Below are 144,179 nucleotides of genomic sequence, written 5' to 3'. Positions count from 1 at the left end.
CATACCCTTTCCTCTTTTGCACAAGGAATCCCAAATGCCTTGCTGCACTGCTGCACAGCCTCAGAAAAAAGGGAAACCATCTTTCTCAAAATGTCAGTCTGTAGGTGCTTTCCCTGTGCTCTGGCTATGGCTTTAGAAGGAATTTGTTCTTGGAACTCACAACAACAGTTGAGGAAGTGATGCAAACAGCACACTCTGTATGACAAATGAGCATTATCTTCTTAACTGGTGAATGTGTTTTATGCACAATTGCTCACTGTGTTGCATGAGCTACCGATATGTAGACTGTTTTAAATACCACACTGAGACATCAGACTTTCCCCCATACAGACTACAGGAAGCCTTCACATTCCCAAAAGACTTCTGTGCCTGGGACACAAAACCCGAATGTTAGATACTATACAAGCCCTTTTCTGGATCCGGTGCCATAAACTTTTTTAAGGCATTACATCTCATTACATAGGCTCAAAATAAGGCCTAGTAAGGTTCACTTAACTTTTCCATCTGGCTATCAGAGTAGATTCTGTGCCCATGGCACAGGGCAGATGTTTTAGGATACGCTCTTAACAACTCATGAGTCCGAACAGAGAAATGTTTAAATCAGCAAACAGAAACACTGCCTAGAGGCACCTGAGAGGCCAACTTTCTTTAGCCAACTTATGTTGCAGGGAGGTTCTTCCATCCACTCATTCGCAGCCCTGTAGATCCTTGTAAAACTAAAGTTTGATTTGCCTCATATTCTACTATGCTTCATCCTTTAAAACAGAAAACGAGTATGCATTCTACCATGAAGAGGCTGATACAGTCAATCCAAGTGAAGAAAATGCCAAGTTAATTCTCCATTTCAGACCAAAGTCGGTCTTTCCCTTTTCTTAGTTTTGCTTTTAATTCCTTTCAGGTGTGTGGTTTAATGCAAGAGCTATCAGCCATTCGATCTCTCTTGCTGACGGTGTCCTGCTTTGCTGAAAAGGATCCAAGATTAATTAGGGGAAATAAAGGATGCAAAATGCAGTGAACATGACAGGATTATGGAACTCCTAATATCTGCTCCCAGAGTTGTTTCATCAATGAGTTTTTCAAATAAAAATGCTTATTAATTACTTTGAGGAGAAACTGGAGCATAGGTTTCCCCTGCTCAAGAAATTGTCTAGTTACTAGGCTTGACTCCTGTGGCTAGAGAGACATATCACAGCTCTTTAATACTTTTTAGTACAGTAAAACAGCTTCAAGGGGGTGAGTACCAAGCTTTTAGCTTGAAGGTGGGAAATGAGAGATGAAGGCTTGAACCCTTGGAGGCAGAAGGGGGAACACTGGCTTAATGCAAAAGTAAGTGAAATTCCATGTTATATGGAATGTCAGATTAGAGATCAATGGCTCCATGGCTTAAAAGAAAATGAACATAATTAAAGGGCTTGATCATATATTATGTGTTAAGTTCAAACTCCTACGAAATCAAGGTGATTAAACACTAAAGAATTAATCAGAATCAAAGTCTGTCAAATAGTGTTTTCCCTCTTAACACCTTGGTATTCCTTTAAAGTACAAAAATAAAAAGAATATTAAACCCATTTAAACCCCACTTTTATTCCATTTCTTTATATTCACAGGAAAATAATTTCACAGAACTAGGCCTAATTATATTTCAGGGTCACTCAGTAGGATTCCTAATGTTTACTGCTCACTAAAAATTATGCTGCAATCACCATTTTAATTCCTTCATTATGCAGATCTAGACACAGTAGCCCTAGAAACTTTCTTATTAAAACTGCAGGAATCAAGATAGCTGTCCCTAAAGTCAGTTCAGAGCTGACTAAATATTTCCATGATTTTGTTCTACAAAACATTATTACAATGGAAAAAATTGATTCTTGAAGAGGAAAAAAAAAAAAAAAAAAAAAAAAAAAAAATGTGATTTTAAACTGTGTGTAAACAATTTAGATATAGAAATTTAGTCAGCAGTAATGGAAATGTGCATTTTTAAGTGCTTTTAAATAACCAGCCTGCAAACACAGCATCTATTTCTCTGCAGATAACAAAAATCTGCTACCAAACAGTTTCTTATATCAGGTGTCCCCTAAAATAGCATTTCCAACTTTTTTCTCCTACCCTGCCTAATCATCATGATACCTTTAAGGCTCATCAAGTCCAATCTCCCTGCAGGAACATCTCTGACTAGATTAGGTTGCTCAGAGCCATGTCCAAACTGCTCTTAAATGTTTCCAGGAATGGGGCATCTTGCATATTTTGCAATAATCCTTTTCTTTGTATCTACTCTAAGTCTACCTCCTCTTAGTTTAAAACTTGCCATATTGCAACAGGCCTTGCTAAAATGTTTCTCCCCAGATTCACCAGTTTTATGCTTTAAGTACTGGAAGGCTGCTAGAAAGTTCCCATTTAGTTTTTCCTTATCCAAACTGAATCCCAGCTCTCTCAGCCTGTCTCCACAGAAGAGGTGTTACAGCCCTCTGAGCATCTTCATGGCCTCCCCTGGACCTGCTCCAACAGGTGTCTTTCCTGTGCTGAAGTGTGGAGAGCTGGGCACTCTGTTCCAGGTTTCACCTTTTCTCAGAACATAACCAGAGAGATCTTCATTTACAGGGATATTTAAGGCCAAGGTGATCCCTGCAGATGCATCAGGAGCAAACCCCTGGTGCACAGGGCCAGTAGCTGCCAGTACAGCTCTCAGGATCCATCAGAATCCACCTCCCACACACAGGCAAGAGCAGGAGCACATCTCTGTGTGCCTTTAAGGACACTGTCACCATACACAAACCTCCCGAGGCAATTAGGAGAGCAGTCAAGCTGATATCACAAACTCCTCTCATGCCAAGTGTTTCTGGCTGCCCTGCATACACTAGATGCTAAAAATTATTCCCAGCTGTAACTGGAGCGGCTTTCCCAGTCTCTGCTATTTCCATTCTCAAATCAGCCAGTAAAACTCTATACATACCAGAGCTGGGGTTTTTGGGGAATTTCTGTTCCTCAGAAATACTCAGGAGGGATCAAAAGACAACTCCTTGGCTTTCTGAGGAAGGAGCCCTTTCTGCCCTATTGTACCTCCATGTAGCATATACACTCTGCAATGTCTACACAAGAGTTGTCTGTTAGTGAGAGACAGAGACAACGCAATCTGCCAAGGAAGAAGTACCTTGATCCCTTTTGAGTAGTCAAAGCAAGGTTTTGGATGCTCCTAAGGTACGAAGAGTAGCTGAAGCAGTAAGAAGGAAATTCAAGTGAAGAGGTACCTCTAGAGTTCCCTTAGTTAATCTCCTGCTCTGAACTGAGTCAGCTATGTGGTCAGACCAGGTTTCTCAAAACTTTATCCAGCTGGGTGATGGTAAGTACCAAGGATGGAGATGGCTCTCTCTCTCTCTGGGCAACCCTCTGCAACACTTGACTGCACTCATTCTAAAAAGACTATGCTTTCCAGCCTAAACCTTTCATTTTAATTTATGGCCATTTGTTCCTGTTACATTTCATTGTGTTTCTACTGATCCATTTCTCCAGCCTCTCCCTCTGGATTGTTGCCTGTGGCTCTTAAGGCGCTCTTACAACTTGGTATAACATGCAAACTTCATGGGCAAATACTCCCTTGCTTCCTTATCACAGATAGAGTGATGCACTTGTAAGAAAGAAGCAAAATGTTTACTGAAAAAAAATTTGATAATTTAAGAGTGGTTTAACGAAATCTGATGGCAAGATACACTTGATCATTTACTGCATAGAGGTCAGGGTCAGACAAAACTGACAGGGACACCCTCCTGTTGAGTCATGAGCCTCAGAAAAGACCCCCCTTGCCTTCCAAATCCCTCTCTGAAGAGAGTTTAGCTGTAGGTGGATCCAGCCTTAATCCCAGCCTTGGTCAATGGTTGTGTGTGCACAATCAACCCTTTGTATCACATAGCTAAGATTCCAAAGTTTAACAAGCTATTATTCACTTACCAAGAATCTGCTGTAGGAAGCAATCTCTCAGCCTCCAGGAGTAACCATGAGAGGTATCCCTACTCAAAAGGAGATCCTGGCACACAGCCTCAACAGGCCCTGGGCTTTCCACTCCTTATGGAGTGAGATAATTGACTCATAGTTGTATCTGCATAGCAATAACAGCAGTCAGTTTTTTCCAGTCCTGGTTTGAGTCCAGCCTTGACTGGCACTATGGCTCAGATTAGCCCTTGGCTATTGTGTGGTCTGTGGACCCTGAGTCTAATGATTCAGATGCAGCCATCATGACCAGACACATCTATTACATTTGGGATGGGCTGTTTATTTGGGAGGAGTGTGGGGAAAGATAAGGCACAGGGATAGCAAAGAAGGGCAGAAGCGCAGTTGTCTGTGAAGAGTGAAACTTGCCCCCAGCCCTCAGTCTGCAGCTAACACAACACCCTCAAGCACGCACATGAAGTCCTCTGCAGTCTGGTAACTAATGGGTAACTAAACGCACTGTCAAAGGCTCTTTTCAGTCCTTTAATGTGCCTTTATGAAACATTATAATCTGTTAGTTTCTAGGAGCTCTTCTTTAAACGCTATGTTCCCACTTAATTTCCTAACTTTTTACTGAAAACTAATCTTAACACACTAGTTTAGCACTGAAGCCTCAACTTCTGAAAGCTTACACTTCTATGCTGCCTGACCCATAAAAATACTCAATAACTAGTCAGCCCTTTCAAAGCACCTGAACCACCTGTCTCCTACTCCCAGTGAAGCCATTTCCTTCTTTGCCTCTCTACCTACATGAATCCTCACTGATCCTGTCTCCAACTCTCAGGCCCACAATTTCTGGTGGTTCAAGTCTGACCACATTTCCTCTGGAGGTAGTGCAAAGTTACTCCTAAATCAGCCAAAAATCTTCAGCAAAATCGGCAAGAGGTACTTCCTCTCTGAAGTTCCACACAACGTATACTGATGCAGCTTCACATATTTTCCAATGCATTCATCAACAGCAAAGGTAACAAAACTTTGGAATGTCTAAGGCAGGGCCAGTTACACAGAGGAGGTAAGCATTTTATTTATTATTTTTTAGTATTAATTATATTTTATTCATGACAAAAAGGCAGTATACACATGAACGTTTTGAATTCCAAACAAATGAAACTGGTTCTCTATCACTTTTGTGGATTAAAAATAATCACAGTCATCAATGATACAGTATAAATAAATACAAAAATACAAAAAATATAAATATTACTTTCAAATTAAATTTTAGAAAAAAATTATTACTACACAAAGTACTGAATTTATTCAGCATTATGCTCACTCTAAAACAAATAGGAAACACACCTGAAGTTCTACATCCTAAATAACTGACAACTTTTTCCAACTAGGTTCTGAGTACAGACCCTCCTTCTTACAAGAAAAATGTTGTAACAGCAGAGGTACACACCAGAGAAAGAAGACTGGGCATAAAATATATAGCCAGACCTCCCAGCAACTTAATCTAATGATCATAATACATCCTTGTAATGCACTTCTGAGAATCTGCATCAACCGTGGCAACAAGACATTCTTTATATTTACAGATGCAGTATAAACCTGAAATACTTTAAATTATTGGATTTTTACTTGAAGCATTTTGAGTATCAGACCTTCAGTAAAGGAATTATTATCATGAGCTAGTCTTATTACAAGTTGAAAACAAAACACATGTTCTTGCAAATAAAACTAACATTTGCAATTCGCGAAACATAAAAATAGTACACACAGCTGTTTATTTTTTTCTTATTCATACATCATTTCTGGGCTCCATTTTGTAACATTAGAGAAGCAATATTCTACAACCACATACAAGTTAAAGCACAATGTACATTAAAAAAAAAAAATCTAACTTAAAACATACAAACTGTGTATTACTGTATATATCATGTCTGCATTTAGGGTATCTAAGTGATTTTTAAAAGGACAAGATGCCCAAGATCCTACTTTTCCAACTGAAAGACAGCCAGGAGTTAGAATTAGTGCTAATTAACATGGAAGTGTCAGTGCTTCTATGTGCCCCTGAAATGAACTAGCACAGCAAGTGTAAAAGTCATACCAACAGCCAGCAGTATGTCTAACTATTGACAAAGAATGTGCCAGGTAAGTTTACAATTTTAAGCAGGAAAAACTTGAAATTCTGAAATATAAAGAAACCGAGCAATAAAAAGAAAACAATCACAAATGGTTACAAACCCCACCGCATTTTTCTAATCACTATAATTACATAACACTACCGATATTTTAAATAGTATTTACTTGAGAAATTTCATCTTACATATCTTCTGATTTGTAGGTGGGCATTTTTCACTTGTACAATGAAAATATTATAAGCTTCAAGAATAATTCACCAGCAGAGTGAGCCTTATAAAGATCAGCTGACATTGTCTCCCCTCTTATTTATTTGACTTTCCCAGACATGTGTCTCTTTCTGAAAAAAGATATAAAAAATCTGTTTTCCAGATAAAGCTTTCAGATTTTCACATGAATTAAATATATCATGATGTCGAGGGGAGGGCTGGGAGGGGGCAGGGGGACAAAGGGGATATATGTTGTTAAATCTCGTTTACTTCTAGAGATGCATTAGATATGTTGTCTAACATTAGGATGGTATTCATCTTATCAATGAAATTCAAACAATCACAGATCAAACAAAGAAAACCCCTCATTGCTTCAGGACTCTTCATACGTTATCTTTGTCCAAAAAACTGAGGAAGGAGGTGAGGGCAAAAAATTAAATTAATTAATTAATCAGAAAAACAGCTGACAAATTCTTACAGTTTCAGACTAGACACTGAAAATAAACACCTTTCTGAGATACACAGTATTACCATCACTTTTCACTTCTGAAATTTCCTCCTTCCACTAAGGAGACAAGGTTCTGAATGTTTCCCTTTAAGATACAAACAATATTTTGACTTTACAGTGTATTGACTAAGCACCTGGAGAAAACTCCCTCTCTTCATTCTGGCAGATGGAGAGGAAGATGAAGGAGAGATATCAGTGGAACACACGTACTCGGTAAAGCTAAAAATCCCAAAAAGATGCAGCCCAGATACCAAGAGAACCTTCAGAAGGGGCAATGGCATCAGTACATCAAGAGCAAACTGAAAACAACTTAATGTATGTCTCTCCCATAAATGGGGATCCAGATCCAGTAAACGCTAAAACTTTTCCCACATGGAAACTCCAGAATCAGAAACTAAGAAAAGAGTATATCTGGCATCTTTGTTTTCTGAACATCCAAAGCATGGAGACATCACCACTGTAAACCAGATGTTACTGCAAATAAAGATACTGCATATATATATGTATGTATTTATGATACATATACATACAAAAACTTTAAGAGCATTCCAACAAAAAGGTTGTTTGGTTTATTTTGCTTTGAAGTAGTCCTTTTCTAACTGCAGCCTACTGATTATTCAACTTATTCTTTGACAGTAGCTTCACACACTGTCTTTCTAGACTGTAGAACATCAGAACCACAGGTTTCAGCTAGCAGTTCTGGCAGCAGATTTACTCTGCATTATGACTACTTTACTGTTCTTGTCATCATAATGTTGCAAAAATCCCAATGTCCTCACAGTACTGTCCATCTTCTGTAGGTTTTCTTTCCTTTCAGTGTTGTAAACTCAGATCCTTTGTTAATGGCATTCCAGCAGCCACTTTACCACACTCCCTTCTTTGAAACTTTTTTATAGCTAATGCTGCGCTTCAAAAAGCTTTTTTGTTTCTCTTCTTTGCCCAACTTCTGTCAGCAAAATCTGAATTTTCATCATAATTATATTCTGGTTCACAAAGGGAAGCATAGTAACTAGGATCTGGCCACTTCACTTGCAATTCTCTTTTCCGACTAGAGTCTGTCAACTAGGATGGGACAGCACCTACCGTGAGAGCAGACTGCGTGGCCTGCAGCAATTAGAGCATCAGACAGATTGCTATCCTCACAAAAAACATCCACTTCTAACTTCATTTCAGAGCCATAGTGGATAAAATGAAATATCAGACCTGGTTTAAGAAGAAGCTTCTGAAACAAAACTATAGCTTCCTCACTCCAGTGTTCCCCCTTGCCAGGAACTGTATCATGCAAAGAGCAAGAGTGTGCTAAGCGTGGCAAGTATAACAGACTTTCTGGAACAAGTTTAAGTTTATGGATATCAGAATAAGGGATGGTCCTCAGAAAGCCATAATCAATAAAAGTAAGAACAATAGACTGACTTGTTACTTCACTAATTTCTGCCCTGTACCACTCTGCTTCCTGCCCAAACTCGATCAAGCAGCTAGCACCAGGCGTCACACGTTCTTCTGGCAGAGCTGGCAGGTTGTCAGGAAGGTCAGAGAGCAGCAAGGTCAAGTTTCGCATGCAATCGAAGAAGATTTCAAACTGGATGCTGAAGTTTGAAGGATCAGTAACTGCAGTTGCACACCCCTGATATGTTCTGCCACCACGCAGCAGCATCCACATGACTGGATTTATACTGAATGACGTATCAAACTCCTTACAGTTTGTGTTACTACATTTTTCTGGTCCAACAATTGCCCAACAATGACCTAAGAGCTGGTTCAAATACTCCTGAAGTGTAACTTCTCGTATTAAAACATCTACCTCCCAGATATCAGATGATTTCAAGTATCTCAAAAACAAGATCCTTACTTCACAATCCAGGAGTGTATTTACTACATGGCCTAAGTGAATTTTCTTCAGGTTTTTAAAACAATTCCACCTACAAAAAACAGCTTGTTTAGGAATATTTTTAATTTCATCGCTGAGCATCTTTACATTATTTAAGGACACCATCTCACACGTGCCATAATCCATGAAAAAAACTAACATTAACTTTTCCCTGACAAATTTCTTTATCACTTTTGATCGATACCATTTTAAGTTTTTTTCAGACTGTGTAATGCATTCCAGTCCCTGTTCAATGTCATCCACTCTAACCAAACCACTTCTCTGTGCTTCTTTGTCAAGCTTTACATTTAACTCATGTAGTACTTGCAAATTTTTAAGCAACTGTACATAAAATTCCCCACTCTTTGAAATATTAACTACTTCTGCTGCTTCTACTTGTCCAGAATTTAAAACCTGATGAAGGAGACTTAAGCATCTTACAGAAATATTTTTCATCCCAGCAGTCTTGGTTTTATTTTGGCCACCTAATCTATTCTTAGACTTTCGAGAATTACCATTTTGTTTAGGCTTATTTTCCAAAGCAAATACCTGTGTGCTTTTCCACATTACGTTGTCTATTTTACACAAAAGGCTGTTAGACAAAGATTCTCCATCACAAATTACATCTACTTCCCATTTTTCTCCATGTTGCTGTAAGAACTTGAAAGCTACTGGCTTGTCACTTACTGCTCTTGCAAAATAAGCATCACCTTCTTTAGTCCAGCTTTCAGGAAAACTTTTTGCACTGCTAAGGAAACAATGAACACTAAACCTTGGCAGAGTTAAGAACTTTTCTGGAATCCTGCAGATTTTTGATAAACTTACAACTGCAGCATTACCATAGTCAATAAATTCTACCTCATAGGAGCTTCCTGATTTCAGAGTTTTAATAACTGCTCTATAGTAATAACAATCAGCATCGTGCTCTGCAACAATGAGATCCCCTACCATGAGGTCATTTAAGCAATTTTCCCAACCTCTATTCTCCAAGTTTTCATTTAAATCATCTGCTAGTTTTATTATTAAGTTTTCATCCTCTGCAAAGTGAACATAGAAACTTGATGGACTATTTATATGAGAAATATAACCTGCTACTCCAGTATTCACTTGGATATCACGTTGTGGAAGACTGATTAACGTAGGTATATTTTTATTACTCCTTTCTTGTTGACCTGTACAATTTGGTTTTTCATTCTGAGATTCAGACAGAGCATTTACAGTTATTTCCTTTGAATATAAAGCAGAATAAGAGAGTGAGTGAGAAGCAGGTTGTCCAATCCAACGCTCCTCTCCCTTCGCCGGAAAAGCACTGAAAGTATTTCTAAAATCAGGCTCTTTGCTGTCCTGCAAAGTTTGCTGTTTTGAGAATCCACTGCACAACTTTGGTGTGCTACATGCAGTTTGCTCTTCATCTCCAAAATTCTCACCAGCATCTGCCTGGCAATACTCACCATAGACTTGGCATTTCACTTCAGTTTTCAATTTAAGTATTTCAGAATCTTTAACACTTACTTTACCAATTTCTTTGTCAACTTTCATGTGACATATCCCTCCTTCAGTCCTTCTAAATTGTTCTGTACGGCTTTCCTGTGCCAACTCTAATACCTTTTCCTTAATTTTCTGACTTACTTTGAGTTGTCCATCATACAGCTCCACAACAATCTTTCCATCTGATTCTCTAGATAAAATTACAGCCCTCAGCAGTTTACCAAGGAATGTTTTTACAAACCATGTAGTAATTCTTGCTGGAAATTCTGCCCCTCTAAGATCTGACAGATAGAATTTAATAGCTTGCATGGGTGTCAGTAGTAGGTCAGTAGCAGAATCTGGAATAGGCATCAACTGGTCTCGCTCTACCATACCCTTATTTCCAAAATCCACATAGTCAACCCACAGAAAGGATGTTGATTCCACAGGAAATGCCAAAGCTCTGTAAAAGAGACCATCTTCCACATACCTGGCTATACATAGTCGTGTATTGCTATGATAATATGCATTACTTGACATTTTACTTATGTCATTAACCTTCTTCATCAATGCCTCAAGAGTTTCAGTGTTTCGATTAAGCTGACAATAGAATTTTGAAGGACTATTTATGTGAGTTATATAAACGTCCTCCTCACTTCCAATTTTTATATTAAAAGAAGAATAGCAAAAACTGTACAGAGAACCTAAAGATGAAAGGTTTATCCGCCCAACACATTCAGACTGGGTGAGACCACGTTCTCTGAGGAATTCCTCTACACTAGTAAGTGGGGTCTGTAAGTCAACTACATTGCATAAACAGTTGGGGCTCACAAGAACAAGAGCATAAATGGTGCAAGTCAGTGGTCCTCCAGAAGAAGAAATGAAGTCTTCAAATTGTCTATGCACTTCTTCAGACCAATTAAGTGAGTCAGTCTGCAAGACGACATTTTTAAGTCCACATTGAAATGCTTGACTCTCTAGAGTAAGGAAATCTGGAATAACACCCTGAACATCTTTAAGTGAAACTCTTTCCCGATAACCATAGTCTACAAAAACCACATCAACTTCATCCGTGGACACCTGCTGCACAACAGTTGCTCTGTACCACTTCCCATCTTTGGGACGCTTAACAACACAGGCAACCTGTCCAGTTTTGTAGGGACTGGTATGATCCTTATAGTAAGTCTGAATTTGTCCCATTAAGTTATGTAGCTCTGGCAATTTGCTCTGAAGCTGACACGAAAAATCTGCTGGGGAAAAAATACAAGAACACGCCACTTCATAAACAGCTCCTGGTTTAAACACAAGCCCTTTATAAACTAATTTTTCTTCACATACTGATTTATGCATTTTAGAGACAGCACCTTCTCCTAAACAGGATGGAACAAAAGATTCTCTAGGTACTGGGGGCACATTTAATGATCTTTCCTTCTGAGGTATGTCTCCATTTCCAGATACCTTATTTTTACAAATAGTACTGGTGTTCTTTGCATTGACTTTTTCTTTTTTACATTTGAGGTGATTCCCCTTGTTATGCGTTTTTGCTGCCCTTACAACAGAATCTGGTGGCTTTAGCCGATATTCAGCATAACCAGCTTGAACCATACACGCGGCAACATTTCCTTGCAGGAAACCAGTATAACACTGCACATTAACAATGTACTTGTTGTTTTGCTTTCCAATGACATGAAGCAGCAGTGGTTTGTTCAACACCACGCTTTTAAAGAAATCAGTTTCTTTTTTAACCCACACACCATCAACAGGAAACGTGCAAGCAAGGGAACAACACATAGCTAAAGCTGGTAAATCAGAAAACTGGGGAAGCAATGTTTTCACATAGTGATAAGGTATTGTATCTGTATTTCCAAAATCCAAAAAGTAAACCATAATGCTAACACGAAACACTTTTGTGACAACGCCCCGGTAATAACACCCATCCCTGCTATACCGGGCACAGCATAGCAACCCAGGTTCTGGCTTTTTAAGGACCATGTCATCATCTCTACACTGACTGTATGTGCCGGCAATGTTTTTCATCAGCGCCTGAAACTCATTCTGGTATCTACACGTTTGAATCCAAAAGTCAGATGGATTTACGACATATACTACAAAGGCTCCATAAAAAGAGTTCATTTGCAACTCTTCTCTCTTGCAGTGGCTGGAGAAAGAAATGTCCCATTCAGGTAGGCAGGTTTTTGTATCTTTGTTTCCAGAGTAATTCTTAGGTGAATTGTTTCTTTCAGGACTTAGTTTGTGGTTTAGTGCAGTACTTTTGGGTTTTGTTTCTGAAAGCGAGACACAGGATGCAGCTGTCTCATTCTGGTTTTCTGGATGCTCAGCATTAATTCCAAGATTTTGTTTCTGCAGTATATTTATATAATACAAGCGTTCAGTGTTATTATATAAATCAACATGGACACACACAGAGGTTTGTCCTATTAAGGCTTGTCTAAGTTCCTTGAGCTGAAATTTTATTACCGTTTCATCCTGACTACCAAAACAAGACAGCGTACATGGAAACGAAATCATTGGTAATGTCATGAACTCAGCTTTCAGTTTCTGAATACAACTAGGTGACACAGCTTCAATAATGCCAAAATCCATAAACCAGACCTCCACAAGGTCAGAAAGAAGTTGTTTTATCACTCCTCTATACCACTGTCCATTTTGCCTCTTGGCAGCACAGAGCAGCCCTAAACTATCACAAGATGTGGTATTTTCTCCAACAAGCGCTTCATAGTACAAATGCATAGCTCCTGTCAAACATTCCAGCTCTTTCTGCCATTTCTGTATCTGACAATAAAATTTATTTGGGCTTATTGCACCAGTTATTTTTACATTTTCTTTACTGCCAACAGGTAGACATGGAAAGAGTTGATCTGGAACATGCCAAAAATCTGTTGGTTTCTCAGAATTATTTAAGATAAGTAACTCTCTGAAGGGATATTTCTGGTTCAACAGTTGTGGCATTTTCTTACAAAGCATTCCTTGGGGCAATGCTCTTAAAGTTCCTACAACAAGACAAAATGAATCTGCATCAATAAATTTACCCAGCTGTAGTTCAAGAACATCGGTAATAATCTTAGGCACTTCTAGAATAAACAGCTGATATGGTGTAACAGCCTTCACATGACCTGTGATCTGTAATCCGACCAGAGATGAAAAATAGTTAACGGCTTTTGGATCCCATCTTTCTCCAAGAGGAAGTATGCTTGCAAAAAAACCCAAAATCACCTTTGGAGGCAGCTGAAACAATTCATCACAAGCAGTAGCAAGATGTGTCTCCTCAACAGTCAACACATGTCCAGTGTCTATAAGAAAAGCCTCATAGATATTCCCTTTCTTTTTCAGAACTCTTCCTCTATGCCATTCTCCTTCTGTGTCTTCCACCAAGCAAGATCCACCAACACAGACATCACCTTTTACTTTGAGCACACGCTGTATTTCATTTTGTAGTATGTAATAGTCAACCTCACATCCTGAGTTGTATTGAGCCTGGAACACTATAACCAAGCACTCAGGATGACATTCTACAAGGGTTATCTTCAATTTCTTATCTACTGAGTCTGGCGAAGGAGTCAGAGATTCCATCCTGTCTGCAAAGAAAACAAGTATGATCATCTTGGTCATTTTCTGCCTTTTTTTTTTTTTTTGCAACTAATTCCTTATATGATACATGACATTTGTTTTCAAAATAGTTTAATAGCTTATTATGAAAATTCTGGCTAAAACATATACTAAACATTTAAGCATGTCATGTTTTAGGCAACCGAGATACACTCCACACAATTCTCTTAGTAAAGACATGCTCAGATAACATGAAAAGAAGACTCCAGATTCACTCACGTGGCTAAAGACTGGTTTTATCACTAGAGATTAATTTTAACCAAAATGTTGCTTCCACAATAACATCAAGGGTATTCCAGTCTGTTTCTCTTTCCTTTTAATATGTAAAAGACCAAAGACTCATTCCCTACTCACCCTGCTTTTTCTGTCTAAATCACTTCTTCAAATCACCAACAAGTTATAGCTCCACACTCTACTGTTTACTCTGGCTGTCTGTACCAACAGCATATTTAAGGTTCTCATAATTGCAAGGACATCCTGAAATTAACATCTATGTGCAACATTTCTGCACTGCTCATCAAGTAACACCATGCGTTCTGTACGGTCTCGACACTCCAATTCTGACAGTTTAAATATCTTCAAAACATTCAGGTACTTTTCTGATCTATAATCCAGTCTGGAAGCTCAACTTCCAGTTCAATTCATATGTCAATTCATATGTGAATCTGTGACTTCACATTGTTTAAAAAAGGCTGTGTATGACCACAATTTAATCAAGCAATTCCATTAAAGGAACTGCTGTTCTTAAAAAGTTATTTGAGGTAGACAACATCAAATGCAAAGACAGTGGATAACTACTCAAGGACTGTCTGGACAAAGATAACCTTGATTTATGAATTTTTATGTAAAGCTGGAACGTAAACTTCCAGTTTCAACTACAAGATTTTGGGGCAAAATCCCCCTTGGCCTGCAAAAATCTTCAGTGAAACTGTCATGATAGTTTTCATCACAAGCATACATGAAGTAGCTACTGAATACACAACCTGTCTTTAAAAAATATTCTAACATTCTAGTTCACAAAAAAAATAAATTTAAAAAAAATTTTAAACCCCCCCCCCCCAAAAAAAAAAAAAAAAAAAAAACCCAAAAAATTAAAAAAAAATCCGAACCACACTCTAATATTAATGAGCACCTCTACTGTAAAGCAGTAGGGCAGAAGGATGCCTAACTTCTAAAACCAATAAAAAAACCCAAAAAACCAAAACTACGGAACACCAAAAAAATCCCCTCCCAGTAAAAGAAGTATCAAACCCAGATCTGACAAATTTCTGCTTCAACAAGGCCCCTTTTTTCCACCTTCCCTGTAACAGAAAGTGAAAATCTGGGTGCTTTTAATGAAAGAAAACAGCCTTAAGGAATTGGTTCTGTATGTCTAGAAGAAATATTTGACCACTACAAAGACGTAAACTTTTGAAGGGAGATGACTGAAACTCTGCTCCCTTTTTTTCCCCCTTCACTGAAACTATGCCCTATTTGCACTAACACGCAATCAAATAAAATAGTTTGTGTATTAACACTTGTCTGTTACCACAGCCTGAGTAACAGCATCACACTGACACAGCCACATTTCTGCAGTTTACAAAATGGCCTTTTGCTGTTTACTCACCTTTCCCCCTCGTAAGACTTACTCATTCGTAACACCTCTTCTAAAGGAAACACGGCCCAGTAATTAACAACTCTGTATCTCTCTATGAGGAAAGACAGTAAAAAAAAAAAAACAAAAACCATTAGAAATATCCGTAAACTAAATTCTTGTACCACTTCTCTTACTGACAGCAGCCCTGAGGATAAAGTGCACACTCAGTCCAGAAAGCCAAAGGCAACCTGGGCTGCATCCAAAGCAGCATGGGCAGCAGGTCCAGGGAGGACATTCTGCCCCTCTGCCCTGCCCGACTGAGAGCCCACCTGCAGCACTGCATCCAGCTCTGGGGCACCCAGTACAGGATCAACATGGACATGTTGGAGCAAGTTCAGAAGAGGCCAAAAATGATGAGGCCTAGAGCACCTCTCCTAGGGAGACAGGTTCAGACCTAATAGCACCTTACAATACCTAAAAGGGCTAGAAAGGGACCTTCTACAAGGGCTTGGAGCAATAGTAACAAGGGGAATGTCTTTCAACTGAAAGGGAGTAGGTTTAGATTAGATATTACAAAGAAGTATTTTATCGCAAAAGTGGTGAAGCACCAGAACAGGCTGTGCAGAGAAGCTGTGGACACCACATCCCTGGGAAGTGTCCAAGGCCAGGACGGATGACTCTGACCAACCTGGTCCACGTAGAAGGTGTCCCTCTCCATGGCAGGGGATTAAAACTGGACGAACTTTAAAATTCCTCCCAACACAAACCATCCTGTGATTATCTAAATCCTCCTCCTGCCTGATAAACACATCCTTGAAAAGTTCCTCATACTTAGCTAAAACACAGTCTTAAGATTACAAAAAAATGAAACTACAAAACTGAATCTACCTTCCTGAAAACACGGTGTGGCTATTCTTTCTTCACTGAAGCTCAAAAACCAAACCAGTCAGAGGAACACCACAAAAGCACCTACCACCTACTTTCTAAGCAGGAGTGGTCACACATTTGTATTCGAGCTTGCAACTCTTCAGCCATCAAAATGCATATACCTATCAATCACCACTAACTTAGAGATATCTCATGCCATAAGAAAAGGACTTTTAAAAGCAACCAAATGCAGGACACAAGATACAACAGGCTGAGCTGCCTGTGCGCCAAAACAAGCAGCCGACTGGAGCTGTCCGGCACCACACTCACCTGAGAGGAGGCGAGCACGGGCAGAGGCTGCGGCCACCAAGGGGGATCGGGGAGCGGAGCCCGGAGCCTTTCAGCAGCCACCGCCCCACCGCCCGTACCGAGGGCGACCCGGCGGCGCCGCACGCCCGAAATGGCGGCGCGAAGCGCGGCCGGAACGTGCTGCTCGGGACCGCGCGTGCGCAGCGGCACCGCCCGGGACTTTCGCGCCTCTGGCGTGGGGCTTAGGAGAGCCCGGGCGGAGTCCCGGCCCCCGCGGGTTCGAGTCCCGGCCCCCGCGGGTTCGAGTCCCGGCCCCCGCGGGTTCGAGTCCCGGCCCCCGCGGGTTCGAGTCCCGGCCCCCGCGGGTTCGAGTCCCGGCCCCCGCGGGTTCGAGTCCCGGCCCCCGCGGGTTCGAGTCCCGGCCCCGCCTTCCTGCGGGGCGCTGCGGAGTGGTTGTCCTTCTTGCAGGAGTTGTGCTTTATTTGTTCGCGTGCTTGCTTGTTGTTGTTTTTCCTTGGCGTTTGCACTTTGTAGGTGTCGAATATTTAAGATGTCACGTGAGCTTTGAGAAAAGTGCCCGTGGGTCATAGAAGTTCCTGGAGCTGCCTGAAGAGTGTTCGAAAGCTCTTATTCTTTCCTGTTAGCAAAAAGAAATTCTCTAGGATGCGAAAAGTACATCTTAACAGAGTGCAAAATGCTGGCCCACTTGTTTTTTGCACGTACGTCAGACTGTATTTTTTCCTAGAGGCTTATAGCAGTGTTGGGTTTTTTTATCTTATTTGGGGTTTTTTTACAAAGACTCTAAGCTGACGTGGTCGCAAGAAGAAAACTTCATGTGAAGTACATTCCTAAAAATATCAGTGTGATGGTATGTCTGTAACTGATTGCACTCTAGAAAGAGTTCAGCTGTATAAATTAATTTCTTTAATTAATTAATTAATTTTATAAATTTATTTCTTTAATTTTTGCCCTTTGTTTTCCCAAAATGTTAGGATTACTGGACCATAGTTAAACTTTGTAAAGTTGAGAGAGAGAAAAGCTGGGTTTGCAATACTTGGAGATGCAGTAATCGCCAAAGACAGCTGTTGTTTTGAGGTCTGTATAATACGTGTTTAAATTGGTATTGTAGGTACTTGGACTAACCCTGAAATTTACAGGACCTCTTAATTTGATTTTGCAGGTAAACCATCACGTTTTTCAGGGCCAAGTGTTTGTAAGAGCTACTCAGAACAAAGGTAATACAGGTCTGTCATTGATACAACTTCAATTTCATGTTTCTGGATAAAATGTCTGGTTTAACTATATTACTTTTGCTTGGTGTCAGATGATCAGATTTTACATCCATAGTCTAATTAGGCAGATTTGTGTAAGAATGGGCTTCATTAGCGTATTTAGAGAGGGAAGATAAAACCAAATCTTTTAAAGAAGTAACATTCATGCAAGATTGGAACCTGAGCCTGAAATCTAGACCTCAAGGTTCTGTACTGTCTTAGCATTCTCTGTATTGTGAAGAGAAAATATTGTCTAGGACTCAGTTACTAGAGAAGATGAGATAGAACCGTCTAGAACTTCCGAATACAAAATACTCCAACAGACTGTGGGGTATGGTTATGTTTTTCCTGGTAATTGAGGCTGAAGTCAGTCTTAAAAGGCAGAGTGCTGCCACTGTTTTTTTTTAAGGCAGAGACACCTACTTTATCTTCCTACTTAAATTACAGTGGGGATGGCAAGCTGTAATACAATGACCTTCTAGTTGGAACACTCAGAAATGTATTTTTGCAGCTTGAGCTAGTTTTAAAAATGTGTACCATTTCCCTGCAGAGTGCCTTAACCAGGGACAGTTACTCATGGTGGAACACAGTGTGTCCTGCTTGCCTGAGGTTGTGCTGGGATGTAGGATGGGGATGTTGGGGGGGAAGGCAAAACAGAAGTTATAACCAGACAATCTGTCAGGGATGATGGGATGCTGGAGCTTTCTTGCATGTTTTCTGAAAGGAAAGAATAACTTTTTTTGCTGCTTATGAGTTTGCTCCAAAATTTATTTGAAATTTACATAATTAGAGCCAGTGAAGGAATATGTCTTTTCTGATAAAGGAGTGGGGGTAGGGGTAGTGTTCGATACATTTTGCTCAGGAGTTGTATGTTTGTTTTTTGTTTTGTTCGTTTGTTTTTCCCAGGCTTGATATCCACGCTTGAAAGTGTCAAGTGTGCATAAAGCACTGGGAGATTTCAGAAATGAAGTTCTTCAATAACATTTGAGCCATGAAGAGTCACTATAGGTCATTGGAAGCAATCAGGAAGCATGTAATAGCCTAAAGCAGAAATCAGTGTTGCAATATCCCAGAACATCCTTATCAAATACTTCAGCAAACTTGCAAAACCTACTCAGTGTTTACATGTGAATTGCAGATGTTTTAAAATGCTGCTGAAACTACACAATCCACACTCTTTAGTACTAGATTTTGGGGGGTTTTCCCAGCCTGGTGTACTATGAAAGTAATACAACTAACTCTGAGTTTTTCATCTTTTTCACTCTCTTGAACTTTTAAAAAATTGTGTTGTTGTTATTCCCAATGTTTTCCTTCCTTGTCATTATTGTGAGGAACTCACTAAATATTTTTGCTGTTTTATCCGGTATGGAAGGTTAACAAACTCTGGAAGGTCATTTTTGTATTTCACTAACAAAACTAAAGTGCAATTGAAAAATAATTTTGGCGTGTGAGGCTTTACTCTCTTAACAAATCTTGGCTAAGACAAAACCCCAAAAGTGAACCTCAGGTTGTTCATTGTCTATATCAGACTACTGAACAAGATGTGTTCCAAAGTGTGTCTACTCAGGAATGTTTTCTTATCGTGAAAATTCTGCTGTGACTCTGTATTTGCTTTAAAATAGCTAATGAAAACCTAAAATTAAAAAAGTCTTCTGTGCTCACAGATGGATGAAGTATAGCACAAAGGAAATAAAAGTTTTCTTCAGCATATCATAAATGAATCTCTGCTGCCAGCTGCCTGCCAGGACATAGAACATAGTGCTGTGTGAGTGAGCACCTTGTTGAACTCACATAATATCTGATCACCATTCTAGCTAACTTCCAACATCTAGGAAATCTGGTTTTGAGGTTGAGGGGCATAAAGCAAAGTTATAATTTGTTGTAAAAACTGGGGGACATACTGAAAAATAGTACCCAAAGGATAGGTTTTGGATAATGTGGACATTCATCCCCCAGTCTAAACGGCAAAAGTAGTCTGCAGACTTCTTAAATAGTTCTTTGTAGGTGGTAAATATGTTTGCTTTGATTTGAGCAGTAGAAAAATGGTAGATAAAGGTCGCAATCTGTAGGATACCATATAAAAGAAGGAGAGGAATTATCAGCATCTTCTCTTCTGTTAGAGTTTTGTTTTAAAAGTGAGTCTTACTGAATTCCATGTGGGAAAAAAAAAAACAAGATCAGATAACCACCTGTGTTCAAAAGAAGGCAGGAGGCACAAGCTACAAGAGGATGAGGGTATCTCCCCAGTGTAGAAATAGAAAAGGGTTTAGGTCTTAATCTTCTTAGTGATTCCTTCTGGAGTGACTAAATTGCTGAACATTCACGGAGCTGGTTCTGTGTGCTGACTGGAATGAATCCCATTTGTAGCACCTGACCTTCACAAGGAATTACATAATGATCATAACTGCTTTCATTCCATGTGGGGAGAGAAGAATTAAGCAACACCAATAACCTACCTTTAAATCCCAAGAGCTGTTCTGGGATCTGTCCTTAGTTTTCCTAAGGTTGTTTCTGAATATTAATATCAATTTCTTTTCTAAAATAAATAATTTACACTTCCTCATTTTTAGGAAGGGCAATCTGTCATAACAAAGTACTTTGCAGCTGTCTCCTGTGGGACTGGGTTAATTCATGACATCCTAAAGTATATGAAAAGAGGAAACACCCCATGCCTCAGTTCTATCCCTCTCAGTTTGATTCTTTGTAAACCTACAAATTCATCAGTGATTCCTGATTGCCAGAAACATTTTTATTGTATATAATAATTTGCTTTTCTAAAAGGCACTGCAGCATTCCTTGTCATAGCATTTATGTTTGTCTTTTAAATAAATAGCTTTGAAAGGGAAGATGTAGGTAACACAGAGTTCTGAGTGAGTGACGACAGCAGAAATTAATGACATTTCAGTGTTCCGAAAATGAAGAGTGAAGGCACCCCTGCCTAAGATAAATCTCACAATAAATGGGTCGTTTTAACCAGATCACCCCAAGTTAATTGTTTAAACAATGTCATTCATAGTTAGAAATTAGGGATATAAAAATAATCATGTTGTTCTATTATGTTTTCCTGGGAAAATCAGTGTCTTCTGAAACATTCATATAACAAGATCTGTATAACACTTTATTTTTTTCCTGAAGACAGTCTGAAAGTTTTGCTGTTTCTTTGTAGCAGTCAACAAACTTGAAAAAACAAGGGGATTCAAAACAATCATCTCAAAACAAAAACTTGTGCTTGTTTTCCTACTTTGTCTTTGAAAGTGTGTCCTTGATGTGTTCTTAGTTTGTGTTTCTGTTAAGCTGAGCAATTGCCACGAGGTGGCAGGAACAGCCACAAGTTCAGCGGGATGCTTGGAAATACACTTGTGTTCCTTCAGTAGAAGGAAGGAGCCCATGAATGATCAATTCAGGGTGACCCACAATGAAATATGAGGGTGCATGTGCTGGAGAGTTTCACCAGAAGAGTCATCACATTTATCACACAGTCTGAAGACACTTTAAGTGTTTTCAGATAACTTAAAGTAGCTCTTGAAATATTCTCAATCTATTTACAGCACCCATTTACTCAATACACAGTTAAAATTTCATTTCAGCTAGTTTACTAAATCACCTATGACCTAAATCATTAGGTCAATTTTACCAACTCCACATCTTTTAAACTATGTTAATATCATCACCAGTATGAAATTGTTCAGTAATTCAGCAGCTTACGTATCAAAGTAGAGGGTAGAATCAACTTTTATAAAATACTTTCAGTAGCAGATGATTGAATCATAGAATGGTTTGGGTTGTAAGGGTACTTAGAGACGATCAAGTTTCACTCTCCTGTCATGCGCAGGGACACCTTCGAGTACTTATTGTTGCTTCTTAAAATAGACATTGCACATTTCAGTGACAATAAGTGTCAGCGCAGAGTGCATTTTACATCAGGAGATGCGTCTGTTTTGCAGATGAAAGAACAAAGTGAGAGTTGTTAAATAGTGGGACAAATTAAAAGGTAGAATTTCTGTTAGTAGGGGCCTTCCAAAACAGATGAGTTTTGCCATACATATTATACCACACTGGTACTGCTGTGCAGATACAGGCCCATTTTAGTGGTGAGATTGAGTTTCTCTGCTGTGCAGTTTGCATGGATGCAGCTGTGGGGTAAGTTCACATCACTTTGTGATCTAAAACATCATTTAGGTCCATAGTGCAAGATAATGCAAGGTTTTAAGAAAAGCCTGCACCACAGTTTTACCCTGGTATCTGTGTCTGCTGTGCAGGACAAGAGACTCCTCTACATGAACAGTTCCTGTGGCACAATCAGAGCACACCTGCAAAGTTAAGTGAGTGATGCTGGTGACCCAATATCCAAGTCAACAGGTTTGAAGGGAGAGAGGACTAGCTCTAGTGTAGTCACGTGCCTGGATGTCTGCTAGCATTTGTGTGCTGCAGAGTGGCAGTGCTGGCCAAAGCAGGATAAATGGGAATGGGAAGGAGATTCACCTTCTGTTCTAAAGTAAAACTAATGTAAAAGCACCTCAGAGGGAAACTTAAACTTAGCTTTTTACTCCATGGGTAAATTCCCATTTCTTCAGCATGGCCAAGAAGGAGTCAGGCTAATAGAGCTATAGAATGATCTATAGGAAAGGTAGTAACCATCTTCAGATTAATAACTATAGTAATTTCAAATTTTTAAGTCCATTTTGTATAGCAAATACTATATTTGTAGATCTATAGATCAAAAAGCTTGGTTGTTTAGTAGGAGCCGAGAGATAGAAACTAAACCTGCTAAATCATCTAATTGTCTCCAAAGAGACAAACTGAACAATCTTGCAGGTTTTTGACTTTGTTCCTTTCTGTGGTTCATATCAGTTAATTAACTTCTGGCCCCAAACCTATAACGTATATGTGAAGAGAAAGCCACAGCCTCTTGCAAAATTTATTGAACACTCTGGGTATTTATACATGTACACAATTTTGGATCTGCAGATCTGACAACACATGGGTAGTCTTAATTCATACTCACTTAAAATCTTATTAAATCTATTTATGAATTTTAGACATCCAAGTAAAAATCAAACATATCACCCTCTCAAGAAAAGAATCATTTTTGCTCAGGACTCTGTGCACTGGACACATAATGTTTAAGGAATGTAGTCTTACCTGGAATTTCTATGCACAGTTTTCATTTAAATGTAAAAGCGTAAGTCAGAAAAGAAAAAGGCTCTGGTATCTTAGGTTTTTCCATCTCACAGTGCAGGTCTATAATCTGTAAAAGGCCTTTCTGTTTAGGAACATTGAACATCTCCATTTTCTACTGTAGCAAGGGTCAGAATCTTTTAGATTTAGAACCATAGTGCAAGCTAGTCCAGTATTAGCTTTTTCTCAAAAGCCTTACAATGTTAGACTGCAATGTTAATCATTATATCCAGCTTGTTAAATATTTTACATCTTGTCTCTGTTTACAAACCAATGAGTTCTCTAAAACTCTTTTCTGATATTTATCATTGGGTATTTGTATGAAATCTGAAATCATAGTGCAAACAATAAGATCATGGAATGATTTGTGTTGGAAGGGACCTTAAAGATCACAGAATCATAGGATAGGTTGGGTTGCAAGGGACCTTTAGAAGTCAACTAGTCCAACCCCCCTGCAATGAACAAGGACATCTTCAGCTAGATCAGGTTGCTCAGAGCCCTGTCCATTATGACCTTGATTGTTTACAGGGGTAGGGCATCCACAGCTTATCTGGGCAACCTAGTCCAGTGCCTCGCCATCTTCGCAGTAATGAGTTTCTTCCTTATATCTAATCTAAACCTTCTGTCTTTCAGTTCAAAGCTGTTAACCCTTGTTCTGTCACAACAAGCCCTGCTGAAAAGTTTGTCCTCCTCATTCTCATAGGCCCTGTTCAGGTATACAGTAAGGAAGGCCATGATAAGGTTTCCCCAATACTTTCTCTTCTCCAAACTGAATAACCTCAACTCTCCCAGCCTGTTCCCATAGCAGAAGTGATCCACCCCTGTGATCATCTTTGTGGCTTCCTCTGTACTCACTCCAACAGTTCCACATCTTTATTATGTTGAGGGCCTCCAAACTGAATGCAGGACTCCAGGTGGAATCTCATGAGAGTGAATTGTTTCCCTGAAGGGGCCAAAGTCTGCTCTCCTGAAACCCAGGGTATGAGTTTGCTGAGCACCCGCTGCACTGCCATGAGAGACTCAAACTCCACCATTTCATGGTCACTGCAGCCCAGCTGCCCTTGAGCTTCACATTCCTCACAGCCCCTCCTCATTGTCGAGAACGAGGTCCAGCACAGCATCTCTCCCTGTTGGCTCCTTTATTACTTGGAGAAGTAAATTGGCCTCAATGCATTTGAGGGACCCCCCTGGATTGCTTATGCCCCACTGGCTGTCACTCCAACAGATATTGGGGTGGTCAAAGTCCTCCATGAGGAGCAAGATTTGTGAATGTGAAGTTGCTCCTGTCTGTGGAGTATCTTATCCACTCACTCTTCCTGGTCAGGTGACCTGTAGCAGACCCCCACTGTAATGTCACCTGTCCCTGCCTTCCCTTTAATCCTGACCCCTGAGTCCTTGGATGGCTCCTCATCTGAGGCTCATGGCTGAGCTCTGTGCACTTCAGCTGGTCATTGGCATAGGGAGTGACAGTCCCTCCTCACATCCCCTGCCTGTCTCCTTCCTGAAGAGCCTGTATCCTTCCATTCCAACACTCCAGTCCCAGGACCCATCCCACTGTGTCTCCATGATGCCAGTGAGGTCATGTAGTTGTATGTACCTCTCTAACTCCTCCTGTTATTTATTCCTCCAATCCTATGTGCATTTTCTTAGAGGCCTTTAAAATGAGACCCTGGAGAAGCAGATTTACTGGTTGGAGTGGCAGGAATTCCTTTGTGATGCTCTTCAGCTGCTCTTCTGCTGACCTGTGATCCCTCTCCAGCCTCTTGGCATCTCTTGTTGGTACTGACATTAACTAATAGGAGTGAAATGGATTGTGGTTCCCCTTTCCCAACAAATCTCAGCAATGTTCATGACAACATACACTTGCTTTTCATGTTTCCAGCACAACCTGTTCTTTCATATTAGCATGTGAGATGTTCATATGTGTGTGTGTGTGGACTTTAGCACTAATTATCTTTTTAATGATCAAATGCAACCTTCAGATAGGCAGAGGAAGTGTGATGTGTATTGAGATACCTGCATATATATTTTCATCCATTTAGAGATTCGTTTAGAAGTAGATTTTAAGTTAAAATATCTTAAAACTGGGGTTTTTTTCTGGTAAATTTTAGTTATTTATAGCTCACAGAGTAAAAAATGTTTCTCCGCTACAGTCTTTCAGACAATATACTGGATAAGTATGATATACTACAGCAGTTTTAATTACTGCAGGGTGCTGATCCATCCTTGGAATGGAAGTACAGGATTTTGTCATCACATGTATTAAAGGGAAAAAGACTGGCTGAAAACCACACTAGCCCTGGGAGAAAATTTTGTCCTTGTTGAAGTCCATGGCAAAACTCCCACTGAATTCACTGCGGCAAGGATTTCACTCCATATATTTAAACAACAAGAAAAGTATTACATGTGTTACTAATACTTCATGCATAGTAAAAAGCAGACAGATTTTCAGTGTCTGTCTGTCACTTCATTGTTTGTGCTGCAGATTTATTTTGATTCTCAAGTCCCCAGGGCAAAAATGTTTTCAGTTTGGGTGTCTGCTTGTACAGGCAGACTTACACAAGGGCATCCATGTGCCTGTCAGCATTTCATTGAAATTTTCAGCTGTGAATTTGTTTGTAGGATCAACACTCCAAAGATGATAGTGCCAGAGTTGAAATACAGAATGTATTCAGTAGCGTGATTTTTCTTTGGAAATTCTCTCCCGCTTGACCCAGGCCTTGGCCACATCCAGAAGATTATGTAAGTTGCACCTTGCGATCCAGATTTTGTGCTAAGCTCTTTTCCCAGCATTCAGTCTACTCTTAAGTTTTCTCTTCTCTGTCATGTAAAGTGGTATTTCTGGGCAGGTGGAGATTTCTGCTTCAAATACTTTACTTTTCCTTGCAGTCTAAGCCATGTAAAACACATTCAGTCCTTGTACACAGTAAGTTTCTGGTACTAGCTCAACTGCCTGAGTGCAAAACCAACTCCCCTTATACTCTACATAGATGTGGTGTGAGGGTTTCCTTAAAAAAGGCTGAACAAACGTGCTTCCAAATATTACCCCATGGATTTCCATATTAATTCTTATAACAATAGGTTTTTTCTGTATAGATTTCTTTATACAGTAACTGGGAATGTTCTAAACTAAGAAGTCATAAGGAATTCTGGGTGTTGTTAACAAAGTGTTTCACTTCTAGGTTAAGAACAGATTCCGAGTACTGAGGCAGCCACTCATCTTCAAAATGAGAGCAATTCCAAGGTGCAATTATGCACAGCTCATGTACAACCCCTATGTGCACAAAATTAAAATACTCTCTAATTCCCTCATGCTGCTGAACATATCAGTTTGAAATCCTTCATGTGCTGAGACCGGCATTTAAGATGGCCAGTATGGTCTTAAGCGGTAAATGATGGTGATCTGCTAAGATTGCTACTTCTCTATCCGTGGTATATGGAAGTAAATATGAGCTCAATAAAAGACACCTCATCTACAAACTACATTTATACTCTGTTGACGTTTTTTCAGTCTTCCTTTATGAAGAAAATGCAGTACCTATAATGAATGCTTCTGAAAATAAGGGGATAGCATGGAAAGGAACCTCCTGATCTATCAAATCTAGTCTGTTGCTTTCACCAGCTGTCTTACACATGACTCAGTTCTTACTTGACAGGCTTCATATGAAATTTATTTGGTTTGAAGTGGTTTTTTTTTCTTCTGCTGTTTTCCTTGAAATGCAAATGGGGTTTTTTTTGTGTGAAATAAAATATCTTTACCCAATTGATATTTGCAAGTGTGGGACAATGAAATTCAATTTTGTTTAAAACAGAAAATAAAGTCAAATTAATTTCAATTTCTTATCAATTAAAGGAGATTCACACTTTTATAGCATTTTTATAAAACCTACCTCCATCAGAGAGAAAATATAATAATGTTTTTAATTTTAGTATACCTTTTCTGTCTGGATTTTAAGTGAGATTTGTAAGAAGTTGTCCTTTCCTATGTTTGATTGCAATATATTTTCAGCTTTATTAAGAATTTCCAGTTAATATCAGCTACATTATATTGTTTTCTTAGTCAATGCCTTAGTAAATTAGCAACAAAGTCATGATACTTAATCTGTGTAGGAAAAGCAAGTCTGTGTTTATTACAAGTGGAGGTTTCCAGGTCTCACTACATCAAATTATTGTTGATGCCTGCTGTGTCACTTTCTGGTTTTGAGAATTAATGGAGTACTGCAATGCTGTTATGAATGCTTTAAGACCACAGATTACAAATATTTATATTTAACAAGAATCTTCTTCATATGTATATCTTAATCAGTACAATAATCCTGAATGTCTTATTTCTCAAATACTGCTATTGTGAAACTCTAAGAATCTGCTTTCATTTCATCTGGAAATGGCACAGAGTGGTTTTTCTAGATATTTCATTGGACAAACTACATTGTCACTTCTCTAATGTAAAAGGAGGGTTATTGAAAATGGAAATTACTCATTCTCCTTGCAATTTTTTTTTGTTTTTTTGTTTCATTGGATAATGGAAGTGGAAAAGGTAGAAGGAGCTTGAGGGTCGCATTCATTCAAGTGGTCATAGCAGTTCATAGAAGTGAATAGTTTCTTTTGTGTGCTCTGTGTCAGGGTGATCTTTCAGCTGAACAGGTCAGTGTGGTCTGAAATTGAGCATTATCTGTTGATCTGAGCCCTGAAGAGTTTGCTTTGCCTAATTCTTATCATTCTCCATGTCTGTCCATCTCTACCCTCCTCCACTTCAAGAATTGCACAATGTGCAATACCTACAAAAGGTCTTATCAGAAATCTTTTGTAGCAGGAATAGTCAATCCTAAAAGACAGAAAAATAATTGACAAAATATAGTATTATCAAATAACTATATGCCTCTGGGAGCACATCCAGCAAAATAGAAATCAGAATATAAATATGTATTGAATATAAGCAAGTTTATGAGCACAGTAGCTTTGAACTGGCTACCATGGGTAAACAGGAAAGAGGTGATTGCACAGACTTCACTAGGGATTGTGCAAATGCGTGGGGGACCTGAGGCACATGCTTTAGTTCCTCTCCTAGTCTGACATCATCTTCAAATAGTGTATTTCATGCTTCCTTTGACCATTCTCCCTTGCAGTCACACATTCAGTTGCAGTGTCAACAGACACAGAGAAAAGCTGCTGTGAATTCTCAAAAATAGCAAGACTAAAAGTCAAGCTATGAACCAGGTTCTTTTAGTATTCAAAAAACGTGTGAATCATAAAAAAAGGAAGAAAAAAGTTGGAAGCAGATTGTTTCACTGAGAAATATTGTTTTGAACATTTATGTTTTTCTTAACAGTCTTGGCATTTTGGGGACTTCCCCAACCTCCCACCCCCAAAAAAACAAAACAAAACAAACCATAAATTGGAGCAATTTGTGAGCAGTTAAATTATTGATTTAATTAATTTCTTAAAGGTGAAAATCAAATACAAGTATAAACATATTTTTTCTTTAAAATCTACAGCTTTCTAGGAACTTCAACAGACTGGGGATATTTTCTGAAAAATAAATTAAAATATCATTATTAAGATTTTTTTCCAGCTTTAAATTTTCAATGAATAGTAATTAATAGCTCTGAACTTCTGACACTCTATCAGAACTCTGTCCTGATCTGCCTTTCTCCTTGGCTTTGATGCTTACAGTGAGACACAGAAATTTTGGTCCAAAATTACCATAATGTACGTAATACACTGACACAGGTTTTGAAGTTGGATAAAACTTTGCTACTCAAAACTTTGTGTTTTGAGGTTGCACAGACTTTCCATATTTCTCCCTTAAGCAAATAAATCCTGTCTATTTTGCACCTTAAATGCCCACTTGTCTTTATGATATCTTTTTTATTTACTTTATAAAATTAATAAAAATATTTTAACTATTTTATTTATTATATTTAATATACAGACTAATGTTTAGTCTTTTTAACAATGCCACATTAAACCTACCATTTATTCATCACATTATTTGCCTTAAAATAAGAACATTCACATAATTGCCATTGAAATCACAGAGCTGGAGACAACCTAGTTCTGATAAATTTATTGTCATTTACAATTCTAGCACATAGCCAAGAACTCAAATTGTACTAGATATGAATTGGAAATCTGACTTGCTAAGTAAGGGGTAAGGCAGCACTGTGATACCAATGGTTAAGAGAAGTTCATCTCACAAGGCTTCCGCCTTCATGAACTGAGTTGAAATTTGTCTCAAAACCTTTATTTCACCTAAATAGAAAAAAATCCTATATAACTAAAAGCAAGTGATACTTAGCACCATGTAAACCTGCACCTGTCATTTTCTATCAGGCTAAAAGCAATTTTGGGGCAGGCAGGTTCAATTTCTATGCCTTTGTTTCCAGCTACTTCAGAACTGAGGAAGACTTGATAATGGGCATATCTTAAGTGTGCCTGATCTAGGAAAGTCATACTGTATAAGAAATTCCTAGCTGCTTGTGAAGTACATATTTTTTATGATTGTTTTTTTCTTCCCTCATAGGAGATGGTGCTGATGTATGCTAATTAGTCTGTTTGCCCAGATTGACTGAGGCCTCATTTCGAGAGTATTCTAAAAATTGATAAAACAGTGGCTTGAGAAAAGGGTCCTTGCAAACAAAAGAATGGTAAAGATGTATTGGTAATTTTCAAGGGGAAAAAAGCCCAAACTTTTGCAGACAAATTTCACCAACAGGACTATAGAAAATAGGCTAAAGAGAAATGATGCTAATACATGTGACTTCTCACATAACCTTTCCTTGAAATCAATAAAATAAGTCACAGTCATGGTAATTTCAGGAAGTAAATCACCGAAGATAAGCAGTATAACTGATCCAGTGATAAAGCAGAACAAATGATGATAGCTCAGTCTGCACAACAGCACCTTAAAACTTGGGAGACTGTCCCTTGAGTGTGGTAAATGCTGTAACTGTTTGCTAACTCACACTAGAAACTGTGCATATCTAGGAGTTTAAAATCCTGACTTTGTCTTGAAGATTGCTGTATTGGTAATGATTGTACATTATCACCACGCAATGCTGTTAATTGCATTCTTTACCTTCCTGGGCCTTTTTAACCAGTAACTTACATTTTTCTTTATTTCTGAGTCAGACATATAGGTATCATCTTTTATCTTTCTTTAATTTGATGGTATTTTTTCTCTTTGCTTATAGAGCACTGGTCCGTATCTGCTAAAGAATTTCTATTAATTGCAATGAAATACTTCTGGTTTGTCACAGCTGGGTATTGTGGAGCTAAAAAATTTGCACATTGATATCATGACCCTGACTTTACATATGTGGGCACTCTTTGTTCATGCAATTTATTCAACAAATACTAGGTTTCTTGGCCTATTCCAGGAGTCAGACTAATGAAAAGAACTGAGTTTAATCATAACATCAGGTCTAGAGAAGTTCTTAAAGCTACATCTGAGATACAGTGTCCTGAGGCTCTGAAGTAGAAGAGAGGAGGTGACAAACTGAAGAGAGGCTGGAGGAAAGCTGGTAACTGGGCTGGGACTGTGGAGCATGTGATGTGTGATGTGGGACAGCTGGTTTTGTCCAGCCTTAGGAAAAGAGAACTACATGGTTGTATTGTTGCTGCCTCTGATTACCTTATGGATACATCTTTGAGAAAGTGAAGCTGCGCACTTCCCAGGGGTGAACAGTGAAAGACTGAGAGAGATAAACTACAACAAGGGAAATTCCAGGTATACGCAGAAAAGAAAGTTCAGCATGATCAAATAGTAGCCCAGGTTTCCCAGAGAGATTGTGAAATCTCCAGCCTTAGAGATTATTCAAAATTCATCTGAATGTGGCCCTAAAGAACCTGCTCTTACTTTGAATTCAGCTGTGTTTTGAGAAATCGTTGGACCAGATAGCAACCTGATGTCTCTGCCAGCCTAATTTTCTGTGCAATTCTATGATCAAGCCAGTAAAGGGATCAATCTTTCAATGCTTATTCTTCATAATTTCTGAACTTTCCTGTACAAAGTTTGGATTATAGGATTGTTACTACCACAAATCAAGAAAAAAAGATACATAATATATCCATAATTGTTAAACTAATTTACTTTCTGTGTAAGAAAACAGGAAAACTAAAATTCAACTAAAAAAATAGCACAGAATCCCTCAAAAATATAAAGGAAAAGCAAAGTTTATGTCACAAATTTACATAGCATTTCAGCTAAATTGATATCAAATATAAGAAAGAAATATACTTTGGATGGTACAGATTGAAAAGATGCAGCTTTTGAAAACATTCTTTGGCTGTCTCAATTGGATGATTTTCAATCCCTTTAATGTCACAAAAATAGATAATTTTTAAAACATTTCAGAACACAGGGGTATGACTTGGAAATACCTTCTAACCTTAAATAGTAGTAACTACAATATTACTAACAGCATTATCATTCATGTCAGTGCTTTTTAACCAAAATATCCAGTGTGGTGTATTTATAGTGTACCTATTAAAATCCTAAATCCTTCAGGAATTAACTGTTCTTAACTTCCAGTTCCATGTAGTCATGATAAATAACTTCCTGCCTTAGGAATGGATTCTGGAAGAGGAGATAATCTGCTTTTTACCCTTTCCAGTTTCCTGTCCTTTTGGAAGGGTGGAGCCAAGGTGTTGTTACTCTTTTTTCTGTTTATTTCCTTCCTACCTGAGACGAAAGGAATGAACATGCACTGAACCTGCCCATGTGTAATGCTAGGAAACTGGCACTGGGAAAAAAACAAAACTAAAATCCAGTTAGGTCTGTCATGGTCTTATAGATCAGTGCATATCTGAGCCATGAAACAGTATGGGCAGAGCCACCACTGTGTCACCAGCTGTCACAAGAAATTAAAAAGAACCTATTCTTTGGAAGTAGAAAGATTTCAGTACCAGTTATTTATAGAGGATTATGGTCTTGCTGTTAATTAGCAACCGTCACAGTAGCAGCTCTGACAACTGAAAAATGGGCATGATAATAATGAGATTTTGATAAATTTGTACTCTTTCCTGGTAACGCTGAGACCATTATCTGGGAGTAGAACGTGATCTCTTTTTTATGCTTAGTCAAGAGTGCATTTAAGCACCTGTTGATGAGTGTACACTGGCTCACTTGTTTATCTCACTTTTCTGGCTAGAGTTCATAATTCCCTCTGTGAGTATTTTTCCCTCTTCTTAGTTTTATCATCCGGTGGAGAATGAGGTGAGATGAGTACTTGTGATGTCTAGTTCATGGCAGACAATGGAAATGCCCTAGATATAGTGGTTCAGATTCAGTTTTATTGAAAACCTTGCCAGCACTATCTCCTGGTACTTCGTCCCCGTTGCATGGGATGTGGAGATGCCCAGGCAGAGTAGACACTGTAGATGTAAGTGTAGGTTTTTAACTGAAAATAACTTTGTCAAATAGCCTAGTGGTTTTTCTCAACTGCAAGGCCTGTGAAGTATTTGTACAGGGAGCAGGAGCCTTATCAGCAGTGCTGACTCCAGTGCCGTTTATCAGTATTGCGCATGTAGGTTAAAGCTGGTGTCCGTGAGTGAACGAACTCGAGCCTGAAACCAGCGACTGCCTGTACCTCCTGTTTACCCCAGCCCTTATCTCAGGAGTTATAAAGGAGCTGTTCTACCTGAACTCATTCAGATTATGAAGAGGCAGCAAGAAATACCACTTAGCTCTAATTGCTAAGATGCCAGATACCTGAACTTTGCGCATAACAAATCTCTGTTGGCTGCAACCTTTGCACGGCTCAATAAATATGTCTGCTGCGTGGCACTGAGCTCATGGAGTTAGTAACAGAAAAACAAAGAAATTACTTGAAGTTAGTCATGTAAAATTACACTTAAATGCAGAAGGAAATACTGCTCAACAGAAAATGTATGGTCTAATTTTTTGAATAAAGAAATTAATACAGGAAAAAAAGGATTTGTCTTTCAGTACTGTTAGTTAATAGCAGCTTTATAGCAATGTTTGAATTTTACTCAGACTCGAAAGTCAGATGTAAATAAACAAAAAAAAAGAAGTACCTTTTGCCTAGAAAAAACACTTAATGTGTGCCAGTTGTAATGTTGGACTGATACACTTTTTGAAAAACTAAAACCAGATAAGTAATTCAAATTGCACTGTATTTGTTTTCACCTGAACTTTTTAATGTTTTATTTCTGGGAAGAGCAAAGAAAATTCATGTGATTTTTCAATAAATGTTCCCTTTGCACTTTTTAGTCAAGTAAACAGACCTAATTTTATAGTTTTAAGAGCTGGAATTTTAAAGAGAATGGCTCTGGGAAGAGAATTCATTAAGGCATCCAGGCAGCATAGTATAAGTGACTAAGTGGGATTGCTTGTAGTAGTGGCAGAAGTGGAAAACATAAACTGGTGTTTCCATTAGGTGCCTTTATGTATCACGAGATTCTTGAATGCTTTTGTACAGTGGCTTTAGTCATCATTCTCTTTTTTTAGGATTCATTGTTTCAGATTAGAAAAACAGTGCAAGCTATTAGCAAATCACTCTTCTTAAAAAAAAAAACAACAAATCCAGGCATAAATTTCAGAAATACTCACATTGTTCACATTCCCCGTGTTCAGTCTTATCTGGTTATTTTTAACATTCATGTTTTACAAAGAGATCATGTAGAATACTGTTCATGGAAGTGCATTAGACTAGTTCAAAGCCTGAATTTCATCCATTTGCTTTCAAAGGGCAAGGAAAAAAAAAAAAAACAAACCACATTTGGGTACATAATATTGAATGCAGTAAGGATTTTAAGCAACTGATCTCATTAGAGTTGTTTATATAAATCTTATCCAGGCACCTACTGTTTTGTGGGTGCTTATACTTTTAGTGAAAACTTAATTTGTGCCAAAATGCTTTATTTTCCCTGAAGCATAACTGTCCTGGCTTCTCCCTTCAGGCTGTTTATGATTTACAAACAAGGCATTTCAACCTCAGCTTCTTTGGGAGGTCAGTTCAACCAGTGGTCTCCCAGCACCTCTAACACACATAGACAGAATTTATTTTGACACAAAGTACAGCAGTCACAGACAGTTTCATCCAAGAGTGCAGCTGGAGGAAGCATCAGACTTGTGTATAACAGTTTAGAGAGTTAAACCAACTGTCCAGGAAATGAAAGTTAGCATTTCCAGACTCTCTTCAGTCCATACATGTTCTATCTGACTTTTCTCAGCTTCCAGGTGACTGCTCAGCCCCTTAGGTGATAGGCAGAAACATAATGCAAACCAGTCACCACTCTTCTTACTCAATAATTTAGAAAATGATTCTGAAGAAAATTTTATTTTTAATTTTTATTCAGATATTTGGTCTGTGTAGCATAGCCCAGCATTGCATGCTGTATCAAAATTCTTACCTAGATAAGCAGTTGGGCAAGCAAAGAATACCAGGCTAAGCTTTGTTTCTTACGAAGGTAACATTGAAAAAGGCCAACAGCATCTTTCAGTTTCTAAGGAGGTGGTAATAATAGTGATGTCATACTGACTCTTTGAATTAACCTTAACTTAAAATTCCTGAGAAGTAATACTTAATCTTACTTGTTCTTTAGTGGAAAAGACACTGTAGCCCTTTTACTTTCCAAAGTTCACAAAATAAAAGCAAATGAATTTAAATAAAGCAACAACAACAACAACAACACAAAACAAATAAAACAAAACCAAAAACAAAACAAAAACAAAAACAAAAACAAAAACAAAAAAAAAAGGAGGAAACAAAGTAGCCGAACCATGAATACATGAATATCTGAACTTCCCCAATGACATCTGGCAGTGTTTCAGGGGTAAAAGGACAAGACACTTTTTTTGGCTATTATTCTGGCTATCTCTATTATGAGGAAGAGACGGGAAAATAAAAAGTGGGTTGTGATGGAGGTAGGTACTCTAAAAAGGAATAAATCACTTCACATTATCTGAAGATGCAACTACATTCATGTCTTAATCTGGAGCAGCTCGTGGTCCTAAAGAAAACCTCCCCCTTATTCTACTTTGAATCACATCAGAGCTGTCTTTGATTGCGCAAACTGGATTCCTTTGAAATGAGATTAAGGCAGGAGTGCGCCTTAAAATCTCCAGTCCTTGCATTGTCTGTGGGATCAAATCAAAACTGGACTGAAGTCTGAAAAACATGCCTGCTATGGCTGCTGAGTCCTCAGCATGGGCAGTTTGGTCCTCGTGGTCACTCCTTCGGATATACAGCCCTTGCAGGTGAAGGAGTAGAGTGATAAATGCCTAGGAAGAAGGTACATCTTTCTAATGTCTATAATTGAATCTGAAAAGATTTGCCAGAACACTGTCCAAGAACTGGATGTTGAATGGGATCAGTTAATCCCACAGGGGTTTTTTCTGCTTATGTGTTGAGCACCACATAAGCCTGCTCCACCTTATTGTCCGTGTGTGGCAAAGCCAAGGTTGAGCTCCAAAAGAGTACCATTTAGCAAGATTAATATGAAATTCTTTGTTTCCTTTTTTGTGCTCTCACGTACTTTCCTTTTTTGTGCTCTTTTCCTGGTAGGAATGTGTTAACCATTTTTTTCCACTTGTGCAGCGTTTAGAATTAGTAGATGTAAACTGCAGTTAGAGCATAAGGATTGTAATCAAATTGTGGTCCACTTAAGAAATCCCTCACCAAAATACTGTATTTATTAAAATAAAAATACTAAATATTAGTGTTCAGCTTTTAGCTCAGATAAAGACTTAATATATTCTGGCTTCAGAAGTTATTTTGTGTCAGCTAAGCTGATCTTGCTGTTGACATACATATGCTTAACCCTATGGAGATGTGAACTCAAACTGACACTGAGATGCATTTGCTGCAAGCTGGGAGTGAGCACATGGAGAATTACTCTGGTAACTTGGCTTTTCAACTAAACCTTCATTCTATTCCTAGTGGATAAGCATTCAGACAAATGAAAAAACCCTACAGCCATGTACCTTGCATATTATTTCTTTTCTTGAAGGTAATAGGGATTTATATGCTTTATGATTCACTATAGAGCAGTGGGAATGGTTCATGACCTAAACAATATTAAGCTGCAAACCCTAAGATTTTGAACCATGAAAACTATTTCTGCAATTTATGTTTAACAGACAATACTTCCTTTATACCTCTTTATAGATCGAATAGTGTAGTACTCACTGGTACTCATAGAAACAAATGGTTAATGGTGAGGATGGCAAAATAAGCTTTGTAGAAACAGTGGTCACCAAATAAATGTTTAACTAAAACAAATTTGCCCTAGATTTCTTTGGCAAAATAACCGGGACACTGAAAAACACAAGTTTCCCCAGCACTTTTCATTCCCTTTTCATGGAAAACAATAGTTTAAAATTCAAGAAAAGCTCCAGTTTCAAAACACTTTGCTTTCTATTAGTATGCTTTCATGAGAAATTCTTCTTAAATCTGTAGAGGGTATTCTAGGAAAAGTTTTCTGTCTTTAGAAAGTATTTAAAAACTCATAAAAAACATGGTGAATCTCAGTTTGAAAGATGAGTTCAGTGTTTTGCTTTGTGTTTTGGGGTGGGGTTTTTTGTTTATTTGTTTGTTTTGGGGTGGTTTTTTTTTGGTTTTTCCTTTTTTGTGTTTTTTTTTTTTTTTTTTTTTTTTTTTTTTTTTGCTTTTATGTTTTTTGTGTGTGTATGATGTATCTTTAAATATTCCTGGCTTCTGTGTAGTGTTGTAAGGGAGCAGAAATGCAAACCCACCACTGGGAGGGCCCATGGCAACATGGCCCATAACTGCTTTTAGCCAGAGGATTCCAGGAGAGTTGTAATCCCAATAGACCCTGACTGTAACTTCAGGCCAAAACCTGTATTTCAGTAGCCTTTACCTGCTGTCACCTATTCAGTTTGAGAGTCTCAATCTGAGCGTATTCTGTGCCAACCCTTGTCCAAGTTAGAGATCTATGAGTGTGCTGATAATACAAAGACAGAGGAACTGGGATTTCTTGGCTTAATCTCTTCCCTTGGCAGATTTTTTTAATGGGTAAGTAATGAAATGTTACAGGCCTGAAGGTTCTTGAGGGCCCTTCCTAAGGAGAATTCTACTGCTCTCTGTGAACAAAAGCTCAAAGGATGAAATCCTGGCTGTCTTGTAGCTGATGGCAAAACTCCCATTGACTTCAATGGGGATAGGATTTCTTCCAAAGTGCACAGAGTATCCCCAAGTCAAAATGTAAGCACACCGGCTTATTAATAAGTGCACAATAACACAGCAAGCCAAAGGCAGTATAAATACTTACACGGAGTGTGATTCAGTTTAAATGCCAGTAACAGACTTACTTTTGGAATCTATAAAGGTTCCAGATGCCACAGCTAAGATCTCTCACATTCAAACATCTGGATTCACTGATTGCTATTCAAAAGGAAATAATTAATAAAGAAAAAGTGGCAGTGTGGTGCTATATATCTAATGGCACAGGACTTTATAGTGATTATGAGCTATTTTCTAAAGTTTAAGTGAGAACTGGATTCCTTTTCTGCAGTCCTTACTCTACCTTTTTCCAAGAGAAAGTGAAAAATAACAACTGGAGTTTACAGAGTGCTTAGGAAAATGTCAGAAAGTTTTAAATCTGCAGTCTAAAAATATGAGAGAATTAATTAATATGTTTTCCATTGTATAGATGTCTCTACAAATTAGCTGGCATTTATGTGTATGTTTAAGTTAGAGACGAGTATCCCACTATTAGCTGCTTTATTAAAAAAAAAAAAAAAAACACCAAAAAAAAACCCAAAAAAACCCACACAAAAAACCAAATCATATGTGGTCTAGGGACATCTTTCCTGTATGGAGTTAAGTGAGGCTGAGGGCAGTGGCCTGTTCGTTTTCTCTCTGCTTTAAAGGAGCGCATCTGTTAATTAACTTGATGCAAATGAGAAAATTACCTTTTACAATAGTTGAATTTGCATATTAATTTTCAATGTTTCTTATCAAAGAAGAGTCTTGAAATCATTCTTCCTGCCTGTAAGGGCCACAAAAAAAAAGATATTTCATGCCTTGGAGAAAGAGGGAGAGGGAAAGAGAGAAGCCTTTTACATAAGCTGTTTTTTCTGGTTTTTTCAATCCTATCTTTGGAGGACTGGTGACCCTAACCAGGGGCTGCAGCAACAACCTTTAACAGTGGTCTGATAAGCCTGTGAAGTAATCACCTTTTGTCTAATCATTTCCACTGCCATCCTATAATGAAAGCATTTGCAATGCAGGCAGCTACTCAGTAAAAAAAAAAATTCTTTCTACTCATTGTCACATGATTTTTAGTTTAGAAAAACTATTTTTACCAGCTTGTATAATTGTATGAAATGTATCCTACTAAAACTGCACTTGAAATTCTTACATATTCTTGTGACACAGACCTTCAAGCGGTGCTCATTTTTATGCTGCAGATATCAAATGCTGACTCCTCTCAGTTGTAATTTTTGTTGAGCATCACACATGAGCTCTGTATTTTCTTACGGTGAATTTTATATTTAGTTTCTTCTTTTTTACTGCCTTTGTTACCTGTTATGTTAACAAGTTTATGCTGCCTTTTCTTTGATCTTTCTTCATTTTATCCCATGTACATTACTCCTTGAGCCTTTCCTGAGACTGAGCTCATATGTTAGGTTAACAAGTTTATGCTGCCTTTTCTTTGATCTTTCTTCATTTTATCCCATGTACATTGCTCCTTGAGCCCTTCCTCAGACTGAGCTCATCTTGGCATGCATCCATGTATAGCAAGGGCTGCAGAGCATGGAGGTGATCTTGAACTCAGTAATCATGGTTCTGTTCTCAAGCAGAGCCAGCACAGGGCAGAGTTCGGAGCACCTTTGCTGCCAGTCAATCACCCAGCTTCTAAGGTGGGCTCTGCTGCTTTGTTGTCATGATGGATAACCAGCTAAGACTGCCCCTTCCTCTATTTTACTGTTAAAATAGATTTGATAATTGGATGGTAGCAAGACACTAGGAAATTAAAATCTTAGCAGATTTACTGATGCTGCAATAATTGATGTTGTGTATTTCTTTAATGTCTGTAATTACAGAAATACATTGAGCTAAATTGAATGCAGATTCAAAGACAAAGAGGTTTTGATGGCACTGCTTGCTTTCTGAGATATTCCATGGAAGCAACTGCTGCTCTGGCCAAGAAGCAATTCTAAGAATGTTCCTCTCTCCAGGGTTTCACGTGAATTCCCGGTCAACACACGGTACACATTTTGCATGCAATGAAATGGTTTGTCAGGAGTTATTAACTTTAAGCAATTTTCATATACTTGAGGAAATTCCACCATTGTGGCTGAGAACTCTTCAAATTAATTTATTCCACAGTTTTTCAAATACATCAGTGAACAAAAATCATCTCACTAGAGCCTTTTAAAATGCACCCTCCCCCCAGAAAAAGTAATGTATCCCCAAACATCAGTAAGTTATTAAACTTCTGGCCAAAGAAGGCCCAAAATTTTAAAAGGTGAATTTTTTAAAGGAAATTAATTATTTTTTAAAAATTTAAGGTCCCAAGTCTGTATTAAGTATTAGAAATTGATTTTCATTCAATCACCTTTTAATCAACTTCTTAAAATTTAATGGAGGCTCCTTGATTCTGAAAAAATTCCCTGTGGTGCTTATTTTAATTGGTTAACTATGCACTCATATTTTGTGCAGTCAGCAGCCTTGTTTTAATTATTATATTTTTTTCAAAATCCCTTCCAAACCTTTTATGAGTTTGTCTATATCTGTATCAGATATATAACTTAAGAATATATGTCTTTTAACTGTGTTCATGAGATAATGAGTTTTTCACAGTTGAATTTATGCCTGTGCTAATGAACCACAAGGTAAATGTTTTCCCCCTACATCACCTGAATATCATTTCTTCATTGATATAAGTAGACAGCTATATGCCAAGGAAAATAAATTTTTACAATATTAATAGGCATTATCATGAATAATGAGAGCATAATAGAGTACTACATGCACATCCTGCAAATGTGAGAATAGTCACTATTTTCTACCAGTAAAGTGTCAACATTCATTTACATCATTTAGTACTTTATTAAGCTCTTTGCATTGCCATCAAATTATAACCAGAAAGATAAATTAAAGTTCACAGTGAGTTTTGTGGATTCCGCTGTCTTCATTGAAATGCCTTCTATTCCTTTTTTTTTTTTTTTTTTGCCATGAAATGTTACGGATTGTCAAGTATATTCTAATAAGCAGTGCTCTATAAAGTTGGGGGTTTTTAAATGAAATTTCTTAATAAAAGTCGCCACTGAAGGGAAGAAAAAAAGTTATGAGCATTTCGGAAGAAAATATGTCAAAGGGTAAAATGGGACCTGGCAAGGTGTGACCGTCAGTAGAGGTGACTAAGCCTTCTTGCTGAAAGGAGCTGGGATAATCCATGAGAATGAATCTATTTAAATCCTGTCCACCACTTGCTTCAGACCTTATTAAATAGTTCAGAGGAAATGATTTTAAACATTATTCCTCTACATTAATTTATAATATTAAATGTTTAATAAACACAGTATTTCAAGCAGGCAGAGTTTTGGGGGGCAGGCTGACTGACTTGGATTATCAGATAGTTTAGAGGAATAACACTGTCACATTAAATTAGATATCTTATTGAAAACTGCTGTATTCTACCAGACTCAGTCATTGTAGGAGAACAGGTCTGTTTTGATACTGTTTTGCATTATAAAAGCATTTCTTTAGTCAAGGCAAAATTTGACTAAAGATTTTAAAGGGAAGGGAAAAACTTACCAATTGTACAACAGTTGGTCCAACACAAGTCCTAGATTTAGTGCTGTGATTGTGTGCATTTTTTGTATATAACTTGTAGCTCTATGTGCATCACTAAATGCAGAAAATGTGGAATCTGTATGTAAAGATGTAATAACCCTTAGGTGCCTGATTTCCATTGGTAAACCATTCTTGGTACCTTTGAAAATATTTCTCTTTGTCTTACTCTGTGGTTGTGCATTCCCCAATATAATGCACCCAATAATGAAACATAAAAATACAATACTGGGCCTGAGTATTTCAATGTCCTAAGATTTTAGTAATGTGTGTTTTTCTGCATACCTGTCAGCCATAGACATAAAGAGTTTTCATTTAAGAAGCATTCCTGAAATCTTTGGTGTAGGTTGTTAGTGGTTTTTTGGGGGGTTTTTTTGGTGGTGTGTTTTTTTGGGTTTTTTTTTTTTTGTCTTTTTGTTTTTCTAAAAACCCATTAGTGTTTGAGGAAAAATACCATCTGATGTTGCAATTGAGTGGCTTCACCTTTCAGGGTAATGTTTAACTGTAGGTGTAAATGTACGTAAACAGAAAAGTTTTTCTGTAGGAACTCTGTAGTTTTAGGCTAAGAAGCAGAGAATGTGTATTTTCATCAGTCTCTTAATTATTTCTGCTAAGCTAAGTTCTACAGCATTTCTGAAGCCAAAAAAATTGGAAAGAACTATCAAAATCCTTAGGATCATAGTACTACTTCCCATCACAAGCAACTGTGTTTTCTTATGCTGGTCATAAATGTATTAAACTAGGCTCTAAAAATGTTTAGGTTTGATTCCTTAAATGCCACTGTTTATCTGCAAAGGATCATAGACTAATACACAATTTCCAGTCTTCAGCCTTGATGTACCATTATCTGTTTTATTTTGTGCCTGTAACAACACCATCCTTAAGCTTATATGGCTCTTCTCTCTTTCTGTGGATTTGCAGGGATCATTAATCGCCCTCTTAGACTTTTCCAGGGTAGAAGGGTCAGGCTGCTTTCTCTCTCCTTGAAAAAAGACTTTGCTTCCATATTGATTTGCATGGTCCTTCCATTCCCATCTAGCTTGAATTCATGTTTGCTGATGATAAAGAACAAGAACTGCTTAGAGTATTCTACATGAAATCCCAGCAGTACCAGGGAAAATAAACAGTAATTATGTTTATTCTAGTGCATAATCATACCACCAGCACAATACTTTCCGTTCCTCCTATCTGTTCCTAAGTTAATGACCTTTCCCTTTGCACTACAAAAACTGATGCTATTCCTAATATTCGAATTCTTAAGTAATTTTAGTTCCTTCCTGGGCCACTTTCTGATCTCTTCCACATTGACTATAGCCTAGATCAACCGAGATGTGATAGGATTCAGTCTCAGTTTTAGGTTTGCTGTTTGTGCTGGGTTGCTTCCCATCTCTGATGGCTGTGTCACTGTATCTCTCTTTATCACTAGAAAGCGTCACAGCAGTTCTGCTACTGTGTGTGCCCAAGCTTTGATAGAGAACTGCATCTGATGACAGTTTGATTTTCAGACTAAGCTTGACAGTAACTTTCTGTCAACGGCTTTCTTCCTCTCCTTCCTTTGCTTTCTGTTTGTTTTGGGTTTTGTTTTTTTTTTTTCTTGCAGCATTCATGCATTCCCACTAGGATTTTGACACAACTCCCTCAGCCTTCCAAGGTAGAAATTTTTGCTGCTTCTTTTCTTAGTTACTGTTAATATTCTGTTTATTATTATAGTATTTTCTGACATTTCTGACATGATTTATTCAGCTAGGCTGGGAGTTCCTAATTTCAAGTTTTGTCCTCTTTTTTAATATGGAAATTCTGGAATAGTATTGCTCTAGAGAGTTCTACATTCTACTTCCATGTGTTGCAGATCAGTCTCTTAATCTGATGATTTTTTTTTTTTCCCTTGCATTCATTTTTCATAAATGCTTACATTGGCTGAACATTTCTGTAATTCCTAGGAATTAATAATCAATAATCTACCTATTTTCCTTTCCTTTTCAAGTCTTTATTCTCCTGCTTTGAAATTAAAAGTCTCTGAAATTGCACTAGCAGAATCACTGGAAATAACACTTTATTGACTGTTTTTCCTAAACTAAACTTTAGTATGAAATCAGCAGAATCATTGCTTTCCACTTCCTTACCTAAAAATTAGTCAAGTTTTCCAAGTTTCCTCAGATTTGTACCTCGTATCCTTACTTTTGTCTAGCATTGCATACTTTTGTTCACTGCCTACACTTTGTTACAAACGATGATGATTTGATGGCTTATGGACTAATTATAGGTAAGGTGCTTCTCAGGTGTTTAGATCTGACCTCCTGGATTTGAGAGGAATTCCAGTATTTCTTCTCCCTGATTTTGTTTGGTCCTTGGGTCATGGTATTCCATTGCAATTCTCAGTATATTCATAGCAGTTCAAAGTATATTCTCTTCATGTCTCCTTGGACTCTACTCTCCCAGGCTACACCTATGCCAGGAAACTAAACAAAACAATGGCAGTTGAACCTTACTTTTTCTCACAGCTAAATAGCAGGGTCAATAGCAGGGTTTAGTGCCCAGGCACTATTTCAGACTTCTCACCTGTCACGAATAATTCCTACTACACATTTTGCATGTGAGCACCTCATGTCAATGAGAGGATTTAACTTCATGGACATGGACTGTTCTATGACCCTTCGACTCTGACCCAGAAAATTATCCTTGGCCCATTTTATGTGTGAGCTCATTTTTTAAGTACAAACAAACCCAACTGTCCTCATCATCCTTTTCTGCTGTAACTAGTTTGATTTCTGGCTTTTGCCAGGCACTTTCTGTTTGTATTTTTCATTCTCCACTACAGCAAATCTGTTTGTCAAAGCAGTCTTTCTGTAGCAGGGAGTGTCTGAATTTCCCTTCATGCAAGTTACTATCTGCATGTCTGGGCATCTTTAGGTGAATATTTGTTCTGTCCCTACTGAAACACCATCTTTCCACTCCTCAGACATTTTTCCTCTTATATTCTACTTTTTGAAATATGTAGCTTCATCCAGGTAGTCGTCCAAAGATAATACACATTCTAGCTTTCTGGACCTACTCTGTCCTAACCATTATCACCTCCTCTCTATGGACCCTAACTTTAAAGAAATAGGGGGGAAATCCCATCCTGTTTGTAAACTATTTGACTGCTGACCGTTTGGTTTTTCAATCTAATCCTACTTCTCTGCTTTGGCTGAGTTGGATGTCCATCAGCAGTGATTAAAATCTGAAAATTTCCAGCACCAGTTGAGCTAAGAGCTGGTAAGCCCATGTGTAACTTCACTTCAGAGTAATTTTTACCAAAGTGTAAAGTCCTGGGAAAATTTCAAGCACTTTTCCAACATAAATCTCAGGTAACTGAAATTCAACATTAGGCTTGATATTAATCCCATGAAACTGAATAATAAAAATGCTAACTTGAAATTTTAAGCACAACTTCCATTTCAAAGAATTGGAGAAGTTTTACATTCTCATATTTACCTCCTTTAAACTCTACCATCCATCAACAAATAACTTCATTCTACTGTCCACGTTCTCTCTCAATCTACATTCTACACTTTTGGGTGCATCAGGAATTATTCCACTTAGGGTACAGAAAAACAAATGTCTATCTATGTAAGCCTATTAAGACAAAATTCTGTGTGAGGACATAGTTGAATCTTTTACATTTATTTCCCACTAGAAACAGGCTTTATGAATTAGTATTTAGACTGAAACATGGATTAGAATAGAATAGAATATAAAGTAGACTTACAGAAACAGCTACGCTCTTTCCCCAGCAATGTAAGGTGATTCAGAGATATATGCTGGAAACTATCAGAAGGATCTGTAGAATTATCTTGCTCTGAAGGGAAATTCTTAGTTCATATGCTTAAGTGTGACAATTTGGACATTTCAAAACTGTCATCTATGATGTCTGCAGGTAATCTAATTGTTTACATTTGCATTGTTCTCTGCAGAGATCTAAATATTTAATCAGATGAGTTCCTAATGCTATCTGAGCTTCCTTGTGTTCCTCAATAAAAGCAGCTATTTTATCAACAAGTGGTTCTTAAACTTTTGATGTGGTAGCTGGAAACCAGACAAGATCCTCTAGGGTATGAAATTACTTAAGGTGTTCAAGTTTGCAAATACATTAATTACATCCTTCCTGTATTCTTGTATTGCTGTATCTGCCTGCTTCAGTATCTTTAGGTTGTATTCAGACCACCAGCTCAGTCAAGGAAAGAAGTCTTCTTTTATGTCTTTGTAAAACACTATCTCACAGTCCAACCAGAGCAGGACTTCCATGAGGTAAGCAAAACCAGGAGGTACATTAATAAATATATTTACACCAGAGATCTCAAAACCTACTTATGGGTCATTTATTATTTGGTTTTATTTAGTTGGATTAGGTTTTACATTCAGATATATTGCCAACTTTCAAGTTCATGGATTTCAAGATTAAATAGGCCTGTGCATCTAGTATACTTTCATCCGTGGTCTGTGGTGGATTGTCTTGTTTGAGCTTCAATTGCTGGCTGAGATGGCTGCAAATCTGTAAAATCCATATTATTTCCAGCCACCATACAAGTGTCCTTGATAGCCAAGGAGCGAAAGATACATTTGGCTGGCACTGTGTGAGGAATGGATTTCACACACAGGCAACCCTCCAAAGTCTCCTAGTACTGCAAGAAGAGTAGACCCTAGTGCTTTTTATCTTTCTTTGTGTTTCTAATTGGTTTGCCTCCCTTTATCTTAGTTCTTCTCTCCTCTTGAAGGCACACAATTAGAGCTTCTTCAGTCTCCCTCAGATAAGAGATGGTGTGGCTCTGACCTGTGTATCTCTAATCCTTCTTACATGTTCTTTGCACTGGAACCACTGGAACTGAATATTAGCTCTGTTTGCTTTCTATTATTTTTATTGTTGCTGTTGAGAACATATCACTGCTTGCATTGCTACAGTACTGATATAATATTTTAACACTGTTCTCCATTCTCTTCCCTCATTATGTTACTTCTTTTTGCACACCTCTACACATTGGCCACAATCCTGAATTGCTCACAACTATATGCAGGTTCTCTGCCCACCTAATCCTTACTGTTACCATGAAATTCATCTTACCTGAATTTAACATCTGAAAATTGTAGACTGGAAGTATACACTAGGAAACAAGGCCCAAATGTTGCATCATGAGCTTAGAAAATGAGCAGAGGGATATTTCAGGAAGCCCCACAGTTAAGAACTCTGAGGTTATGCATGGTTTAATGCCACAAAAGTGGGTATTTTAAGGAGCTGAAGTGGTGCATGATAAGAATCTGCTAGGTTGTTCTAGCAGAGGAATTCTGGAGATGATAATGGATTACAAGGGCTTAGTGAACAGGGAAATGAGGAGATTTCAGCAGTATAGCACTAAAGCAAGACTTAGCAAAATGCTAGCTATGAGGAGGAAGTAAAGATAACAATTAGATAGTGTGTGGAATGGGTAATGTGCTGAAACAGAAAATAGGAAGAAGAAATGAAAGGGCAGCATTAGAAAATAAAATTTCTTAGGTGCAATTGTGGCAAATAAAAATTAAACAGAGATACTGGATACAAGGGGAAAGATAGTCAAAGGTCAAGGGATAGAAGGCAAAATATGGAGTCAACAGAGAAACAGCTGCTGGGAACATCAGATGACAACAAAGAGGCAGCTTCAGAATAGAGCCCAGTCCACATATCAGATAGATTAACATAACTCCATCATGGTCAACCAATTCATTCTTGATGGTAAAATGACTCTTAGTGTTACATGTCTCTAAGAAACCCTTCCTTTTTCATTAAAATATGCCATAGTTGGCATGCTTATTGAAAGTGGATGCCAAAAAGTTTAACTCCGAAATCTTTACTCACTCTTGTCAACTAAATAAATAGTTAGATGGTTTATTTACCTTGACTAAGTATGTTTGCAAAGAACTTAAAAAAAATTAACTTCTGAAAGTTTTCTTTCTGTTACTAAATAACATCTGAACTAAACACTATTTGAGCAGCAGAATTTTCCCTTTTTTTTTTCTTTTCTGAGCTCCAGCTGCTATTGAAAGATAAACCTTAACTCATCTTCGCAATTATACCTTATCTTAATGTTAAATGACGTTTGGTTTCGTTTGAGTGATCAGCATAATGAGTCACTACATTGTTGATAATAGAGACAATTGGACAGTCATGCACAAACATAACACAAAATACTCCACTGAAATCTTTGAATAAAAGTGTTTTTGCTCAAGTGGCAACAGTCTGCAACTCATTATCATCCTGAGAGGCATGTTTTCCACAGATTGCATGGACAGATTTTCAAACCCTCAGACCCCTAAACAGAAGCTCTATACAGAAGGAATTCTGTGCCCAATGTGAGGCTATAACCACATAATTTGATATTTAAAATTGGAATCCTGTTATGATGTCAGTCTAGCCCCTGGGATATCATCAAGGCAGGGCCAGCAAAGGGTAGCACGCTTATTTCCAGAACCATTCCTTCTGACTGTGTAGTGGAGTTAAAAAACTAAAAAATTTTACTGAGAAAAATGTAGTAATATTGGAAATAAATTTTAATCAAATCTTCAGATTTGGACCCCCCTTGATTTTATCAGAAGTCTGTCTTAATCAATGTATGGAAATTTGTATCTGTAGACAAATGAAGAAATAACCATTCCGTATGTAAGATGTTTACTGTAGAACTTCCATTTGCTGTGTGAAATAATAGAGACAAGTTAGTATTCTGAATATATACACCTCTCTCATGCTGATTTATATTCCATCAAGATTATAATTTATCAAAACTGAACTTCATTTGCAAACGTATAACTCTTACTAATATGGTTTTTAGGAGACACATTTTCTTCTACGGCAACACAATAACTACAAAAAAGGTTCATCCTAGATAGAAGACTGATTTTTTTTTTTTTTTTAAATCCCAACTGATCACATCAGAATCCTAGAAACACAGAATCAAAGAAGAAAAATAAATAAAATAAAATAAAATAAAATAAAATAAAATAAAATAAAATAAAATAAAATAAAATAAATCATGGAATACAGCAAAAAAAAATATCATGGCATACAAGTACAGTTTTGCTTTACTTACAAAAATACATTAAAATACAGTGCAAAAGTTTTAGATTTGACAGCATATTTTACATGAGTTGTTCTTGTGATAGGGAAGTATGTTGTATTTTTATGCACCACAATATTGTCCCATATACTGTCCCAGACAAGTAAGGATACTATTATTTCATGCAATATTTATATTACCTTAGAATTAAAATATATTCAAAGATATTTAAAATGTTGTTTTCATTCCTGTTAGTTGTATATTAATCTAGATTGTTATATTGAGTTTGGAAAGGAAATCAGACAGAAGGTAAAAAGTTCTTTCTTCTCAGATGCCTTCTAAAAATGAATAATTTTGGGTATCATCAGTAGATTTGTGCTATTTAATCAGCAAAATACTCAGCTGTATGGGTACGTTGAAGATATTTCAATGATACAATCTATGTTCAGAGATAAAAGGCAGGGCTTTTTCTCAAATCTCTGTGACTCTTGGCCTGTCCTAGAATTTAAAATCACAACCACTACAATAACGTTTCTAATTTTGAAAATATTTTTACCCAGGGAAGGGAACCCACTGTATATTAAGGTTACATTTTCAAAGGTGACTAGAAAGTGAAAAACCTTTGATGTCAGTACCAATAAGATGCAGAACATGTCCCCCTTCTTCCTAAATTTTCGAAGACTCAAGCCCAACAGGTGCAGTTCATCATCCAGGAATGAGAATTATAACCTGGTCAATATAGAGATTAAAGTTCAGTCTCCACCTGACAGCCATATCTACTGTCGTCACTCTTGTGGCTTCATGTGTTTCGTTTTCATCTCTGGTAACATAATGCAAAAGAAATTACCCTTTTTTTTTTTTTTTTTTTTTCTTTTTTTTTTTCCTTCTTCTTTTTTTTTTTTTTCTTCCTTGTATAGCATCTGCACCTTAGTGAAGGGCAAAAGTTATGTATAGATACCTCTTTCTCCTCCTCATATGACACACTGGGTAAACCTGTTTCCTTAGCTGTCATGTCTGAGTTCAGTCCACAGTTACTTCCTTGTAACCTTCAAGCACCTGGTGTGTCACAGGGGGCATCTTCTGCAGTATTAATTATCTAACATTAGGAGAAAGCTGATAGTGAGGGTTTCCTATGCTCTGTAAGCAAGATAGTCTGTTTGTAGTTTTATTCCCTGTTACTAATATGAAGATGGATTTTTTTCCCCTCTCCAAGGAAAGCAGTGCCCTAAAAAGACTCAGGAGTGATCTAGTAAAATTTCATATAATATTCTGTAGAAACCAGTCTTGCACAACATCAGTCAGTTGAAACTGATGGATCAAATTGATGGATCTGCTCAGAGAGAATGAAAGCAACCTGTCAGACTCTTTGACTTTGAATGACTATTGGATGGCTCTCAAAAGCAGAAAGAAAAATGAACTGCTCAGAGTGATGGAAAAAATTAGCTCCCAAAACAACTGGAAAATATTTAAACATTACTCCTCAGTGTATTTGTGAGCAGAAGAAGCCAGCAAAAAGAAAAACGGCGAGGCACTATTACCATGAATGATAATTCTTACATTCAAAGCTTCCATTTAATTGAAGTGCAGAAGGCTCAGTATTTTATTATATAGTATGATTCTTTGAGGAATACAGTATTCTGTAAAAAATTGACATGTGGCAGATAAATATTTGAAAAGAAATAACAATTTTAAAAAAAAGTTTCTGTTTTGATTAATTCAACTTGTAAGTCTGGAAAAAAATTTAGGCTCTGAGAAGTGGCCAGATGCAAAGACGAGGAAAAACATCATAGAAAGCACAGTGGTGGGGTGAATTAATTTTGGGAAAGCAGTTGGAATTTTTCAGATGGGGATAGCATCTTTTGTACATGAAAGCCTGTGGAGACAGCATGAGCTCCAGCAGTATGAAGGTGATGGAGAGTTGAAACTATGGGAGAGATGAAGCAAAAAGGTACACAGAGTTTCAGGTTGGAGTTCTCAAAAACCTTGGCTCACTGAACCATTTATGTCATGAATACAATATTTTAGCAGGGCCAGCAATACTGAAACATTACAGCCTGGACAGAAAGGATGACAAAATGACACTGGTTCAATGGAATTTACTAGAACAGCAGCATGTAATTTTACTACAGGAAATCCCCAGGTTATCATTCTGAGTGTAAATGGGTTATTTCTTAGTCTTACCTTTTTTGCAGATGCACTGAACTTCTGTACTGGAAGGAGTATTATTAATACTAAAAGAGACAATACATAATCAGTCTTCCAGTGGTGAGCTAAAAAGCAAGCATTTGAATGGAAATATGGACAAATAAGAAAGAAATGGGGGAAAAAATACTGGTTTAGAAATACATCAAGCACTTCATGATGTCACCTTGTTGATGAGAGAGAATAAATCAGAGGTTTGCAACATCTTTGTGGGAACAACTTGGCAAAATGCAAAACTGAATTTAGAGATCCATCTTACCACAATTTTGAAAAGCAAATATCTTTGCCTAATGACAGAACAAAATGAAGGAACTGAGGAGGTTTAATACTTTGAAAGGAGAGTATGAATAAAAGGTTCAAAGGATTCAGTAGATTTTCTTCGTAGCGCTAAAAGAATATACTCAATATACCTTTGCCCAAGAATATACTCAAAAGAACTAAATAAATATGTAAAAAGGAAACATTTTCCACTACCTACAAGGAGAGAAAATCTGGAGGAGATGGCTTATGCCAAATATTTTTCTACTCTTGATGCCTCAGCAGGCTTCTGGCAGCATTTCTTAGACAAACAGAGGGTATGTTTATGCACCTCCAACACCTCCTTTGGGAGACACAGTTTCCCCCAATTGCCACTGGGTTATAGTTAGCACCATAGGTGTTACACCAGAAAATACAACCATTTTTCTCTCATGAGGGACATGCTAAGACCTAAACAGATGACACTGTGAACTGGGAAACTCAGTAGAAGGCTAAGACCAATGTTTCCCAAATAACAGAAGTGATGTACCTTGACCTGAATGAGATAAAAATAAATGTGAATGCCACACAGTGGGTATATTTCTTAGAAAAGAAAGGAAGAAGGAAGGAAGAAAATGGACAGAAAAGAAGGAAGGAGAAAAAAAAGAAGAGAAAGGCACAGAAGGAAAGACAAAATGATTCTTTGGAATATAAGTAGGAAGGAAGATAAGGAATATAAGGAATATAAGTAAGAGTTCTAACCCTAGCTGCTTCTATAAACTGTCTGTTTTGTTGTCTTGCAAAAGTAATTGAATGAAAATGAGATGCAAAACTTAATAAAATGTTTCAATGAGGTAATTAAATAAGTCTTATCCTAAGACTGTGCGAAAACCTCTCCTAAAAGTACTGTCAAAATATCTGACCAGTCTCCAGAGAGACAATGAAACTCTCAGTATCGCCAAGTAGGTGAAAAGTCTGCACTTTATGATATATTATGTCATATATATATGTGCATACATATTGTATACAAAATATTTTTTACATATACAGTATAGAATACATAATGAAAGGTAATGGGATTTCTCTAATTATATCATTATTAAGAAAACTATTGTTGCCATTGCCAAGACAGGCACGACAAAAGTAGCTCCTCTCTAGAAGACACAAGTGTAGGAAGGAGTGAATTCAGATGAGTGATTTGATGCAGATTTCTCTGTGCAGTTGCAGAAAAAGGTGAAGTCTTAAGACAGAGTTTTATAAAATAAATTGTTCTTTTAAGAAAAAAATCTAGATTCTGAATGTCAGGAGAACTACAACTATGAGTTTTTAAAAAATAAAGGGTAAATGCACAATGTGGTTTAGAAACAAAATTTAAACCCAAATCAGCTTAATAAGCTCAGTTAAAGTTTGAGTGTTAAATTTTTTTTATGTTCAATTCTATACATTTAACAATTCCACCATTGCTAAGGCTTCCACAGCATGTCAGAGATTTTGCGCATCCAAAATATACACGCACAAATTATCTCTCTGTATAAAATTAATTCAGCATATCAGAAGTATTGTCCGACTTCCTACATTTCCTAAGACCGTTGATCCAGTCCATACGCAGTATGTCTGATGAATGCACAAAGCAATGGGCTTTGTGACCCAGAAGAATTGTAATGAATGGGAGAGAGATAAAACCCAAGGGAAACAAGTGATACCCAGTTCAATTTCTCCCCACACACTGACCAATGCCCAGCCCATCCCTGAGTAGTGATTGGCAGTTCCCAGCCAACTCCCCCCAGTTTATGCACCAGGCATGACTTTCCTTGGTATGGAATATCCCTTTGGCCAGTTTGGGACAGCTGTACTGGCCATGCTCCCTCACAGGTTCTTGTACAGCTTCTCACTGGCAGAGCATGGGAAACTGAAAAGATCTTGACTTTGGGTAAAGACTACTTAGCAACAGGCAAAACTTCGGTGAGTTGTTGACATTATTCTCATGCTAAATCCAAACCATGGCACTGCACCAGCTACTAAAGAAGAAAATTAACCCTATCCCAGCCAAAACCAGGACACTAGGTAATACAGCAGTATAAAACTGTCACAGCAGATTGGTGCACTCATTACCTGCATGCTTATGGGCTGAGTCATAACTTTAGTAACCATTTTATAGCCATGCAACGTGATATTAATACAGTCAGGTTCGACTTCAGTCCAAATAATCATGCAAAGGCAGTGAGGAGACAGGCATAATAGGGAAATAACTACCTGAATTCTGGGCACTCCAGAGCTCCATTTATCTGCAGTGCTACAGTGAACAAGTAAATAGACTTTAGGAAAGAGTCAAAGCCTTTATGTTTGCATGCAGAAATGAATCAAATGCTATGAGCAAAATTCTATCTTTGTGCAGTCTCTTTGGTACAAACATACTACATGAAAAAGTCATTTTTTACATATTACAGCACATATTGGGGCAGCTGTGAACACAAAGTTAAATTTTAAAATCTTGCTTTTTGGAAGTAAAAATAAAAATCTGTTATTGATTTATTGTATCTGTGATTGGTAGAAGCCAAGGTCAGAAACCAGAATGGTAAAATCAAAGAAGCTATTTCTTTCTGGTGTCTCCAACACCAGTGAATCCATAAAAGGAATTTTTTCTAGCAATGTCTATGAAATGGCACACTTTTCTTAATGTCATCAGACAAAATCCTGATTACAATAAAGATGCCTCCCTTATTGGGAAATACAGGCCATCATACATCAATGGTTACCATTTGGCTGAGCTGATATTAGGAGTTGCATGATCTCAGTGCACCCTGGGAAATGTAATCCAGCTATTAAGTCCACAAGAGAAAGGGTATGAAGAAATATGAGACTTTAAAGATAACTACCATGATGTATGGTAAAATAGTAACATTGCAGGGTTATAGAAATTACTGCTTAGCTAAGCCAAAATTTGATTTTTGATTCAACAAGCTAAGGAAAAATATTTAAATATGTGAAATGTCAAAACATTTCCATTTGATCAGATATATGAAAATTAAATTTACTGAACAAAATGTTCCTAAATATTTCCATAGTCTTTTTTTTTTTTTTTTTTACTGCAGTTAGCTTTGATAAATATGAATAGAGAAAGTATTCGAACTACTAGAATTTCTCATTGCATAAACTGTCTTTCTTTTGCCAATAGGCAAAACATAACCCTAAAAAGGGGGGATTTGTTTGCATTTAATCAAGTTTATCTTCTTCATATGTTGATTTTCTGCATTCAGATAAAAATTATCATCTTCTTTTCATATTTTTGCTGTTATTAACAAGCAAAAATTGAACCTAAAAATAAGGAAACAAAAGAATTATACAGAGCTTACTTTCAACATAGGCATAGCCTGTTTTACCTGAATACTGTGAGTCAAAGTAAAATATTTTTTAAAAGGCATATGACATATTTTGTTCCAAAGAAAAAAAAACATTCAATCTCCTGCCAGTAGTTGCACAATATTCTCATTTTCCCAAGTACTTGTATTCTTGAGCCTTTCAACATCTACACCTAAGCTTGACGCAGAGATAATTTCTTCCATCTCTAATTTATGCTCTGTAATGATTCTTATGTAGATGTGGTACATTTATTTGAACACATCATTAAAGTTTCTAGCTGGGGGATTCTGCTTAAAACTCTGCTTAAGGAAAAGACCAGTGAACTGGACTAGTGACTTATCTCCATAGCTCAGTCTTCTGCCTTCAGATAAGCCTGGGGGCAGCATGCCAGTGTTTGAGGAACCGTGTCCTACCACAGTCCTTTGGTCTGCTGTCTCAGCAGAGGTAGGCCATGGGGACCCGCTTTTGTGGCAGCAAAGACGCAAGAGTTGTTGATGTGTGACAAACAGTAGATGCACCTGAGAATAATCACATAGGAATTAGAGCTTCTCCCCTCAAAATGTGCCAGAAGCCAACTCAAGTGTGTCTACACCAGTGCACACAGCAGGAGGAACTGGAAGCCACCATGCAGCAGGGATTCTGTGATATAGTGGCCATCATGGGAACATGGTGGGATGACTTGATTTACTGTGCCACCATAGTGGAGGGCTCTAAACTCTTCAGAAGGGGCAGGCAAGGAAGAAGAGGCACTTGGATAGCCCTGTATTTTTGGAGTGTTTGGATTCACCATGGAATCATAGAGTTCACAAAAGGATAGTTTTCGATTCTCAGGGGAGGAAGGATGGGGAGCTAGCAGGAGTACTCACTGAGCCATTGTCAATCATTTATGAACAGTTCTGACGAACTGGAGCATCCCCAGTTTACTGGAGGTTAGCTCAATGATCTTAGAGGTTTTTTCCAGCCTAAATGTTTCTGTGACTATCAGTAACCAAAGCAGGGCATGGTGTGGAGCACAGTGAGGATCTGGGACTCTCACCTTTGGACTTTTGGCAATTTGCTCTGAGATTTCTAAACTATTTGACTCAGCTGCTTGCTGCAGACTATATAAATGGAGGTCCAAGTCAGAAGGCTCACTCTCCCTCTGAGGCAGCAAGGAAAACTTGAAGAGGGAACAAAAGAGAGGAAAAGAGCGAGCAGCAAGAGGGACCAGGGCTCACCATGGGCCCAGTGCAGCTCTTGCTGCTCTCCCTGCTGCTCAGCAGTGGTGTACTCACACGTAAGTAATCTCTCTTATGTCAATGCTCTTTGCTTTATTTATGAGCCCATTAAAACAACAATATTGCAAAAAAAATCAAAAGGATCATGGCTTAGAGAATTAGAAAGGTTCAGTGTGGCAAAGATATAATTTCTTCCTTTCGTAGGAATGGGCAGTCATAGGAGGGTCCCAATGTAGAAAAGTCATGAATGTTACCTGATGGCTTTTGAACAGATTTAATGTATTTTGCAACTTGTAAGTCATTCACTGTTTTTCTGTACCACTGACTTTTTAAACCCTCATGGAGCTACTGTAGCTTGGAGATACCATGCAGATTTGGCCCAGCTGTTGCTACCCTATTTTGCAGCACATGTGAACAGAGAGAGCAGTAAAGCAAATTTTATTGTACCAAAAGTACTTGGCAGGCAATTTAAATGCAATTTTGTGTTGAAGGGACACAGTCAGCAGTAAAAGAAGCAGGCCAGTAGAGGAGTTTTTTCCTAAGATCAGAAAAGACGACTGAGATCAATATGATGCTGTGGATTGTGAGCTTTCCTTGCTTCCCAAGAAGTGGCTTTTTAGAATACAGCTCTGTAGTGTTACCTAAGGCTTTAGGGATCTTAAGGAGAAAAGTGAGTCTAGAGATAATTATGCAGGTCTGGTTTTATATGAAGATCTAATTCATCATATATACATCTTTGTTGAACTAATATTGTGTTCCTGACTGACATTATGCAAATGTATTCCTATACAAGAAATCTTGTTCCTAATTATTATTAATAATAATATTAATTTTATTTTAATAGCAATGGTAGTATTTCTGATGCTATTGTTTTTACTGTGACTAATGTTACAGTCTGTTTCTATAGAGTGGTCTAGTTAGAATTTCCAGAATGAAAACTTGGAAAGTTTTGAAAAGTTGTGAAAAATGCTGGCCTTCATGTGTGATATCCCAAAGAATGTCACAGCATCCAATAAATGCAAAAAATTTAGTAGATTATGTTTAATTTAATTTTATTTCATTTTATTTCATTTTATTTAAATAGAGTCATATGGAACATGTCTAAGACTGATTGGAGCAAATGATTCTTCTTAACTTGAATAGGCTTCCAACCAGTGTTCTTTTCTTCCAAGAAATGAACTCTCAATATTCAGAAAAGATTTATTGGCCGAGAATTTTAGTATTAACCTTGAAAGTTGTCCTTTTTCAAATATACAGAAAACAGAGTATAGCCATTCATCCATTTTGCAGTATTTCTGTGTGGTCAAATAGACTAAAAATTTAAAAGTAAAATGTGTCATACGATACATTTAATCTCTCTTGCTTTACACACTTTTTTGTAAACTGCTTTTCCAACTTTAAATGTTGTTTTTTTGGGTTTTTTTACAGAAGAAGAATTACCTGAGAGTGGAAATCCAGGATGTTCAAGTAAGTGGTTTCTTGCATTTCCTTTTGTTATCTTATGTCATTATTTTAACTGACTACATCTTTCAAGGCCTGAATTTTCCTTATGTTTTCTTCTGAAATAACTTAAATGAAAGTGTTGGTGATATTCTTTAGTCTTTCTTGCCATTTAATTTAAGTATTCAATTATCCGTTAGGCTTTGTTCAAATGATTTTAAAAGTTTCCTAAGACTGGACAAGCTGAGGTTAAGTTTCTGAACTTTCTTAAAGTTCCCATTAAGAAACTATTTTCCATTGGGTTTCTGGGTTTGTTGTTTGGTTGGAGGGTTTTTTTATTATTATTATTTATTTATTAATTGTCAGATGCAAATTCCTTTAATCCAGAAATCCCTGGTTACCAAACGTGAAGCTTTAACAGTGAGGTTATGTACACTACACTTCAGTATAGACTGAATCTCACATTTTATTTACTCTTCACAGCTACTGATAAGCCCACAGAATTGCACTTAGATATCCAACTAAATACCTGTAGAATAAATCATCAACTCTGTCAGCAAGGACAGCAATTTCTTTAAACAAGCCAAGAGTCAGGAAATGCTGACTTTATGCACTATCTTTGTAATGAACTCTGACTGGCCCTGACTGCTCGGTTAGATACATAATGTTCCACCACAGGGTCAAAGTACTGAATGAATTGCTATGTTCTTAGTATTCAGGGTTTTGGTTTGTCTTTGTTGGGTGCTTTAGCACCATCTCCAGGCAATTTGGTTTACTTCGATGCCTGAAACGCCTCAAAGATTGCTGGGCTTCATTGCCAATTTCTTGTTTATTTTTTGATGCAATTATTAATTTGTTATTTGTATTTCTAAGCTTATAATTCCTCTATTTCTTTTAAATTTACTTCTGTTTAAAAGCAGGATACGAAGCAATAATTTTCACTTTAGCAATGTAGATATTAGTGTTGCAGATTTTTCTGAGTACAGTTATAGACCAGGATAGCCAAAAGTGACAAGGTTAATGATGAATCTGTTAATAGCAGCTAATTTTTGGGTTAAATAGATAATTTAATTAATTTTTAAAACAAATTTTAAGACTGATTAATGTATGACAGTTATGATTGCAATAATTATGTTTAGCAATTACATGAAAATAATCTCAGCTAAAGCATTATTAAAGTATGTAAATCTTATAAAAGTGATAGTGCAGTTAAGGAAATAAGAGATTTATAGTACTAATTTGTTGCCCTCCCTGTGTATGAAGTGGAGTGACGTAAAGGGCAATATTAACATTGTCATTAGCTTCTGACATGACAAATCTTTGATAAAAGAAGAGTAAACTACATTCCTGGAGGCACAGGCATGCAAAGTCACAAATTTGATGGTGGGTTTACACCAGGATTATCTATCTTTGTTTTTTCTATAAAAGTAGGTCAGAACTTTATATGGTCAGGCAGTCACAAATAAGCAGAGAGGAGCAGTTCCAGAAACTGCCTTTCATTCAGGATCACAACAGAATCAGTTCCACTGAGTTGCTCAGACTAAACCAAAGGAACAGTAATTTCTGCTTCAGATTGATCTAGACTGCTCCAACACAGACACTTTGAGTGCCTCCTGATCATCATCTTTAGTTTAAAACAATGCCTGCAGTTTTAGTTGGAGTGAATTGTGACTGGATATTGTTTGGCTTATGTTACTCATTCCAGATACTAAAGGAATATCTTATATCCCTGTCTTTGACACAGAGACTGGTTTTTTTTTCCTCTATATTTCTATTACCATGTTCATTCCTGCTTGCACAGTTTAAAATTACAGGTGATTGGGTCTGAGGGCACTGAGAGAGGTTAAATACAGGTGAAATTCATTATTTTGAGGAAGTCTATTAGGTTTTGGGGCTTGCTTTGATAGAAGGAGAAACACCTCTGGAAACAGACTATCCTGTGATAGTCTCAGTCATAATTTAGTACTTTTCCCCTTTTCTGGTTCTTCATGTAACTAAAGCTTATGTCCATTCAAAATAAACAACCCTAGTTAAATTTTCTGATCTAATAAGTGAATTAGATTAAATCATATTTCAGAGAGTCTGGGCCAGAAAAATCCTCCATAAATTCAGGTGAAATTGTATTGAGGAATGGTAGTTCTGGTGTTCTGTCTATTTCTATGATGTTTTGCTTTCAGTCTCAGTCATGTGACTGGTAATTTGCTCCTTGTATTTGCATGATGGAAATGTATTTATAATGGAAAAATCTGAGCTCAAAGGAATCTTTTTATTACCAATTTGAAAATTACAATTTGATTTGCTCAATTTGGAATCCATGAGGTAGTTTTTAAAACAATTTCACACTTCCAATTTTCTCCTGTTTTCTCATTTGCTTTTTGGGCATGATTTGAAGGACAGGTGGGGTCACACTGTCAGATCCCATCTGAGCAGTGGACCCCAAAACTTATGCTGCTCCCACAAGTTTTGTCCTGTGCTTCAGAAAGTATTCAACTGACATGAAGGTATCACTTCTCTGTCTGAAAGATATTCTGTAAAATGAAATAGTGGGAGCATGGGTCTCCGGGCCTTCTTTTTCTGGCATTCGCTTTAGTTAAACAACACTAAGCAGGCACTGTAAGGATTACATATGTAATATACATACCCAGGTCATAAAACCACTCTCATTTTCCCAATTTCAGAGGATGCAACCAGATTTAAACCCCTCAGAAAATATGTTTACTCATATGAAGCAGAGACATCAAGTGGGATCACAGGAACAGCAGATTCTCGAAGTGGTTCAAAGATCTCTTGCAAGGTAGGCAAAGAGGAGTAAACACACCCAGCTGGGGACTGAGTACTTAACAACATGGGAGCTGGCAGCTGGGGAGCATCCTTCAATGATTTTCCAAACAAGACAATCCTTTTGAAGGGCACATATTGAGAATCATGAGGACTAAACCCTCCCTGCTCTAGACAGAGGGCACTGAGGATGGCAGAAGTCCTTCATACCTCTGTGCTCGTGCGTTTCAATCCCAGTCTGGCTGTACTTTTACATGAGAGAGGGACAAGACCTGGTACTTCAGTTTTTCTTAGCTCCCAGGCTCAGTCTACTAATGTTCATCAAACATTCTAGAAGCTGAATTAAAATAATTCATTGATGCCATAAAGATCACATGAGAGCCTGCTGATGGTAACTCAAGATGACACCAGGCCTTTAGGGGTAAAAGGTTCCATAGGCCATTTGACTACCCAACATCACCTTATCTTGCCCAAAACTTTCTCATCATGATGTCGGTTTGGAGTTTGGGAGGTTTTTTTGTGAAATGGAGTAACTGGGAAAAAGATGTTTTATTTTGGACATACTGTTCTGATAGAGTCTAAACATATTGATCAGTGTAATGACTCAAGTTTTCATACAGTCCTAAGACTCAAAATTCTCAGAAACTAAGTTGCCCATTTAGTATGATTCATGCTATTAGCCAAGCAAATATTTGCCCTCTTATTTCCTCCATGGAGCTACCTTAAGCTATTTAGAGCACTTTAGAGTCTCTCCCAACAGCTGGTAGCAGGGTGATCCTGACATTTTACAAAACCCGAGGAATTTTCAAAGCAGTAGCAGGGTGATCCTGGAAATGTGATAATGCTAAAAAGAGTAACACATAATATTTGTGTTTTCAGGTTGAACTGGAGGTACCCCAGCTATGCCGCTTCATCCTGAGGACAATGCATTGTTCCCTGAGGGAGACATTTGGTGTTGACACAGAGGGGCGGGCTATTCTGAAAAAGTCCAAGAACTCTGAGGACTTTGCAAGTGCTATGTCCAAGTAAGCAATATCAATTATCATCAACACTTGGGACCTTAACATGGAACAGGCTGCAGTGTAAACAGTTTTTCCTGATTATGTTTTTCTAGGCATGGAACACATTTCATAACATGGTAGATTTATAAGCTGGTTCCACAACAAAACTTTCCCTGATACACTTTTGGGTTAACATGGTTTTCAATTGCCAGAAGGGAAGGGAATTTTACATACAACATTTTCACCTGGAATGGTTTCTTCATTTCTGTCATCTACATCAGGAACTCGTTGGGTAGTGCCCCAAAACATTGCAAGTGTAATTATTGTTCCTTCTTGTCAGCACATTCTCAAATGGCTGCACTCAGCCGGTTTAAGATAATTTTCCTTTGCCAACAGACTGTGCAATAGAAAGGCATTTGAGACTGAAGTCCAGATTTCCAATCCCAATCTCTAATGGCTTGTGTAGCTAATCCTTTCTTTATTTATTATCTGCTTTTGCTGCTAATTTCTTCTACTCCCTCCACCCAGATAGTCTCTAGTGCTTGTCGGTGCATATTTTAGTCATGCACCTTCATGCTTCTTTCAGTGCCTCAGTCATCCTTTCTCACAAGCTGTAGATCTCAAACCAGTTTGAGACAGTGTAAAAATATGTTTTACAGAAAACAATTAAAGTTTTATTTAAAGACTCCGACTAGTAGAGAATCCTTCCCATCTTGCAGCCTATTGCAGTAGTTAATAATTACCTCATTCTAAAAACTTATTTATCTCCTCTCTGAATTTATGCAATTCCAACTTTCAGCCATTGCTCTTGGTATTTGCTTGCCCTTAGATGATGTAATCTGGTGGAATCAAAATGTCCTTGGTTAGAATTTTGTTGCTTTAATAGTAATACTTTCTGTTAGTAACAGCAGTGAATTGTAAATAATGATAGATCAAGATAAACATGGTGCTTTATCTCTAGCCCAGCAGGTTATTGATAACGTGTTCTTCACTGTGTGGCTTTAATATGATTTCATACTAATATTGTTTTTTTGGGGTGCAGGAATGAGCTAAAATTCAGCATTCAGGATGGAACAAAAGTCAAGCTGTATCCAGAGAAGGATGAGCCTCTGAATGTACTGAATCTCAAGAGAGGTATCATCTCAGCTCTCCTTGTGCCAACAGAAACGGTGGAGAACATGAAAACAATTCCAATGGTAGGCCTTTTGAAAACATTTACTTTATTATGTTAACCAGTGGAAAATATTGTCTTACATCTAGACAGTTATTCATGAGCATCATTTTCAAAAGGTCTGGACATTCAGATCAGAAAGGGTGCCTTTCAAGGAGATCAGAAAATGTCTGACAACATGAGCAAAGGCACTGACTTCTTTCCTCTTTCCAGGATACTGTGTACGGAAAGTGCGACAGTGAAGTTGAATTCAAATCCAGAAAAGGGAATGTTGCAGAAGATATTTCAGTTACCAGGTACCTGAAAGGCTGTGACAACTTCAGTCCCATCAGAGATCATGTCAGCCCTTTTGCCATTGTAAAAGGACTAGTAAGTATGCCATTAAAAATTGTATAATATAACATTTTTCACACCAGCACTTAAAATGACAACCACTAACATGACTATGTTTTATATTTATTTTTTGAAAACATAGTTATTCTGCACCCTTCCGTTAAATCAGACTACAGTTTTGTTGGCTGTCAATAGAGAAAAAAACTATGCAGAGCAAGAGTGTAATTACCTTCTTTCATGTTCTTCTCTATTTTAAAGGAGACCTTTTCATATATGGAGTTAGTAGTATTGATTATTCAATAACCTATCAGGGCATAGTCAGATTTTTAGTTCTGTGGGTCAAAATTTTAAAAATTGCAATTTTATCTAAAACATGTAGTCCTCTAAAGTGTATGTGAGGTCCAGGAGGAGAGGGCTGTAGGTGCCCTGAAGTAAATGGTTTGACAAAATGTTCTGTCTACCTGTTAATCCACAATGATCAGATGCAGTTGCTTGCATGAATATTGTTAGATTTCTTTCTGATATGATGACATCTGTGCTTTTGGGTGTTTTAACTAAAAATAAGAAAATAAGGTTTAATTTAATGCTGGAAACACATTTTATAATTTCTGCTACTTCTACAGCTTTTTGTAGTAAGTCTTTAAAATTGTGTCATGAGACTGAATTAAAGAGAACATCACAGTTGTTACAAGGGGACTGAACTATTCCAAAAATTACAGATTGGTTTTATAAAGGAGACCTTGTTGTAGGCAGCAGGGGATCAGTCATGAAGTAACTACTAACCCAAACACCTCAATAAGGCCTGAGGGAATATTTCAGTGGGACTTTTGCCTGAGAAGAAACTAAATTCCAAAGATTGTTAAGGGCACAATATTGTCTTTGTGTAAGAATGATTCCAGTTATGTACCTTCATTTCCAAAATGTAACTGTTAATCTTACGGTAAAACTGTGTCAACCTTTAAAACTATGATTGTTTCCTATTCTACTCAGTCAGCTGACTGACAAACTATTTATTTTACAGAACAGCCCATTATCTACCCTTCTGAAGAGCTCTCAGTTCTGTCATTACAATATTGATGCAAAGAAAAGGCACATAAGAGATGCTGTCTGCAATGAAAAACACCTGTTTCTGCCTTCTTCATACAAGTAGGTTGCTCACTATTTATCATTACCCTTTATTTATAAATATTCATTTTAAATGGTGATGTGTCACATTCTGCCCTGACTTAATCCCTAAATTTTGTTTTTAAAAAGGTAGGAGGCCTGTCAAGACCTTGTAAAGGCACTTGAAGTCAACTAAAGCACTGAATATTTCTTTATCTTATAGAAATCGCTACGGTGTCATGACAGAGGTCAACCAGACTCTGAAGCTTGAAGATACCCCAAAGATCACTAACAAAAATTTTGATGGAGGTATAGCTGCAGTTCTCAATATTATAAATATAGAGACAAAATATAAATACAGGGACAATTTTTTCCGTGATTTTTTTTTAATAGTGAATTAATTAAAGATGAGGAGACCAAATAAATTCATCATTTTAAGTGAAATTTTATCAACTTTATAGTTGAGTATAAAATGGGAATACCTGAGAAGTTTATAAACACCACTAAATTTAAATCATCTTTGTGGTTTTATTTTATTTTTTAAATTGTTATTTATAATTAAAAATATATAATTTGCTTGAAAAGTAATTTTAATCTTATTGGAAATTAGTTTAATGAAATCTTTTCAGCTACCCATAATTTCTTATGCATCTTTTAGTTTCAATAACAAATATAAACAATCCATTATAACTATATATTTAGTTCTGAAACATACTTTTCTGACCTGCAGTTGTTAATTCCAGTCATAAAATATTTCTTATAACATATATTTATTAAAAGTTGAAAATGCAAACTATGCTTATATGAGAGGTGTTAAGTATTCATCTCCATGAAAATATAAAAAAATGTGTGCAAATATTCAACTTTTGGGACAATTATATTAAATTCCATGCCATTATTTTTGTAAACTGTTCAGCTGTTAAACTTGAACAGTTATATAAAATAATGTACAGTCTTTGTATTTATACTGAATGTATGACAGAAGATAAAAATTAACATAGCTCCCTGATAGAATGAAAGAATGCAATTTTTTCCAATTTCTAGATGCGCTGGAAGAGAAGGGGCTTGCACTGGAAAGTACAGATGCCAAACTGCCCAGGCAGGGTGATACTGTTCTGAAAACCCTGCAGGAAATGCAGAAGCTTACAGCCTCCCTGGGGAACCAGCAGAGAGCAAGACTCTTTTACAGATTTGTTTCTGGGCTGAGAAGTTTACATAACAGCACTCTTGGCTCTCTTGTTCCAAAGATGATGGAAACCTCAAGGTATGTTTCAGCAGTTCACAGTGCAAGAACACCACACATCAATGCCGCAGCAAAACCATACTACAGTTGATGATTTGCTGCAATTGGTTTTAAATTAGAGGTGTGCTAGAGGTAAAGACTGGCTTTCAGAAAGATAAGTGTTATGAGAACTACACAGAGAGAGAAATAAGGAAGGGAATGTCAAGCCAACCCTGTGTGCTTGACACGATCCTTTGGATGCATTTTTATAGCCAAATATCTTTCATGCAGCTTTGCTCGAGGAAAATGGCTATAATTCCAAACTCCCAAGTGTGACATGTAGAAAGAGCGCCATTCTGAGTGTGTGACTTCTGCAGACATGAAAGAGTGCTATTTTTGATCTGACCCTGCCCTCCACTCCACACCCTTACTCTTTTGTCCAAGCTGGAGTTGGGCCAGTTTTTCACTTTATGTCCTCCATTTGTAAAGGAACCAGAGCCTCAATCTGGGTGAATATATAAGATGATAATAATTAAAGTTGTGGAAAAGTCTGTTGTGAAGGGAAAAAAGAAAAGATAGGTCCATGTCATGATCATATCATTAATACTTACTTGTTCTAATTTAATTGGGTTATTAGTATAACTTGTAAAACCAAGGTGGTTTTGGTAAGAAATTGCATAATTTGCTTCCCGTCACACATAAGCTTACATTGTTTATATTAAAACACCTTAATAAACCTGCCATATGTTTGTTTCAAACAGTCAATATGCAGCGATAACTGCAAACAGGGAATTAATTAGTAAAAATCATCTCTTCTCCTTTCAGCTCCATCACTGTCCAGGCCCTGGCCCAGTGTGGAACTCCAGAGTGCTACAGTGCAGTCCTTCAAATCCTGAGAACTGGAAACGTGAGTCCACTTGTGGCAGACCTGGTCACATACGTCCTGGGACTGTTGCCTTCTCCAACTCCACAAAGAATACGTGAAATTCTTAACATGGCCCAGTATCAGCCAAGTAGAGCTTCATTTTATGGCTTGAGTCATTCTGTTACTAAGTAAGTAATGATAGCATGCCATTGTACAAAATTACAGTGCTTAGGGTAAAACATAAGAGTGTTCACTTTTGGAGGATATTTTTATTTTCATGTATTTCCTCTTTAGGGATAAAATATAGACATTTCCCAGTTTTCACTCCTGTTTCTGATGGGTTTATCTATTTCTTTAGGTTCTACAATGAGAAGAAGATTGTGACAGAGGAAATCGCAGATGTTGCAGACTTCATGGTATCACTGCTTGGCACGGATTGTTCTGGGGAAGATGAACTCACATACCTCACACTTCGGGTATTTTTATTTCCTTCTTTCCTTATGCAGGCTATTATTATAACCCTAATATTATATTATATTATATTTTACTATATTATCACATATGTTATTCTACTTCTCTTGGTGGAGAGGAAGTTTTTATCATCTTTCAATCTGTTCATCACTGCCAGGCTATTGGAAACATGGGTGCAGTAATGGAGAAAGCTAAACCCAGTGTGAAATCTTCTCTGAAGACATGTATCAGAAATGAAGCTGCATCAATTTCAGTTCAGAAAGCAGCCATCCAGGCATTCAGGAAAATGACAATTACTGAAGAGGTAAATTGGTCACAAGAACCAGGATAAACTGTTCTCAGTTCACCTTTACTGTTCACAGGAGTTACTGAATATGCCAAGCTATTCCCATTGTTTCAATTCTACTATCTCCCTTTCAGCTGTCTCCAGCTTTTCAGAGCCTCTTTAGCAGGCTTCCGTACACATATCTGGGAAACCTCCTGACTTAGTGGGTGTTGCTCTTTTGAGATGCAGTTTCTTTGTACAGATAGTCTTAGTTTAAATGGGAAGTTTGGATCTGTTCCTTTTATGTCTTAAATGGAGTTCTGCTTACTTAAAGGTGGTATTAAGTAATGAATTACCCCAGACTTAAATTTTTAACTAAGAAAAAAATCATGTCCCTATTTTATACTAGCATTTTGTTGTCATTGTTAACAATACTGGGTAGATGTGTGTTTACAATTCAGTGACATTACAGCATCCCTTACAGAATAAGTATCATTATACAGAGCATTTCTGCTCAGTATGGTGATATAGTTTCAATATTGAAAAATTTCTTCTCTAAAAGATATGCTCTTATTTCCAGACAAGTCTTAAAAAGTCTGGGAGACTTGAAATACCTGAAAGTCATATCCTCAGATTCAGTTTAATACATTTAAATTTTTAATTATTACTTGGTTTTAAACTGTGTTTTTCATTTTCCTGCAGCAGTAGATTTTGTTCACCTTCTCCTAAATCAAATTATGTTTTTTTCCAAATTTTGAGAATTTGTCTGCACATGTGATTCCCAATAATCAAAAATCAGAATTCTTAATTAAAAATGTAATTTGTATGTATAAGATAAAACAACAAAGGATTTAAAAAAAAAACAAAAAAACAACCTACCCACAAGAAGAGGATAAGGGAAAAAAGAGAGGAGAAAATATAAATCAAAAATATAAGAAAATAAAGGATAATAGAGACTATTTACAAGATCATTTAGTGACAAAGAGGAGAATGGGTTCAACTGAAAAGAGAGTAAGTTTAGATTAGACATTAGGATGAAATGCTTTACTGTGGTGGTGAGGGCCTGGCGCGGGTTGCTCAGAGAAGCTGTGGTTGCCCCATCCTGGGAAGGTGAAGCCAGGTTAGAGGGCACTTTGAGCAGCCTGGTCCAGTGAAAGGTGTTCCTGCCCATAGCACGGGAATTGGAGCTGGATGGTCTTTGAGGTCCCTTCCAACACAATGATTCTATGATCCTGATTCAATGAAAATCAGTTTTAATAAAGCCATAACTTCTATGATGTTTTCTAACATAAGAAAGTTTAGCAAAATAACTCCAAAGAAACTGCTGTCATAGGATGTAGAAATATGGTACAAAAATAGGTATGCAGTCACAAAAGACTTGGACTCAATGATCCTTATGGGTCCCTTCCAGTTTAAGAATATTCTGTGATTATTTCACCCTATATATTCCCAAAAGGGTTTAGCAGTGTCATCCCTGAGCCAGTTCATCAATGTAAGCCTCTATTTACACAGGACCGTTCAGCATTTCTCAAAGCATTCCAAGAATTCGATGCACCCACAGACAAACGTCTAGCGTCCTATCTCCTAGTGATGAAAAATCCTTCCCCAAGTGATCTTGCAAAGATTTTGAGAGTCCTCACAAAGGAGAAGAGTGAGCAAGTGAAAAGCTTTGTTGCCTCACACATTGCCAACATCCTGGACTCTGAAGAACTCGGCATCGAAGAGTAAGTGAAATATAGGTGTATATTGGTCTCATTGGAAGAAAAAAATTTTGACCGTAGTTGCAGTAGTAGTTATCTAGCAGTGGAGTTTTTGATTGTTTTTTCTGTTTATTTGAACAAGCACATCAGCTGAGTAAACTGGCTTTGTCAGAACAGTGACAGATGATAGTCTTTCCTTTAAGTCTTGTGTTTACTGTTAACTATGTACAGAGAGCTATTCATTAACAATCAGTACATTAACTAAGACTGAATGTTTGGAATATATACAAATCATATTTTAATTGCTGTCCTCTTCTCTAGTCTAAAGAGCCAAGTTGAAGAAGCTCTGAAAGGAAATCAGCTCCCAACAGCCAAAGACTTCAGAAAATTCTCACAAAATTATCAGATTTCAAAAAGAGTTTCTGTACCTGGAATTGACCCCATCTCTGCCAAAGTGGAAGGAAATGTGATATTTGATCCAAACAGCTATATTCCTAAAGAGACCATGCTGAAAACCACCCTGCATGCCTATGGATTTGAGCCAAGCGATGTCTTTGAGGTAGGACAGTTATCAAAAACATTTACTAGTATTCAGCTGCTTTCTTTCTCATTTCTGTTTTCTTATAACAGCTTTCTGTGAATAGTGTATTTTTTTACAAGCCTTGGGAGAAATCTAAAGATCACTGTGACTACAAGGGGACTTTGATTTGGTCTCAATGGGCTTTAGAGCAACCCATCCGTTATGTGATGTCACTTGCCACTGACTGGATGGATGACCCTGTTGAAGTTATTAAAAGGCTGAGGGTAAAATGAGACCATCTGTAACAAATTGACTTTGTGCTAATGAGTCGTTACTGGCACACTGAAGTACTCAGATTTTAAGTGAGATACAACCTATGCATAGGCTTTTTGTTGAACCTCACCACAGAGTTAAAATTAATTATAAGACATAGTGTTCTATATCTTCCCTTAAGAGTCATGGGGTTCTAGGATACACTTAAAATGCATTTTTTGCTCTCCAGAAAGTCTGTTTGTTGTAAAGTTCCAAAGAAAACAGGGCAATTGTCTCAGTTATGCATTGTCCTTTCTGTTCATTTCAGCTTGGCTTGGATGGAAAAGGATTTGAACCAACACTGGAAGCGTTATTTGGAGAGAAGGGATTTTTCCCAGACACTGCAACCAAGGCCTTGTACTGGGTTGATGGCAAAGTGCCAGAGCAAGTTTCCAAAGCACTTTTTGACTATTTTGGTTACTCACAGGATGGCAAGCAGGATCAGGTACAGCTTGAAAACATTCTCTGTGCAGCACAGTATTCCTATTTTTACACAGTAATTACAGGAACTAATTTTACCAGTAATTACTGCTTTACTCTATATACTCCTTCTCCTTGCTGGTGAGATAAGCAGAAATTCTTAATGTTATTTATCAACATGTTTTCTTAGTTGTACTTGGAGAGGAGTTTGTCTGAAGAGAATTCTGTAAGTGAATGTGCAGAATAGCTGACATTCCCTAAGTACCTGTTCTAGATATATGACTTTACATACTTCTTATATATACTGTTTAATTGCTTTCTGACTGATTTTTCAGGATATCATGAAAGGAATGATACTTAACCTTGAAAAACTGATAAAAGAATTGGGCAGCAAAGAAGCTCCAGAAGGAAGAGCGTATCTAAGGATCCTGGGAGAAGAACTTGGGTATATGAAACTCAATGATTTTAAACTGCTGGGAAGCATGATTTTAAAGAGTGTTAAAACTCTTCAGACTGTTCCTGAAATGGTACGTTTCTGATGCAGCAATGTGCATGATCAACTTTTTTTTCAACCAGATTTTTAAAAAAGATTTTGATTGTATTTAAGTATTATGTAAAAATATTTGATACCAGCATGAAAATAAAATTATTTTAAATAAAATATCCGGGCTTATGTTGAAGGACTCTGAAAAATCTATGACCATTCCTCAATAACCAAATGGAGTCCTCCTGGAGGATTGGTGATGGGAAGGAAAAGAGAAAGTTCAGATCATATTGTATTATTGATATATGTGCTGGAACAATTCCCAAAACTTTAGTACTGGCTGTTAAGTTACATGATTAAATTTGGTAAATATGTGTTAATATTAAGAATTTCATATTTGTCATGTTAAAAAGAAAAGATATAGCATATTTAGGAATATTTGGTAATATCCTATTGAAGTAAAATTATACTTTGGGGAATGCCATTGACTTTGGGGAAATCAGAATGTTACGTGGTATCTAAACCAATTCACCTTAGTGAATGTAAATGTAAATAACCTGTAGATTCACATGCGTATGTAAAGGTAGATAACCTGTCTGTATCAAAGCTGGTAAAAAGTCTGGTATTCATTTAAAGTTCAGATTCTGCTGACAGACTTTAGAATATTTTTTGAAGCAATGGATCTGTGGAAATTAGATTCTCTACTCCATATGAAATTAACTTTTGGATTATAGAGTTGCAATCATTCCCTGATCAGTTTGAAAAGTACAAAACGTGCATATTCCAAAGTGTGGATTTGTTAGGGTTCATTTCCTTGTTTGATTCACAGATTGCACAAGCCATTGCAAAAGGTGTTGACAGGGATCTATTTGTCCACTACATATTCATGGACAATGAGTTTGAGCTTCCAACTGGAGCAGGTTTGCAACTGAAGTTTGCCTTGTCTGGAATAGCAACACCTGGGGCAAGAGTAGCTGCAAAGCTTCATCAAAAGAGTGTAAGTCCCAACCGTTGGCTATATTTTTTCTCCTAATAATAATCTACATTTTCATTTATGGATAAAACTCTAACACCAGAAACATTTTAAAGATTGCAAAATGTTCTCAATATTAAAAAATCCTAACTCATTAGAGGTCTTTGGTTAATTTGTGGATGACATTTAGTTTCGATTGAGAAGTAATGCACATAATAAATTATGAATGAGGCATAATAAAATTTATTAATTAAAAGTATATCAATCACTCTTTCAAAAATAAAACATTTTGATCTGTTTTTTTTTCTCTCCCTCTGCACCCAAATTACAGTAGTAGAAAAGCTACAGCATGTGAATTTTCTATTCAAGGAAAAAAGTTAACAAAACATTTTGTTGTGGCAAATTCAAAGTGAAAAAAATTGATTAGCAGTTAAAAGGAATATTGAAAATTGAGTCAAGCAAAATATTTTTCACCTGAGAGGAAACATCTTAAAATTGTAGCAAGGAAAAAGTATATGACAAAATTAATTATCAACTTAAAATCAAAAAAATAAATAAATATTTCTATTCTTTTTTACAGTTCTAATAACTACCTTGATGTAAGCTAGTCAATATTTTGTAAAAATTTCTTAGTGGTTTCAGGTAATTTAGACTTTTAATTTTCTACCATATACAAGATCTAAATAAAAATAAATCCTCAAATTTAGTACTTATTGCCCTTTAGTTAGCTTTGGAATCTTTTCCAGAATTTTGCATTCTGCCACGTTTTTTCAATGGCCAAAGCAAAAGCTTGACATTAAGCTGGTTCGTGTTTAGAGAATCTAAACAAATCTTGGATCCATTTCTTTTTTGTCAAACAGTTTGCTCGTTGTCTTTGAAAACCGCTATTTTTTTTTCTTGCTATGGAAAACTGTCTTTTGTCTTCAGATTTAAAAACACATGCAAGTAGCTCCATGTATAAAATCTTTCTGAAGCATGAGTATTTTTACATTAAGGTAGGAAGGGATCCTTGGCCTTATCCTCTTGCTGTTTTTTGTTTGGTTTTTTGGTTTTTTTGTTTTTTGTTTTTTTAATTACAATTACCACTTATATGGGCCATTTGATTATGTGATCTGGGAATCAGATTTTTTGAATATCAAAATCAATTCTTTCAATAAAACTTACCTCTGTATTATCAAGAGTGGTATAGGATTTTTTTGTATAACCAGCAAGAAGTGTATTGGGCAAATAAATACCCCATTTTATTTTTATTAAATAGATGCAAGCAGATCTCATTGCTAAACCTTCGGTAGCGGTTGAGTTTGTTACACACCTGGGAATAAACATTCCTGAATTTGCTGGAAGTGGTGTGGAGATGAATTCTAATATATTCCATGAATCTGGAATTGAAGCACACATTAGTGTAAAAGCTGGACAATTAAAATTCAGCATTCCTGCTCCGAAGATTCCAGTCAAATTACTCAGTATCAGGTAATGAGAGCTGAATGAGAACTTTCTTCCTTCTCTTCTTCATTGTTATTGTAGAATTGAAAGGCTAGGGCAGGCATGGAGAGATTTTCAGTTCAGAAAAATCCCAGACACTGTAAAACTGGGATAACTTCTTTTGTAAGACAAGCAAATATGCCAGATAAGTGATGACTTGGTTTAATGGTTTACAGATTATTTGTCACTATTTTTGAAATTTTATACAAGACTCTTACAATTTACATTATTTTGTTTTCTTTCACATGAAATTATCATAATAGCAATACGTATTTTAAATTGAATTCAAATGAACTACTTACTTTAGAGAGAATAAATGGCTCAATACAATAAATTATAATTATCAGTAATAATACCTACATCATTTAAAGCCAGACATTATTTCAGTTAGCCCCTACATTAAGCGAGTTTTATTCAGAAGTAACTGTGTTTATAGGATGTCTGAGCACCTGTCCTGGGAATAAATGACTGGCTTTTCTGTTCTAGCAATACGCTGCATTTGGTGTCTCCAGCCAAAACTGAAGAGATTCCAACTCTGATAGGGAACCAAGCAACCTCAACTTCTTGCAAGCCTTTCATTCCTGGTCTAAATTTCTGCACCAAAGTATTGTACTCTAATACCACTGACACAGAGGCAGTTCCATATTTTCCCTTGACTGGAGAATCCAGGTAAGTCATGTCAACTTAAACTATGTTTATTTTGTGCTAACTACCTTCCCTCTTAGTCTACAGCAGTCTCTCACATCAAGCTTACCTTTAAAAATATTTCAAAACTTATTGGCATCAACAGAAAAAAAGCTGTTGAGAACTGTATGATTTCTTCTGTTTGTGGTCATGGACAAAAAAGTTATTCACAAGGCATATGTTTATTCCTTCTGCAGGTTTGAGGTTGAATTAGTGTCCACAGGTGAAGTAAAGGAATACTCTGCAAGTGCAAACTATGGACTGCAGAGAGAGGGAAATGACCAGATAGACACCCTAAAGTTTGCTGTCCAGGCAGAAGGTAAAAGTCAAAAAAACCTGTGGGGTTTAGCTCGGTTTTGAACTGTCATTTACCAGAAAAGACATTTTTATTAATAAATCTTAATAGTATTCTTAACAGTGTAAGATAGAATACCGTTTTCATACCCAAGCAAGCCAACAATTTAACTACATTTCCTGTCATGTATGCAATCCCAGCGCAAGATTTTTATAATGAGAGGCTGATTTTGTATTTTGCATGATTTTAATAAATGTGTGATGTTGGTGAATGGAAGCAAGGAAGAGGAGATGGTCAGGGGGTCCATATAAGCAAGAGAAAAATATGTTTCTTTTAAAATATGGAGTGGAAGCATACAAAACATCTGTCAGATTATTTAAATAGCAAAAATATTGATGCGTTGGTGGGTGAGGCCACGGTGTGTTTAGAAGATGAGAAGAAAAAAGATGACATCTTGCTAATCAGACTCATCAAAAGTTGTATTAGATCTTTAGTAGGATATAATTTTCAGCTGATTCTTTTTTGTTCTCCTTTTAAGAAAAGCCCAGACAAATTCCATAGTTGTTAATGACCAAAGTACATCATATTTTCTAGGTGTAAACCAGCATAAAGCCACATTGACCTTCAGGTACAACAGAGACAAAAAGATTTTGACCAGTGATGTCCAGATTCCAGATGCTGATGTTGACTTTGGTACAAACTTCCGAATTACTGATGAATCCATTTCTGGGAAGAAAGCATACACCTTTGTCTTAGATGTCAACAACAAGAAGATTACAGAAGTTACTCTTACTGGCCAGATAAGGTGACCCAGGAAAACATTTAGAATTTAACAGCTCCCTTTGAAAAGGTTTAATTGGATGTAAAAATGTGGAAAAATTTTGTCTTGTTCTGGAAAAATTTCTTAAGTATCGAGACAGATAAACTTGACATTGAAAGCCCACTTAAAAAACTTTAAAGTATTTCATTTGTAATATATCAAATGCATACATATAATAATCAATTGATCTTTCCTACTATATGTATATATATCATTATAAATTCCTTGAGGTAGTTCTTCCATGTTTGCGCACACAACTACAAGAATGCATTGTACTACTGTTATTGCAGGTGTGATAATACAAGGATATAAACAAGGCAAGGTTTGTTCAGAGAGGTATTATCTTTTGCTGGATATGCTTGGCTCTAAAAAAAGTTATTACATCTCCCCATGAAGAAATCTAATGGCACTCAGTGAGAAACAAAACCAAAAATAACTGAGAGCTTCCTGTAAAAATTCCCACGCTTCTTGATGAGAATATTTCCGGGAACATCTACAGGGGAGCTAACAAAAATGTTCAGCCTGCCAGGGTTTCTAAAATTGTCTGCCTCACAAGACCATAGTGAAATAGGCTGATCACATTCTTTAATAAACCTCAATCTTCCATGGAATTCTGTGATCTTGATGGTGCCCCAGGGAGTCTTTGTCTTTGCTGTTCATGTAGAATTGCCTCTGATATCAGTGGGAGCTTTGGACAGATGTCAGGGACCTTGAGTCCCTTTCATTTGCACTAACATAACATTAGAAGTTTGCTCAAGTCAACAAAGTTATAGAGATATAAAATAAATGTGAATAAAGGGAAATGAAGCCCACTGGCATAATATATTTTGCCAAATGTTTTGTTTCTATGTGATTCATGTCCACAGTCTGTATCCTGTGTAGAGAATTCAGCTTGAGTAAGGCATTTAGAATTTGGTTCAGTTATAACTTTACCAGGACAGGTACATATTTCCATCCTTTTCACTCCTTTGAAATTAACACAGACTCATTACTGTGTGTATCTGCACAGTAGCATTATAGTAGTCTACTACAGATTTTCCAAAGTAACTAGCAGAAGCTGAAAATATTCATTGAATTAGAATAGTGTTTACAAGTTGGATTCAATCTAATTTTTTATAACACCTATTATGCCTTTGCTATAGTTTTCAATGCTGAAATTCCTCCTGAAAAAAAAATAAAATTACATATTTTTATTCATATATATTTATTTTTTCTTTCACAGATATGCTGGAGTGGAAGAGGCAATGTTAAGAGGCACCATTTCTTTTCCTCGCCTGGAAACCGAACTTAGAAGTGAAGCATTGGTTAATTATTCACCAAACAAAGCATATCTTCAGATCAGCTCAGCTGCAACAATTCATGGAAACTCAATTTCAAAAAGAGTTCTTCTCAGATATGGTAGGGGCAAAAAAGTGATTTACACACACAACCTGTAAATTTAAGCATCTTTTTACATTAGTTGATAGTATCTTGCAAATTAGGAATGTTCTTAATTTTACCCTTTTCTTTTAAATTCATGATTTTCAGATGCTGAGAAAATTGAGCTGGAGTGGAATTCAGGTGCCAGTGCTGCCATGAAAAAACTGTCTTCTGCCTTCCCAGCTGACTTTTCAGACTACCCAAAAACACTAGAGAAGCGTGCCAATGAACTTCTGGATCGGAAAGTGGCTCACACAGATATGACACTGAGACATATTGCATCACAATTTATCGTGGTATGGTTTTCAACCTGCAGTAGATACTACAGCTCGACTACATAGCCCTGAGGCATTCTTGCCTCCCCCATGAAAGCCAAAATGAAAACTACTTGTAAAATCAATCATCAGATTGAATAAGCTCTGTATTTCCAACTTCAATGGAACAAGTCACTTCAGCAGATATCTATATCCCCGTATTTGGGTAGTTCAAATAACTTTCAGATAACTTCACTGAGAAGTCCTAAAACTTTTTATTTACTTTGAAAAACTTTTCTCCTTATTGCAGGCAACCAACACCTGGCTGCAAAAGACATCAAAAGATGTCCCTTATGCCCAGACTCTGCAAGACAAACTAAGTGCACTGCAGGAACTGAACATTCAGAAACTTAACCTGCCTGTTCTCACCATTCCTGAAGAACTTTTCCTGAAAAGGTGGGGAATGAAATTAGGATAGTGAAACAGGGATCTGAAAATAGATATTTGTTCACATTTTAGTGTTATTTTATTTTACTTTGGTTTTAAAAAACAGCACGGAATTGCTGTAAATATTAACATAAAATTGGAATCATAGCAAAGAACTTTGAGGTCAGAGAAATTAAATTATACAGAGGAATTGATCTGTATTTAATACAGATTTCACATAGTAAGTGAATAGATCCCAAACTATTGTATTGTATTGTATTGTATTATAAGGTGTACTGAGTAAAAATATAGCATTGAACATTCTTTAGGCCACAGAACTACTGAAACCATGTTTCTCATAGATTTGTATCCTACATCCCTGCAGACATTTCGGCCATAGCCCTCATAGCTCTACATTTTCCTGTCCTGTTAGACAGTTCTTCCCGTGTCCCTACACATACTGGTTAACCTCTGCCAATAGAGCAAGCTGACCTCCTGCCATGCCTGACATGCTCAGAGGGAAGCTGTACACATATGAACTGGATATTTGCACTAGTTTGGTCCCATCTCTTCTACCTAATAGTTTCACAGGACTTGTGTGAATGTCATTACCCTTCTGTCAAATCTCATAGAAATGAAATGCTGAAATGAATGTAAAGGACAACAGAGGCTAGTGTAAGACTGGATTCCAAAAACGAATGGAGAAGAGTCTTGAATTTTGTATCTCTTAGGTGTATTTTTCCATGTATTATCTTTAATTGTGCTGATATGATATTATGTATTAATGACACAAATCTCTATTGCTGCCATTATGCTCCTGAACAAAGTACAAGGAAAAAACTGCTTTTTCTCCTAGGTTGATACCATCTGTGCTAATAATAAAAATAGGGTGTTTTACTGCTGTTTTATGTAGCTTTTTAAATCTTTGGATGTAAGGAACAAATTTCAAACGTGTTTGCTTAATTTTCATCTTAGGATACAGCTCTATGTGTAAAAATTCAGGATTTTAAAATATGAGAGACCAGTTAGGGAAACAAGAAAAGTATCTTTGCCAGCTTATTGTTCATTCAGAAATTAAGGCCAAGTTTCCTTCTGTTTTGCCTTTTCCTAATTACAATTTCAACCAACAATCCATTTTCCAGTCCTAATTCCTGGTCACATTGCTTAGATTTTTATTTCCTTTTATGCAGAATTAAAATAAAAATGCCGACTATTTGGATGAAAGTTTTGAAATGCTTATAATGAGAAAGAAAGATAGATAAATTCTTAATTGTAGATTCTTACCATGACTAATGCTGATTTCATGCATTTCTATAAGAATACATCACTTTTTAAAAAAACATAATTGCCTTTCTCTGGAATTCAGCATCCCACAAGTATTCCAGCATGCCAGTGTGTAAGATTTTGAGGTTTTTTGGTTTTTTTTTACTTGACCTATAAGTCCCTTTGTTTATTAAATGAGAGGAAAAAACATTGAGACAACTCTCTGATACCAAAAGTACTTTTGACAAATTCCAATTAATGAGTTCTTGAAAATGTTGATATTAATGTTTGAGCGTCACATTTCTCTCTAAAACTAAAGTCAGGACATTGATATAAGCATGTAAGTAAGGTCAGTATCATGGGCAGAGGGAGAAATCATGAAAACTCTGGTATATGCTTTATGAACTTAGTTTCTAACAGAGTTACCTTTATTTTCCAGTGAAGGCCGGGTCAGATACAACTTAAATAAAAACAGTTTTGTAATTGATATTCCACTGCCATTTGCGGGAAGATCATCCGATGAGACATGGCTGCCAAAGATTATTAGAACACCTCCGCTGGTAATGGAGTCCATGGGAATAAGTGTGCCATCTCAGGAATACAGAATCCCAACATATACTGTTCCAAAATCCTATCCTTTCCGTGTGCCTTTGCTGGGCAAGTTAGAGGTCTCTGCTAGTGTGTACAGCAACTATTACAACTGGACAGCCGCGTGCACCGTGACTAACAGCACCACAGAGAGAGTGACCAGTGTAAAAGCTACCTATAACACAAACGCTGATTCAGTTTTTGAGCTGCTTTCCTACAGTGTGAGGGGTAAGAATGTTTGCTAGTACTGCAATGTTTGCAAACCTACTTTAATTATTTTATATCCCTTATATCAGGTACAGTACATTCGCTTGACTGCATGTATTTAAAGACAGGTGTTGCACGATATCAAATCACTTTCCCTTTGATTTTGAAGATATTATGTGGGTCTGTTTATTCACGCACTGAAGGTGAAGTCAGTTTTCTAGAGATCATATTTTCCTAACTGAAGAAAATATCCTTCAAAACTGAAGGCATGATTCTAAAAACAGTTGTGCAGCTGATAAGCCAACTGTTTTCAAAATCAGGTGTGCAAGTGTATGTGTAGGTATGTAGGTATGCCTACAATTTATTTCTCAGTCTATTAGTATGGGCATATATGTATATAAAATTGTCTTATCTTTTTTTTTTATGTCCATATATTGCCATAATATTTTATTTTTAAATTAGTTCCCCTAAAATTGCAGTTTGAGTTCTCAAACTGCAAAAGGATAACCTAACTTCATGGTCGTCTAAACCCCTCAGCATAACTGAGGAGTGATAAAGAAAACACTAAAATCCAGGAATGATGGATATGGGCTATTCTTGAGTCCATTTTCTTAATTTAAGTTTAAATAATGACATAATTTTATGTCATTTCACATTATTATACTTAGTATTATAGAAACAATTTTTTGTAGTTCAAAACTTTAGCTTCAAATATCAAAATAGTAGCCATTTTTACAGAAATATTCAGTATTTACCAAAGCACTTAGGCATTTAAAATAAAGTGGTATAACATTAATTGCAATTCAAGCAGTAGCATAGAAGTTCAGTGGCATCAGACAAGTTCTCAGAGATGAAGAGGTTACACTTACCTTTTGTCTCTTTTTTTTTCTATTTCAGGCTCTGGAGAAGCAACATATAACAGAAATGGATTCATCTGTGCATATGAAAATCACCTGAAGCACAGAGTCTTAACATCAGTTTTTAAGCTGTCTGGCAGAAAGAATTATGTACCTATTCCAGTTGAAAACTACACCTTATCACTTACAGCATCAAGCACTATGGGTCCTCAGCTTTCATTTTCCAGCGATATTGCTTCTGAAAAGATAAATAACATGAATACCAATAACGTCAAAATGGAAGGGCAGCTCGAAGTGGCTTCGGTGTTCGCAAGAAGCATTTACACTCTGTCTACCACATACAATGAAAAGAGACAGGTTTTAGAAGGAAAATCAAATCTGAAGTTTGATTCTTCTTACCTTCATGCTACCAATCAGCTATCTGGCACATACAGTGATGGTTCATTTTCCATTACTTCAGTTTCTGATGTGCAAAATGGGCTATTAAAGAACACAGCTTCACTGAAGTGTGAAAACAACGAGCTGAAAATGTCATCTGAAACCAACGGGAGGTATCAACATACTGCAGGTGTCAATAAGCTTGAAATAATTTTGTCAAAGAAGATGGCAGCACTTCGATCTGAATACCAAGCCACTTATAAACAAATCCAGTATTTTGCCTTGTTTGCAGGTTCTCTCAACTCCCAGGATCTTGTTTTCAACACTGATATCTCCCTGACTGATCAGAAGAATCGAGCTGCACATAAGTCATCACTCAATGTCAATCGGTATGGTCTAGCCAGTAGTGCAACCACCAACGTGCAGGTTAGTCCCTTGGCAATGCAGAGTGAAATGAATGCCAAGCTCGACACTGCTGGAGCCTCCATGTCACTGTCCTCTTCTGGGCGCTATGGGAAAAACAATGCAAAATTCAATGTAGGTGGAAGAGTGAGCCTAACAGAAATAACGCTGGGAAGTGAGTATCAGAGTACGGTTCTGGGTATGGACAACAAACACGTTTTAAACTTCAGAGTTAATAGAGAAGGACTCAAGTTTTCAAATAATTTGCAGGGATCATTCAAAGAGATTAAGTTGGAGTACACAAATGATTTAAATATTCCAGGCTTATCTTTAACATTTGTTTCAAAATTAGACAACAGCTTCAGCTTTGACAAGTTCCATAAACATGTTTTTGACCTTCAACTGGAGCCTAGCTCACTAACAGCTAAACTGAGCAATAACCTTAAATACACTAAAACAGAAGTTTCCAACAAAGCAGAACTGCTTCTCGAGCCTCTGAATATGAACTTGGGTGGCAATGTCAGAGGAGCCCATGGATCAGATGAAATAAGGCACACCTACACCCTTACATGTGCTGGTCTAACTGCAGAGTTGAAAACAGACACCGTGGCAAATGTTCAAGGTGCAGCAGTGAGTCACAGAGTTCATCTGGATGTGGCAGGACTTTCTTCCTCAGTTACCATGAACACAAACTGTGATTCCAAACCTCTCCGTTTCAGCAATGCTGTGCGTTCCACTATGGCCCCATTTGTCATCACCACTGATGTACACACCAATGCTAATGGAAAGTTGGTTGCTGTGGGTGAGCACACAGGAGACTTGTACAGCAAATTCCTGTTTAAAGCAGAGCCTCTTGCTTTCACTTTCTCCCATGATTACAGAGGCTCTACCAGCCATAGCTTGAAATCTAGAGGAAGATACACTACGCTGCTTGACAACAAAATTCATGTGCTTTTTACTCCATCAGAGCAGTCAAGTGCCTGGAAATTGAAAAGTCAGCTAAACAATAACGTATATTCACAAGATTTCAGTGCTTACAATAAGGCAGAAAAGATTGGTGTGGAACTTAATGGAAGAGCTTTAGCAGATCTCTCTGTAATGGACACATCAGTCATACTACCATTAACATCTGAAGAAGTTAATTTAATTGATGTATTGGGTCTCAGGGACAGCGTATCGAAGCCTCAAGAATTCAGCATCTCTGGTTTTGTGAACTATGACAAAAATAAAGATATGCATGTTATTAGCCTACCCTTCCTGGAAAATTTGCCAGTTTACTTTGAAAAACTCAGAGGCGCCATCTTATCTACACTGCAGGCCGTACAAAGTCACCTTAAGAACATAGACGTAGAACAACACATGAAAAAATACAAGGCAACTTTGGACAAACTGTCACAGGACATTAACGATTACCTGGACAAATTAGATATCAAAGGCAAAGCTAGTAGCATGAAAAATAATTTTGTTGCTTTCACAAAGGACTACAGAATAACATCGGATGATCTCCAAATTATGCTGGAAAAAGCCATGGACAATCTTAAAGAAATAGTATCTCAGCTGCAGATCTACCTGATAGAAGTTGAGCAATACATCAAAGACTGTTACGAGCAGTATGACATTAAAGTACTTATTGCACAGCTTCTCGATCAAATAGTTGAAACAATGACAGCTCTAGATAACAAATATCAGGTAAGAACAACTGTAATCAACATCATTGAAAAATTGCGGGCTTTTTTCCAACAATATGATCTTAACAAAATCAAAAGCAGCTCTTTGGCTTGGATTAAAACTGTTGATGATGAGTACGGGATTACAGATAAAATACAAGAAAACCTAGAACTACTCAAGATTCAGATTCAGAATATTAATGTCAGAAGCATTGCAGAAAATTTGAAACGACAGATTAAATCATTTGATGCTAAAGAATGTTTAGAAAAAATTAAGCAATCTTTGCCAATCGAAAAAATTAATGAAATTCTTGAACAAATCAAAGACTTTATTCTAAATTGGATAGAGGAATATGAATTAACTGAGAAGATCAGCGCTTTCCATGGTCATATGCACACATTGATTGTAAAATACGAAATTGATAAGCAGATATATTTTTTAATTGACAGAATGACAGAACTGCTTAAAACATACAGAATAAAAGAAACTGTCCAGAAACTGACCATCTACCTGCAAAATACTGATGTGAAGTCATACTTTGATAAAGTTGTTGCTTTTGTTGATGATGCTGTCAAGAAAGTGCAAACCTTTGATTATGAAAAGATGATAAAGCAAGTCAACAAGTTCCTTGACATTGTTATTAAAAAGCTCAAGGCTTTTGACTACAACCAATTTGTAGATGAAACAAATAACAAAATTCAAGAAGTGACCCAGAAAATAAATGAGGGACTCAGAAATCTAGAACTTCCACAGAAAGCAGAAGCACTGAAACAGTATATGAAAGATTTTAGATCTGTGATTTCAAAATACATGGAACAACTAAAGGACACAAAGCTTGCTGCAATAATTAACTGGCTCAGGGAGCTCATAGATTCAACAACATTTGCTAATCTCAAGGCCAAGATAAATGAACATATGGAAGACCTGCGAGAGAGGATTTCTGAAATGGATATTTCCCAGGAATTCCAGTGGTGTCTTCAGAAGATAAGCCAACTCTACAATTCTGTTGTTGTATACATTTCTGACCAATGGAACACAGCTGTCAAAAAAATCACTGTGTTGGCTGAAGAATACGATCTAAAAAATTGGGCTGAAAATTTGAAACAGTTTGGTGAAACTGGATTTAAAGTCCCTGAAATCAGGACACTTATAGTCACTATACCTGCCTTTGAGGTTAGTCTCCGAAGTCTTCGGGAAGCAACATTTCGAACACCAGAATTCACTGTCCCACTGACTGATCTTCGTATCCCCTCCTATGAGATCAATATTAAGAGACTAAAGGACATGAAAATCCCAATGAAATTTACTACCCCAGAATTTAAAATTCTAAATACCTTTCAAATTCCTTCCTTCACAATTGACTTGATTGAAGTTAAGCTTCTGATTGTGAGAACAATAGACAAATTCATGTCTGCAGAATTTCAGTTACCATCTATCGATATCTATTTGAAAGATCTGAAGATGAGAGATATGCCTTTTTCTGACATTTCTTTCCCAGAAATACAAATGCCTCAGTTTGAAATGCCGGAATTATTGATTCCAAAGCTAAATCTAAATGAGATCCAGATTCCTAGCATGAAGATACCAGAGTTCCAGCTCCCACGTATCCCACATACTGTGACTCTCCCTACATTTGGCAAATTGTCTGGTGCTTTCAGAGTCACCTCTCCATTCTTCACACTGTCTACACAAGCTGAGCTTCGTAATACCACAACATCTGCAAACAGTCCAGAATTTGTTACCTCAATTTCAGCTGAAACAACATCCAAATTAGACCTCCTAGTTTTTAGTGTTATTGCAGATTCACGTCTTCTGGCCCCTGACATGAAGCAGCTGAGCCTTAAAAATGCCATGAAAGTCAACCATAAGTTCCTTAAAGTTGATCACACCAATGAAGTGGTGTTTTTAGGGACCTCGGTAGAAGGTGAAGCTGAAACTAGAGCAAATTTACATACAAAGAAAAATTCAGTAGAACTACAGAATAATTTAATGGTCAAGCTGCAAAGAAAAATTTGGATGCAGAGTGGAATGGCATATTCTCACAGACTGAATGTTCCACAAGCTGGTTTCTCCAGCCAGGCTGATTTGCTCAATAACATGACAACAGAGGTAGAAGCAGGGTACATATCATTTACCTCTGCTGGTAAAGGAAACTGGAAATGGGCTTCACCTAATTTCTCTGATGAAGGCACTCATGATTCACATGCCACTTTCAAGATTGAGGGCCCCAGCATTACATTTTCTGCCAACAACAGAATAAATGATAAGTACCTGAAAGTTAACCAAGCTATGAGATATGAATGTCATTCCTTAGTGTCTGCAGCACTTCAGATTCAGTCTGAAATTGAGTCACAGCGTGTGGGACGTAGCCTTCTCAATGTGAAAGGCACAGGAGAGCTTCTAGGAATGAAAGTAGAATTAACAGGCTCTCACAATGCTCGGCTCCATGGACGGATTACTGGAACTGTAAATAATGAGCTTTCCTTCTTGGCAAACCCTTCTGAAATTCGCCTTTCAACAAACAATGATGGAAATGTGAAAATCAGCTTCCCAATGAAATTGACTGGCAAAATTGACTTCCTGAATAAGTATGGGTTTGCCCTCAGTTCTTCTATTCAGCAGGTCAACTGGCAAGCTATTGGCAGATTCAACCAGTACAGATATTTCCATAATATGTCTGCTGGCAGCAATGATGACAGAATTGAAGCTCATATCGAAATGAATGGAGATGCCAACCTGGACTTCCTAAACATTCCTCTAAGCATTCCTCAGATTCAGATTCCCTACATTGGAATCAAAACTCCTCAACTGAAAGATTATTCACTGTGGGAACAGGTAGGCCTGAAGGAATTACTGAAGACAACAAGACAATCCTTTGATCTAAATTTGAATGTTCAGTATGAGAAAAACAAAGACATGCATGCAATCCCACTTCCTTTAGCAAAAGTGCATGAAGTACTTAATAAAAACATCCTCTTATTCAACAAACATTTTGAGAAAGGGAGAAATGCAGCTTTAGATTTTCTCACAAAGTCATACAATGAAGCCAAAACAAAACTGGACAAATACAAAATACAAACATCACTGAACAAAACACCACGGACCCTCACAATTCCAGGATACACCATTCCAGTTGTGAATATTGAAGTTTCTCCTTTCACTGCTGAGATGCCAGCCTTTGGTTTCACGCTTCCAAAAGAAATAAGCACAAGAGGATTCACAGTCCCAATAATTGGCTTTTCAGTTCCATCTTACACACTCGTTGTACCTTCTTTTGAGCTTCCAGTCCTTCATATCCCCCAGGACCTACGCACTCTAAAGCTTCCTAGATTCAGGATCAACAGCTCAGCAAACCACATCTTAGTTCCTGCCATGGGTAACATTACTTATGACTTCTCATTTAAATCCAGTGTAATCACTTTAACTGCAAATGCTGGGCTATTCAATCAGTCAGATATTGTTGGACATCTCAGTGTCTCATCCTCTTCTGTCATTGAGGCTCTGCAATTTAAGCTGGATGGTTCAACAAGTTTGACAAGAAAAAGGGGGTTGAAGTTGGCCACAGCATTGTCCCTGAGTAATAACAAATATCTAGGAGGAAACCATGATAGCACTATCACTCTCTTAAAGAGGATTATGGAAGCTTCTGTGGTAACAAATATAGAAGTTGACACACCAGTTTTAAAAATTAATTTCAGCCAAGAACTTACTGGAAATACGAAATCAAAACCCACTCTTTCCTCAGGAATAAAATTAATTTATGATTTTAATACTCCCAAATATGGTACCAGTGCTAGAGGAGAAATTGCTCACAAATTTGCTTTAGAGAGCCTTACATATTACATATCCATAGAATCATCTACAACTGGGGATATTCATGGAGTATTTTACACTGGAAATGCATTTTCTGGAAGTTTAGACCATGAGGCAAATGCCTATTTGAATGCTAATGGAGCTCGGTCATCCCTCAAGTTTGAGGCGCACTCCAAAGCAGATGGACTGTGGATCATTGAAGTCAAAGAATTGCTTGCAGTTGAAGCATCTACCCGTCGCATTTATGCGGTCTGGGAGCACAATGGGAAGAACTATGCACAGTGTACATCTCGTTTCACCACAACGGGGACTCAGAGATGCAAAGCAACCTTAGAGCTGGCTCCTTGGGACATATCAGCAGATCTTCAGATTCAGGCCAGTCAGCCAAATCCCTACCTGGGCATGGCATCAGTTAATGAAGTTGTTGTAGTTAAAATCAGTCCTGCAAACCAGAAAGCTGACTGGAAGGGTGAAGGTCAAATTCATTCACTATCTCTCAGCCATGATATGCAGTTATCAAATGAAAAATCAAAGGCAAAATTTTTTATTTCTGGATCTTTGGAAGGATACATGGACTTCCTCAAAGTCATCAAGTGTCCCATTTCTGAAAAGAGCTTATGGGATATTTTGAAGCTGGATGTCACTACCAGTGCTTACAGGAAACAGTACTTGAATGGTTCAGCATCCCTCGTGTACACAAAGAGTGAAGATGGTTACTTTTTCCCCATACCTGTGGATAAGCTGACCGATGGCTTCACTGTCACTATTCCTGAGTTACACCTAAAGGCTCCAAGCCCTGTTCTCAGCACTCCAGAGTTCAGCCTTCCTTTCACCACTCTCCAGGTCCCAGCATACACCATTGACTTGCGCAACATAAAAATTCCACAGACACTAAGCACAATGCCATTTGAAGTCCATTTTCCCGCACTGCCAAAGCTAAGATTCCCCAAAGTGGATGTAGGAGCAAATTATATTACATTAGAAGAATATAAAATGCCATTTTTTGAGGTGACAATACCTGAATACCAAATAACTATGTCTCAATTCACTTTACCAAAGAGTGTTTCATTTGGCAGTTTCTCTGTAGATCTAGATGAAGTAGCTAATAAAATTGCAGATTTTGAAATGCCTACAATTACCATTCCTGAACAGAGAATTGAGATCCCCCCTCTGAAAATATCCTTGCCTGCTGGAATTTACATCCCGTCATTTGGTGCCTTGACTGGATCTTTCAAAGTTGTTTCCCCATTGTACAATGTCACCTGGAGAACAGACCTGACAAATAAGAAGGACTCCTTTGAGCATTCCATTGACTCTACCTGCAGCTCAACATTGCAATTCCTGGAATATGACCTGAATGGTAAGACATAGAAATTCTATATGCCATGATTTGGGGGGAAAAAATTTATTGTAGACTAGGCTTTTTCAGATCTTTTTACCCCAGGGTTTTGCATATGAAGATGTTTCTGTCTATTTAGCATTGACGTTAGATGACACTTCTATCACCAGTGACATTTTTTCATAAATTACTATCAGAGTCTCAGTCACCCTGAAGGCTAATGATTATTTATATGTGTGTGTGATATCCATATTGAGATATAGTGTGAATTTTAAAATACCCCACTCAAACAAATGCTTTCATGTCTTTTTATTTGGGATATTATGGTCATTCGGTATCTCGAAGCATAATTTGACATATCAGTGAAATACCCAACAACTGGCCATCTAACATACAACTCAATATGTCTTTTGTATTTTCTGTTGGTAATGCGCACATTTGAAATCTTTTTTCAGTTGTTTCAAACTACAAATATAAAGAAGGTGTATTTATTGTGGAGACAACTGGCAGCTTTTCACATCGTGACTTGAGTGCAAACTACAAGGAAAATCTTACTATTTCAGGATTTGGGTAAAGACTTGCTCTAATAATGTAATTTATAGTAGACATAATTGCAAACAATGTGCTGTTGCTTTGATCTCTAATGCCCTACATGCTTTGTAGTAATTAATAAGAATGTGTATATCTACCCTGCCATTATTACCTGAGTCCTTTTCCCCACCAAGGTAATTTGAAAGCTTTTCCCTCTCAGGGTTTCTAGAACAGCTTTTCTCACCAGCCCCATGTGAGAAAACCACTGAGACATAAACACAGTATTTTATAATCAGAGCAGTTCTAGATCTAACCATCAACATAGTTGGGTTTCTTCCTTCTGTCACCACAAGCCACTACAGAGTAATTTTTATTCACAAGTGCCCACACTAGGGATTAGTTGGCTTTCTTACTGCCTTGTTTGGCTAGTGTTGTGTTGATACATCCAAGGGACAGAATCAGTGAAGGCAAGTACAAATGCAGATAAACAGTAGTGTCTATACTTGTGTTGGTGGAAAAATTGCAGTCAGTCTGTAGAAATCTGTAGAAAGCTGACAACAATACAGCTACAGGTTTTGTTTTACTGCCCTAGTTTAATGAAAATTCAGAACAGAGCTCAATATAGTTTTATCTAAAACAGGAAAATTGGAGTGACATGAAGTTTTGAATTTGTCAGGCTAAACTCTAAGAAATGTGGATAGTAAACCATACATTTTCCTTTCATCATGAAGGCATTGTTTACTTACATACATACATATATATATATATATATAAAAATTATAGGTCGTGTATGTTCATATGTTCATACGTATAGGTGGTGCATGTTCAGACATATAGCATTGGGCTTGTGCTTTCTGCATTGCTTCATATCTGTGTATTTGCTGTGGTCGCAGAACCCTGGAGGACACTTTATCACTAGACATCATCAGCCCAACTTTCACCGATGTTCATGTGCGTTACCAAGAGAATGAAAGGAAAGCATCCGGTTCAATATCCTCACCCTCAGCTGGGACCCTTGCTTATGTCATGGAAGACGACGATGAAATTTTCCTTGCCAGAGTGTACTACCAAACTCAGGTAAGCTTGGTATGAACAAGAAAAAGCAAAAATGTTTGGTGTGGTCAGAGGAAAAGTTTCCCTTTAAATTTTGTATGTGTTTATGTTGAGATGTAAATTAAGTGCCACATAACAATGATATTGTCAGTAATTAAAGGTTTTATTTCCTACCCTCTAGCAGTGTAGATTTCCAGTACTAAAAATAATATCTATGTAAAGAGGTGTTTTCAACTCTTTCACAGTTATTTTTTTCCATCTCCTATGGTCAAGAAAGCACACCCAATGAAAGTGAAGAATGTACAAAGTCAGTTTAAGATAATCTACCTATCAGGTTTAATAGGTAGTCATCAGGCTACTCAGAATTACTACATAAATTACCATTATAGGAATGAGGTGACTAGAAGATGTCATTCCATCTGTGAGGTGTCTTTTTTAATCCATTAGTATGTTACAATACATGCTCTTATTAGTGGCTTACTACAATAATTTCAGAATTATAATCTTACCTTCCAAAATTATATACTAATTTAGGGAACACAAGCAACTCATAATTCACTATTTATTATAAAAATGGAAAAACTGTACATGTAAATATATTCTCATTTGAGGATTTATTAACTACTCTGAGTAACTGTCTAAATTGTCTCATTTATTTAAACTATTACAAAATTAAATCCTCTAATATTTTCATATGAAAAATATGCTTTTTTAATTCACTTTAATTGATTTCAGGAATGACTAGAAGGCTCATTTTTCCAAGTAATTCACCTGCCGTATGAGACATGATAGCCATTTAATACAAAGGAAGGAAAAAAATCTTATTTGCAGTCAGGTATTAAAGACCAGACTAAGTTATGTTCTAGTCTTACTCTTTGAAGAAGCTCAAAGTAGCTTGGTAGAAGATAATTTCTTCCAAAATAACCTTTCAAGATGAGACCAAACAGACAGTGGACAAAAAATTAGGGAGTGCTTGTCTTAACAAATGACAAAATTAAACATGCAACAATGAGAATATTGAAATACACTCATAAATAATACTGCCATTTTCTTACCTTGTTTTGTATTTTCAGTCTGCTCCCCAGAAGGACATTGACATACTAAGGGGTGAGATATCCCTTAAGGAACCTGACAAGTTTCAAATTAAATTCAACTGGAATGAGGATGCTGCCAAAGACTTGCTGTTGGGTTTGAAAGAAAGAGTGCCTAAAATGACGAATGCAGTCTACAGGTATGTTAATCGGTACCATAAGGAGCATATGGGACTGGAAATAAGTGCTGCCACCTTAAAGATGAAGAATATGATGCAGAATAACGTTGAAAAAGCATACACTTTTGCTGCAAATCAAATAGATGAAATAGATGCTCAGCTTCGCACAGCCGCCAATGAGGCCTCTGACAAATATCAGGAGCTGAAGTTCAAAGCTAAACGGCTTTATCGAAGAGCAGCAGATCAGGCTGAACACTTAGACTATCAAAGAATAAAAGCAAAACTTTTGGATGTTTTAATTGACATAATAGAAGAGTACCACCAGAAAATAAAACACATAATTGACTCAGCCACCGAATTCCTGAAAACCACAAAATTTCAGGTCCCTGGGCTGTCTGAAAAGTTCAGTGGTGCAGAAATGTACCTCATGACTACAGAGAAGGTAGCAAAAACTGCTGATGTATGCTTTTCAAAACTTCAGGAGTACTTTGATGCTTTGATTGCAGCTATCAATGAGCTGGAAGTCAGACTTCCCTCTTCTGAAACAATTCTTAGAGGCCGTAATGTACTAGATCAAGTTAAAGAAATGCTGAAACATTTGCAGGACAAAATCAGGCAGACATTTGCTACTCTTCAGGAAGCTGATTTTGCAGGAAGGCTGAAGCAACTGAAACAAGCAGTGCAACAAGTTTTTCAGAAGGTAAAAGAAATGGTTAGAAACTTGCAATCCAAAACTTTTGAAGACATCAAAGTCCAAACACAACAGCTGTACAAAGATGCAATAACTTTAGACTTTGCTCAGAAGCTGAGATCCTTGACAAAAGATGTTAAAAAATACATTTCTCAGTTTAAAGAATTTAGCCAGAAGACATCCCAGGACCTTTCAGAAAAGCTGCACCAGATGCTCCTCTACATAAAGTCATTGCGGGAGGAATATTTTGATCCAACTGCATTTGGATTGACAGTGAAATACTATGAGGTGGAAGACAAGGTACTGAAATGGCTGAAGAATATCATAGATCTTCTTGTGGATTGGCACAACCAGTATGTTGGATATTTTGCCGGCATGGCTACGCGCCTGACAGACCAAGCAAGACAATTGGTGGACATCTACAGTCAGGAGTATTATGACCTTATAACTGATGTTGAAGGAAAAGGAAAACAGAAGATCATGGAACTCTCATCTGCTGCTCAGGAAAAAATCCAATATTGGTCTGCAGCTGCTAAGAGGAAAATGGATGAACATAACAAGCAACTCAAGAAAAAACTCTGGGAGATCTATGAGCAGCTTAGTCAGTCCCAAGAAAAGCTAATCAGTGAAGCCAAAAGGTTAATTGACCTAACCATTGAAAATTACTCCGCTTTCCTGCAATATATATCAGAGCTTCTTCGCTGGCTTGAGCAAAAAACAGCTGAGAGCATAAAGCCGTATGTGGCTGTTCGTCAAGGAGAGCTTAGAATACAGGTACCCATGTGACTGGCAGTCCATTTACCAAATGACCCGAAAAACCAGACAGGCACTCAGGAATAAAGTGGAAATTACACACATACTTATTCAGCAAGGCATTGAGAAAGGCTTCTGGAAATAGAAAGAAATGCAAGGTTTCACTGATGAACAACTTGACGCTGAGCAAGTGAGTCATCAGGAGATTACGGAAAATATTCAGCAGTGCATGAACACCTGAATGGACATTTAGAAGAGGAGAAGGAACATGTTTCTACCAGAATGTATTTAAATATAACATCAATCAGTATACTGGGGCTTCAGGTAGATATTTTTGAATCTGAATTTGTAAATTAAAACTTAATAATCTACACTAGGTTATTTTAATAAGCTTAATAAGCCAATAAATGAGTTCTTTATTACATTTTTGTGTCATTCATTACAACTACTTTTACTTGGAGCATAAGGCTTAATCCAACAATTTTCAAGGTCAATGGGAAGTATTTTCTTTGATTTCATAGTATGTTGGATCCAGTTAATAATGTGCAATGCATATTGTAAGTAGTCACAAAAGCTATGGAATACACAGAGTAAACAGGTTTTAAGATAAAGGTCACATTCGTAAGCCAGTTGAAAGAAGACTTGGAAACACATCTAGTTCCCATCATATAAATACCTTCATAGATAAGTAAGGAAAAGAGCATAAAAACATGAATTAAAAAATTGTAAATTCTGAAAAACATCGAGACATCAAGATTTGAAAATTAACATAGAAATATAAACATATGGAGAAATCTGACTCCTTGAAAATTGCAGATAATAACACAAAGGTTTTCTTAATAAAAATTAATTTATGCCTGTGTAAATTTTCAGACAACTCTGCCAAGAATTTTGTATGATTTTTCTTTCTACTGGCTAATTTATGTTTCAGAAATACAGGGGTTTCTCACCTGTTTCCCCATGATATTTCTGGTTTCACTTTAAATTTTCTATGTTTTACTTACGAGTTTAGTTAAGTGTCAAAGTTTCACAGACATCACTGTGTATTATGGGAGTAAAAAACTTTCCCCCTCCTAGACTGAAGCCTAGACCATTTAAATGAATTCTCAGTTTAAAGATGAATTTAAAGCATGTTGAAGAAGTCCCTCACAAAATAAGACTATTTTTAACTAGAAAAAACGTTGAGCTGCAATGGTGTACTATATAGACAGTCCTAGAGAAATGCATGCTCAGGCTGAAATAATGTTGCCTGTTTGAGAATAAACTTTTTGACAAACAACACTAGAATTTTTGTGCATGTCTATTTTGATATAATCAATTCACTCTGTAATATGTTTGTTGCTTTTTCATTAATGGAAAACAGAAAATGTGTTTGGTATGATGGAGTACATACATGGTATGATGGAGTACATACATGAAGGAATGGAGCACCAAGACTTTGATATCCCTATTGATAGATAATATTATTACCTGAGTAACTTCTCCAGTAATGATTCTTATCAGATAAGCTACTTTAACCCTGAAATCAGAATCTCACAGGCATGGTATTATGCACACACCTATCTAGATATCAGCAAATCCCTTAGAAAGTAGGGTAAATCCATTTTCTCTTCAGAGATTTCAGCCATCACAATTACAACAAAAATTCTCAGAATGACAGGCTAGTCCCCTGTGAACTATAAAATAAGTTTTCATTCTGAATAGAACTAATCTGCATATGTTGCCTGACCCAGGAGAACCAAAGGTATAAAAATCCCCGTTTACATTTTCTGCTCAGCATCCCAGTAAAAAAGATGTTGGCTGCAGAGCCCTTTCACCTTCATTCACAAGGAAACTGAAGCTTATGGGTCATCTCATCTTTATTGGTTGTCAGATTGCACAACCCATTTCCCTGAATTTCACAAATGTTTAAGCACAACTAGATTTCTCAGATACTGACTGATTGTTGCTTCCCTTTGTCATGACAAACAGCCCTGTGAAACAAAGGACAATAGAATAAATTATAGCAGTTACGGGAGAAGAGAGATTTAAAGTTTGGAAGTTTGTGGGGGGTTTTGTGTTTGGTTTTTGTTGTTGTTGTTTTGGTTGTTGTTGTTGTTATTTGTTGTTTGTTTTGTTTTGTTTTGTTTTCCCCCTCATGCCTATTTATTTCTGTCCATCATCCATCGTTCTTGGAAGGATTATAAATGCTAAAAAAGATTTAATTATAAGGAGTGGGCTAACTGAATAATAAATATGCCAAATAGCATAAATACTGGCTCTTATTGGCAAGAGTGACACTTCCCAAGAGCAAACACAATAGTTTGCGCACTAAACTGTGCTTAGAGGTTAGAGGAGATTTCCAAATCTTGTAGCAGCATTGCCACTAATTGGATTAAAGCTCTCAATCCTGTAATCAATGTGCCATCTCACAGTCATCCCACAGTGGGTCTGGGGAGGGCCTGGAAGCAGAATATTGCTGTCAAAATTGATCTTACTGGAACATATCTGTTTTGTAAATCCCCAAACCAGAGAGATCATCTCAAGCACACCTTTGAAACTTGGGCAATATTTTGACACAGGAAAAGGTTGTTTATGTTAGTGTGTGTGCATCCCAAAAGCACATACAACCAGGTGTCACTTTAATTTTCATTCCTTTTCCTGTTGTTTGTTTGGTTTTGCTGTTTTCTTTCAGGATCTAGCAAATTTTAGTCTTATTTCCCATGTAGTAAGTTACAGAAATATAGACAAAACCACAGTTATTCAAATTGTGTTGCAACTTATGAAATGTTTTCAATATAATAATTTGTGATATTATTCTATTTTGACTTCTTTTCAGTCTAGTTTATGTAATAAGAAATATTCTATTTCATTAAATCAAATTGTGTGGGAGATAATAGGGAATCAGCAACTATGTAGGGCTCAGTGACACTGCTCTTTTCTTTTCTCTTTTCTTTTCTTTTCTTTTCTTTTCTTTTCTTTTCTTTTCTTTTCTTTTCTTTTCTTTTCTTTTCTTTTCTTTTCTTTTCTTTTCTTTTCTTTTTCTCTATAGTCTTCATCATCTGAATTCTCATAAATGCCAGAGGGGCTTTTCTTTATAATTTACAGCAGGTATCAGACATAGAGCAGAACTGTTGTAAAAGTTTAATTACGTGAAACATTTTAACAAGAAATTGAGAGAACAATATGCCCTGCTCTGACTAAGTGATTGTAGAAATAACATTGACAAGAAATGTGTGTGTTCCTAAATGAAAAACTTTTGCAGACGTAGGACAGCAAAAATGTTCCAGAATTTTAGATTATGCAACCAACTAGAGCTGATCTTTTATTAAGTAATTTAAAAGTACATGAATAGTTTGCTGTTTATCCAAAGATTCTACACACTTATCCACATCCACACACACCATGATCCACCTCTGGTTCTAAATTGTGCTATTGATACTTTTAGAGCAACTGCCATTATGGCCTACTGATACCTTTCAAAATTTATATTAAAATATTTAGCTGTACAGTAAGTGACACCAGAATTTGTACTACTCTTCTGCTGGCAGATTTATTGCCCAGGTGGGAAACCAGAATTTATTAAAGGCTGTGCGGACATCCAGAATTGCTTGTATTCCATTTCTACACAGCCAAATCCTGGCCTAAATGAAATCGATAGCAAAATGTCTATTGGCCTCAGCCAGGGTAGGCTTTGGCTAGTTAGGTGTATAACTTGAGAAGCACTCTGGGATCCTGTAGGACAAAGTTATATTATTATCTATTAAAATCTACACAAAAATATCATTCAAAAAACGTGCAGACAAGAAAATTAATCACTAACAAAATTGAGACAGATCAGAATGAAGCTTGCCTGTGCAACATTAACCAGAGCTTCTTCATAATTTTTTACCCAGTATTACTTAGTATCACAAAGAAAGTTTGCCAGGGCCAAGAATTCTAGGTCCTGGTCCCAGGCCTTAGACGTGGAAATATACACATACATCTCATCCCCCTTTCCCTTATTTCATTATCCTTTCAAGGCATTAAGGGAAACTCGGACCTTACAGAGTAAAAACCTGTGTTGGATGTTTGCAAGACCCAGCTGGGAAAATTCTTAAGCAACACAATCTGAGTTAAAGCTTGCCTCTGTTTAAAGTAGGTTGTACTAGAGACCTCCCAAGGTCCCCTACAACTTGAGTTACTTTGTGTTGCATTTTTACTCTTGTGACTAAGTTGATACAGCTTTAGGTTGCAACCTCTAACACTGTACCTACCCTTTGGAAAATGGTTCATGAGCAATTGGCTGCATCATTATTGTAATGTATCATCATACATAGACAGAAAAGTTTCATGGTATCCCTGCTTGTAAACACATCCTCATTCTGATTGCAACCATGGAGCATCCTAAAATTCCCTGAAGCATTCCAGGAATTGAAGCCTTCTCATTTGGTTCTGCATCTCTCCTCTTCTATGTTTTTCATGTGAATAACTCTGCTATAGTGAACCACTGACACTTTCCCAATATCCAGGAACTGATGTTATGATTATTACCATTCATATTCCAACAGTATGATTGTGGTAGCTGTTAGTAGAATAAGATGCACATCTCAGATTGGCTGGAGAAGGGTCCTTTGCTAGGCTAGGCATTGTCTGAGTGAGAGGATCAAGTACATGAGCAGCAGATCCACCACAAACTTGGGGAAGTTACGAAGGTCAAATGCCTACACAATGCATCTGTTGTGAAGAATTTGCCAGGTATTTGCTGTAAAGCAGAGACTCACCACAAGTTATATACTCATATTGATTTCCCAGCAAATGCAGTCAAGAGGACATGTTAAAAACAATCTTGAATTTATGGATAAATCTATTAATCTACACTGCTTTTGGGACTCAAGGAGCAAGTTCTGGTCTCTGAACAAGTGATATGAACTAGCTCAAACATTATATAGCATATAGGAAATAGGACTTGGAACAACTCTCTGTTCAAGTATCCAAGTTTCCTCTAAGAGTGAGCCAAAAGCTATATGCAGCATAGGGGGACCTGAGACTTGGTCTGGAGCAAGGAGTGAACCAAATGTGCAGCAGAGAGAGCATGGAGAACGAAAATATTCACTGCATCTACCAGACAAATGGCATGGTTAGATACTTAGAGGAGGCCACTGGGGTGAGTAAAGATGGTCTTAATTAAGGCCATGCAAAGGGAAAAGTATCAGGCCTACAAATTTTAAGTACTGCCTGCCACTTCTATTACGCTACTGAAAGGGGCTGGTGACTCCTGGGTTTCTGGGCAACCTGGTTATTCTTACAGGGATAATATTCTGCTCTGGTTTCTGTGTAGCTTTGACTAAGAATGGAAAGAAAACACTTAGCCTCCATGCCATACTTTTATTTCCCCACGTTTTCCCTGCTACCACTACCTCTGCAACAATTAGGATGTATTCCAATGTTGTTGCCAAGAAGAGGAAAAAATTTAGCATACTTGTTAACTTGTTCTTTTTCTGTAGTATATTTGCAATGACTACAGGACTTTATTTCTAAAAAACTTGATAGTGCTTTTATTCAGAATTGTTTTTTGTAGAAAACTGTTTATGGATATCATTGTATTCATCTCTACCACTGCTCTGAAAACAGTGGTAATTGTAGTTCTCTTGGTAGGTTTCATCTGTGGAAGATTTTTGCACTGGAACCCTCAGAAATTTCTTCATCTGCTAACATCCTGTTTTGTCACCAGTCTCATAAACACACAGTGCCAACCAGTCACTCTGAAAGGTCATTTGTTTCTTTCCTTCTAATACCTGTAATATGCTAAAGTTTTAAAACAGTGGCTCTCCTGGATGGAAGCAAAGACCAAAGCCAGTTACAAGATGCTATTAGGCCCCTACACTAAGGCCACCAGATCAAACTTCTGCATGTAGCCAGGAACTCCCCATTTTCCATGTATATGCTCACTCCTTTATGCTCCACAATCCCATTGAGACTGCATCATATTGTGCTGATAAATAGGAAGAAAAATGGAAAGGTGGTATCACTGTCTCCAAAGTTCAGCATAGGTGTCAATTAAATTTGTTTAAAGTTTATTAGCTTTGAATGTTCTCAAAGAGAAGATGGATAAAAAAAAAGCTCTCACCAACACCTAATACCTCTGTGTTGCATGACACTTTGCACACACATTTCCCATTGTTAGCAAGCTCTTTGTCTCTCCATAATGCTCTTTCTCTGTTTTCACTCTGTTTATTTAATAAATCTTTGTTTTTGTTTTTCTCTATGGAAATGACTGACTTATAAGTACTTACGAACAATATGGGCAGTTATGCAAAAGCATTTCATTTTAAAGCTGAAGAACAGAAGATCAGCCAAATCTGAAGGAACACACATCTCTCACATATAGCCCCTATTCCAGCAGCACTAACTCCACAACATCTGTCTCTCAGACACATCTGTCTATATCTGCAAACGTCCATGCAAACACGCACACATATACTATGTACATTACTGTCAAGTTAAAAGCCTAAAGTTAATCCTTAATCCTTAGGTCATCCCCTCCATTTCAGCACATAAAGCCAGCCAAGCCTTCCCAACATGCCTGTCAGCAGTAAGCTAATGTAACTCTTCCCACTCAGGACTCATTAATTCAGCAGTTTCATCAGTGATGTTATACCAGGTTCATCTTCCAAAACTTCAATTTTTGTTTAAACACAGAATCAGAAAGTTACAGTTTTGGGGTCTTGCAAGGAGGCAGCTTTCCTTTTTTTTTTTTTTTTTTTTTTTTTTTTTTTTTTTTTTTTTTTTTTTTTTTTTTTTTTTTTTCCCCCCCACTCCTTTCAGCTGAAATGTCCTGATGAATTCATTGCACAATTTTGTAAAGTGATACAGTTGATGTTATTCAACAATGGCCAGCTCCTCCTCCAAAAGATTTGAGCTTAAATTTTCCAATCCTTTAAGAAAAACATTTTTTATAAGTTGTTTTGGGTTTTTTTGTTTTGTTTTGCTTTGTTTTGTTTTGTTTTGTGTTTTGCTATTTTACTCTCCCAGTATCGGCCTGGTGACTTTTTTGTGGCCATGTGTACATGTGCCATCTTCACTCTGTGTTGTCCCTCTTTATGTTTCCACTGAACATCACTATCTTTTTGCTTTTTGCAAAACTTCTTGATGTATACCCCATGCCTGACTTCCCCTAAAATGTATTACCCATTGAAGAGACAGGGTTGATCTTTAATAGCTCATGTTCTGGATTGGGTATCAGTTCCTAGACCAGATTTTTATCTACTGTATCATTCATCCACCTCATTTTCTCACATATTAATTTCCCATGAGTAAAATGGGAATTGTACTTCTCTGCTTTTCAATGGAATTGTCAGAATGAAACTAACTCATGACCTGGAGATAATCTGGTAAATCTCAAAGTGCTGAAGACCATGAAGTAGATAGACACACTGTAATGGCAACAAGAAATCAAGATACAAGTATCGACTTCTCTCTCCCATCACCATGTTTATTGTTTTAGAAACTTGGAGTTGATTTCTTGTGCTAAATCATTCAAGAACACTCTAATCCACCCCAAAACCATCACACATACCAGGCATCAAACATATAACACTCTCATACAGACAAATGATCCGAGGAATGGACTCAACGGCTGCTAGCAGTTAATTTATATCGTGGTTTCACCATAAACTTTTAACTTTGGAAATAATCTGCCGCCCGTTTCAGTTTTTGGCTGCCACATAATGCACCTTTGTGAAGTAACTTTTCTGTCTAATAGAGATATTTCTTTTTACGGGTGAACATTTGTTTAAAAATAACAAATAGTAATCTCATTTACTGTGCACAAAGAGTGTGCTACTTAACTGTATGTAACCAAGTCCCATTTTGTCTGGTTTAATGTTTAGCAAGGCATGCAAACTAGTCGATATTACAGGGAGAAGATGATTTATTTAATAAAGTTACATTCCTTTTTTTTTTTTTTTCCATTAAAAAAACAAATAATTGTAACCAAAAAGAAGTGTTTAAAGTAGAAAAGCATAGCCTGCAAAGATTGATACTGAAAAGTCAGCACATATTAGAAAGTCTGATGCTAAGCTCAGCTGCTTCTTCACCCCGTCTCCACTTCTGTTCTGGGTCTGGTGTGCAGCCAATCTCTGTTTCTGAAGTCGAGTACTCCCATAGTGATTACTGATATCCACCATAATGTAGTTAGCAGATAGCCCATTTGTTCCGCTCTGGATAAGGTTGCAAGAGAACATTTTAAGCACACTGTTCCTTTGGGGAGGATAAAATTTAGGATATATATAGATATAATACATAATGTGCAATGTCTAATATATACATTTGCGTGTTATATCTACCTGTCTGTACTCTCCTTATGACAAGAAGTTGAACAGGAATCAACAGTATGGTCTTTTGCCCAAGAAGGCCAACTGCATACTGGGAAGTTGTAGCTAGCAGGTCTGTGAAGAGATCCTTCCCCTCCATTTGGCATTTGTGAGACTACATCTGGATTACTGTGTCTGTTGTGGGGATCCCCAGTGAAAGAGAACCAGGGACATACCAGAGTGAGCTCAGCAGTGGCCAGCAAACTACTCAAGGCGCTCGAGCACATAGCATGCAAACAAGAGGTAGATGGATAGGTTTGCTGAGTCTTAACAGGAAAAGCCTGAAGAGAGACATTATACCTGTTTTCCATGACCTGTTGCATGGTTATAGAGAAGACAGAGTCAAGCTCTTCTCAGAGCAGAAAGACAAAAAGCAATAAATAAAAGTCATATGAAAGATAAAAACAAAAATGCCCTGTGGATAATCAAACACTCGCACAGATCCAGGAGAGGTTGTGGAATGTTCTTCTTTGGATGTGTTCAGAACTCAGATGGGAACATTCACAAACAACTTCATCTGACTTCAAAATCCAACATAACTTCCAAGTTAGTTCTACATAGTGTAGGGTATTGGATCAGATGATCACAAGATGTACTCTACACTGAATTATTCTTTTTCATGAGAAGACCTAAAACCTTTTCGGGGTTTGCACCCCAAAACCACAGAAAAGCTACAAATTCACACCTATTTAATGACAGAGATTTCTCAAAGAAAAGCTTAGCCATGAATGTCCTACACAGGAAAATCTTCCAGTGGAACTCACATTTGACCTTGCAACATAAATGTGTATTAAACATGGATTCAGCAATTCTTGTGCTCCCAAAGCTGTTCAGTGTAATATAAGTGAACTGTTTCCCAGTAACATTTCAAGTCACAGAAAATTGCCCTACACAACATTTAGTAGTCAAGAGTCCCTGCTTTGCTGCTGTTGTTTATCTTCAACACATGTAGAAATTGTTCTGGCAGAAAGATGGGCCAGTAAATGTGATCTTTTGTTTTGACGTAATACATTCCTCTTACTCATTAGATGCCTTTTTGAGATTAATCTAAGAATGTTGCTCTTGCAGTCAACCAGATAACGCTTCCCTTTTCTTTTGGATGGGAGGGATGGGATGTCTACTGTGGTTTTGGCTAAAGCAGCTCTGATACGTTACGCATTTGAGCCTTTATTCTTAAAATAAACATATAAACTTGGCTAAAAGTAAGAAGTAGTAGAATTTGTTTGTTATTAGAATGCCCTTGTGATTAGAAGAACCATTAAGCAGCAGCTGTTCTTATGCACTGTGTGAGATGATCACACTTTCCCTACATATTTTGGAGGGCAAGAATGGCATGTGCTATGATGCTAAGGATCTCACAAATGTCAAGGATGCCTTTTAAATTACATTTACTGCTCTGTTTCTCCAGCCAAAGAAGCACTGTAGGAAAACAAGGAGACTCTGATCAAGACAAAAAGCCTACATCCAATTATTTTTACCTCCGAGTTTGCCTTTTGCTATCAGGTTGTCAAATATGATTTTCTTGAGATGGCATCCACTCAGAGGAAAAATAAACAAAAAAGAGCATTCATGCAGACATGCACATCTTCCTAAGAGTGTCTGTAGCACTGTTATGTGTACACCAGAGGTTGTGAACCTTTTACAGAGGGCTGTAATTTCTTCAGTCTCTTCTATATAAAGTTTTTTGTGCCCTTTTCATGTCTACTCACACACTGCCCCAGAAGTGTCTGGTAGGAAGCCATGGTAGATTTCTTCATATTTTGCCCTACATTGGTGTTGGGGATTATATTTGTTCCTTTTTGTCTTAAAGAATTTTTCCCCATAAGTTACTAGGAAACAAAGTGCTAATACTTCAAGGGTACTTGACTAACACAAAAAGACGTGACCCGGAGGGAGACAATTACACGAAGTTTGGGGGAGGGAAAAAGGAGAGGGCTGGAGGGAGCTGTGTTTTCTTTTTGTCCTGCTCGGGGCATCGGAGAGGAACGGTCGAGTGGCTGTTTACTGTGTGAAGAGTCCACTGTTTAATGGAGGGCCCAGTCCTGGGAATTCTACCACCATCCATCATCTGCTGGAGTACCCAGGAATTCGGAGCCCCCTTCACCTGCTCTGCTGGAGCTAGGCCAGCCTTGCCCAGCTGTCGTGGCTTCTTCAGCACTGCTCACTTTGCTGGGACAACCCCTGCCTGCTGGGACAACCCACCGTTTCCAGCCATCAGCCCCGGAGTGTCCCACTGTCCGAGCTTGGTGCTCTTGGGGAGGGGCCCAAGAGATCAGACTGCCCCGGGCTTCTGAAACAAAGTCCCTTGAGGTTCTTGGTTCCGTATTAGTATTATTATGGCTGTAGTTGTTGTTTGTTTGTCCTGTAATGTTTACTAGTAAAGAACTGTTATTCCTTTCCCCATACCTCTGCCTGAAAAAACTCCTTTAATTTTCTAAATTATAATAACTTGAGGGGAGGGGATTGGAATTCCCCACTCCTAGAGAGGCCCCGCCTCTCCCTAGCAGATACCTGTCTTTCAAACCAAGACAGTTAGCAAATGGTCTTGACCTTTAAGATCATTGAGTTCAGCCATCAAACTGACACTACCATGTCCACCACTAAACATGGCCCTAAGTGCCACATCTAAATGACTTTTAAATACCTCCAGGGATGGTGACTCAGCCACTTCCCTGGGCAGTCTGCTCCAGAGCTTGACAACTCTTGCCGTGAAGAAATTTTGTCCAAACTGCCAAACTGAATGTCCCCTATTGCAACTTGAGGCCATTTCCTCTTGTCCATTGCTTGTTATTTGGGAGAACAGACTGACCCCTACCTGGCTACAACCTCTTTTCAGGTGATTGCAGAGAGTGATAAAGTCTCCCCTGAGCCTCCTTTTCTCCAGGCTAAGCACCCCCAGCTGCCTCAGCGGCTCCTTATAAGACTTGTGCTCCAGACCCTTCACCAGCTCCTGTACCTTCAGCATCTCCCTGTTCCAGAATGTACAGTCTTTCTGCACTTCTCTGTCCTTCAGGCAGAGGAGAAATCCCAGCTAGTACCACATTGTAGTGCCACCAGCAGCTAACTGTTCCTCAAAGCGATGCACCACCTTGCATTTCTGTACCCCACCACAGTCCTCCTGGCAGCTGGAAGCTCTATTCACAACAAACCTGGCTGGAACATCTGAACAGACATCAAATTAATGTCTTTAAACTAATTATCTATAAAGCTAATTTGTCTCCAAAGGTAACAGTGATTGCAAATGGGGAAAATATCAGTGGTATATAGATTTCAGCATGCAAAACTCTTGCAGAACAACAGTCAGGGAAGGACAGATTCGGGAAAAACAGAGAGAAACACAGATTCACGAAAAGCAGTACAGCCCATGGAAACCAAATAGTGGCTCTAGGACAGGGTCATTCGTGATTAAGGGCAGCCTGTGCTGAAGAGTAAGAGAGCAACAGCAGTAGTGAGAGCTCTTATGTTGGGCTCTATAAATACATGGATTCAAGACGTGGGGAAAGAATCCTAAACTGATATTTTCCCCATAGTCAGTACATGTACAGACCTCACATCATGGATTGACCCTCACTGGTCCCGAAACACTTGAAGTACATTACTTTTGGCAGCTCTACAGTGGGGTCAGCAACTTCCAGCAAAAGCCAGTAACAAAGAGCTCAGGTGCAATAACATCTTAAATCACCACAGCTGCTTGTTTGGTGTGCGTGAGTCACAGGTCCAAGCGGATGAGTATAAAAACCTAAAGGTTAAATCTATATTAGTAAACTAAATAGTGGCAGGGCCATCAAGACATCTGGAACAATCTGATGCATCCATAATATTAAACTCTCAACCTCTAGCACAGGACAGCTGCCTGCATGTTGCCTGCTGGCAATGGTCCCTGGCCTGAACTAACTCACAAGCCATGCCTAGGAATTGCTTGGGAAGTTGTTAGTTGATCTAGGCCAAAACCACACCAGGGACTCTTTTAACAATTGAATAGTGTGGATGAGTAAATCCCAGTGCCTGTGCCCATGCCTTGACACTGTTTTATTTACCAGAATATATGTACCCATAGTTTTCTGAATGTGTCACTAATCCATCTGCTGTCTCTAGGTATTTTGGTCTTTGAATTTATGTATTTGAAACATGCAGCCTGACAGTACCTCTTTACTCTACACACTCTTAATTGGTGTGTTGGCATGCAGCACCCAAAATTCTCTCCATAAATATACATTTTTTTGATGACTGCAAATGAATACATTTCTACTTGGAATAAAATCCTCCATGTCTGGTCAAGCCAAGCATATGTTCAAAACTGGCACAGTCTGGAATGCACATCTGGAATGTGTGATGGCATTAAGAGTTCCTAAATATCAGAAGAGCAACAAGTTGGGCTTCTGAACACAACACTTATATTTATTGCACAGGCTTTGATATTCCCTGGTTGTCAAGCCTCTATTGATACTACTGTGATGTGAAGAGTCTTGGTGCTTTTTAATCCATCAAATTTTGCTAAAATTCAGCAAGGGCTCTGATTCTGGTCCCACAAACATGTGCCAAAGGTAGACTTTTTGTACAACAGTACTTCTGGAACTGCCTGAAGGTTTTTCCGCTTATTATCGAGGGCACCACTGGTTTGAGCACACTTCTTTTTCTACTCCACCCTGTCATTTCCCATGGACAAGAGCAAGGGGCCTTATAACTTAGGCACAGTAAGTGCAGAAACCTGAAAATCTGCGAAATAAGCCCAAAACATAACTCTCTTCCTTTAAATTGTTGGCTTCTTCTTTGCTTTAATCTGCTTTCCTTCCAAATAAAACATGATTTTTTGGAACATTACCATGCAACATGCTTTCTTATCATTCAGTTAGTCCATTCCTATTACCAATCCTTGAGTAGATCTCAATTCTTTAGATATATTTAAAAAATCACCTTTCACAGAAAAGCCATGGGCCATAGATTGCTCCCCACATCTCTGAAGAAAGATTTGGGAGCAGGAAGTTTCTACCTTTTAATTTTTTTTGTCCCTGTTGTTTTGACAATGATTACTTTTAATGTGGTGTCAATAAATCCATTCAAATCTGGAGCAATGTTGTCTTGAATAAACAAGAAAAATTTCAAAAATTACCTTTTTCCTGTATATGTTCCAATAAACAGAGTCATGTTATACTCAATAGTAATTATGAGGTGACCCTATAAATTATTGTACAGTGATTCATGTTATTCTATAGACTTTAGGTCATACACTTCATTTCAAGCTGAAAGTGCTGCAAAGGATATATTGGGCTCTAGAGGAAACAGGGAAAGAATACAGTGTACACTTCATACTGGTATCACGGGAGATCTGGCTGTGAGAAAGCACTTTCCAGCAAAATATACTGAAATTACTGCAATGAGCCTGAGTTGAAGAAGCAACTGCATGTTTCCCTACTGACTTGAGAGAGGGAGGACCTCAGCTTGTCAGCAGAAACAGTGATTGGAATTAAATCCCCATAAACCCTTTGTCTCTTCAGCACTAGAAAGAAGATTAAATGTAATAACATTAGCATGGTTTTGTTTCAGAACATGATTTATGGTGATGTGACACTGTATAAGAATTGACGTATTTCATTATCATATAAAATTTTCTTCAGTCTACCTGAAAACACTTTCTGTGTTTTAGGTATTTAGGTAAATAGACCTAAATTTCAGAGATGGGAAACAAGCATGAGCAACTTCAAGTGAACTAAGTGTCCTGCTTAGATACACAACCACTTAATATCTGGGAGTATGCTGGACAAGGCACATATTCCATCCTTCTGCTTTTCTCAGCCATTTTTCCTGTATCTAACACGTGTCTCCTGGAGGAATAAGTGCATACCTGCCAGGTCTGCGGCAGCTAGACAACCTATCTCTCTTCAGTTGACTGACAGAAACTCAAACTTTGAGAATCAATCAAAGCTGGCAGAAGAGGAAAGAAAGCCATCAATAAACTAGGAAATCTAGTTTGTCCGTCGCAGTTCCTTTGATTTTGGAGTCTACTGATTCTGTGTTTTGCCTTTGAATTTAATTAACAACAGAGAGAAATGTCTTGTTCCAGGAAAACCTTTATCTATTACTGAAGATGAGCATATGGCTACATGACCAGTTTTTTCTCTACTAACACTGGCACAACCAACCCACCTTTGCCTTCCAAATTCACAATATTGAAAACAATACTTTTTTTCCACATCAGTTCTGTCTGGCTGATTCCATCTGTGGGCTGCCCAGACAGTGCTGGGAGGAATTGGCTGCAAACCAGGTCAAAGACTCCAACAGGATCACTCCAGTTTATCCCAGCTGGTATCTTCCTGGTTTTCTCACATCTCTAATCACATCACCGGCATTCTGGTGTTGAATAAATGTCAGGGAAATGGCTGCCCTGAGAATGGCACTTGAAGTGGGCTGTCCCAGACTGGGCAGTTCTTCCAGCCTAACTCTTGTTTCCCACCTCACTGTGTGCAGAGCTCAGGAGAAGTGAGCTGTATGACCTTCCCTGCAACAGCAGGCCATCCTGAAGGACAGAGAAGTGCAGAAAGACTGTATATTCTGGAACAGGGAGATGCTGAAGGTACAGGAGCTGGTGAAGGGTCTGGAGCACAAGTCTTATAAGGAGCCGCTGAGGCAGCTGGGGGTGCTTAGCCTGGAGAAAAGGAGGCTCAGGGAGACTTTATCACTCTCTGCAATCACCTGAAAAGAGGTTGTAGCCAGGTAGGGGTCAGTCTGTTCTCCCAAATAACAAGCAATGGACAAGAGGAAATGGCCTCAAGTTGCAATAGGGGACATTTAGTTTGGCAGTTTGGACAAAATTTCTTCACGCAAGAGTTGTCAAGCTCTGGAACAGACTGCCCAGGGAAGTGGCTGAGTCACCATCCCTGGAGGTATTTAAAAGTCATTTAGATGTGGCACTTAGGGCCATGTTTAGTGGTGGACATGGTAGTGTCAGTTTGATGGCTGGACTCAATGATCTTAAAGGTCTTTTCTGACCTCAATGATTCTATGATTCATTGCTTCCAGACAGATTTACTTTTTCCTCTTCAGAAGGTCAATCAGTTCAAGGCAGGTGTGAGAACTGCTGCACAAAACAGCCAAATGGTTACATAGCACACCTTTCAGTGTGTGGTCCCACCAAATATTTTTGCATAGACTTTCAAGTTGGCCCTGAAATGATTTCCAAAACAAGGTCAAGGGAATGCATTGGAACTACTGCTGCCATCATTCAAAGAACAAACAGCATCAAAACATTAAAACTGTGGTGTAAAATGTACCGTATGTTCCTGCTGTAATGACATCCAGCCTTACCTCTGGGGCTTTATTAGCCCAACAGATCCAGGCAGCACATGGAATGCTTCAGCTGAAATGCACTGGTCAGTCAGATGATGGCACTACAGACCCAGGTCCACCAGCTGCACTCATTAAAACTTCTGCTTGGCCATTCATTATTCTGGTTTCATTCTCCATCCCAGTATTCCCCTGGTTACCTGGTTAGAAACTGTACCCCCTGATAATTCATACACTGGTGCAGACAGCCCATGGCAAACGTTGCTAAGAGAGGAACTGCCACCTGTTAAGAATCCATGGTTCGGGGACGCAGTGAAGTGTGCTCCTTTCCCACACTAGTATTTTAAAAGGTTATAGATCATGTGTGCATAATAGGCAGAACATTAGGTCACTTGTCTCACTTACAACAATAATCCGTTTTGATATGGGTCAGGTTGACACAAAGGGTCCACCTATACCAGATCTATTGATGAAACTGATCCTTTTCCCCCAAACTAATGAAATTTTCAACTAATGGGTACTTAAGTTAATAAAGTGTGCCACACATCTGCTACAAGCCATTTGTAAAATAAAGCACTGGAGTTCAATTTTGAGAACATTGACATAATGTTTGAGTGGCATCCCACAGGGACCCAGCATGGCACCAAATTAAGGAGAGTAACACAATAAACGTGTGAGAAATAACCTTAGTATATAAACAGTAAGTACGAACTTCTCTTTCTTTAAAGGAAGCATAATACTGCTTGGGGTTCATACCATCACTAATGAATTGAACGGGACAAATCCTGAACTCCCCTCACAGCCAATGAGCATTTGGACAATGACTTCAATAGGACCAGGATTTAACCTGGGGAATTATTTTGACGGAAATTGGCAACAAGCTGGTTCTTATAGCTAAAAAGTATCTTTTCACTGAACTTACACATGACTCAAGCTCTCCATTTTGTGGGGGGTTTTATTGTGAAGGCAATTGGAGGAGAAAAAACATTTCAGCAGAGCTTGAGAGATTTATTTTTTAGTTATTGCAATCACTTTGCTTGATACAATCCAAGCTAAATATTTCTTAGCAGCATTAAAGCTCTCTTTTTCTGCAGCCTTGGGGATAAAACACAGAAATCATTCTAGACTATCAGCTGAATTTTAATAGTCCTCTTTCCTATGCAACACACTGCAAAACAAGGGGCAGCAAGGAATATCAGTGACTGAGTGATCATCATGAGTGGTGTTGCTCTTTTTAAAAAAGGTACTATTCAAACATTGCATTGTTATTTTTGGCCAACATTTTTGCATGAAATACATTTTCGATTTTACAATTGCATTGAAAAATCAAAAACAAGCAAGTTTTTACAGTACCACTCACTATCAATTTCCTTTTTAAGAAGGTAAAGCAACATCTGAAAGAACTCAAAAGATTTTTTTTTTAACAAAATAAAATTATCTTAGTTTTTGTAGTACTTCTGTCATATTTTGAAGAGGAAAAGTTGCTACAGTATTAAAGCTAAAATTTGAATTCAAAAACTGGGAAGGATTTACAGCTCTATTTACTAGTTACTCTTTTTCCCAGAGTTTATATGGAGGAGAGATATGTTGATCCTGTAAAAAAGACCTTTAAATCGCTATGTTAGCATATTCCTAAAGCAGTTTTCAGTAAATGGGCAGTTGCCAAGTGATGTGAAAAGGCTATACTGAAGAATTAGCAGAGTTTATGCCTTGACTTTGATACACATTTATTGTCCCATTAAAGACAGGATGGAACCTGAACACAGAAAAGAGATCCAGACCTGCTTCTGCTTTGCAGATCCCCCAGTTCAAAATGCTGTTAAACGATGATTGCATTTATAGCAAGCATTGGTCAATATTCAAACTACAAATTTACAAATAAAACCCTTCCATTTTTAACCTTATTCATTCATACCCCACGTAGATTAAGATTGTAAATGTGCTGATTTCCCTCTTTTTCCTCAATTGTCCTCCATTTCAGCTTTTAGTTTTGGAAAACAGGAATCAAGTGCTCATCCAAGTTCATGGGCTGGAGTTAAATCTGGCCTTAATCTAAATGTAGTTGGAGCCCCCTTAACCACCCTGCACTGGAACACAGTCATTCTCATCCCTCAATGCATACATATGTTGTTCCAAGAATAATGTTTCTCACAATGTTCCTCAGCTTTCAACACTGAGTTCAATTGTCATTTACAGCACATATATGGCAGGGTGGAGAGGGAATAGTTGGAGATGTGCAGAGGAAGATCCTTCTCAAACATCATGGCTGTGAGACTGGTTTTTCCAAGCAGGTTCACACCAGATACATTCATGCAATAATGCTGTTTCCCAAAGAAAACCATTTCTGTATTCCTCATCCTATAGCACACAAATACATGGGAGCGTTCTCAGTGACTGGTGTGGGGTTCGAACTGCTTTCTGCTTTGCCCAGTGAAAGCAGCTCGAGTGGGTGGAGGGGTCTGTGACTGGGTGGGGAGGGGGTGAGTGAACTGAGGGAAGTTTAACTTAGGCCAGGGCCACACCCACACTTGTGTGGGTCACTCAGCTGCTGATCTCACCTGTTTTACCCTGCCCTCAAATATCACCCTGTGGGTCTGTCTCTCCAGGATTGAGTGCTTGTCATTGCAAAATGCTGGATATGCACCTTACTGAATCTGTCAACATCTGAATTTAACAACTTTGAGTCATCTGATTCTGCTATAAATATTATAGGCTTCTGGGGAGAGTTGAATCTAGAAGCCCAGCTCCCACTTTCTAGCATTTCTGAACCAGGCCTCCATTGCTTTTAGCTCCTTTGTAACATTACAAATGAGAGAAGAAGCCACCCTACAGGTTACACTTTTGCTCTCTACCAAAGTGTGACTTCAGCTGGTGTCTTTGGAGATGAAACTGCTGGAACTAAGGACACGGTGGGACAGTCCTTTATCTATTTGGACTGACCCTGATAACTGAGGCAGTAGAAGGTAATCTTCCATCCCAGGATGCAGAGTCAGCAGATTAAGTTTTAACAAAATCTTCCTGAAATTGCCAAGTAGAGCTGCTAAAACAAAAACAAAAAACAAAAAAAAAAAAACAAAAACAAAAAAAACAAAAAAAAAAAAAACCCACAAAAAAAAACCCAAACACTTCTCTATTTCAAATGTTTTCATTCTGAAGTATTTCTCTTTTCCATTTTCTTGATTCTTCCCCATATTTATAATTCAAAAACCATTATGGGAACAGCCACCAACATTTTTCATTTATCAAATACAGGGATTTTGACACATGATATATTGAAACATAAGTTTCCTTATGCTTTCTATAAAAAATGTATTTAAGTAATACTGAGGAGATCACAATTTTTTCCTGGTCAAAATTCATGCCAAAAAGTCTACTTGTCTGTGCTATCATTTGGAGGAAATAAATTGCCATCGTATCTATTATCAACTTTTCCTTTTTAGGGAAACACCTGCATAGTCTGCGCAAGGAAATCTGGCAGAACTCCACTTCAGCCTCCTCATGTCTCAGTGTTACTCTTACAGCCTAAGGTTAAATTCTGCTGGCAGCACACATTTATGTTCTGGAAGCAATTTTTTGTTAACACCTATGGTAGCTCTTAGCATCAAGTTACTTCACATGACAATTAGTAGAAATCACTGCAGTGGTGATTTTTCTCTTTTATGTCAAATTCCTACCACAAAACCAGAAAGGGAATTAGCCACATCAAATGAAGAGAAGAAACACCACCTAAGTATTGTTTGGAATGAGTGGAAAAGGTATCAGGCTCCATGAATACTGTTAGAAATTTATTTGTGCTGGTGATTTTATATGAGTAATGCTTAGACATTCCATATCCTGCATATATATCAGTGCATGTTTTAAAACAGAACTAAAATTCCTCTTTAGTCCTTCCTTTCTCCAAGGTTAGTAAGGTTTTGTACATCTGCAACTTTTATTTAGTCCCAATACCCTCACGTAGTTTTTCATCTGAAAGATCACATTTTTCCAAACAAAGAATATTTGCTATAATCTTAGGAAAAAAACCTTAAGTGCCTCCTATCAGCAAATTATTGTTTCATGCTCAGCCCTCATGTCTCTGGACAAATAATGTATGAACACTAGGCACAAGAAAAGTGACATTTTTCAGGGGCACTTGAAAAATTGTCCTCTGCACATAGAATCAAGTGGAGTTTCAGAGATCTAAGTGTGCAGTATCAATAGCATGTATTGCAGACCTCTGGAGTGTTCTCAATTGCCACACTGCCAACACAAGAAGCCCACCTGCAAATCCATTCCATGTACTTGGCATCTTACATTTGTGTAAAAATCTGACTGGAACAACTGATATTGACACAGTGTAGCACAGCACAGATCAAGAGAGAAATCAGGATTAGAGAGCAGGAGAAGGCATGAGCACATTGGAAATGGTAAAGATGATTTGTTCAAGGGATCAGTAACTGGACACTATAAGGCAATCATGGCCTGACCCTCAAAGACATCTTGGTACCTAAATATCTTTGCAAATTTTCATCTCAACAGCTATATAAAAAGACAGACACTATTCTGCAAATAGAATTAATTCATAAATTTCTTAATTAGACATGCTTTTTTTTTTTTTTTTTTTTTTTTTTTTTATTGGCAAATTTCTTGGAGAAGAACAGCGGAGGGACAGACACATTCTGCTGCAGGGGGAAGTGGAATAAGATTGTGCAGGCAGCATCAGCAAACTCTGTCTGTAATTGTCATCTTCCTGGTGGGCCGCACCATTAAGCATTTCCAAGGTCTGTCATGGTCTCTTTGCTCTATGGCGAATAAGGATATTCATCAAAAAGCTCCAGGTTCCCAGCTCTCACACATGGGTGGCTTCACTTGGGAGTGAAAGGATACAACTGTATTGGAAAACAGCCACATTATAAATCCAGCAATGGAAGGGATTTTGTAATAAACAGGGAATATCAGAGACAAATGAGAAATAAAAAAGTAAAGAGCCCCCTCCAGTGTCACCACATACGTGATTAATGAGACTTAAAGAATTCTCCAATAGACTCTCCAAGCAACTGAGTTCTGTTTCAATGGTATGCAGTCAGGTTGAATTTGTATTCAGAAATCCCAGCTGTATTCAATACCCAGGACTATTTCATATATGTGAAAAGAATTATATGCAAGTCAACTAAGAAAAAAAGTAATTGCCATTCAAACACAGGATATTTTTACGGCCAAAATATTGCAGTGGGCATTTTTACTATTTGACTGCTTCTCTTCTCCTTCTTTAAGTACAATGCAGGGAAATTGGAAAGAGATGAAGATATCAAAAAGTTATGAATTAAATGGTCTTCAGACAATCTCATCTGGATGCTACAAAAGAAAAATAAAGTACTTTTTAAAAGAACAAAACACAAATACAATGTGTTGAAAAGTAAAGACAATGGTGTTCTGTCTGCTTGATTTTTGTCTTAGATATCTAACTTGCATGCTTAGCTTCTCATTGAACCTGATCTCAGTGTCAGTGGAAAGAAGACACACTTTCCCTGGGTACTTTATTTTTCAGTCTGTTGGCTTCAGATCTGAAAAGTCCCCTGTGCATCTTGCACATTGGTCATCTTTCCATGTGTTGGAGGCCACACACTGGGTCTTTGAGCTTGTGGCAGTGAGACTCAAGACTAATCGACTTCACATCTGTAAAAGACTTAAGGAGAGAAACCTGAATAAATATTTCAAGGGGTGGATAAAGTAGCATTTATATAATTCTGGTCCATTTCTAATACCCACTGAGATCCCAGGCTGTTTCATTGTGAAGCCAGAAGTGAATGAAAACGGAGCTCCTTTCCCATTCATAGTTGAAACATTTAAACTGTACAGTTTCTTTATAGGTAGTTTACATTTTTCTGCAGTCAAAAATGTATTGATAACTCCTTTTTACCTGACAATATGTTACGATCATAATATATTAATAGTGAAGAATTAATTATGTAAACTAGAAATAATGCCTAGCCTAAAAATCAGCAATCTATATCTTAGGACAATCCAGAAAGGGCTACAGTGGTTGTATGTGGTTTGGATGGAATGTTCTATGAGGAAAAATCATGTTTATTCTGGCAAAGATTCACTTGAAAAGTGGTTTAATGATAGTGTACAAAACGCAGACAACAGAAATCTGGACAAAAGACAGATTAGAGAACCTATTTTCTTCAAATTCTGTAAGATGATTAAAGTAAAAAAACCCCAACCAAATCTTATTCTATCAGACATGTGCTGGTCTTGTGTAGCCCTTTAGCCTTTTAAAAATAACCAGGAGAATTGCAGAACAATTAGTAGAACAAATATTTGTTCTTACGCAAAGCATATTGAATAGATTTGGAACACAGGATGCAAGTAATTATTAGAATCAAAATAGGCTAATGTTCTGCAATTCTATTTGTAAAGCAATTTGAGTTTCATTATTAGAATGTGTATTTAACATATCATTTTGAATCTCATTACATGCTATTTGGACTGAACTTAATAGGATTATTATTTTTGGCATTCATGGTCATGCAATATCCATAAACAATGTTTCTGAACCCTTTAATACAAGAAACAGACGTATGGTGTCAAGAAATGAGCAGGCTTTTCAGCATTTTTAACAGCACACTTATAACACGATTTCAATCTCTGTATTTCTAGGAATATTTGTGAATGTGTCACTGTAAAAGTATTATTTTTCCTTCTCTCTGCTTGTCTTCTACAGATGGAAATAAACAAGGCTTGATTAAAAACCTTATTATATTATTTACTGACTGTGGTTCATTCTGATTTTTTTTTTTCTAACACAGTTTTGAGAATTACTTAATGTTTATGAGGGGTAGAGAAAAAACCTTAGCACTTACCTTGTTCTAAAAGTACAAGAAAAGGAAACAATAAAAATCTTATTTCCCAAACATGAGAAGTTAATTTGTCTCTCCCCACATCTAACATGGTTTCTAACGTGCGCTGCCAAGCCCCCATGACTGGCAGCGGCTGCTCTACAGCATCTGCACGAGACATTGGCAACAGAGACCTTTGAGACCCACTTTGAAAAGCTCAAAACCATGAAAAGTTGAAACCTGCCCTGCCCTTCAGATAAGAAACCATGCTGGTAGAAACAAAACTTGGTGTTCTTCCTACTCATGCATTGGGAATCATATCCATCACACATCCAAGGGATCAATGTCCACCATATGCTGATGTTACAAATGGTCACCGAGCTTCAAGATGAACATTAATGAATGGATACCCTAACAGAATCACAGGATGTTCCTTGTTGGAAGGAACTTTTAAAGACCATTTAGTCCAACCCTCCTGCCATGAGCAGAGACGCCTTCCACTAGACCAAGTTATTTGAAGTTCTATCCCAATTTACCTTGAATATTTCCAATAAAGGGACATCCACAAATTCTCTGGACAACATGTTCCAGTATCTCACCACCCTCAAATGTAAAAAACCATCTTCCTTATGTCCAATCTAAACTTACCCTTTTCCAGTTGAAAAATATTTCCGCTTGTCCTGGCACTACAGACCTTAGTAAACCATCTCCTCTATCTTTCTTGTAAGCCCCCTTTATATAATGACAGGCTTCAATAAGATCTCCTCCAAGCCTTCTCCAAAACTTTTGAAGCTTGATTTCTTCATACCCCATCACTCTCTGCTTGCTCTCCATGGCAACCTCTTCTGAGAAAGGCTGAAAAATCACTTCTGTCACTTGCTTCTGCACCATGGCCTAACTCAGCCAGCTGGGATCTGCCACGTTTCACTGGAGATGCCAAAGGAGACCACAGAACTTGGACAGGATAAACCTTTTTGTAATGCATCAACAAGTAATGTTTAGTGGTTTGATCCCTGTGCATTCAGTCATGATTGCCCTGATTATGTGTGTTGAAGGGAAGGAATGAATCTTCTGACAGGATGTCAGATGAAGCTTTCTTTACAATAGGTTGAATTTTTGTTTTTTTTAATCCATATTATTTAATTCAAATTTGATGTCTGTAGTATGCATTTGTATCTGTCAATGGATTCTGTGTGGGAGAAGGAAATTCAAAAAAATGGGTATGTATTTGAATGTGGTGATTTTAACCATTACTATGGAATCAGCAAGAAGTTTATAAGAAGAATTAAAATTTTTCACCTCAGCAAACAATTGGTGCTCCCTGACATATTGTATATCAACCCCATCCAGGTGATTTGCTTCTGAGTTTTTTTCCTTTAATCTTGCCTTGACTGAGCCTTTCTGCTAAATTACAATCTTTTCGGGAGAGGAACTCTGTAAGTGTTTAAGGAACACCTACTGCAAGAGGGTCACAATTATGACTTGGCAGCATGTAAGAAATAATGAAGAAAAGAAGAATGAGAATTGGGCTCTTGAAATGGCATTGTTCAACCTTCAATATCCCACAAAGTTACAATTGAAAGTAACTAAATAGTAGGCTTAATCCCACAAGTCCGAAAGAATTTCTGAAAGAATTTCCAGCCTCTTCAAAACAACAAAGGAAGCTGCCAGTCTGGCATGTAAGGATAGATTGGTGCCTGGTGGAAGTAAATTCCTTGTCTGAGGTAAACGTTCAATTACATAGCAGGAAATCCTATAGCAAATGAGTTTCTGCCACATCCAGGAAGACAACTCTACTCCTTGCACAGCAGAAAACACTGCGAATATTTCTCTGGCTGCCCAGAGCTAGAAAAAGGGTGATTCTGTTAATTCTGCCTCTCATCCTGTGATATGAGATGGAGTCCAGGTCTCAACGAAGTGTAGGAAAAAACATGTGAAATTGAACAGTAAGCAGGGGTAAAGATGCCATCTCCTCCAAAACTGCCAAGGAACCAGCCTGTAATTAAGCAACAAGAAACAGGCCAAGGATGCAAAGTTCAGTAATTTGTTGTTTCCCAATTTGTTAATGCATCATCCAAGATCAAAGCTTTGCAACAAATGTTGTTTTCATCATAAAATTTTAATTGCTTTATACCAAAATTTAGGCTTTTGTAATTCAGTGCAATCTCTCAATTGTATTTAAAAAAAAATGTGTAATTTTAACTTATTGTTGTATTTCAACACAGTGAAAAACAGTGAAATATTCAGCATTACCACATAATTATGTTGTGCTCAGTTCAAGCTTTTGTTTTACATCTGAGACATCCATTTCGAAACTGAATGCTAGCTCATTCAGTAACTCTTTGGATTAATGGGTTTTCTCATATGATTTTGGGAAGCACTTCTTTATTTGAAACATTCCTTTTCCAACACTATTTTGGCATAAATTCGCTTAACTAAATATGATGGAAACCAGGGGAAAAATAGATCCTTGATTCATAAGATTTGGAGACAAAAGGAGAGCAGGGTGATGATCTGTCTCCTTGCAAATATGGGGCATCATGGGGAAAAAAGCTGCAAGAATTGAGTTAAATACAAGTGTTTCAAGGGCTTACTTCTCTTTTTCCATTCACACCAAATCTGGATGTAGTCAGAAAAGGCATTCTATCATTACTAGGGAAAAGCTGTAACCAAACGTGTATTAAATATGCATTTTTTTCTTCTGAATGAGAACAGGATAGTGCTCATCGGAGTTGTTTCAATATGAAGTGCTTGTCTATAAACAGTTTTATACCATTGTGACTAAATCAACAGAAAATTACAACCAGCAGAATTGGTGCAGCCCCACAGTGTAAAAGGAGATCCCTTGATGTGTGTCTAATGCTATTTATGCTGCAGGGCATTTTAACTGGAGGTTTTTGTCCCTGTGTCTATCTGTTCACCCAGCAGGTGCAATAATGGCTGTTGGTCCGCACAGACTTCTGTGTCCTGGCATCGCTACTCCCACTCAGAGCTGCACCACATCGTAGGGTGAGGCTGGGAAAAGGGCTGCCACAACATCAGTGTGTCTGCCACCCCTGTCCTGTCTTCCCCTGATTCCTCAAGGCACCTTATTTTGAGTACAAATGGACAGATGATACTGAAGTGACCAGATTTATTCATTTATTTATTTCATCTCTGTAAGGTGAGATTTTTAGCTGTACAGCTCTGCTCTCAATCAAACTCTTCTTTCAGCCTTCAAGGTGCTGGTTCAGAGGAAGGCAAAGAAATGGAAAATTGGGGGAATCTATCCTGCTGTTAATATTAATTTAAATGACCTAAGGAGAAGATGAGTGAAATTAAGAAGAGCAGATAGAAAGGAAACATAAATGCTGATCAGAAGTAGAAAAGTTTTGGCAGATGCATGAATATGATTAAAACAGCTTTTATCTTGTGCATAAATTCTTAGAATATTTGTGCTTAGAAACTTAATAAGGGAAAAAAAATCATTAAAATAAATTTTGAAACAACATTCACATCGCACAATGTGTACAGACTTTAATAACCTTCTCATATCCAACCTGTATTGTCAAAGAAACAACTCAGAGGTAATGGAATCTCCATGACAAAGAAATATCTCTGTATGAGTGGAAACTATCTCATGTAGAGAAAACTCTTGGAGTGCACCAGTCTGCACTCTCTGCCTAGCCAAATGCTGCCATAGCACTTGAGAAGTAAGGAGGCATGCAGGAGTCAAGGGTGAAGGAGTTGGATGGCTCAGGGTTGGTTCCCAGGGATGGATTGCAGTAATAACACCGAACAGTCTCCACTGGCAGTGATCACAGCTGAGCCTCTTGGGTCTGCTCAGGAGATAGGTGGTGCTGTATAAGAGTAAACACAGCCTGAACAACTTGAGCTAACCCTCAGTAAAAAAACAGCTAGTATTCCAGAAACACAAGAGCCTGAGTTTTATGTACGTTGGTAATACAGGAGAAACCCAAACCACGAGGCTGCCAAAAGGCATAAAATAGAAATCAGTTTGCTGAGCAGTCCAGGACTCTGTTCACACTTTACCTTTTGTTACAGCAACCCATTCCTTAATATGTTTCACTAAATTACAAAGCAGGGTTTCATCCACAAGGAATGTTTATCTTACAGGCTAGATCCTATTCCAGCTTGGACCACTGCACCTCAGCCCTCCTGCTGAATTCATGGGACACTGGAATCAGCTCCACAGCCATATTTGGGCATGAAATTCACAGATTCATAGAATCATTAGGGTTGGGAAATACATCAAAGATCATGGGGGCTTGCCATCAACCTAACACTGCCAGATCCACCACTAAATCTTGTCCCCAAGTGCCACATGTACATGTCTATAATACCTCCAGGGACAGTGGCACAAACACTACCCTGGACAGCCTTTTCAAACACCTGACCACCCTTTCAGTGAAGAGGGTTTTCCTAATATCCAATATAATCATCCCCTAGTGCAGCTTGAGGCCATTTTCTCTCACCCTGCCACCTGTTACCCATGAGAATACAGTGACTTACACCTTGACACAACTTCTTTTCAGGTAGTTATAGAGAGAGATAAATTCCCTCCTGAGCCTTCATTTCTCCAGATTAAACATGCTTAATTCCCTCAGCCACTCCTCATCAGACCTGTTCTCCAGACTCTTCACCACCTTCATTAGCCTCTTTAGACATTCTTCAGCACCTTTAGACTCACTAGAGCACCTGAATGATCATATCATCATCTGAATCAGAAGTAACTATTGCCAGAAATAAAGGTGTATTCCACCCAAAATAACTTTTGCAAGCTTTTACCATGTTTATCACGCATCCTTACAGAGGCTTATTTTTTACTGATTATTCGTAGCCATACATTTGTTCACCTACACACAGGAAGAGTGTGTTCCTAAAAGACTTCACAAATAATAAAGATCAAAAAGTGAGTTTATTTTAAGATCTGTCTCATTCTTCCTATGAAGGGAAATGACCCCTTGCAAGCTGAGGAGGTTTAGAGTAAGTGAAGTGTAACTTATATTCCGCTTGCTGTGGAAAAGGTCTTGGAAATCATAGCATCCAGAGGGTCACCTCTGTTGTTATCTTTCAACAAACTTGTGGTTTGTCATCTTGTTGGCTTGCTTGGTTTTTGGTTTGGTTTTTTTGGGTTTTTTGAGGAGTGGGTGGGGGGCTTTGTTTGTTTGGTGGGTTTGGTTTGGTTTGTGGTTTTGTTTGTTTTTTCTTTTGTTAAACACAGATAATGGTCTGTTGGAAGCTAGAACTGGCAAGCCTCCTAAAACACTGTTGTGTAGATAAATATTTGGATAAGTTAGGCTTATTTATGTAAAAAAATTATTTGATGGAACATTTGCTCATGTTTTCAAAAACAGAAATATCTTTGTTAATCCATAGAAAGGATTTGTAGTGTTGATTCCCAAAGAAGGCAGCTCCAGTTTTTACGCTGGTATAACATGGATATAACATGGGCTCTTCTAGACTCTGGTATCAAGTATCTGGAATTTTCATTTCACAGATTGATCGTGGAAGAACAGGACCTGGAAATGGGGTGCCACAGAGAGAATTTTTTATAAGCCATTAAAAATTGAATAAGCCAATGACTATATATCTATCTATCTCTATCTCTTTCTCTCTCTCTCTCTCTATATATATATATATTTTATTTTTTTTAAGAAGAAGAAGGGAACAAAAAGAAGTCAGGATAAAGTCTGTTTTTCTTTCATTGAGTGTGCCTCTCTACCTGCTTCCTCCTATTCAAGCTCAGATTCAGTCATCTCATGTCAAGCATTTAGCTCTAGCAACCAAATCAGAGGAGCCTACAAGTTTTACGTTCCCCTTGTGGCCAGTAGATAGAGAGAAGGTTCCAGAATGTGGTGCAGCTTCTGAATTGTCCCCTGGAAGAGTCTTTTTTAATGACTGTTGGGGGTGTAGAGTCTTCTAGATATTAAATGGCTCTGAATACCCAAGATGGATTTAAATTAACAGAACTCGGAGTAGCATTTGAAATGTCAATCTCATTTCAAAACTGCCAATATTCAAAAACAAAATAAACACAATTTTTTTCTTGTAAATTCTCAAAAATCTCTTAGCCTTCACACTCTGCAAATTTTGCTATATAGAAAACTGAGAGTTCAAGCCTGAAATCAGCAGCTGAACAATTTATCTCTCACTAGTTATGTGTGGTTAATGAGTCCACATCCCAACTAATGCGCTTCTGGTAATGAGGATCCACACCATCAGGCACAAAAATGCAGACAATCTTACTGCTTTACATGACTTTTTATCAATCTTACTCTGCAGTTATATTCAGCGAGTACACAACTTGCAAATAGAGCTTAAACTAACTCTGAAATATATATAATTCATAAAACTGTTTAAATAAACTGCAGTTGAGTTGCCAGGTGACAAATATGTGCACAGAGATTTATACAAGCCCTATATATAATAAAATAGAGTGAAACCCACTTATTTTTAATCTCTCTGACTGCATATTAATGACAACAAAAGATTGTTTTGAGTATACAGTTACTTCTTGATAGTTCATCAGCATTCATGGATGGTAACCCTGCCGTAATGCTATTAGAGGCTTTTCTCTTTTTCCTGGCATCTGATAGAGTGAGTATCTTATTGACATTTATGAGGCAACTTTTCTTTTCCTCACCTAAAAGCTACCTTTCCATGCAGGGCTGACCATGCCAAAATATACACCTGATTTATGTGGTGGATTTGTTGCGGCAAAATTGTCACTACACACAGTCATAAATGATGCAAGAAGCCCATTAATACCTCTAAATCAGCATTCAGAGCTGTTTATTTAGATGTAGCCAAAGCCATGACGTGTCTGGGTAGATCCCAGCCTGGACAATGAGTTCAGCCATAGCTCTGCCAAAGGAAAGATACCTTTTTTTCTTCCAGGTGCTTGTCTACCACAGAAATTACTTAACACCTCAGCTGTCATTCAGTAACATTGTGAAAATGTCCCAGTTTCTTTAGCCCTTGTCTGCAGACTGCGGATGGCACCAGTTTAGTCCATCAAAGCAGTGGGGTGAGATTTTCCACTGTGCTCATTTCACTGGACTGGTGTGTAATTGCGTTCAGAGGAAAATAAATCTTTCTAGAATAATCATGGAGCTCAACAACCTTTAATCCAGCAGAGCACACTGGCATCACCTCCTTATATAATAAATGCACGTCTAATAAATAAATGTCTGAAGAAGGCTTCATGGCAATAGAATCCCATTAACAGGGGTCAGGGTTTCACATCAAGGCCTGCTGGAGCCCTCTCCAAAGCAGTAGGCTGCTTTTCAGGTCTACTGTGGAGGTTTTGCTTTCTTACACAAGCAAATGTGGTTCACCTCAAGGGAAAAGAAAACAGATCATTTGATGGTTCACAGTAGGCCTGCATGCCACACTACGAAGCATGAAGGGCTCATGGAAATACTCCTGGTGGAAGGCACCACAGTCTAATCCAGCAGACCTTTCCCTGGAGCCAGCTCTGGGGACCAAGTCCATCAGAGAATAATAAAATGGTGATGGAAAATGCAAAAACAAAATGCAGAAAGATTAATTAAATAAAGGGCATCCTTCCAAAAAAACTGTAACAACCCTGTGAAATGTGTTTTCAACACCATAATACTGCTTCTCTGTTTTGTTTCACAGCACAACCATTACATGTAAGTGTTGCCTTTGAATCGCCAGGGAAAGACACTGATGAATGTTACACAGCAGACCAGAGGCTGCCAAAACTAACTGATTTCTGTTTAGAGACCCTAAGAGTGAAATCCCTGTGAAGTAGCAGAGCTTGAAGAGTAATTAGCTACAACCATAACAAAACAGCGAGCTACTCACCACTCAAATCTTTCTGACTTCTCTATTGTTATAAGTGACATTGATCTTGCAGGTTGCTGAGAATGGATTGTCTACAAAAAGAATTGCTTAGCAGGAAAACAACCAAGTGAGTAAGACACAAAAAGGTCATTTTTTATGATAAAAAATAAATTGTCAATGTTACTGAACACTGATGTACCTGTTGCCACGTTAAGGACTTTTGACAAAATTGATCTAAATACAATCTGACTTACTCTGGTGGACATGCTGTCCCAGCAGCTGTCATTTCATCATTTCACCAATGATGGTTAACTCAGGTTGTTGGGATTTAGGGGATTTTCCTCAGCTAGACAAAAAGATTTTTCTCATATATTTTTTTAATGTCTTATGAGAATTTTTGTTAAAATATTCCTATTTTTGCCTGGGAAAAAAACAAACAAACAAAACAAAACAAAAAAACTCCCAACAATGACCAGAAGTCTAGTGTGCATAGAGACACTCATTTGTTGTGGTTTCTACATCTGCTGTGTGAAATGGCAGAGTGGTGAAGTTCTCAGAGGTGATGCACATTGACTGGGGTCAATGTGCATCACCTCTTCTAATAAAGCATCCTAGAAATACCTTACAAAATCTCATAAAACCCAGAAATACCTCTTTTGGTTCTTCAAGGACAAAAATGGATAGACTAGAACATGAGAAGAAACATTTTTGTAATATAATCACATATTGAGTATAATTAATCACTGTGAGGTAAGGGTTTCTTATTTCTGGGCTTCTGCCCTGTTTTATTGATTATTTTCTTGACAATGTTGTTTGTAAGCTAGTAAGAACTGCTCTTCACTTTACAATTAATTGATTGATCAAACGTAATTCTAAAATAAAAATTTAATAAATCTGAAATATAAACTCAGTATAAATGTAAATTGAATTAATGAAGTCCATATTGAATAAAGTATTGAGGATCAGATGTTTGATATGGTAGATCATGATTTTCCTCAACCTTCAGCCAGACAAAACCTCAAAAGAGACCACCTTTAAATTTTGCAGATACTCAGTGTGAGATTTCTTAAAACTCATATGAATTCTGTCCCTAGGACTTCTTAGGGAGACATCTGAAAATTATAAATATAGCCCAATCTAGTTAAGTTGTCATAGGCTTTTGGTAGAGATGAAACTATAACAGCAGGGCAGCATTTTATTGAATTTAGTCTACTTATTATTGGACATATTTCAGCCGATTGCCATTTTGACTATCCTGGCCATCCTTTTGAGAATTCAGTTTTTCTGTAATTTCAACACATCAAGAGGGCAAACTTGGAAAAGTGCCTTTCCCACCAAAACTACCCACAAATTGCAGAATCAACACTGAACTATTTTGTAGTGATTATTCCAGCTACAGGATTTAAACTTAACATCCTCTGATCCAGGGGACTGAGATAATTTATTCACTCTTTATGAAAATAAAATCCAGCAATGTCCAAAGGAATTATCCTCTTCTGTAGGCTGAAACAATTATATAAATTGTTTCCTTGTCAGCTGTTGGAACAGTAGTCTTTTTGACATCACCATTTTTTCTAATACTGTCGAACATCAGTGTAAATGAAAATATTAGGATTTAGCCCTAGCACCTCAGACTTGCTGACTTGGAAGTGTCAGTATTACTGCATAATTTAGTCAAAACATTATCTTTCTTTCTGAGCTATTACTGTATTCTATATCACAATTATTTGTATACTGTAACTTCTGCAATAAAATGCTTGAAAATCCAAGCTTCAGAAAAGTCTGGCTTCAGGTCATTTTGAATTGAAAAGAGAATTTTGTGCCTTACTATCTAAAGAAATTTGCCACTTGACATAGTTAACACAAGTTTCCATAATCAGATTGTGATAAATCTTGTCACTTGTTTTAAGATTGATTTTGACATTCCAAGGCTTTGCCATCACACATGCACATGGGGAGGCACTTGCTCCCTTAAAAAATGTCTAGAGACTTTAGCATGAAACTGGAAAGATCTGGAGCCCAGGCTCCAGAGTTTATCTGCAGTAATGATAATAGAAATTACTGAGCCGAGGTTGGTGACCTGGACAGCATGGTGGCAAAATACTTCAGTCCCCTCCATGTTACTCCTACTTTATCAACACACAATGACTTTCTATATTTGTCTCACTCCTCCTCACCTTGAGAAAATCTCTCTTGTGAAAGCAGCAAGTGCATAAACTGGTCCCTTGCTGTCAACAATCCCCTTTTCAGCTGCCTTTAATCAATGGCTGGGTTATTCCATTAATCTTCACCCTGAGAGAGGAGTCATCCAACCTACTAGCTCACCACTCATTTCCTCTGGATCCCGGAAGACCACCAGTCTTTCCAGGAGCTTCTTCCTTTGATTTGTCTTGGTAAATTCTCATAGTAACTTTTCCATGACATAGGATACCAGACAACAAGGAATATTTCCAGTGGTACTGTAGAGAACAGCAATGAATGCAAAGAACAGCAGCTGGGAAGAGCTGTGTGACGGGGTTATTTAAAAAATTTTGTGAATGTCCATTTTCAGTAGAGATGAATTTAAGCTGTGACAGGAACAAGGTCTGTTTTCACAGGAAGACACAATCAGCACCTGTGCAGTCTAGAACTTGTTGCTTTAGCTCTAAAAAATAGAAACAAATAATTATTATTTAAATTTACAGGAGCAACAGAGGCATCAGGAAAATAAATATGCTAGAAGCTGGAGAAAGTGTTGACAGAAAAGTAAATTGATATAAAGTGTCTAAAAATAAATGCAGATGACAAATTAAAAACAAATAAACCTCTTTTTAATCTTTGGAGTGGAGGAGCGTTGAAAGAAGGAGAGTGGAATACAAATAGTTTCTACCTTCCCTCAACAGTTTATAACTTCATCAACAGAGCTCTCAGCTGGGATTGTCTATGGCACCAGTGGCCTTGGCAGTGTCTCCTTCAGGCCATTTTTGTACTCCTTCACCCAGATCTGCTACTTCTCCAGTCATCACCGAGCTCCCCCACAGACACGACAGAGCTGATGGTAAGAAAGAAATCTCCCCAGTTTTTTCATACTGTTCTGCCACCTGCTTGTCACATGCTATTGTTATGTGCCTCTTCTCATTTAATATCAGTTTTGGTAATGTTTTACAGTACATAGGTCTACAGAGAGGGAACTGAAATATGATTGTCCCTGTTTTGTTTCAGGGAAACTGACCCTTCCCGTGCCAATGTGTTTCCAGAAAATAAGAAAACAGAGAATACTTGCAAAAGGACAGGGGAAAAAGCCTTTATTATAGCTTAATTTACTGTTATCTAGGTAATTACATTTCCAAAATATTTCTGAAACCTTTCCATATTGCAGTTCTCAATTATCAAGCCAGAGGACACTGGAAAGTGATAATTAGCTGTGAAACACCACTCTGCCCCTGCAGATAGCCCTCCTGCCAGCCATTTAACACTTACTCTGGTGCCAAAGCTGTGAATGCTGTGTTTTTCAGCAGCACTTAGGTGCTAATAAATTATCCAACAGTTTGAAAGCAATGGCCTCCCTAGATGGGAGAGTTTCACTACTGAGGTCATGGGCAGTTATATCCCTGACCTGCAGAAACCAGACCTACCCCATCCAGGGAAGGGTGGTTGGCAAAGCTGCTCTGCTTCCACAGCAGCAGAGGCACAAGTCAAGGGTGACTGTTCTGCACTTCAAAAATGCCTCTTTTTAAAGTGGAAAGCTAATTTATTTGTGGTATTCAATCTGGAGATGTGCCTCAAGTGTGTCCAGAGTTTGCTACTTGCCAGCTGGGGTTATCCCATGCAGATACAGTTGTCTAGACAGGTAAATTCCACTTGCTCTTTTTCCTCATTATTAAAGGTTTCTTAAGTACAATTTTCCTAAATCCTTTCTGAAGCAATACCAATCCAAGAATGCTTGTAGCCCCACCAGCCAGTAAAAAGCCAAGCCCCACCAGCCAGTAAAAAGAAGTCAATAGTTATAATTCATCTGAACTAGGTATGTTGCATTCACCTCCTTAGTTTACAGCAAATAAATTCTCCACTAGAAATAACATTCATGTGGATTTACAGTTCAAATCAAGAGCAGCAAAAGCAGCTCAGCATCTGAACATCTACCTACTTGGCTGCTAGCACACATTTCAGAGGAGCTAACTGAGCAGACATAAAGATGTCATGTCAAAACTGCCCGTCTGTGCTGCATAAGCCGAGTCCTATCCCAGAATTGGAAATTACTTACCACTTTATGACTCTTTGTCATAAAAGAGTCATATGCTTCATTCCCTGTTCCTAGAATCTGCTGTAGAAGACTAAACATTTAAAGTACATGATACCAACACATCTGGCAGGATCAGAAATGGATTCAACTGGGCTAACACGTGGTTATCACTGGTAGAGATAGAAAAATCCACATGCACATGCATTCAGACATATTATCCAAGCACGTGCCTGCTACATTCAGAAGCTCTGGGTTTTTTTCACTCAACAGTGGTATCAATCAGGCATTGATGCAGTGCAGATATACGGCATCATGGGAGGGAAAAATCTAATACAAATGAGACAAAAGCAAAATACAAAGTGTTACAAAACATAGGCATGCCTAAAATAGCTGTTTATTTTTACCTTAGGCATTTCAGATCATCCTACCTGGCATTCATCTGCTGCCTCAGAAGGCTGAAGGATTTGGCAGGTCCTGTGTCTTACTTGCCAGGTCCTGTGACTACCCTGGTGTACTGGGGCTGGCTGGGGTGGAGGTAGCTTTCCTGTAAGGTGCTGAGCTTTGAACTGGCAGCTGAAGCAGTGCTGATGACACAGCAGTGGTTGTATAGCTCGTGAACACAGCTTGCACCGCAGCAAGTTGTTCTTGCACACTTTGCTCAGGAGATGGGGAGTGCTGGCAGGGGACCCAGCTGGGACAGCTGACTCCAGCTGACCAAAGAGCAGTCCCACCTTACGGCACTCTGATCAGCAATAAAAGCTCAGGGAAAGGAGGAGAAATGGGAGGTGGATTTTCACGGTTATTACATTTGTCTTCCCAACTGTTACATTCTTTCCTCAAAATGGCTGAAACCACTGCCCACCAATAGGAAATCCTGAGCATATCCTCTTTTTGGTTTGCTTGCACACATGGCTTTTGGTTTTCCCTATTAAACCATCATTATCTCAACCTGTGAAACCTCTTTCCCTCTACTCTCTTTCCATCCTGCTGGGAGAGAGGGTGGGTATTTGGCCTTTGACCTGGGGCAGCCCACCATACCTGGACTCTGAGGGGTACCACTAGATATCTATATTTAGGCATAAATCTTGGTGTCCTACCCCTCACCCTTAAAAAAGTTTTGTGTCAGAATAAGAGGTGTGCCCAAAATAGAGTAGAAAGAAATTGAAATTAAATATAGCCACAAAAACTTAGCAAATACTCATTGCCCATTTTGTATGGAAGCTTGAAGAATATGTACCCAAAATAGAGTAGAAAGAAATTGAAATGAAGTATAGCCACAAAAACTTAGCAAATACTCATTGCCCATTTTGTATGGAAGCTTGAAGAATATGTTGGGATAGAGGCTTACACATCTTCCATTTCTGTAGTGCCTGAATCCAAACCTCTCTGTGTCTCTTTCCCTTCCTGATATTGTGTTTGCTCTAAACTCTGGACCATCTACCAGGGCTGAAAAGAAAACCTGCAACCAGTTCTCTGCATTCACTGCTGTGAAAAGTGCTGGCCTTGCTCACTACTCAGTTTATTTGGGGATTCCATTTTAATGACAGGCCCAAGGAGAATTGTTCACTTGTCTGCTCCTGGAAGAAACTGAGCCAAATGCCATACAAATGTATATTTTCTCTCTATAGCAGCATTGTCTTTGGTAATCAGGGCGCTCTGCTGGCAACCAAACATCTCACATACTGCAGGTCTTCTGTGAAGAAATGAAAACAAACAGTTAAGGAAAAATCACTTCAGAAAAAGTTCCAGCAAAACTGAAATGGTTTAAGGCTCATCTTTCTCTGTAAATAAAGTGGTGAAGAGAATGAGATATTTCAGTGAAGTGCTCAGCCGCAGCAGAAGTACAGATGAATGGAACTAATGTATGTGCAACTAGAAAATGGTGAGTAGGGAAATTGTTCTACAAATGCTTTTTTTCCTTTCATGTGTTCCCCCTTGCACACGCATTCCTCAGGCAAAGTGCTGTGTTGTTGTCGCAAAGGGATTTTGCAAGTGTGAATATTGATCTGCCCCTGAACAGAGGGAAGTGCTTAAGGTATAATGTAACTTGTGCCACTGTGGTGGAGTGCTCAGTCAGTAAGTTTTGTGCAAAGGGACTGAATGACTGGGGATTTATACACTCTGAAAAAGCACCTTTGTCCTATCCTCTGTAAGTAAATGCTTTAGAAACCAGTGCATTATACATTATCCAGTACATTATATTTATTATACAGATATTTTATATCTGCTATGCCAATATAAAAAGACCTTGAAGTAAGTAGAGTGGATATTTTTTAGCCTCTTTGCATTGCCATAATATCTCACTGACATTTTATAGAATAATCTACAAGACAGAGGCTATTAATATGTTAAATTTTAAGGCAAGCCAAAGATTACACAGCTAAAATAGGTCTGGCCTCAAAGGAGAACAGATGAGGTGACATTTTTTCAGCCAGAGAGCTGGTAGGATCTTGCATTTTCATATAGAAAACATGTAGCAGCTGTACTTGAGTTTATTTATTGTACCTTCAATGCTACTTATAGAAAAAGTATTTCAAGAACCTGGAAAGGGAAACTGGATAGCATCATCCACACTTTCAGAATTCCATTAAATAGACAACACACTTTCTAGTCACCTTGCTTTGAATCAGATACTATGGGAGATATTTTCAGACAACTTCTGATTGACTTTCTATTACCATTTTAAAAGGTGATAAAGTGGCTGGTGTCATTGCAAGTGAAACTGTCAGAAACTGGCTTTTCTGATTTTTCATAGCTGAACTGGATGTACAGAAGAGGAAGATATTTCAGTAAAAAATGGCAGAGATGACTAGCAAAGTTGCTGGTGTACTAGATCAAAGGAAAAAAAAATCTGATTTAACCTGAACAACAATCTGGAGCTTGTATTTTACACCTTTTCTCTGCTTTCCACTATTAAAAACTTATTCACTATCCAGAATGGAATTTTGCTTGTGGATTTGCTTGTAAAGAAATTTTCAGTTATTTCAAAAACTCGGGGAAAAAAATCTTTAAATTAAACACTGTATCATATGTGGGGTTGAACACTGGGATTTAATCCAGAGGCTGAAAATAGCAATTTTATCTAGCAGGCTAGGGTTTCAGAAAGCACACCCAATTTATGATACTGATTGATTGGAAACTAACACTCTGAAAAATTTGTTAAACTTCCATCTGTGGATATGTTTATAACTTTCACAAGAAAACACTCACTGTGGAGGCCCGATCCCTGGAAGTGTTGTGCACCATCCCTTCCAACCCAACTCATTCTCTGACTCTATGATAATATGGTCTAGCTTTGGATTCAGCCCTGCTTTGGGCAGGCAATGGGACCAGATGACTAAATGATTCTGTGACTCTATAAGTGGTAAAATAAAATTTCAAATCTGCTGCAGTTTATTTATTGTCATCGGGAAGAAATTTATGAACTTTGTTTGCTCTTGGGAAATAATTAATGTACTTTGCTTGCTCTTTGGCTTGCAAACTCTTATCAGTCTTGGTGTTTTGAAGTGTTTCATTCTTTCTTGATAGTAGTGAGATTTGTGTGAGTGACTTGTGATATGGGATTTCTTCTTTTTTAGAATCTTTTTAGGGGCACCCACCTGTACATAGGGCTAGTGGGGACTGCGAAGATGAGAGGGGACCAAATCCCTGATGGTGACAGATAATTAACAAGTTAAAAGATACCAATGAAACTGCAGCAATTCTCCATGCATGCACTATTGCATATATAAAGTAATTTAGCCTTAAATGCTCTGACCCTGATAGCTTTGCTCCATTGCTTGGCCCTTTCTATGTGCTAACAGTATGTTCACAGTCAGTGGGAGCACCTCAGATGTATTGTAGCTCATAGAGAAACAGTGACATGATGATCCATCTTAGCCTTCCTGTCCTTTCTCCTGAACTTTGGTTACCACCATTATTGGGGTTCTGTATTACTAATCTACTTAAGAAAGCAAGAGTGACTGAGTAATAACTGAAAGGTGACAAACTCCCAGAGCTGTCCTTCAGAAGGTCTAATGAAGCCCAAGCACCAGTCAGATCAGCAATTTGGCACGCCGGTGGCTCCAGGGTGCAGTTCAGCTCCCCATGAAACCTCAGGAAAAACTCTGGGAACGAGATAATGCTCTAAATGAACAAAGCCTGTTGTTCCACAGGCTGAGTGACACTGAGTATTCCTAAAGGGTTTCTTTATTATTATTATTAGATTAGAATCAGTTCTCAAGTCACTAAATTGTGTAGAAATTTCCTATTCCAGAAGTAAGCAAACATTCAAGAGTATATATATTTTACTTAGCAGCTACCACAGAAAAATATACAAAGTGGGAATCTGTTAAATACAAAACCTAACTGGATATAAAAATGTATTCCCTTGGCAGGTCTGTTTCTTTAATAGAGTTTCATTAAAGGGGGAACCATTGTTTTGTGGAATATTCTGTGGTTTAATAAATGAAATACACAGCCATTTAATGTGTCTCAAAAATTTCAGTTTTGTATTGTACTTTAATTTTTCATCAGTATAAATTTTGCTCAAATAACTCTCTATAAAAAGGCTTCACTTTGCTTCAGTGCTTGTAAAATACTTCTGTGATGACTTTTTTTAACATCTGAGTTCATTTTTATTTATCCAATCCAAGTGACACTGAAGGTATAGTTCATTATTTGAGAGGTCAACAGATACTAAGTTTAGGATCACAATAGTTGGGCCCAAAATGGGGTGTAGTCTGGTGTTCACACAGGCATATGAGTGTCCCAAAACCACTCTTCCATGTGACAGAGCAATAAGCCAGTAAAAGCAGATATCTGCTGTATGTATGGCTTTAATGAGAAGAGGAGACAGTGTTGATCAGCCATGATACAGCTGGTGAGGATGACAATCCTGCCAGCCAGGGACATTGTAGAAGCAGGATGTCAAGGCCCCTCTCACATCACATTGTGGAGCACCATGCTGATTTCACCCTCTACTCCTACCTTGATTGTTAACCCTATAATAAATGGCACAAGTGCTTTGCTCAGTCTATAAATATTCTGCATATCCATTTAAACCACACATATGACTGCAGCAACTACAATTGGCATGTGCTGTTATCCCGTGATGATCTAGTTCTAGCAATAATCACTGATACACTAATTATTTTAATAGAAACAGATTGTTTCATGGTGATTTCTGCCAAATGTCAGAAGGTCTACCCATAAAAGTGTGGATTTTGACTTACATACAGAATATGAAAATTTTCAGAACTGCAACTTGAGCACTGCAGTCAGTTCCCTTGTGAGACTCTATCTCTGATCTCCTGTGGGGAAAGACTAAACAGGCAAATAAGTTCAGCTTGTTTTGGGATACTCTGAGTGTCTGTTAGATTTATTTTGCCCTGTAAAATACTGATTATGTACCCTCCAAAGTGTTGACAATGTACAATTACACAGTGATCACTTGTCTAGAAGCTATAGTAGCAATAATAGTACTTGGAGATGGAAAAAGCAGCATTTCTGCAACATAGATATAATGGGTTTTTTCTCATTATTAAACTTCCAATTTTGTGAAGATTATCTGTCAAAGCAGAAATAAGCATCCATCAGCAACAGCTGAATGATGTTCCCAGTCTTTCATTCACATACTTGTTCTGAAACTTTCTCAGACAGCTCCTTGTACCATTGTTAATCAGCCACCTGGAAATGACACTACATGTGCTACTTGTATCAGTGACAGTGCTCAAAACCAGTCAGAAACACACAGACAGCTTCTACAGAAAAATTACATTAAGGTTGTCATGTGGAATAGCAACTATTTGATGCTCAGGCTCTCTTTCCACTGATTAGTTTAGCATGTTTTAAATACATGCTGAGAAGAAAGCAGCAGAACTAGACTCTAATTCAGAAAAAACCTAAGCATGTGGGTTTCTCTTACTGCATTAGTAACACAACTAAAGTCATGGTGAAGTTTGCTGAATTTGCTTTGCTTTGAAGCCGTATCTGTGAAACTAAATCTAGTCTGCTGCACTAGGGGGATGCAGTACATTGTTTTTATAAATAGAAGATGAGCTATAAAGTCTGATCCCTTTTTCTGCTGTGAGCAAGAGTATGACTCCGATCTTAACCACAGAGCAGAGGAACAGAAAACTGACCAAAGGGATTATGTTGGCAAAGCCCCAGTCATTATCTTCAGGCACAGTCTGTTTGAAAGTGAGTAATTTTCTGAGTTCACTTTTGAATTATGGGAAATGGGATCTCCTGGCTCAGTTTTCTTCTACTACTGTCATGGGAGCTCTGGTCTAGGACAACTGGATAGGGTGGTCTTTGGGGAAACAGCAAAGACAATAGTCAAACATGTGTCCTAGTAGGATATACACAATTTTCAGTGACTTTAACTTTTACAAGTCACGTAAATTGGTTATGTTTGCCATAACAACCTTTTTTACTATTTTTCTGCATTACTTAAAATCAGAGAATGGTTTGAGTTGAAAGAGACCTTAAAGATCCTCCAGTTCCAACTCCCCTGCCATGGGCAGGGATACCTTTTACTATCCGAGGTTGCTCAAAGCCCCATCCAAACTAGCCTTGAACACATCCAGGGATTGGGCATCCCACTTCTCTGGGCAACATGTGCCTGAGTCTCATCACCTTCACAGGGAAGAATTTCTTTGTAATATCTAGTCTAAACCTGTCCTCTGTGGTTTTAAAGCCATTGCGTCTTGTCCTATCACTACAGGCTCTTATGTCAAGTACCTCTCAGCTCCCTTGTAGCACTTTTAGTTACTAAAGGTACTATAAGTTCTCCCCGGAGCCTTCTTCCTCCAGACTGAACAGCTCCAAATCTCCCAATCCATCTGCATAGGAGAAACACTTCTTTGCCTGTTGGGGAGGATGAAGCTAGAGAGCCTTATAAATATGACTGCTTGGATTCTGAGAATGTGAAACCTGTAAGTGGGATAGAATTGAAAGCAAGTTTTGATGTTTGAGATGTCCTAGCTAATAGATGTCTGGGAAAACAGTTATATGGCCAGCCAAAGGTCAGATGGAATGTTCTATCCACCCTCCAACATATGGTCCATCCCACACCTGTAACCCTCCCCCAAAGTATCAGGCATCTGTAACCCCATTGTCCCAAGTCCTGTTCCAGCCCACCTTCAAGCCCCCTGATAAGGGGTCCCCAGGGGGCTGGACGCTCTCTTTGCCTGGCACTCTTCCCCGAGGACTTTCCTCTCTTGGAATTTCCTCTCCCTATATCTCCCTTCCCCCAGTCCCTACCTCTCCCTTCCCCCACCTCCCTAGGCCTTGCCACAAGCTGAGCCTGGCAGCTCAAAGCAAGGCCTCATATCCTTTACAATAAACCTCATCTTCTAAAACCCAGCTTCAGAGCTCTCTCGCCTACATTCATCCACACCATCCTGGAGTCTGCAGCGAAGCAATTTCTACATTTGCCTTCACCATGTGTTTGTCATGTCTGGAGGGATTGCTACTTCCTCTAGCCCAGGTTTACACAAAGCTTGGAGGACATTCAGTTCATAATTCCCCCTTAGGCACTTCACTGTTCAAATTCAGAACAAAATAACATCAGTGACACTTTGGAATGCAAGGTAAGCCTCTAATCTTATATAATAAGCTGAGATCATTGTAGGTCAGTGGAGGGAAAGAGACTTTAATACCTAACTGACAAATGCCTGAGTGAAGGTACAAATGCTCCCACAGAACTTCTTAAACATATATGTAAAATCCAGACCTCATAGCAGAGGCCAAACATATTAACTTCAACAGTGCCAAGACTTCACCCTCAGTTTTTAGTTCCAGCAGGGTGGAAAGCCAACTTTGGAGAAAGTGATGGGACAGGGAAAAAGGGGAAATGTTGGAGGTGTAATAAAAATTAAAATGAATAATTAATTTCAACTGAGGTAGAACTGAGAAAAATCATCAATACTCACTGTGCTGTTTCAGCTGGGATCAGATTCCACTTATTTTATAAAACATATTTTAGCAGAAGATAAGCAATTTAGCAGTGTCTCTTCTAGAACTGCTTCCATGCTTATCCAAAGACAAAGTCTGTCCTTCTCTTTCTTCCACGCTTTTAAAATTTATTTGCTTATTTTTGCTTTCTACACGCTAACATTTTTCCAAGTTGCTCAGCTTGGTTCTCCACTCTTTCCGTAGAATGAAAGCTTTATTGTTCCCTCTGATGCTCCATCACTTTCCCCTCCCAGCTCCACACTTTGGCTCAAGTGGACTCTTTTGAGCTTCTGTGTGAAGACCACCTGCAGTAGACCTTGCAATGACTAATGTGGAGGTGGGCTGAGATCAGCTTTAACTTCAGTTTCAAATGTACTCTGCAGCTCTTGCTGTTTCCTACCCCCTAAAACAACTTCATTTCCTACACCAACTCCTGCTGAAGCAATAGTCCTGAAAGAGGGAGCAATGATTTACAGTGGCTCTTCTTAATACATGAATATTAATTTTATTTATTGTACCAAGTACCAAATTTGTTAGAGACGAGGTCCATGATTGGCATTTTGAAGGAAATATGGTAGATTACTCAAATCTATGGATATACCTGTAGAGATTTATAGAACGTTGCTTTCAACAGTTAGAATGCAGTATATGACTAATGCTGAGATCATGTCCAATGTTCATTTTGCTCATTTACTTTTGCGACTGGAGATGAAATAGCTGCCAATTCACAAAATTAAAGGGCTCTTTTTTTTGATAATAATTTACTGCAAAGTAGATATATAGAGGTAGGCTAAATGAAAAGTATCATTTAATAGCAAATACATAAACTCAGAACCAACACAAACTAGTTGTGATTTTTAACTGCTTGAAAATTGCATTAGAAAAAAAATCTATCCTATCTTAACCTATGAAGACTCAGTACTAGTCAAAGGACACGTCACTTTGCCTCCTCCTATGCCTGGTAGAGAGTGCCAAAGGAGGGAACACGCAGTAGTTAAGCATTTAAATGGTTGATAGAATTTACAGGGTCAATAGTGACAATTTTCCAGCCATTCTTTTAATCAGGTAAGAGATACCTTGAAATCCATGAACTTGCTCAGGATAAGCAATAAGGTAACTGAGTGCACAATCAGCCCCAGCAGAAAAATTCCTTGTAGTTCATTGTGCAACTAAGCAGATAAGAAAAATCTGCAGTTTCCAAACATCCCAGGCACTTAACAGCCAGACAAACACACAAGTGCACATACTGGGGAAATAAAATTAGTAAATGTTGTCATTTGATTTAGCATATGATCACATCTGACAGGCATGAGCTCGTCTCTGATTTGTTTTCTTGTTGGTGCTGGAAAAAGTAAAATATGAAGCCAGTTAGGAATGTTTCTGAATGTGATGCTTTTCTTATCCCCATGCTTTCCTTTCCGTTTCTTTCAGTAAAAACACTGGAGATGTTTAAAATGCCTAAATTGTACAAGGCATATTTTTAATATCTTGTACTAAGGATAACCTTTTTAATAGTACTGGAAATCCTCATATAGCATATCTAGGTGTATCCAGATGGATTGCTTCCATATGAAGACATTTTCTTCTGACATTTTTCATTCTATTGCACGTATCTGTAACTTATGCTTTTTATAACGAAGGGCTACTCTTAATAACCTTGTACTTATTTTATTTTTTTTTTTAGAATAGAAAGAGCAGATGTGATGAAGTGAATGAGAGGTATTGGTTTAATAAAGTACAGTCATCTTCTCTCAGATGTTACAATAAACCAGATTAGATAAAGCTTTAATGGATAAAGTTCCAGTGTTACTTCTGCTGTTGATAAATGGTCTGAAATTTCATTTTCTGTGCTCTGTGTACCTTGCTTATGTGCCTGTGTTTAACTGTTTAGAAACTGGAATTGAAACAACATGAAAATAAAGAACCCTGGGATCATAAAATATCTCGTTATATAAATGGTGATTACTACCTGATAGGGAGAAGTGAAAGGTGATTAATACTTCCCTCTCAATTAAATTCCCTTCGTGAGAGTCTTTAGTACATTTTTGGCCATAATGTCAGTCAAGCAACAACAGAAAATTCAGTGTCATTATGGAAAAAGGACATTAAAACTGTTTTAGAGGTGGAGAGAGGGGATGCACAAATATACATCAAAGAGAGGGTCTTGTTTTCCTTCTATTCCCTCAGTATTTCCATGAAACCTAAGGCAATGACATCACAACAAAACGAGATTGCCAAGATATACTCTACAAAAACATGTTTTCACATGGTTACATTTTTTGAAAATTATAGTTCTTGGAATATAAATCAGAATAATTGTTTAAATCAGAGTGACTGTTGAAACAGATTTACAGAGATCAAATCAAAAATGTAATAATTTTTGTGGTTTCACTAATGCTCAGAGCACCAAATTCTTCTGAAAATTTTGGTTGTCAGTTATATATAGTGTTTACATTAACATGCTGCTTGAACAGAGAAAATATATATTTTAAGATGAAAATGTGAATCCAGGGTTACAAGAATGTTTCTGAAACAGCTAAGTCATCTTGCTTCAAGTAAAACCAGATGTTTGCTTAAAGTGAAAGGCAATCATTTCTTTTAATTATATTCACTGGTTAGGCCACCAGGAATATCCATATGTGCACACAATGATCCAATTAAAATCAAAGACCTTACGATGGAGAAAGCAATCAACAACTGAAAGACCACCAAATGACATGCGAGGCACTGACCTGGATTCCACTACCTCCGTTCACTCATTTTCACTCAGCGAGTTGAACAGGAGAGATTGCTGCAGTCTGCCAAGGTCCCCTGGGAATGTCATGTCCTGGGTCCCGGAGGTATCTTCGGGAGCAGTGGCTTCCTAAACAGTTGTTCCAAATTGATGAACCGGGACTAGACACATTTCTCAACTTCACACAGGGTCAATACCTGCAAAAACATTCCACATGCAGTAAGGAAAGAGCTGCAACTCTCCTCCTTGGTAATATCAGCCTTTAGGATGGGTGGCATGGTGGTGAGTCTAATGGAAGAACAAAATATGGAAACTCATGAAGTGTTTTGTTTGAATATTTCACCAGAAAAGAAGGAAATGGAAAAATGGATCTAACATGGATATTCATGTCCTCCTGAAATCCTGCCTGTAAATGCCATGTGACTGTGCTTGGCAGACACTGTCAGCAGAAAATATTAGTGTGATATTTCTTAAATTATCCATACTCTTAACAGCTCTTCCTATCCTAGACATTTCATTTGCACTTATCCACCTACATTTTTATTGGTAGCTGATGGCCTTGAAACTTTAGAACAGTTTCAATACAATAGTTTGAAATTTCTATTCAAAACAGTGTTGGTCATATATATAAGGATATATTCTTAGCCTTTCTATGAAGAAATACATCTACTCATTTAAAAGGAAAAACCACATCTTCTGGGAACTGGCAGCTAACTCCAGTAGGAGCTCCTCAGCTCCTCTGCGATCCTCTCAGCAGACAAGCACAGCTCTATATCCATCTATTTCAACGACAAACATGTATCGTACATCAAAAATTGTGCATTACATTTACTTACCATGGAATATACACGTAATATTCACATAAACACACATGCACACAAACAGCTCTTATAATATGTTGCATATAATATCTTGCAGGTGGACATAACATCATATCCTCTGATTTTCTTTTTATAATATCCTTTCTGGAGTTGAACATTTTCTCCAGGAAGACTTGACAAGTTAATAACTTCTTCTGCCCACAGTTTTCAATTGGTACTACCTCAGCTTAAAGGTACAGGACCCTTTTCTTTCTGTGGCATGTGTCTTGAGCCTGCCTTTACCTTTTGCTGGAGGTTGCTCAGTTTTTTGGTGGTATTTTATGTCAGTTTCTTCACCAGTTTATGAAAAATAAAAGAAATTTTAAAAAGAGGGAAAAAACACCTTTGTAAAAGGTATTCTCTGACCATGTACATTTGTTAGAAGAACTGGAATTTTCACACCAAACTGAATACAGATGATAAAATGTCTTTACAAAAAACAAAAATAAACCATATTGCTGCAGTGAACCCATTAGGATTTTTAACAATAATTTCAATGAGCCAAAGAAACACCCGTTTCTATTTTCCCGGGTTACTTCTGTCATGGTTGGGTAGGCAATTTCACATGTGCAGTTTCTATGAAGATGTTCTCCTTGTCTGATTGTGCATGATCTTGGTTCAGTTGGTCTGTTGTTTTGTTTTTGTTTTCTAGTCCACTTTTTCAGAAATACTTCTCACCAAAGAAAAGATCCTTTCACTTCCATGCTCACTGCTCTGCAAGACAACCTTTCCCTCTTCCAAGCTTTGCACTCAGCCTTAGATTAAGGCCAGAATCTACAACATTCTTTGATGAACAAGGATATGTATATGTAACACCCATGTCCATGACAACTTCATTTTGATCTTCTGAGTCTTGTACAGTCTTTAAAATGTTTCTCCTTCACATGGCTTCACTTAATTGTCAATGTTCTCACAGGACCCTCTGTGCATTGCAGCCAATTCTTTAAAGTTCCTCTCATTGTTTTGACTAATAAGCATTTCGATTAAAACTCTGGGCCAGGATATTTAGAGGGAAAAAAATCATGCAGACCCTGCAAATTTAGTAGCAGACACTTGATTTTTTTGATTAGCTTGTAGATTTGTTGCCAGGAATATCTTCCTCAAGGCACACTCCTTTCTTGAAATACATCTTCACCAGCTTTCAGCATTGAGACAGGAACCAAAACGAGTCAGCATCAGAGTGAGTGATCTCCGAGAACTTCTGGCACTGCTCAATGGAAAGTAGATTGCGTTAATGCTGTTATAGAAGGGTAGCAGGCAGGCTAATTTGTATCCCAGAAGGATCCCAAAATATGTCCTAACTATTATTTATTACTAGAAGTTATAAAATAAAGTTTAAGTATATTTTATTATTTATTATCTGAGTCATAAAATATAAAAGCACAGAAAATATAAACAACAGTGAAATAAGCTGAGAGAAGACAAGCTTTCAGCTAGCTGAATCATCTCAAAATTCTAAGTATTATCTCATGATGAATGGCTGCTGGAATCTCCAAAAGGCCATATCAAATCCAGTTCACTGTTTCACACAGATCACCCCGACTGACGACACTTCAATCCAACTATATTATCACATATTCTCCTCAAAACAGAAAACTTAATTTCCTCATCACTGTTTGGTGAGTCTTATGTTGAAAAAGGACCTACTGCATGCCTCTCTCGGGAATGGCTTTTGTAAAAGTATTGTCTTTTTCCACTTTGTTTCAAAGAACAATCAAGAATGTCTCCCTTCCTTAGTGTGCTGTCCTGGGTGTTTTTCAAGTCTAGATTTTATAATCTTTCCAACACTAAATTTTAATCATTTGCCAATGGTATGTTAAGTGATACGAAAACTATCTGTTGCATACACTGTGCGTTCCTGCTCATCCTCATTCATTATTCTTCTTTTCCATACTGCTTCAGAAGTACCACATCTTTCTATACATCCTTCTTTCCATGATGCCACACTGAGTATCCTATTGCTAATCTGAGGGAGGCTTAGGAAAAGGATGTAAAATCAGAGTATAACATAAAAAAGGGTCCCAAATTATATAATTAACACATTTAGTATATTCACATACCCACACAGAGTCCACATATTCACCATTACAGGCACAAGCACTTCTGGTTTTAAACCCTCGGGTGACCAGGACTCTGCAGTCTCTCCAGAAAATTTATTCCGTTCCTCAGCTGTGTGGGGTTTTTTAACCTAATACATAATAAAATTGTCCCTCTCTGCACGTTGAATTGGTTACATCTTCTATGGATCATGGCTGTGAAGAGCAGATTATTCTACTTTCCTGTAATTTAAAGATTCCTGAAAAACAAACATTTGCTTTCAAAGACCCCTGACTAGATGGGCTGGATACAGCCTATCTGGAAAGTCTTAATTTACAGAATGAGCACCTTATGACTGACTGAGCAATCTGAACCAATCATTCTATTTCAAATGAGGCTGAAAAAGCATTTCAAGAACTTGCAGACAGATTGTACATTGGATGGAAACATCATTGTAAATTCTCAGAAGTTTGCAAAATGAATTAAGTTTTACAACTACTTTATGAACTTGGAAAATGTGAGGCTTAAATGGGAAAAGTTCAATGTTTGTCTTTTCCTCTCCTACTTCTCATTTCATTTAGCCAGAAAATTAACTCAGTGTTTAACAAAATTATACTTTATATCAAATAATATATAATTACTACATTTGTTTAATGGTGTTTCATAATAAAGCAGCCTGAAATGCAATCACTAATATAGTTTATAGATAAGAGAAAAACATTTGAAAGGATCTTAAATAAACTGCAAAAACATGGGTTAATCTTACAAACAAGTGAAAGCCCATAATCCTGTTTAGGCCATGGTCTGCTGGTAATGCATTCGCAATTAAAGTACCCTCTGATTCATGGAAGTCAGAAAGGAAATCGCTCAAAACCATCTACGCTGAAGGTTTGTAACTAGCCCCTTCTCCCAAAGGACAGGACTTTATCTGTCATCATGGCTCAGCTCAGAAGATCTTTGACTTGTTTTGCAAAATATTTGTTTGACTTCTTCAACTTCATATGTTAAATGTGGTCAGCTCAGTAAGATAACTGGCATAAAGGTTACACAAGTCTTATAATTACAATATCAATCCTTATAAGATATTTTCTAACAAATGGAAGAGTCTATTTTTATTCTATTCTCATATTCCTTGAGGAAAATGTTCAGACTAATTAATTTCCCTTGCCATTGAGAACTCAGTGCACCAATAAATATAAATATATCCGCTTTTCATTTTTTAAATTTTAGATTATTTCAGTCTGTCCTAGTTGTTAAAATATCCATTCAGGACATTAAGATTAATGGCAAGGATAAAAAGGAATTTTTTTTGACAGATAATTAGTATTCTGAAGTTGTTTCGATTTTAAAATATTTACAAGTCTTTTAGCTTTTTTTTTTAAAGCAAACATTTAAAGTTGCCATGTTGAGAACATTACAATGGAATAAACAGATTATAAGGAAAATGAATTAATGAAATCTTAAGTAAAATATTTATGAGTTTTCTTTAGCCATGTTAATCCACCAGAAAACTCCATGGGAGAACAATGTAATAATATACAGTATGAAAAGAAAACAACTTGCAATCATGGACACAGGTTGGTCTCAACTTGTTGATTCTGGTTGGATCATAAATTTTCTTGTAGGAAAGCTGGGAATGAACAACTTTAATTTGTTGCTATTGAGGAACAAGATGTTGTTCAAGGTTTATGTCAAAGCAAGCCCCTAATTCTATGATATTCACCTGTATTTTGTCTGTACTTTCTGTCTCACTCTTGTAAAAGAAATCCCTTGTGGATATACAAGTAGCAGAGCTGATTGACAACAACTGTCAGCATTAGTCTTAGCCTGAGAGATGGAACGGATTTTTCAAGTGAAAAATTAATTAACTGACCTTGGGGAAAAAAATGCAAACGAACAAACAAACAAACAAACAAAAATGTTCCATGCCACTTCTTGAATTAAAAGAAATGAGAAGTCATCCTCCACTAAGTTTTTTGCTGCTTATTGGTAAGTGCAAATATGTAATTTAAGGACTATGGTAACTGGCAGAGATAGAGCTGGGATCTGAAATAATCGAACTTTTGAGCTTCATCAAAACAGTGAACATAAAAGATCTGCAAATCACTGACACTTCCAATCTATTGGGTTTTCACAAGGCCATTAAGAAAACTGACAACTAATAAATACCAAAGGCACTTGAAAATCACTAAAAAGTTTTGTTTCATGGCCAAAACCTGCTTCGAATGAGATTCTAGCACATCTTCCCTTTCAAAAGCTGTAAATGCCCAATGGCTGGCTCTGCTCTGTCACAGGCAGATGATGTTCAGCCAGTACCTGCAGAGAGAGATCCAGCGAGGGGCTGCAGAACCCAGCTGCAGTGGGGAAGGGGTTGGGAGAATGGTTGCCTCTGATTATGAAGTGAGGCAGGGGATGGTGAGATCACAGCTCTGCAACTACAAGCAAAGGGACCCACAGGCAGAATTTTGTCAGCTTCAACCTCCCAGCCCCTTGATGCTACTTACAGGACACTTCCATGCTGCAGTCAAAAATTATCTCAGGAACATATCAACATATCCCAAGGTAACTTGGAGAACGTGCACATATTGCAATTGCAGCCTGGCAGAGGCAGCTCAGGCTATAGATTCCCTGATGTGTTTAAGGTGAGGTGATGGGAGGTAGAGGCAAGAATCTGAAGGAAATTATCCTCGCACACTCCCCATCCCATCCAGCAGCAGCTCCAGAAACCACGTGGAGTTTGGGTGAGAAGAATATAAGGTGTCTGTTGGTAGAACTGCCACAATCTGTACCACGGTTGCACACGCCTGGGACCTTTTTTGACCAAATTCAACCACGTTTGTTGGGGGAGCATATAATTTGTACAAATCAAGTTTTTAAGAGATTTGGAAAACAGACAAATGGATTAAGAGAACACCAAAGGTTACGCACACTGGTTACAAAGGGGTCAGTTTAGCACCGTGTGGGTGTGACCAGGTTGCTATTCTAGATCTCTCACTTCTTTGCAGAGCCGGGGTGTCCTTACTGAAAGTTGGCCATTTTCCCTCACTCTGGGAAGGTGTTTGCATCCACCCCTCCATACTTGGTCCCTTTATCATCCCTCTGAATTGTCACCAGAGCACAGCTATGGACCATTGGTGCTGAAAAGGACAGCAGAGAAAAGGTCATTGATGGTTGCGCTGAAATGACAACGCAAGGGGAAGGAGACTGGCAGCAGGGCTGAACCCAACCTAGTCAAGTCCAGTCAAGCCAAGCTGAAAGGAGCATGGGTGAAGGGGTAGAAAAAGCAGCAGTGGAGCAGTAGAAGTTGCTGCAAAGGTCCTTGCACAAAACTAAGCTTGGCAGGGCAGCAGTGTTGCCCCTACTCGGACAGAGGCAACACTGGACAGGAATTCAGCTTCCAATATTTTTGGTTTATCACCATTTTTTGTTATTTGGGGCTGGGGGGTAGGAAACATCACCTGTGGGAGCTCCCCCACTATACTGCCTTTGTTCCCAAGTACCAAATGGCGTGGCACAGGGACAGTCACCATGTTGCTTTTGTCTGGGGAAACCATGCGGACACGACCTTCAGGGAGTGTCTGCCATCTTGTTTTTGTTCCTGGTGGTGAATATCTTTTTGTGGATAAAACACCATATCTTTTTTGTATATTTTTGCTATTAATATTGCTGTGGTTATTGTGTCTTGTTCCAGCAAAAGCTTTGTGCTTATACTAAATTATTATTTCATAGTCTCTCCTTTTTTGTCCCATTTATACCAAAAGGGGTGGGAGGAGGGAACTGGGTTATTTGGAGTTTAATTTCCTGCTGATGTTAAAATCCAGCTAAATAGATTTACTTTCCAATGGCTTCTTCAGAAACTGATTCACTCCTTGGTGCCCTTCTCTAATGCCATCTCACTGTTCTTCACAGATCTTTGCACTGTGGACATCAAAATAAGGCCCCAGGGTAGTTTGCACCAAGTCTGAGGAGCTATTGATGAATGAATCCATTAGTTCACATCAGAAGTCTGTTCTAGACTTCAAGCCGCAAATCAAAGTTTGCAGCTGTTTATCGACCATCATTTTTGATCCTTTTTAAAGAAATTACCTTCTTTATCCCTTGTTTAAAATAATTTATTTATCTATTGTTTAGGCGGATTAGTTCTATTTAATGTAATGCTGATTCCATGCCCCTTCCTGCTTAATGAAAGAACATCAACAAAAATTAAAATATATAACACTGACCTTTTTCTCCTATTATCAGTGTAATATGTTGCTGTAATGTTATTCATACATCAAAGTACTTTTGAAATCTATTTTCATAAGCAAATGATGCTTGCCTTAAATTAAATTTTTCAAACTTGTTATGAATCTGGTTGAACTAACATATATTCCAAATTTTTTTTTCTGGCAATCCTGTAATAGGTAACATCAGTCTAATTATTCCTTTTATGTTCAGTCTCGGCACTATCTTTCTTCTGACAGTCTGCCATTTCCAAAGTCTTGAAATATGCTTGAAAGAGAATGCTGTAGATTCTAAAATCTCCCTTGGGCAGCTATTTTGAAACTTTTAAAAGAAAAAAGAAGAAAAAAAAAATGGATCTAATACTGATTGTTATCTAAAAACATAGATTATTACTAGAAAATGGTATTTTATATAACATACTTTACCTTTTTCATTCAGAGTAAAAATATATATTAAACACATATTTTTGTTTGCATTTTTATTTACTGTTCTAAAACTGGATCAATAACCTGTTTATTTTATTTTAGTCCCAAAAAACTGCTTCTTCATACTCTCGTAACACTAACAGCCAGATTTCCTCTTACAGTGTCAGTTTTCTACAGTTTCCAACATAAAAACCCCAACAAAATCCACATTATAAATTGGGATTTTTTTTGCTACACTTGTTACAGATATAGATATAGTTACAGCTGCTTTCATTGGTAGGTATTTTGGTTCTTTAACGCGGCTTTCAGTCATGGGATTATGCTGTTTAGGGTTTGAAGTAAACAGTTTTTAATTACCACTCACATTTTTCTGATTAAATTTTTCCTCCCAGATGATTTGATTTGTAATTGCTCTCAGCTGTGTGAAACTGATCTTTGCCAGGCACACGGGGAATGCACACACATGCACACACGCACAGGCACACACTCTGCAGGCATTAGTGTGTGTGTGTGTGTGTGTGTGTGTGAGCATTTCGCAGTGCGTGCGGGTGTGTGCCCGCCTGTGCATTGTACAGCTGTGCATGGATGATTAGGATTTTATTGTGTTTATTCAAAGCAACTAAAATCAAGTTGCAAACACTTGAGCTGAACCACAAGCACTGGGAAATTCTTCTACTGACTTAGTGTCTAACACAGAATTGTCCTGTGTCGTATGCAACATGTTCTGACTTAGACAATCAACATGAACAATATTTTCAAATTCTCAGGACATTCAGTTCTGGCAATATGCAGCCACTAGCTAGCATTTCCCACACTCCTGAAGTCCCCCCAAAAGAATCCTTCCTCCTTCCCAAGGCACTGAAGATTGGAGGTGCTTATTTGATTTGATCATAACAACCAATACTGATAATAATTTAGAAAAAAATTAACATGACAGTGTGAAAAGCAGAATAGCAGAATATAAGTGAAAACTGCCGTTCTTTCCAATATTTAATTATAATCACATTAACATTAAATAAGGCAGTAAGAAATTATCAAAGAGATGGAGATTAAGAGGTTAAAGTAAACAGGTGATTTCATGAGCAGAGGTCAAAAAGCCAACCTGATCAAACTCAACCACTTGCAGCGTCAGAAAGAATAACTTCACATTAGAAATCTAAAATCAAAACATCTGTCTTATTCAGATAGGGGTAATTTAGCGTTAGTGGTATCCAATTTTCCTCTATGCAGTGAAACAAAGATTTTTATCTGCTATGAACTTGGAAGAGAAGGGTTGGGTACCTTGCTACAGTCTATTACAGCACTGTCTCTCCAGGCCTACAAAGGGTACTTCAGCAGTTATGCACAATCTGTTTTGTAACCCAGGGAGAGATTCCATTGGCCAAAACTGAAGGATTCAATGTAATTTTAGACACTGAGCCATGTCCTACATGGCCTCCACCTGAGTCTGCAGAAAAGGGAGTTCCTTGAAGGCCTCAAATCTACCTCTGAGCTCCAC

General features: G+C 37.7%; 2 protein-coding genes and 1 long non-coding RNA gene across 4 annotated transcripts; 2 read left to right on the top strand and 1 right to left on the bottom strand.

Moving 5' to 3' along the window:
* Positions 1 to 6,482: 6,482 nt before the first annotated feature.
* TDRD15 (tudor domain containing 15) lies at positions 6,483 to 16,631 on the bottom strand. Of its 2 annotated transcripts, XM_058420085.1 has the most exons (4): positions 16,512 to 16,631; positions 15,345 to 15,426; positions 13,346 to 13,707; positions 6,483 to 13,252 (listed from the first exon to the last, which is right to left on the bottom strand). In XM_058420085.1, exons 3-4 carry the CDS (start codon positions 13,700 to 13,702, stop codon positions 7,826 to 7,828), a joined length of 5,784 nt encoding a protein of 1,927 aa, XP_058276068.1. In that variant the 5' UTR covers positions 13,703 to 13,707; positions 15,345 to 15,426; positions 16,512 to 16,631; the 3' UTR covers positions 6,483 to 7,825. The 2 variants fall into 2 exon arrangements, with proteins under 2 accessions (XP_058276068.1, XP_039916606.1); XM_040060672.2 differs by having other exon boundaries at positions 6,483 to 13,707.
* A 159-nt stretch (positions 16,632 to 16,790) lies between these two features.
* On the top strand, positions 16,791 to 19,437 carry LOC120750682 (uncharacterized). Its single transcript, XR_005700101.2, has 5 exons — positions 16,791 to 17,209; positions 17,289 to 17,358; positions 17,483 to 17,585; positions 17,671 to 17,725; positions 18,668 to 19,437. It is a non-coding gene; the product is annotated as an uncharacterized LOC120750682 (long non-coding RNA).
* Positions 19,438 to 30,424: 10,987 nt separating this feature from the next.
* Positions 30,425 to 90,416, top strand: APOB (apolipoprotein B). The gene is made up of 31 exons (XM_040060367.1): positions 30,425 to 30,429; positions 43,579 to 43,581; positions 54,766 to 54,861; positions 56,231 to 56,269; positions 58,921 to 59,036; positions 59,900 to 60,045; positions 61,064 to 61,217; positions 61,406 to 61,561; positions 62,547 to 62,671; positions 62,853 to 62,938; positions 63,674 to 63,893; positions 64,677 to 64,904; positions 65,075 to 65,192; positions 65,345 to 65,491; positions 66,965 to 67,176; positions 67,474 to 67,711; positions 68,253 to 68,429; positions 68,740 to 68,931; positions 69,718 to 69,885; positions 71,120 to 71,331; positions 71,830 to 72,012; positions 72,225 to 72,346; positions 72,917 to 73,127; positions 74,365 to 74,540; positions 74,670 to 74,857; positions 75,126 to 75,271; positions 76,944 to 77,320; positions 78,197 to 85,777; positions 86,212 to 86,326; positions 87,181 to 87,364; positions 88,414 to 90,416. The coding sequence occupies exons 3-31, from the start codon at positions 54,804 to 54,806 to the stop codon at positions 90,025 to 90,027; spliced, it is 13,689 nt and encodes a 4,562-aa protein (XP_039916301.1). The 5' UTR covers positions 30,425 to 30,429; positions 43,579 to 43,581; positions 54,766 to 54,803; the 3' UTR covers positions 90,028 to 90,416.
* The last annotated feature ends 53,763 nt before the right edge of the window (positions 90,417 to 144,179 follow it).

The sequence above is a fragment of the Hirundo rustica genome, chromosome 3 (assembly GCF_015227805.2).
Source record: "Hirundo rustica isolate bHirRus1 chromosome 3, bHirRus1.pri.v3, whole genome shotgun sequence".
NCBI lineage: Eukaryota > Metazoa > Chordata > Aves > Passeriformes > Hirundinidae > Hirundo > Hirundo rustica.
Note: the sequence above shows the minus strand (reverse complement) of the source record. Positions and strands in the feature narration are given on the sequence as shown.

Bases quoted from the DNA above. Each gene is read 5' to 3' on its own strand.
- APOB (XM_040060367.1), top strand. From the start codon at position 54,804: ATGGGCCCAGTGCAGCTCTTGCTGCTCTCCCTGCTGCTCAGCAGTGGT. The intron at 73,128-74,364 runs GTGACCCAGGAA...TTTCTTTCACAG, and splicing joins ACTCTTACTGGCCAGATAAG to ATATGCTGGAGTGGAAGAGG. The intron at 75,272-76,943 runs GTGGGGAATGAA...TTTATTTTCCAG, and splicing joins GAAGAACTTTTCCTGAAAAG to TGAAGGCCGGGTCAGATACA.
- TDRD15 (XM_040060672.2), bottom strand. From the start codon at position 13,702: ATGGAATCTCTGACTCCTTCGCCAGACTCAGTAGATAAGAAATTGAAG.